Source organism: Staurois parvus, unplaced genomic scaffold, assembly GCF_062004578.1.
Source record: "Staurois parvus isolate SC_StPar_1 unplaced genomic scaffold, SC_StPar_1.0 ptg000147l, whole genome shotgun sequence".
Taxonomy (NCBI): Eukaryota; Metazoa; Chordata; class Amphibia; order Anura; family Ranidae; genus Staurois; species Staurois parvus.
In genome coordinates this window covers 9,216,264-9,360,442 of record NW_028317943.1, presented here as the reverse complement: position 1 = coordinate 9,360,442, position 144,179 = coordinate 9,216,264, and the positions used below count along the sequence as shown (strand labels likewise).

The window sequence follows — 144,179 nt, the reverse complement described above, 5'->3', positions numbered from 1 at the left end:
GAATCAAAAATTGCATTACCCTATGCTTCACCTCAAGCAAACAATGGTTGGGGGTTTTCCATCCCTTAGCTTGAATGTGGTGGTAATGTACAGCAATAGTTTAAACTGTGCATCTCGAAAACAATGTGGGGGTACATTGAAAGGATTTTGGTAATTCTTGCAGGGACTAGATATAGATACCATCTAGAAAGCACAACTGACAGTAATTTTATCATTCCCTACTATATTCAAAATGGAAAACAAAAATACTTGACTTTAGATATATGATGACCACAGTTTATCAATAACATCAGCAAACATCGACAGAAGAGGAACATCATTGTGGATTTTTATTTTTCTTACTTTTTTTAAAATAAAGGACTGTATGGTGTGCATCTTTATTCACTAAGTATACTTTTTTGGGAATGAGAGACCGAGAATAATATGTACCCCTTACGTATTTTTATAGAAGTCACCTATCTGGGCACCCTTTTATTTTAGAGGGGGCTTCCAGATTCCAATAAAGTTCCCCCAGACCCCCTAATCTTTAATCCACCAGGTCAGGGATATGGGGAAGAAGTCTTTGTCCCTGTCCCCATCAACATTGGGACAAAGTGTTTTTTTCAGGGGGGGGGGGGCTTGCATGGTACCCTCCACATATTGAGAGCCTGTGCCCTCGTTTGGTTCAGTGAGGGGGAAGTGAGTGTTCAGTTCCCCTTCCTTTCATGGCTATCCATACCAAAAAAAGCATTTGGTTCCCTAAAAATCCATGCCACACCCTTGTCCTAAAATGCACCCTGGGTGGCTAGAAAGGAGAGGGGCAAGACAAATCCCTGTGAATGAATGACACAACTGTGCAAGAAGAGCCCCACACAGACACCCTAATTTTAAAGTGTGACAGTGGATGAGGGGGGAAGAACACCAACCAGCTGTTAGCAAGGAATGGGGAGTAAGGGGAGTGAGGGGGAGGATGCTGAACATTGTACATGTTACACCCTAAATATGGGTGTACCATGTAACATGTTTAGAAAATGGAATGACAGATACTTACTGTAATTTTCCTTTCCTGACGGGCTCCATGTCAGCACAGCTGGGGTAAGGGCCCCCCCATGCTTCCAGGACCTAACCAGGGGCGGACTGACAACTCATGGGGCCCCCGGGCAATAGGGGATCATGGGGCCCCTGTGTCCTTCCCCAAACTCAAAAAAGCCTATGAAAAAGGTACCAGGGGCATCTCATGGGCCCCCTACTGACCCCGGGCCCTCGGGCAGAGCCCGAGTTTCCAAATGGTCAGTCCGCCCCTGGACCTAACTTATAAATGTGAGCCCACCTGCAGCCTCAGTGTTCTGTAACTAGTCCTACCAAGCTGGGTGAGAATTGTGCTGACATGGAACCCATCAGGAAAGGAAACATACAGTAAGTATCTGTCATTCAATTTTCCGTTTTCCTGACAGCTCCATGTCAGCACAGCTGGGAACTAACTAGCCACACAGGGGAGGGATAATGCTACACACTCCTCAACTCTGGCTAAAAAACAGAAGCCAGGATGCTTCTGCCAAACTCAACTGTCATTGAGAATGTTTCTATACAGTAATGAGCCATGAATGTATGTATTGACCCCCACGTAGCTGCTTTGCAGATAGTGTCTGGGCACACTCAGCCTGCTGCTGCTCATAAAGTTGAGACCCTTTGGGTAGACAGTGAAGTGATGCCCCCAGGCACAGCCAACCCTTTCAACTTGTAGGCTAAGGAGATAAGCTTCGCCAACCAGGAGGCAATAATCTTGTTGGAAGCCATAAAATAATTACACGCTACACCTGGAATGGCAAACAAGTGCTCCGACTTCCTGATGAAAGATGTCACCTTGATGTTACATTTTAAAGCTTGACCCACATCTGATGAGCTAACTTCTTGGGTACTCCCCAAGAGGGATGTAGGAAGGACAACTTTCCATGTCATATGGACTGTGAAGGCCACTTTGGCACGATCTTGAGCATCAGCATGTGTACCACCCTATCCGAGATGAATGTAAAAAAGGGTTCTTTAAACCCCAGGGCTACAAATAAGGACACACTTCTGGCTGATGTAATTGTCACCAGGAAATCAGGTTTCAGTGAGAGGTACCACAAGTGGCCATTTTGATTGAAGGCATCTGATGCAAACAAGTCCTACACCAATGGGAGATCCCACTTCACAAATAATCCCTTAGGTAGGTTTCAACCAAGTTGCAGCTTGAAGGACAGTATAACTGAGTGTTGGATGCCCATTGTATGCTGGTGAAGGCAGAGATAGCTGAAATGTAGTCCCATAGCATACTTACGCATAAAGATAAATCAAGCCCCGCCTACAGAAACTTCAAAATGTGATAGACTTGTGAAGAGTCCAGTGTAAAACCTTGATCAGCAGCAATCCTGTGAATTTATGTCATATTCTACTATAGGTGCTGTTAGTGCTGTTCTTCTTTGCTTTCATAAGAGTATTCACAACCTTTACAGAGCCGCCAAAATCTATTAGCCTCTGTCTCTCAAGACCCAAGCCATGAGCTCGAGCCTGTTAGGTGTTGGATGATTATGACTTTGGAGAATCGGATGAATGTGACTTTGGAGAATCCGATCTTTCCGGCAGAGGGAGTGGATCCCTGGCACTCATTAGGAGGGGGCAGAGGGTATCAAAGCCCCTTCAACCAATCTGGGATCACCATCAGAACTATCACCTTCCCCTGCCGCAGCCTCAGCAGGAAGCTGGGAATCAGAGGGAGAGGCATAAAGATATAAGCGGTTCTGGAGATCCACTCTGTGATCAGAACCTCCACCCCAATTACTTGTGGATGCTGGACCCTGGAATAGAAAGCAACGTGGTGTTGACTGAGGATGTGAACAGGTCTACCACTGGAAGAGATTACCAAGCCTGTTAGTTCTCGAAAGACTTGGCAGTCTGGGCCATTCATTGTCATCCAGTGCCCCCTTGTTTTGCTGTCTAACGTCACCAAGTCCACCCTGGATGAAGTCACTGAAGGCTAGGAGAGCCTGAAATTCAGTTCTTAATTCCTACTTTGCTGGTGTCTTACTGCACCACCAGCAGCCACTAGGTCGTCAGATGGGAATGACATCACAGAAGATTCTGCTTTTCCAACTACAAGTTTTGGCCTGCTTCCATACATGGCATAATCCATATCATCTGACGTAGGCCCTCTGACTGCTATAGTTATGCTCGTCCGCATCTTCCTTTTCATAGAGTCTGAGGTTGCTGTCTTGCCTGGCACAAGACTTCTAATCGCCAGAACATATAACCCTTTCACAGGGTGAGTGAAAACAAGTCCCTTTGAGTGCACTGGCCACTTAATGAATGTGACAATGTGTTGGGTGTCATCATCCTCATTTGTGGTTGCTTGAACAAAGCAAGGTTCACATTGTTGTGTTCAGCTGTGTCTTCTTTTTTGAAAAGTCTGAAGAGGGTTGTTTTGTTTAGGAAAGCTCTGAGATTGCCAGACTAGATAATCCTTTCACAGGTAAAGCAGCTAATAAAAACCCCAATAATTTAATGAAGTAGAAAATAGCTTGCTTAACAACAAACCCTAAAGGGTTAATCATTGCTAGAGGGATGCCAATACTTCAGCTTCCAACCATAGCCCTGAAGTCACCAGGTGGTTAATGAACCAAACTTTGCCCTGCCAGAGAACAGGACATGATGAAACTGTTTTGTTAAGAAAAGCAACAAAAAGATAGGAATCTGCATCAGAATTACAATAATATTCTGCAATGTACACAAACCATTCAAGAGAATTGTTGACATTATAAAGACCTTCTCTCTTTTTTCTGAGAAATCAGAGAGCACAAACAAATATTAAAGGGATGTCCTATACTCCTACAGGCAATGCTGGCTACAGTAGTCATCCACAGACAACTCCTCTACCTTCTCTAGGAATGCTGGTCTTTAGAGGGTGTTGGTATAATGGTACAATAGTAAAGCAAATATGAGAAGCCACCAACAGATTAATACCATGTACTTTGAATACTTTGTACACCTTTTATGCAGAGTACTATCTGTAGCAGGGGCGGACTGACCATTTGGAAACTCAGGCACTGCCCAAGGGCCCAGGGTCAGTAGGGGGCCCCATGAGACGCCCCTGGTACCATTTTCATAGGCTTTTTTGAGTTTGGGCAAGGACACAGGGGCCCCATAATCCCCTATTGCCCGGGGGCCCCATGAGTTGTCAGTCCGCCCTGATCTGTAGAGGAGCTCAGGGTATGCACAGCGGCTGCAGGAAGCATTTTTCCATTTAGCTCATCAACCTCCGCCATCTGACTGTAAACACTGGCATTGTGCAGGTGTACGTGCCTAGAGGAGACTCTGATTACACTGCTGCCCACTTCATATGGACCCAGCGGACCCCAGAGAAGGCTGTTAGCCATGATAAAAGCTGCCCCAAGGACCAGCAGTGGGGCTCCCTGGATTATGGGTCATTTAGCCAGTACACCAGGGACCAAGTCCAGCTGAAACCCACACGCATGGACGGACAGTCAGCCCTTTAGACCGGTCAGGCAGACGAAGACACCTAGGTCCTGCACATGGGAGGAAAAAAGAGGAACGCTGAGGCTGCAGGTGGGCTCAAATTTATGAGTTAGGTCCTGGCAGCATGGTGGGCGTGTTGCCCTTACCCAGCTGTGCTGACATGGAGCGGTCAGGAAAACGAATTTATGTTTGAAAAATTGTCCTACAATGTAGATCTAATGTCAGTCACATCATCCAGCGATCTAAATTCAATCACAATGAATGACACCCTGACAACCTGTTCACACAAACACAATGACCCATGTCACTGATCTGCTCCCACTCATACTGTCAGCACAAATAACATTTCCCCAAATTTTTTTATCAATTAGCAAAAAAAAATTACTTGTTTACAGAAGGATAGACCATAATGAGAAGATTTCCAAAATTTAAAAAAAAATTGCCCTACCTTGTTTCTGCCTTATATTTGTTTCTCTTGTCCAAAAATGTTCTGCGCTTTTATATCATGCTGGTGTATTTGTTTTTACTTGTAAAAATGAAAAACAACATACTTACGCAGTTAAGCAGATGTTAGACAGCAAGAGGCTAACAATGTGTGGTATGAGATCAGATGAAGCCTTGAAAGTTGCAACATTTGTTTGCATCTGCCTTTTAATGAACAGTGTTATTTAAAGGAAATAGCATATGTCTGCATAGTTTCCTTTGGTGTTCCATTTGAACTAAAAAATAAAAAAAATCCTAATGTTTTTATTTTATTGTCAGCGAAAAATGTCATATTCAAGTGTTCATATTCACCTTCATCAAGTGAAGGTTAAGTTCATTTTTCTGTGTTTTTCTGTATCTCCTCAGTAGTTTTAAAAACGCTCTGCAGCTTGGAAAATTGGTGCTTGGTTTAAATGCTATACCTGTAGGATAACAGTGGCTTCTCCACAGTCTGGATTGAAAAACTCTCATTGTAAGAGATCAGTCCTGTCCAGTCTAGGATTCCACACTGTACCTTGGGTGCAACCTCACAGGAATGAGTGCTCTCCTTCCAAGCCCTAAGCATGCGCAGTATTAGAGATCTCCCCCTGCAGTAGCACTAAGTTCAGTCACTGTGGCTTCAGGAAGAGAGAAAACCAGTTAGCTTTAAAGGTTTTATAACATTGCTCTCCATCATATAGGAAGAGGGTTCATAAACATGTTGAAGTTCTGTTCTGCCACTTCCACCTGAAGGAAGGAAGCAGTTGATCTGAGTTGCTGTGATTTCAGTTCTAAATTAAGTAAAAAAACTCCTGTGTGCCCACTTATTGCATTTTCCAGACTCCAGCTCCTAAGTTGTTTCTAGGTGTAGCATTTAAGTTTTTTTGCAAAATATATTTCCAGTATATTTGACATATAAAAGTCTGTACTCAGCAGAGTAATCGATCATTTTACTTGAATTATTTTAAACTTGCTATTAAATACTTTTTATAATTATTAGTAGTAGTAGTAGTAGTATTGTCAATATTATTATTCATATAAAAAAACAAATGTGTGATCCTTTGTTAGTTACTTTAACGATCCAGCTCGAATTTTATTCTTTTCACCAGTTTTATTTTACACATTTATCTAAGGCTGGATTCACACTTGAGCATTTTGTAGCTTGAAGCTCGAAGCTCCAAAAACACTCAAACTTAAAAAAAATCAATCGTTCTCTATGGTGCCTGTTCACACCTGACCGCGCATCAGGCACCATAGAGAACAATTGATTTTTTAAGTTTGAGCTTTTTTGGAGCTTTGAGCTTTAAGCTACAAAACGCTCAAGTGTCAATGCAGCCTTAGATAAATGTGTAAAATAAAACTGGTGAAAAGAATAAAATTCGAGCTGGATCATTAAAGTAACTAACAAAGGATCACACATTTGTTTTTTTTATATGAATAATAATATTGACAATACTACTACTACTACTAATAATAATTATAAAAAGTATTTAATAGCGAGTTTAAAATAATTCAAGTAAAATGATGGAATGCAGCCTCACAGTAGTGAATTCTTCATTTAGATAGCGAGATCCCTGGTACAGAAAATTCTGCATGAGGTGTAGATAATTGTGCATAAAGGCTAAATAGTTGCTGTCCCTAGGAAGACTGCACAACAGAGTGTAAAAATGGACTGGAGGAGAGTAACAAAACTTATGCCAGAAGGCACATTTCTTGTTCAGGCACAAGAATTTGTTGAGTCTTGAATTTATAGCTTCTGTTGCATAGGGAAAATTTCAGTACCACTCAGTAAGCTAAAATAATTGTAAGTAAAGTGACCATAAATTAGTATCAACTCAAGCAAAACAAAAGGACTTTGCACCCAACTTCTTAGAGATAACCATTTCATAGGTCATAATGCCACCCTTCCCACACGTGAACAATGGTGTCATTATCATACAACTAAGCCCCCCATTTTTTATTTATTTTTTTACTGAATATTATAATTATATAAATATATTAACTGAGGTACAAAGGCATAAAACAGTATAGAGTGTCTTGTGAAAAAAGTCAAAATGGCATTGATGGAGTAAGTATGAATTTCAAGGATATTAAAGAAAAAATTGAAAACCTGAATGACTTGAGTCTTTTGTGCCATTAAGCAAGACAACGAAATAGTTAGGTTAATGCGAACAGTAATGGAGCATATCAGAAAACAGTGCAGGAGCTAACTAAGTCACTAACTAACTAAGCAGCTGTGAGCTGCAACAACATATATGCCCATCTCAGGTAAAATATGTATTCTTTTTTGAGAAGTGCCTAGAACCTAGAAAAATATTCTCAACTATGATTCTTTGCAGCATCTCCACTGGTAGTAGAAAAGACACCATGCAAACATTTCTGTTTCCTCTCTCCTCTGTTCACTTGACCAGTTTTGTGTCAGTACCCACCCCTCCTTTTCCCCGTGATGTCATGCTGAAATCCTTCACAACCCTGTGAGGACTCCTGTGAACCCAGACCCTTTTTATTGAGGACCGGCATGTGTCATGACCAGAGTTTTTAGCATGTCATTTAGGTTTTTAGGTAGATTGCTTGTACAAAAAAATATAGACTAGGTTTAAGGGAGCAGATTTAGAGGGAGGCTTTTTTCTTTCATTTTCTTTCTTTTTGCTACAAGAAATATGCAAAATATATAATTCAGCATCAAGTGTTCTGGAAAGCAACATTTGGTGATGGAAAAACTTTAACGATAGGGACTTAATGTTTGGAAAGTGAATGGTTTAGATTTTAGTGTGTAGAACAAATGTTATTTCAAAATTGTTTCTATTGTATACTTGCTCAGTGAAGCTAGAAATCACCATCATTTGGCCAAAAGGCAAATTGAAAATGTAATTGTATGTTTGTAGGATTTGTTGGATGTTTTTATGATATTTTAGCTACCCCCCCCCCCCTTCCCTAGGTTTAAATAATTTTTATTGTACAAGTATAACCGTGAGAAATAGAGAATCAAATAAGAAGGCAAGGGTTTGAAGAGGGATTTTAGAACATTTTTGACCAAAGACCTTTAGTATTACCTAAGAAGACTTTTTCCCATCAGTAGAGATATAAAGTCATATTTGGATGATTAAGTAAGGTGAAATATTTTTATAGAGGAAACGAAATGGACCTCACTTTCCTGCCACATAATAGCTAAAGAATTACTATTCCATTGTAAAGTATTTACTATTCTTATTACCTATAGTAACAAGATTTAGGACTGTTTTTTGGAGTGAAAAAAATGAATAGGTAAAGTTTCTGACTTAGGCTTGGTTAACCTTGAACCCTAAAATCTTTTGACAAACAGAAAATAAAATGCGGTGAAAAACTGTAAGTTTAGATTTTATAACCATAGTATTAGCAAACAATGCTAATTTGTAATAGCGTGGCAAACTCTAATTTTAGTTCATTTCTGGTGTCTTTCAAGCCAACGTTCATAGAAGCCCAGTACACAAAGCAAATGATAGGCATCCCCATTTCAATCCATTCTCTAAAAGTAAGGAGTAAAGCCAATGTTACAAATATTTAAGTGAGTGTTTTAAGTAAATTCCTTGAGCTATTTAGAGATAGTCAATGAATACATATATTTTAAAGAGTTTTTCTACCATCTCTCTGTCTTTTGGGACAGGCATCTGAGAAGGTGTTCCCAAGTAGCCAACGGATATATCAGGCCTAAAATATCTTGATTGTAAGTCTTCTGCCTGCCTAGCAGGCTTACATTATTTGGTTTTATCATAACTGCAGTAGTGTGACCCAGGGGCGGACTGACCATTTGGAAACTTGGGCACTGCCCGAGGGCCCAGGGTCAGTAGGAGCCCCATGAGATGCCCCTGGTACCTTTTTCATAGGCTTTTTTGAGTTTGGGCAAGGACACAGGGGCCCCATGATTCCCTATTGCCTGGGGGCCCCATGAGTTGTCAGTCCGCCCCTGGTGTGACCCAAACAAAAAATGTTTTGAACTTATCGCAGCACCGGAGCAAGAATTCCAACTTCTTTACTATTATTAGTATTAATATTATTATCATATCTAAGTTTAGATTACATAATTAATTTGATTCCATTATTGGTGTACCTGCATATAAGAAACCACATAAAATCTGTAAAATATGTGAAACCATAGTTAAAATGAAAAGATATAAAAGAAACCAGCCGGTGATAAAAATTGCCAACAAGGACATCTAAATGTAGCACTCTCTTTTCATCCAAATTAGAGTCACAAACAAGCTTATAGGCAAGGTAGAAAAGTATTACATGGTGCCCAAGACTGCTATTGCTCAAAATATTGATACCTTAGGTGATTTTATCATGTTTTTGTTTCTGCATTACTTTAACACAGGAAGTTTTGTAAAGAATGCAGTACAAGTGTTGTTTTAGGCTATTAGCACACACTGTGTACACTGAATTCTTTTCTCTAATTACTTGAAAAAACACTGACATGTTGGGAAGATAAATGAGATCTTGCAAGCTTTCAATACTGATTTAAAGGTCTTCATGAAAAACAACTCATTAACAGGTGAGTAAACATGAAGAACAAATTCCCTTATATAAAGGCAATAAACATTCACATATTTACAACTAAAAGTTAATACTTTGGCAATCCTTTTAACATTATAATCATCAAACTAAATTGGTCTCATCAAAGAGAAGTAAAGATTCAAAAACCTTCCCCTTTTCTTAGCCACTTGACTACCGGGCACTTATAACCCCTTCCTTACCAGGCCAATTTTCATCTTTCAGCGCTGTTGCACTTTGCATGACAATTGCACTGTTACGCAACATTACACCCATATGAAATTTGCGCAATAAACAAAAAAAGAGCAAAAAATTTGAAAAAAGTTTTTTCTTTGTTTCAATAATAAAATTTTGCAAACAGGTAATTTTTCTCCTTCACTGATGTGCGTTGATGAGGCTGCGCTGATAGGTAGCACTGATCACTGATGGGCACTGATAGGCGGCACTGATAGGCAGCACTGATGGACACTGATAGGCGGCACGGATTGGCAGCACTGATAAGCAGCACGGATAGGCCGCACTGATAGGTGGCACTGATAGGCAGCACTGATGAGCTGGTACTGATAGTCGGCACTGATAGGCGGCACTGACTGGAGGTACTGCTGGGCATTGACTGGCGGTACTGCTGGGCATTGACTGGCGCAACTGCTGGGCACTGACTGGTGGCACTGTTGGGCACTGACTGGAGACACTGACTGGCAGCACTGCTGAGCCGCACTGCTGGGCACAGGTGGGTGGCACTGCTGGGCACAGGTGAGCAGCACTCCTGGGCACTTGTGGGCGGAACTGGTGGGTGGCACTGCTGGGCATCTGATGATCAGTGCCGATCCCTGCTCTGACAACTGCCGGTTCTTGGCAGTACTTTCCTCACGCTCTGACAGCATGAGGAAAGTGCAGCCAACAAGAACCGGCAATTGCATTTCACGGACATCAGCGGGTCATTGGACACCGCTGATCATGTGGTAAAAGGACGCTGTGATTGGCCTTTCACCACATCACATGATCATCTGTGTCCGTAGAACACAGCAATCACAGAGATCGCTGGGTGCGCGTCCCCGAGGGCGTGCAGGAGAGCGCATTTTGGGAGGATGTCATATGACGGTCTCCCAGAACTGGCTGGCCACAGTGCAGCCGTCATTCGTCTACCTGCGGTCGGGAACTAGTTAAATAAAATTAAATAATTAATTATCTGCTATTATTCACTTGACCTCCAGAAGATTTGCCCCCTGTAATGCTGTACATAAATGAAATTTCTGTAATTTTTCCCACAAACAGAGCTTTCTTTTGGTGGTATTTGATCATCACTTTTTTTTTTTTTGCACTCTATAACCAAAAAAGACCAACAATTTTGAAAACACATTTTTTTTTACTTTCTGCTATAAAACATATCAAATAAAAAAAAATTTAAAATTCAATCTTCTTCATAAATTTGGGCCAATATGTACTCTGTTACATATGTTTGGTATAAAAAAAAATATTTGTTTTTTTATACTAGTAATGGTAGCAATCATCGACTTATAGCGGGACTGCGATATTGCGGTGGACAATCTGACACTAACTGACATTACCTGGCACTTTATGGGAACCAGTGACACTATTACAATGTTAAAAATATACAATACTACTGTACTAATGACACTGGCTGGGAAGGGGTTAAACATCTAGGGTGATCAAAGGGTTAACTGTGTGCCTAACCAGTGTTTTTGAGTGTACAGTGTGCTGCTTTCACTAAGTAAAGTGCTGCATTATTGCAGGGAAACAAAATCCAGCACTTCACTGCTGACAGGGTGAAGCTCTGCATTGTTTCATATGCAGAGCTCCATCTAGTGTGTCTCCTTGCCAATCAGTGTGCCGGTGGTCATCTATTGGCCGACACCTGCTGATCAGCTTCTGCTGTGACAAATACTCGGAAGTGAAGAATCACGAAGCTCCAAAATTTCCTGACATTGCTAAAAGAAGCCAACTGGATCCATGGGGACCCAGAGTTTGCACATCTGTCTTTCAAGCAGCCAGCTCATAAATGCCCACAAATGTAAAAACAAACGTGTATATAGGAACAATATAACCTGCTTCACAGGTTTCCTCAAGTGCAGACATTGTTTGATTGAGGTTGTTTGTTAATATAACTGTTTGCATGCTTTTCAAAGTCACTTTAGTAATAAAGTCCCACCATCATAAGATAACAAATCATATTTGTGAAAAATACCTGGTAGCAGATTTTAATAGATTTCTATGATTGTGCATGTTTTAACTAGGAGGAAAGAGAGGAAATTTAAAAAAATACATTTTACAGTTTAATTTTTCAAAATCAATGTTTGCTTTATTAAATTATTATATATTTATATTTAAACAAAAACATACTTTTAGCTAATGTTGGTGATAGTTAAATCTGAAAATCAAAGCTTTTTTGTTTAACTTGGAAGACTTATTTCCCTTTAAAATGACACATCAATGCATATATACAGTATATGCAGAGACTCTGTTTCCATATAATATTATATCTATAATTGTGTCCAAATAGTATAAAATCAGGTTCAAATTGAGCTGGGGTTGCACAGACAGAAATAAAAATGATAGCAACTTGTTTACAGATTTGTGATAAAATCAATTTATAAGTGTTTTACCTTCCCAAAATGTCACACAATTACATTAAGAAAATCAAAAGTGTTCATTGGAACTATAAGGTTAATGAGATTATTGTTAAATACTTTACTTTTTTAATTTAATTGTATTTAGTTTTTAATTTTGTTACAATCTGCTCTTACCTCATCCATCTCCATATATTCCCTTGCAGCAACAGAGTTATTGATCAATAGTACTTTACAGAAGAACAGTTACATTGTTTTATTTCACTTTTCTCAGTAATAGTGGGGGAGGAGGGGATTTATTCCTGATTTCTGTGGATCAATATATTTGCATGTTAGGCCCCATGTATACAGGACACTTCTGAATATTGGAAACTGACTGCTGGAAAACGTAGGTTAAAAAAATGTTTGTTTAGCCTCGTTAGCATAATGCGTTTATGCGCGTTTGTGTTTAGAAGTATTTGTTAAAGATAAGCACAGGAGAACCTCCCAAATATCCAGAATGCACTGAAAAGTGGTAAATTATTAACTATTTCAGACTGTTTCAGGGAAATACAGAGAGTAGAAACAGAGACAGCAGTATGTGTTGAGATTAGCTTAGGTGTGAGTTGCTCATTAACATTTATTTTGTTTGCAAGTGTGGGAAAGGTGTCTGTTGGAGTGAGTCATTCAGGCCACTTGGCAGGGGGTCTGCATGAGGAATTTGAGGTGTGAATGGTCATTAACATATCTTTTGTTTCCAAGGGTTGGAGAGGTCTAATGTGTGAATTGGTCATTACAATGTGTGACAAGCTTGGAAGGAACATCCTGTATTCAGTGTTTTGTCCATTTGTGTACCTTGAAAATGGTTTGCATGCATTTTTCATGATGAAAAAAGGCTCTGGACAGCATCGGGAACTGGAAGAGTTAAAACAATTTTTCAAACGCAAATGCTTATAAACGCGATTTGCCTAGTTTATAGGCATTTTGCATTTGAAACACTGATAAAATCGACTTCTGAACGCAAGTTTTCTGCGTTCAAAAAAACAACTGTAAACTCAAATGCCTGTAAACGACTGTAGACGAAGATGTGTACATGGACACATAGGAAAACATTAGGGTGAGTTCAGGGGCTACTGAACAGCTCCTAAACGCGCGTTTATCAGCTGCAGTGCACATGAGCCCTTACTCTTTAGCAACTAAACCTGCGAAGATAACTTGATGCATGAAAATCATGCAGATTTTTTAAAATTCCATTATCTGTGTTATTGCTTCTTCAAGCAGAAAGGCATTTTATAGTGTGTGCACAGTTGGTGTAAAGAACTCCTTCCTAAGTTGATAGGAAAATATTCTTTCTCCCATCTTCAGCAGCTATCCTCTTCCTCTACATTAACCCAATATGTAATATAATTAATTTCTTTGGGTTCATTGCTATACAGGCATCAAGTGTTCATGACTCCTTTTGTATACATTCTAGAATTGCATTTCCTTTTGCAGCCATTGGGTCCTGGTAAGCTTACTGTAAAATAATATTTTATTTCTAGACCTGTTTTGCCCAAATGTTTTCTATTTAAAACAGAAAACAGAGGGTAGCTGTAAACGAAACATACTTGAGCTAAAGTTAATAGTGGTGTTTCACAAAAAATGCTGCTGAACTCAACCTAACTTTAACTGCTGCTGATTCTTCAATTCTATTAAATTATTCTCTAGTATATCATTTTGTACGTTATCCCTTAGAATACCTTCAAATAATATGCTGTATATTGGCAACAAAATTCAGACTTCACTGTTTATCTGGCTTTGGCTTGTAACCTTCCAAAATAATTGTAAAACATCAGCTGTAAATGTCTGATTTTGTTCAGGCATCACTGCACCTTTGCTGAATGGGGAGTATTTGCAATCACCCCCATTAAATTAATTTTCACCAGCAATGTTTTTGTGAAGTTAAATGAAAACATACTGTATCTTTAGAATTTCAGCTTTTGCTTAATCATCTATAATTATTCACAAGTTATCCTTTGGAGGTCTTATACTGTATTATCAAACAATTTTCTCTTAAATACTTTAACATTTCCAGAGGATTTATTTTTGAAATATTAACATTTGTGTTTTAAGCTTCATTCTTTTCTAACCTATGTTTTTACATATTTTTGTTACTTTCATTATATTTCCTTAAAGCAAGTTACTTAAACTTTACAGGTTGAAAAAATTAAGATGTGGAATAATTCTATGTATTTTGTCCCCTTGGTCTCCCTTGTGCTTGCTTTTAAGCCCTCCTCTATTTTCTTCATCTCAGTTTCATCCACTTCTTGGAAGAAAATATGTTGTGAATATGTTGTGGATTTTCCTCATGATGTGCATTCTCATTGGTACATACCATGTAAAATAGGTACAATAATGTCATTATTTTTTTTTACTTGCAATTAATAATAATAATTATATATATATATATATATATATATATATATGCAAATATAGGTGGAAAAATTATAAATTAGAGTGGTATATGTGCTCCTTGGCCCTCCAGCTGTTGCCAAACTACAAGTTCCATGAGGCATGGCAAGATTGACGGTTACAAGCATGACTCCCAAAGCCAGAATCATGATGGGACTTGTAGTTTCGCAAAAGCTGGAGGGCCGCCAATTTTACACCCCTGCTGTAGAGATTTCCCAGACATATATGGGCTTTTTGTTATGTTTTGCCATACTTTGCCAAGTTTTGATTGGGAGACTTTCTTCACATGTACCTTGTATGTAACTTATAACACACATTTCTTTGTATGTAGTTTAATGTACACACCTTACTGTTGTCACTCTCTTGTTTGAATGTTTTGCTCATATCGTTTAATGTTTTTATTTTGACAGTTGGTATGGTCACATTATGTTAGCTAGCATATTATATGTTACTTGCATTTACTATGTTGCAAACGAATGATGGACAGCTCCTGACAGGTATTCACCATGTACACCGTGGGACATTTTGTGGGTGCTACAGGTATGTTATATTTTTCCATTTTTCTGCATTTGCAATGTTTCATACATTAGCTACTTTTAAATAGCTCCATGTCTTCTAGGATGCAGCATGTTTTGTTTTTTGGTGCACTGTAGTGATATGTTCCTTATGTGATCTTTCTTTGACTTCAATCCAGTATGTGTCTTTTTGCCTTGTGATGTCATCAGTAGGGTTGTTTCTGGCTTATTAGTTTGCTAACTTTTGTTTTTGTGGCTTAAAGGATAACTTCACTTTTCTACAAAAAATAATAAATGCACATTTTCTTGCCGGTTAAAAAATGTGCATTTATTATTTTTTTGTTCAAGACGCCTGTAAAGAATTGCACCAGCGATCAGCAGATCACTGGTGCCATGCAGGCTCCTGCAGATCTGTCAGTATTTCTTCTTGCACACATGGGATGTACGGTCAAGCAGATATAATGACAGGAAGACTCAGTGAACTACCTCAGAGCTCCACAGCACTGTTTTAGTTCATTGAGTGCTACAAGCCGGCAGCTGCTAAGGCTGTCGGGACTTGTAGTTTCTCATTCACAGAACACAGCTAGCAAGGGTGAAGAAGATCCCCTGCTAGCTGTGAAAGTGGGGGAGCACGGGGAGCAGGGGCTGGTCTGATCATTACATGTTATACCCTGAATGTGAGTATAACATGTAACATGTTATAAAAGGTGAACTTATCATTTAAAAAAGATGGATTGAACTACGTCAAAATGTTGACAATGAAAATGTTGTTGCTCTGACATATCTTCATTGTAAGACCTGTGAATGCCTTTACTTTTTTGGATTTGCATAAATATCTCATTGTGGGTGAGCACCCAGGCACTTGCCCCACAAATCGAATATGCTGGCTACCTTTCGAGCTATGTAATATATACTGTATGTATGAATACCCAGATAGCTGAAATAGTGTTATGGAGTAAAATTTAATTGCCCAGACTTTAGTTAAATATACTGCATTGTACAAATGTAGTCTTCCTTCATCTATAAGGGCTCATTTAATAAAACAAAACTCTGAAAAATATGACTGAAAGTCAAAGTACAAAGTATCAGGTCCCTTTACAGAAAAGTAGAACACAACAAATAAAAACTGATTGGCCCAATTCACAATTTTTTACAGGTATTTATATAGTGCTCACAATTTACATATTGTACATTTAGGCCCGTTTCACACTAGTGTGAGCCATGCAGCCCGCATTTGCACAGGCATAGCAGCCCATTCATTTGAATGAGCTGCTGTGTCCATGTTTCACGCACGGAAAAGGTGCATTCACCATTTCCAAAAAAACATCCGCGATCTCACTGCAGTGTGGGAGTGCCATTTAGATTGAATGGAACCACCCGCATCTCCCAAGAGAAATGCGTGTGAACAGGTGCAATTCCTGCAGTTGCGGGGTTAGTGTGAACCAGGGGTTACATCAGTCCCTGCTCTCAAGGAGTTTGCAATCTAAGGTCCCTAACTCACATTCATGCATACACATACTAGGACCAATTTTGACTTGTGCTAATTAATCTATATGTATTTCTTTGGAGAATGAAAGGAAACCTGTCACGGAGCTGGTCCTTCCTCCCCCATCCTCTTGGTTTGCTGCCTGCCACCCCCCACTCCTCAGCAGCCCTCACTCTTCTGTCCCGTCCATGCTGGGACTTCTAGTCCTCTGTGTCCCTGACACAGGCAGCCCTCAGCAGCCCCTCACCCCCTGTCCCTGGCAGTCTGGCCCCCTGCTGAGGGAATCCACAAACAGGCCCCCCTCCTCCCTTCCTTCTCATGCACATCTTCCCAGGCTCCATGCCAGAGGCTGTGTTCCCTGGGCGGGTCTGGAGACCTGGGAGACAGGACCTGTTGCCATGGTAACCTGACAGGAAGTATCAGGTTACCACTGCAGCAGCAAGGTGCCCAGCTCCCTACTTAAGAGAAAGCAAAGAAAACCCCCCTTGTGTTCTCCTAGCTGCGTGTGTGAGAGAGCTGAGCACCAGCTTCTCTCATAAAACCATCCCCTGTCCCCCTCCTCATCTTCCTGGCTGAACGGACTGCCCGTCTGCTGCTGGATTCCCTCCTGTGTGGGGTGAACTCTCTGCTGCCTGGAATCTCTTCCCTGGCTGGACTTACCTCTTGTTCCCTGTGAGCCTGCCGGCTGGACATCTTCCCTGGCTGGACTTACCTCTTGTTTCCTGTGAGCCTGCGGGCTGGACATCTTCCTTGGATGGACTTACCTCTTGTTCCCTGTGAGCCTGCGGGCTGGACATCTTCCCTGGCCGGATTTAACTCTTTGTTACCCGTGAGCCGGTCGGGCTTAACCCTTCCCTGCCTGGAGCTGCCTGTGTGGGCTGTAACCCTCTGTGTCCAGCTCCCCGCATCCAGTAAGTGGACTAACCCCGTGCTGACCAAAAGACTGAACCCTGTGGATTACCATACCCCTGTTGTTCCATATTGCCTTCCAGAGAACGTTACTGTGTTGCTGTGTCTGGTGTGGATCTGCGGACTAAAGGAACTGTTGTCTGTGCCCCAAAATCCTCTCCAATAAACACCCGTTGGGTTTCGTGCAATCTGTCTCTGTGTGCTCTCTGGTTCTCTTGACAAAACCCATACAAGCACAGGGAGAATTATTATTATTATACAGGATTTATATAGCGCCAACAGTTTGCTCAGCGCTTTACATTATAGTGGGAGACAATAGAGTAACGATACAGTTCAATACAAGAGGGATTTGAGGGCCCTGCTCCTTGGAGCTTACAATCTAGGAGGGAAGGGTTAATGGTACAATAGGTAATAACTGTGGGGGATGGAGTGGTTGGAGGAGTAGAGGATTCCAGTATTAGCAGAGGGCAGGATAGGCTTCCCTGAAGAGATAGGTTTTCAGTGATCGCCGAAAAGTAAGTAGAGTAGGCAATAGTCTGATAGATTGGGGTAGGAAGTTCCAGAGGATGGGGGAAGCCCTGGAGAAGTCCTGGAGACGAGCATGGGAGGAGGAGATAAGGGAGCTAGAGAGTAGGAGGTCTAGCGAGGAGCGGAGAGTACGGTTTGGGTGATATTTAGAGACAAGATTGGTTATGGAATTTGGGGCAGTGTTGAGGACGGCTTTATATGTCAGTGTTAGTGTTTTGAATATTATCCGTTGGGCAACTGGGAGCCAGTGGAGGGATTGGCAGAGAGGGGTGGCGGATACAGAACTGTTAGTAGAGAACATGCAAACCATTGCAGGTAGTGTTGTGGTTGTGATTTGAACTGATGACCTTGGCGCTGCCAGGCAGAAGTACTAACCACTAAGGTAGCCCATAGGTGAGTCATGTTTTTTTGTTCAACCAGGGGGTTGTACAAAAAAAAAACTGTCTGACATCCCTCATCCACACATTATTATTATTATTATTACTCAGGATTTATATAGCGCCAACAGTTTTGTCAGCGCTTTACAATATAACGGGAGACGATACAGCAACAATACAGTTCAATACAAGTTAGGAGGACCCTGCTCCTTGAAGCTTACAATCCATTACATTTGTTATGGATGGGTAAATCCTCCCTGCTAAGCTAGTTGGGAGACTTCCCCACTACTGGAATACACTGCTCAGCGTTGCAGGCTATAGCCTGTAGCGTTAATCAAGCAGGGAAAATCTAACAGGGCAGGTGCACAGAAGTCGATCATTAGCACAGACATTGCCTGAGTTCAAAAATTATTCTTATTTCTTTAATCATAAAATAAATGAAAAATATGAAATGATATACAGTAAAAGTATTACAATCACAAGTCAAATTTGGATATGTATAATTTATTACGGTGTACAGTATGTTCAATGTACATGTTCTAAGGTAGTGGAGTAGTTCTGGAACTTGTTTTTTTTTAATGTACATGTGTATAATTAACAGAAGGACTATGACACTTTGAAGTTGTTTTCTTATGTCATAACAAGGACCTTAAGGGCAAAACTAAATCAGTTTTCCATTGGAATATGTCAAAGGTAAAATTATGTAAGGCGTGTTATGTTCTTCCTCTAAGAACAAAACAGGTCAAACTGAATTATTTTGTGAAAGCTAACTTGTAAACATCTACACAAGGGAGGTTTTTTTGAGGCTTCTAATAACCTATTGGAGGCAAACGTTAACTTTCACTAATATAGCACACTGATGATATACAGTAATACCTCGGTTTAAGAATTTAATTCGTTCTGCAGGACTTTTCTTATAGTGAAAAATTCTTAAACCGAAACGCTGTTTCCCATAGGAATGCATGGAAAACCAATTAATCTGTCCTGGAGATCAGAAAAAAGTAAACACTAATAAATACCGCATGAGTTATTTTATCAAGTCATGCGGCATTTTAGTAGTGACAACCATGTGTTAATATTTCAGCTGTCAGCGGGGTTCCCCACTGACAGCTGAATGTAAAAGAATTGCCGGCAATTTAAAAAATAATTTAAAAAACTGTGTGGGGTTCATCCATGCCAAGACCTTCATGTCTGGTATAGATTTTGAGGGGAACTCCCAAGCCAAAATTTTAAAAAAATGGCGTGGGGGTCCCCCCAAAATCCATACCAGACCCTTTTCAGAGCATGCAGCCCGGCAGGTCAGGAAAGGGGGGGGGAACAATGTTTCTTTTTAGTTTCTTAAAAGAAACAACATTTCCGTTAACTTTGGGGAAAGTGACAGCTAATTCTGTGAGCTATAGTGAAGAAAAAAAGAGCCAGCAATTGCATTTAAAAATCAGTACTGACATACACTTCATATTGCAAAATTCATACAAAATTTGTAAACCGAGGAATTATTTTCAGTGGATTTTCATTTGTAAACCGAAAATTACTTTAACCGAGGCGTCCTTAAACCGAGGTATTACTGTATGTCAAATCATTTTTTATCAGCACCAGAGTTTCACAGTTGATTGCTTGGCAACTGTTAAGTCTGCATGCACTCACTGATAGGTAAGAGGCATCCATACTTGCAGTTCCTTAAAAACAATAAAGAAAGGAGGCATTTTTCCAGCAGAAACGTATTTGGAGAGTTAAAATTGTGCAACTTGGTAAATCTGAGATTACTGAAAGTGTACAAAAGATAAGTAAATTATGTATAGTGATTAAATGCTGTAAGTATAGTACTTGTTCTTCATTTATTACTAGAAATGTACTCAAAGGTGGATTTACATCTTTACTCTTCTGTATGTCTCTGTATACTATACATATTTAGAGAAAAACACAATAGCTACTTTCAGTCATGTGAAAGTAAGTAGACCCTATGCCAATTGTTCACTTTTTCAAAATATTTAAACAAACGAATATTAGATCCTTATTCAACCAGTGCCTGGTGATATCATTGAATATAACCATAAGAAACCGTTGCTCTTTTCATTATTTATTCAACAAAAATATCAAGAGATGTAATGGTGTACTGTGGAAAAAAGTAAGTATACCCTCGACCCCAGAAGTTGGAATTACCCCCTTTAGCAGAGATGCCCAAGCAGTTTTTAACATTGAATCGGTAACATTTTTTTACCATTCCTCCATGCAAAATTCCTTTAGTTGTGAGATACTTCTAGGTTTCCTTGCAAAAGCTTGTCATTTCAAACTCCCCACAGCATTTTAATAATATTCAAATCAGGGCTTTGTCTAGGCCAATCTATAACCCTCCATTTCTTATTTCCGATTCTTTCCTTGGTGGATTTGCAAGTGCATTTTAGATCATAATCATGCTACAAAATCAAATTACAGTTCAACTTCGACTTTGGAACAGAAGGTGTCACATTCTCTCTCATCAAACACACACTGATATTATGCAGAATTCATAGTTGGCTCGATGATTGCAAGCCACCTACGCATTGAACTAGCAAACCAAACCAAAATCATAATATGTCCACCACCATGCTACACAGTTGGTATGAAGTTCTTTTCTGAAATGTTGTCTTCAGTTTGCGGCAAGCATGTCTATTGGCAATGTGGCCAAACAACAAGCTATATTTTATCTTGATTCATCAGTCTGCTAGAAAGCTTGGTCTCTGCCTGTATGTTTAATGGCAAACTGTAGTCTTGCTCTAATGTTCTTTTTAGGACAGCTACAGCTTTTTTCTAAAAAAACTCCCCTGCAGGCTAAATTGTTGCAATCTCTTTCAGATTGTAGATGCATATACTGTTTTAAGAGTGTATTTTCAAATACAGTTTGGGGTTTTTTGGAGATTTCTTTTAGCATGAAAAGGTCAGCTCTTGGGCTGAATTTGCTGTGACTGACCAATCCTGAAAAAATAAGCAATTGTTTGAAATCTAAAACACTAGTAGATTATTTTCCTAACAGAGGAATGATTGATTTCAAATAATTTGGGAACCATTTTAAATCCCTTGTTAGACTTTCTGGTATGCACAATATTTTTTGTCGGGGCCTTAGAGAGCTCTTTGTATCTTAGCATGTTGACATCTCAAATGTCAAAAGCAAATGGAACACTGAGTTTTATAATGGTTGCAAAGGGTAAATGTTTTTTACCTTAATGCATTCTCTTTATTAAGGTAAAAAACCTTTCATGTTCAGCTCCCCTCCCCCAGTCCTCCAAATACTTACCTGAACCCACTCTCAAGCTGTGTTGTGCCTAAGAGCAGCAATGCTGCTCTCTCTCCTCACAGGGACCTAGGCAGCAGGAGCCATTGGTTCCTGCTGCTGTCAATCAAATCATGGAGGAGGGAGCAGGGGACGGGGCCTAGCCTCACTGTGTGGGTCACACAGCCACCGTCAGGATTGAGCCTGCACACATGCCACCATAAGAAGCAATTTCCTATGCTGGCACACAGAGAAGAGTTTTAGTGGTGGACCCTAGAAGAGAAGTATTGGGGTATCTCTTCGCAATACTGTTACACAAAGCAGGAAAGTATAGCATGTTTGTTATTTAGAAAAAAAAAAACCCAAGTACCTATACTATTAGACAGTTTCCACTTGTCATAGACGAGTCAAAAACTGAACGTTCTGTCTATCAAAAAACAAAAAATGGTGCATCCAATTGTGCCATCATCTGTTTTATTTTTCTTGAAAAAAATCCAGTATGTTGGATCAGGCACTTTAGATTGTGCCACAAAATCGTGTGTTGAAGCTGACACACTAATGATGTGGAAAAGCCAACAATCTGATGATGGACAAGAATTTTCGTATATATTTTTGACTAGTTTATGGCCTGCTTAAGGAGTTTCTAATCATTCGCACCTAATATGGAATATAAACAAAATGCCTACTGCGCATAAATGTGCTAGCCTGGTACAGGTATATAGGATAACTAAACGTCACTGTGGAATTACTTCTAGTCTTGCTGCCCTCTAGGACTGGAGATTTCTTGAAGCCACTACAAAAAACAAACAAAAGATGGAGCGCAATCCTAGTGCATTATCCCACAGTATTTATTCAAAATCAACATACTGTAAATTAAACTCACAAACCCTAAATAATTAAAATTGCTCATCCTTGACTCGCCACACGGCAGAATACAGGGGGACTTCAGCGGAGTCCTTAACGGCTGACATGTTTCGAAGGCAACCCCGTCTTCATCAGAGCCCTGATTCCAATTTAATTTTGAAGTGGTGGTAAATGTAGAGGTTTATTTACTTTTCCATGTGACATATCTGTATTTTCATTAATTTAGATTTTTAAAATTAATACACCATATCAATTGTATGTGCCACTTGTTCAAATACATCACCTTTATCTGTAGACACTTTTTGAATGAAGAGCTAGTTCTCCTATTAAAATATGTTGACAAAATCTACAGTTTTCATGAGGTGCATTCACTCTTCCACTCGGCCCTACTTTCCTTGCAAATGTGTTTAAGAGCGAAAGTATGACATTTAATAAACTCTAAATCAACAAGCATTTCCTGAGTACAGTATTTCTTATTTACTTAATTGATTTTGGAGCCAGTAAGTGGCTTTGTTCTCCAGCAGTGCTGTGATTTCCCAGGCAAAGGACTGGGCACCTGTGGTGACTGTTAGCACACACAGACTGGCAAATGGGCTTGTTGCTACCTAGTATATGCATACAACTAGACATTCAACTTTATAACAGACGTTAGACTGATACTTTACATCATTTAATTATTTTTTAATTATTATTATTTTATTATTATTTTTATTATACAGGATCGGTACAGCATCAAGAGTTTGCACAGCACTTTACAGAATAATTGGAGGCATTAAAATTACAATAAAATTAAATACAAGAGGGATCAGAGGGCCCTGTTTATGAGAGCTTACAATCTAAATGTGAGGGTCAAGTTATACAAAAGGTAATAACTGTGAAGGATGAGCTGATAGAGAAAGTAAAAGTTGGGTTTATTAGGTGGAGGTCGGGTACGCCTCCTTGAAGAAGTGGGTTTTTATGAATATTCTAAAAGAGGACAGAGTAGAGTAGCTAGGGAATGGGATAGGGAGTTCCTGAGGATGGAAGAGGCTCTGAAAAAATCCTGAAGGTAAACAATGGAGCCAGTGCCAAGGAAGCTAAAGAGCAGGGGCTAGAGAGCAAGGCAGTTTTAGTGATATTTTGGGATGACAATATGGCAAAGTAGCTAGGGGCAGAGTTTTGGATGACTTTTCATGTTGTTACATTTTTTTGTTGGGCACGAGAAAGACAATGGAGAGATAGGCACAGGGAGTGGCAAACATTGAACAGTTGATAAGTTGGATGAGCCTTGAAGCAGCATTTATGATAGACTGAAGGGTTAGCCTATGTAAAGGTAAGCCAACAAGAGGCAAGTTGCAATAGTCAAACAGATTCATAGTCTTCATTATAGAACTGGTAAAAAAAAACATGTTTTGATGTTAATAGCATTCATTCCTATCTGTAAGAAGTTTTTGTTGTTTGTTTTTATTTTCATAGGTCACTAATAATGACATCTTCACATCTTGACATCTTTAATGGAAATGTTGACAATTTGCTTATTAATAGTTACTAATAGAAAATCACAAATCATTCTTGATTGAAAGTAACAGCTAAAGGATTCTTTGGTAATAAATCTTCCATTGAAGTGGTTCACTGTCATTATACAGTGTTGATATGACAGCCTAGTAAGTCTGTAGCTCATTTCCTGTTGGGAAAAGGCAGTTGATTAGCCCAATCCATTGTTCTAGATATGTGGTAGTGAGGTTTCCCTTTCATGGCACTTGCAAATGTCTGTGAAATGCTCTCTAAAATCTAAATATGTATAAATATTTCATAAATTATTATTATTAGATTAGTTGGTAAAACATTATGATGATTTGTGTGCAAAGCCTGAAGGGTGTCTTATTAAAGAGTGATTAACCACTTCCCGTCTGGCCCATGTACATAAACGGCCAGACGGGAGCAGTGCCGAAGTAGGAGGCCGTTTATAAATGCCCCCCACATTCACTGCCTGTGCGCGCTACCTGGGATCCACCAAACACCGCTCGCTGTACAGGACCTCTGTGTGAGGTCCCGGTTCATGTGATCCCTGATTGGCCAATCAGTGATCACATGAATAGTAGTAAGTAAGATGTCACTTCTTGACATCATTGCTTACTAGTGAAATCTGTGAATGATCACAGAGGTCATATGGTCCAAGGCTATTCACAACAGCCTTGTACCATGTGACAGGCTGTGACCAATCACAGCTCTCACATTATTTCTTAATGGCTGCAAGAATGCAGCCAGAGAGAAGGAGTAATGACTGCTTTTACAGCCTTTATGGGTGTAAAAGTATCAGTGCAAAAAAAATCTTCATCACCCCCCACAAGTGGTACAGTGTCACTATGGTGACACTGTACTGCTAGGGTGAAGGTATGTTAAAAAAAATTAAAAACATAAATAATATAAAAAATAAAATAAAAATGTAAAAAAAAATTTAGAAAAATTATAATTTTTGGTTATAAACTAATTTGGGTTATTTTTTTATCACTAAAAAGATAGCTGAATACATTTTGGCCAAGATTTATGAAGAAAGATTATTTATTTGCAAAATTGTATAAGAAAAACACTTTTTTTTTTCAAATTGTATGGACTTTTTCATTCATATAGCAACAAAGTAAAAATCCCAGTGCTGAATAAATACCACCAAAATAAAGTTTTATCTGTCTCAAAAAAATGCCAAAAAATACAAATGTGTACCGCGCAATTGTCATTCAAAGTGTGATACACTGAAAGCTGAAAATTGGCTGGACAGGAAGGGGTGAAAGTGTCCGGACTTGAAGTAGTTAAAGTGAAGTGAACCTGTGTCAACCCTATGTACAGGAAAATGTAAAAAAATCAGTGGAGCATCTACTGCACATGATTTGATGTCTGAATTTTGTTTTAGTTTTGGAAAGCAGAGGGAAGGATTAAAATCTTTGTCAGGTTTTATTGTTATCCCTTTGGGAGATCCATTCCTACACCATTTGACCTGGTAACCATTGTCCTTGAGACAGAAACAAAGAGGAATTCAACATATACAGTTGCAGAGCAGAAACAGGTGATTGTCTGGGAGAAAAGGAGCTTATACAGAGCTACAGTCAAAAGGCCAGCACCTCGGTGGACTTTTCCTTGCAAAATATTTATTGGCTACTCTTCAACATCTACTGCGTCTATAAATGCCAACGCATTTCAGCCACAACAGCCTTCCTCGTTGCATGAGGTGATGTCTGGGAGAAAGGGAGATTAGGAAGAAGGGTCAGCCGCACACCGGAGGATAGATGAATATAGTGTGTATTTATTGATCCATAGGACACACAAAACACCAGGACATGAATACAGGACCTGTTAACATGTTTCACATGATCTCATGCTTAATCATGGTTATTCACCTATCCTCCGGTGTGCGGCTGACCCTTCTTCCTATTGCATTGTGTGTGGTGGTGAGCCAGAGCCTGCACCTGTCATGGATTGATCTGAATTGTTTGCCTGAGCGGTATACCTCTGTTCTTTGGAGAAAGGGATATTACACAGAGCTGATGAATCTCTCACAGCCCCATATGATAGTGCTGGCTAATCATAACAATTTTCCATAAGAGGAAAGATAATGAGTTACAGGCTCCTGTCCTCCATACCTGGAAGTACTGGGTATTTTCTTCATTCCCAGAATGGAGCGTCGTGGTAGTGAAGCAAAGTTAATGTGCTGCTGCTAAGAGAGGCATTAAAGAAACCTGTGGATTTCTGCAAAACATTTTTTTTAAAAATCTGGAATGCAGAGATGAAGAGCTGAGTTTTTATTGGATTGTATAGAGAAGTGTTTATTGTTATTTTTGACATGCACTATGGTTCATTGCAACCTGTTCTGCTGTCAGTACTATGTCCAGTAAATATGGCATGGATGGTACACACCAATCTACGTCTTTCCTGAAAGCCCTAAAAGCATGCTTTCCTCTCGTTGCTTTTAGCTTGTTTCTGAGAGTGACATCTGTACACACTATCCCTAAGGCAAGCTGTGGAGGAACCAGGTTAAAACATGTCTGCTATCAAACAAATTCATCTTTGAACTTATGGAAATTTTATGGACCTGACTGAGACTTCAAAATTAACAAAACTGTGCTGATTATTATTATTTTTTCTGTATTTTACTTCTTCACAGTAAGATATGAGCAGCACCACAGAAATGGAAATTCTGTATAGTTGCCAGCAGATGACACTGCATTACCATCCCCTGTGGTGATACACATGCAGCAAATGCCAGCATTGTATTTACTTCCATTGGTGCGATTTACTTGACTTTTCCTAATGTTGCAAATAAGTACTATCATTTTAAAAAATGCTATGTGTGCGAAGGAGCATATCAACCGCTGATAGTATTTCTGGTTTAACCATCTAGAAATAAAATAGCAAAATAAAATGAGTGGCATACAGAAAATAGACACGTCCTTGTGTTTTCTACCCTAATTTTAGATTAACACTACATTTTTCCCAAAAATTGTCCTAAAAAAAGGAATAGAGCATATTTACAAACAATTAGCACAAACATGCTGTACTTGCCCATAGCAACATATTGGATTCAATTTTAAAAACATACTTTATCTGGTTGGTTATTTTAACAACATATGGATACAACCATCCGCATAGTTTGCAGTCCAATATTAATGGTGTTTTGTATTAAAAGAAAATCAGTCCAAAAAAATAGACATCCAAGAGTCCATGCAAATTAACGTGTTTCTCATTTTTTGGCTCTGATTAAATGTACAGCTTACTTTCTTTTAATTTACAGCAGTAAGATTGGGTTAAAAAAAATGAACCAACGTTCCAGTTTAAATATATACTGTTATATAAACATAGCCAATTTGAATTGACTGTAATGTCTGGGCACAGAACAGTATTGGGATCTACTGTCTTCATGCAGCTTTCTATCTACAGTCAAACACCATAACAAAAAGAACAAATATTTTTGATGTTCTGCCAGTTATTCTCTAATGGCAGTAGCCAGCAGCCAGCATGAATTCATTGTTTAGGTTTTTTCATTGTCTCAGTCTGCTCTGACACCGCGGGATGGGATGATGCTTTACACATGGATGATTCACTTTAAGATCTGGAGCTGCATGCCTTCTGGTTAAAGTTTGGGGTCTGGGAGGAGACTTGTGGGTTATAGGGTTTGCTCCCTAATATTTATTATTATTTTTGTTTTTCCTGTATTTCAGCATTCATACTGTATATGTGCTATTGAGGCCTAAGAAGGATAGGCTAATATTTTAAAATTTGCTTATACTGTATGCAATAAATACAGAAGACTTTACACTATAGTTGTTAAGGCTTTGTTTTTATTAATCACAGTACTGAAACCTTGTTCTATTAACTTTGTTGATGCTTTAGTAATAATTAGGGTTGAGATTTGTATTTTTTTGCTACTATGAGTTTTTGGCACACCCTGCAGGTTTGGGATGTGTAGTCCCAGCAAATTTATGGCTGAATACGCTTGTTGGATTTTTTTTTTAACCATAGTGCACCGCATGGCATTTGAACCATTGCCAGCAGGCTTAGAAAGTGAGCTTTTGTATAAATCAATCTGATATCTATTGTCTTCATGCAGTTTTCTGCTATACAGTCAAACACTCTAAATCATTTTTATGATGTTCTGCCAGTAAAATTAGTCATTTTCTGATCAAAATTTAGAAGGTTCATCTGACATATATCTGGGTCCCATTCAGGCCTAAAGCTTGGTATACACGTACCAAAAGTTTATCAGGGTCCGGTCAACTTTCAGTACATTTGTACCGCAGAAGTTGGTCTAACAACTGGCTTCTATTAAACAGCCTTCCAGGAAAAGCAGCTTTCGATCAGTGCTTGCAGCCAATGGCTGCAAGTGCTGATCAGTGTATTCTGGCGAGGAGGGGATATACCCCTATCAGAATACGGGTGAGAACCCCGTATCACACATTGAGTTGATGCTGGGCTCTGTTGGGTTTTTTTTCGTTCAACCCGCTGGTTGAAAAAAAAACTGAACGTGTATACCCCGCTTAAGTACGATAAGCTAATCATTTATATTATACTAGCCTTTTCATGCAGTAAATACAGAGTAGGGTTTTTTTTCTTATCACAGCACAGAAACTTAGTTCTAATAATCTTGGTCATGTTTTAGTTATAATTAGGCATGAGGTTTGGATTCGCTGCTGCCATTGGTTTGTGACACGTATCTTGTGTTTTCAGGATATCTGGTTCTGGAGTTTTTGTGGCCAGATTCACCTGGGAGAATTTTTTTTAACCATAAAACCCCTTTCACATGACCCGGTAGCTGTGGCTGATGGATTCCTGTGGCAAGAATCGGTGGACTATTGCTGCTGGAATGAGTGGGTCATGCGATCAGCCTTTTTTAAACTACCGGTAATGGCGGGCTGACAGCAGCCACTGCTGTTCACATGTAGCTGCACACAGAGCAGATAGCTGAGGTTAGGAAGGTTAGGGACAGATGTCTGAGCCTGGATTTAGCTGGCTGCTTCCAGGCTCGTACCCCTGTTCCTAACCGCAACCTAATCTCTTTGTTGTACGGAATTCATTTTTAAAAAGTGTTTGGTATTGTTACATCTGTTCTATGGCAGTGCCCAATGTTCCATACCTTTTTTTGACAGTAGTGTGCTCATTAACCCTTAAATTGTCCAGAACGTACTAACAGCATTCACCTTCAATAAACCTCAATTAGATTTGCCACCAGGTTCGGGTTTGGCAAATCCTTAGCAAATCCAAACCGGACAGATTTGCTCATCCATACTTATAATGTATTCAAAGCAAACCCAGCAAATATTTGATTACTGACTGATAATATAGCATGCTGCCTCATAAATTAATATATTATGAGGTGCCTCATGTCATGATGTGATAGACTTTCAGAGTAATACAGCAAATTGAATATACCCTCATAGTACAGTTACACTTATGGAATGTTTTCCAATCTGCTTTCTTTCTGTCGACATGTAGTATATCAGCTATAATATATTAAAAACAGTTATGGACTTTAAATAGTTAGTTGTTTAACTCTTCTTGTATTTCTTTTTCCAGCACTGTTATATTGTTGCTGAACATGTAGACCAGTCCTAGATCTAAGAAAGCAGTTGGATGTAGAGGCACAATCCAACCAACCTCAAGCATTTGTCTAAATTATCCATTCCATAAACATGAATGCTTCACCTGGCTGAATGCTTCACTTGGCTGAACACTCATGCTAATGTTATGTAGAGGGAAGGGAAGCCAAGACACTGCCATGGCCAGCTTATCAAGGAAGAACAGTTCTCTACTCCCCGCAATAGTAGTTTGCCCCACAAACATGGGATTGTCACATTATCTGATTGATAATGCTCGATTAGATGTGAGTCATCATGTCCGTGGAAGCAAATTCCTTTGTCTCTCTCGCTTATTTTAAACAAGCCCCTCTAATTTTCCTATAACATATAGAAATGAGTCCCTCTTATGATTATTGATACTATGGGGTTGATTTGGAAAGAACATTGTAAATGTAATGTGGTAAAGCTACAATTTGTAAAAAAAAATACCCAATCAGGCGAAAGGAAAATTAAAAAAAAAATGTTTTTGCTTGCACATGATTGGATAATGGAAATCCGTAGAACTTTACCACACTCACTAAGCTCTGGGGAAATGAGTGCAACTTTTTCTTTTCATAGTTATTAGATCAGCAGCATCTGACAAATTTGACAGATTTGCCTGATAAATCAGTGGTTCTCCAGATTCTATTATTCCCAGCGGTTTATCAAGAACAGGTCTTTTTGGGGTTGGATCATTAGATAAAAGAAAGCTCAGTTTCCTCATCGTTTACCATTTGCTTCTCATTACTACTTATAAATTAGCTAAAATTTAAAATTAACAAAAAATGTTAATGTTAGGAGAACTATACACATGTGAGTTAAATAATCTTGTTGTTTTGTTATGCTCTTCACCTATGTTTAAACAGGGAAAATATCCTTCACTAGGCCATTGAATATATTCCTGCTTTAGTCATGGCTATGACTTATAGTTTCAGCTATGTTCCAGCTTGTTCAGCATGTGCTCTCTGCATGATCATCTGTATAAACATACAGATGAGCATGTAGAGGGTCATCTTTGTGAAAATACATAAGAAAACGTATTTACAAAGCCTGATGTTAAAGTGCAAATTGCAGAAATCTGTAACAACCAATCAGATTTCAATATTTCTAAATTAGTTGACAGAAAGATGAATTTTAATATGGTTTAGCACATAGTGCTCCTTTGCTTGTTCTGAAAGCTTGGTAATGTATATTGTTGTAAACATGTTTATTGTTGTATTATTATTATTATTATACAGGATTTATATAGCGCCAACAGTTTGCTCAGCGCTTTACAATATAAGGGAGACAATACAACTATAATACATTTCAGTACAGAAGGAATATGAGGGCCCTGCTCGTGGAGCTTACCATCTAAAGGGGTATGATGTTCATATTCTATACACAAAAGTATATGAACAATTATTTGTAAGGGTATAGTAACTGATCATTTTAATTTTGGAGGTACCAGCACATCAAACATGTTATTTATAATTATGGAAAAGATCTGACAGACCAGAGATACTTAAGGCCCTCTCAACTGAGGCTTCCATTCTGGCAAACTATGTAAGCATCAGTAGAAGGGTGATCCCCACCATGCTGACACCAGCATGAAGAGACACTTTGAGAACATCATGTAAAAAGGGGATTCTCTGCTCTGTGTACCAGTAGCTAAAGCTGACAGCCTCCCAGTTCTTATCCATGGTTGTCTAGGAGGCGTTGACTGTTTTGAGGGGATGTTGCTTTGCAACATGCCTACTTTGCTTATTCACTTTTTGATGAAGAAGTCACAAAAAACATGCTCCCTCCTTCTGTTACCACTTTTATTTTCTAAAATAGAATTTGAAAGCATCACATTCCCAAATGACCAGCTGACAGACTCACATTCCGAACGACCCGTTCACTAGTTTACATGCCACAGATTTGCAACCATTTTATCCTCAGCTGAGGCTTATTGGTAGCATGGAAATCAGTGCTCAGTGCCAGCAATCTCTCCAGGCCAGGGCACTACAATTGCCAAAGTGCCAGCATCAGACACCTGTGTCCTGTCATGGGGAACCTTCTCAAAGCAACATCCAATACTGAAAGACACATGTTGCTGTTGGGATTTTTTTAAGAATGGGTATGAATAGGTCCATTGTTACAGTCATTTTCTAATAACATATGTCCTACCCCAATATATGCTGCCATTTTATTTAAAAACAATACCATGTGTATCTTCATTCCAAAGAATGATTGCAAATTAGTTGTGGCAGTGTCAGATTATTACAATGGGTAACTTGTCATGGTTATAACTGCTTTGTGCTCATAAAGCTCTGGAGATACTCACAAAGAATAGGCCAGTCTTTTACAAATCAGAGCACAAAATATCTACAGCGCCGTCATTACAGAAAGTCAAGTCAAGCATTTAAATGTAATTTATGGTGGAATTCACTTCCCTTATCTTGAGCTGTGTCCACAACTGGCCATGCATGAGAAAAGTGGATTTTGTTGAGATAATCTTCTCATTTGTGATGTATGGTACCAGCTCATTTCTGTAGTTTTATCAAAGAACAATTGGTATCCATGTCAGATGCACCAACTTATCAAATGAATTAGACCACAATACCAGTGTTTAATCTATGGATGCACTGATACCTGTTTTTTATCGGCGAGTACCGATACTTGTGCTCAAGTACTGGTTGATACTAATTACCGATACCTTTGCGGTGTGATTTGAGCCCATACAAAATAAATGGGCTCAGATCATACTGCAAAGATTTGCTTGTGATTTGAACAGGAATGCTATTCCTGTCCAAATCACATGCGGTTTCCCACACTGCAAGAGAGGAGAGGGAGGGGGAGAGAGGCGCCAACCTGCCAACAGTGTGGCAATGTCTGTTCAATACGCAGATTTAAAAACAGTAACTAATTAAAGCCAAACTCCAGCTTACATGTTTTGTTTTTTTTTTTGTTTTTTTTAATTTAAATATTTATTAGTTTTTCAATTTAAATACATATCAACTTCTCATTATATATATAAAAAAAAATGCAATATAATATCCAACATTCTAATTTATTTTCTCTCTCCAAAGTTATTTCTCGGTCCCTCCCACCACCTCCCCCCACCCTATCCCCATCCCCCTTCCCTACCTTTTCTCTGCATCTTCTTATAATAGCAAGTAGATTAAAGTTCTCTTTATTCTTTCCTGTACTTCATGTATAATCTGGCTTTTTCCCAATTCTCCCATTTCCCATAGTAGACCTCCATTTTATCTTTTTGAATATGGAAGAGTTTTTCCATCTTTCTGATCTGCTCCACTCTTTCTATCCAGTCCTCCTCTCTCGGCACCTCCACTTTCCGCCAGAACTTGGGTATCAGGCCTTTTGCAGCATTTAGATAGTACCATATCCCTGATTTTTTATATTTATTCACTGTTATATCCATATTGTGCAAGATACATACTTCTGGGTCCAGCCCTATATCTATTTCAGTTATCTTTCCTATCCAATGGGTAATTGTCTTCCAAAATACCTGGATTTTTGGGAATCCCCACCATATGGTATACCGTACCTATTTCTCCACATCCCCTCCAACACAGCGGTGAATTCTCTCCACACATCCTATTTTCTACATTTGGTGTAATGTGCCATCTTGTCAAACACTTATAGTTCATTTCTACTTCTCTCATAGAAACGTTTTTCGTGAGTTAATCTATATATTCTACTCTGTTTTTCCTCATCTATCACAACTCCCATATCAGTTTCCCATTTTACTATGTATGTTGGCTTTGTGTTTGTGTCCAGTTCAGTGAGTATCCTATAAACTTTAGCAATCCCGTGTTTCCCTTCACCTTGTGTCCCCAATACCTTTTCAAACAAGTTCCAATTATTTCTTGTCCTTAAAGGTTTTGAGAGACATTCCTACAAAACATCTCAATTGAAAATACCGCCACTCATCTAATTTAGTGAAAATCTCACCCTTTTTTTTTTTCTAATTCCTTAAATGAGCCTAATTTACCCTCCACCAAAATATCTCTTAATTGAACCTCATCTTTTTTAAACCACCTACCCCCTATTTCTTCTCTGCCTGGGGGAAAAAACTCTGTGTTACTCAGTGGCATCAATGTTTCCAGCTTACATGTTATAATCAGTTACAGCAAACATTTTTTTTCCTTTTGGGATAAAGGTTTCACATGTAAAAATAAAAGATGATCATTGTAAGCACCCGTCAGTGTTAAGCATTAGGTAACCGCGCTATAGCCGAATGATGGCTACAGCGTGGTTATCCAGTTCTGGGCGGGCATCATATGACATCCTCCCAGAACGCACCCTCCCATGCACCCCCAGGGGTGCACACCCATCGATCTCCGTTATCGCTGTGTCCTACAGACACAGCTGATCACATGATGAGGTAAAAGGCCAATCACAGCGGCCTTTTACCACATGATCAGCTGTGTCCAATTACACAGCAGATCATGGAATAAATACAGTTGCCGATTATCAGCAGCACTTTCCTCACACTGTCACAGCATGAAGAAAGTACTGCCGATACCCAGCAGCTGCCACAGAGCCACAGAGTGCCACCCACCAGTGCCCAGCAGTGCCTCCCACCAATGGCCCCAGCAGTGCCACGCATCAGTGCTGTCCAGCAGTAGCACCCAGCAGTGCCGCCCAGCAGTGCCGCCAGTCAGTACCATTAGTCAGTGCTGCCAGTCAGGGCTGTCAGTCAGTGCCGTCAGTAAGCACGGCCCGTCTGTGTCACCCATCAGTGCCACATATCAGTGCCACCTATCAGTGCCCATCAGTGCCACCTATCAGTGCCCATCATTGGTGCATATCAGTGCTGCATCATCAGTGCCTCATCAATGCCCACTAGTGCCGCCTCATCAATGACACCTCATCAGTGCCCATCAGTGCTGCCTTTCCATGCCACCTCATCAATGCGCATCAGTGAAGGAGAAAAATTACCTGTTTGCAAAATTTTATAATACTAACAAAGAAAAACTTTTTTTTCACATTTTTTGCAGTTTTGATAAAAATCTCATATGGGTACAGTGTTGCATGACCGTGCAATTGTCATTTAAATTGCGACAGCGCTGAAAGCTGAAAATTGGCCTGGACAAGAAGGGGGTATAAGTGCCCCCTGCAGCGTCCCCGGCCTTCTCCTCCGGCCGATGCCGGCATCCGGCTTCTGTGTCCTGTCCCTGTGACGTCGGGACGTACGGGCGCCGCCGCCGCCGGCGGCGGGAAATTTAAAAATTTAAAAAAATGTCATTTTTTTTTTTTTTTACATTTTACATAGTAAAACATTGCTGTCTCAACCAATTTAACATACATATTGTCCCTAGTGCTTTGTCCTGCGCCCTGCCTGCATTTTGTCTGTTCTTTCTGCCTGGAAACTGAGAAATGTCCATGGCGTCCAAAAAGTGTCCCTTTAGGTCAAAAGCGGTTTAGATCAGCTAGAGAACAGCGATAGTAAATCAGAACCACTTGCAGAATTGAGTGATAATGATTCGTGGGGGAAATTCGTCATCAGACACTGAAAACGATTTTGCGACTGAGCTCAGCAATGTGCGAGCTTGGCGCTCTATTTCACATTTCAGTGTTTTTGGTTTGATTATATTATTGAATTAAATTTTTTATTATTTTTATATTATTTTTATGATTATTTATTAAATTATAATTTATGATTTTGTGTTTCAAATTTTATCATACCCGGGATGTTTACTAGACTCTTGTTCGGACAGATTTCAGTGAGTTTTTCCTAAAAATTACAGCCTACAATAAAAAAAATACATATTTCCATGCAAAAAAATGGTACCGCTTTCAGCACCAAAAATCTGAAATAATCATACCGCCAGGGAGGTTAATCAAGTGGTTAAATTGTTTGTCTCAGCAATCTAACTGATAAATTTGCAGGGCAGCTTGCTCTTTTGAAAAAACAACAGACTTGCTGTCTGGATCACCAGATGAAGAATGGAAAAAAGAAAACCTAAAAAAGAAAATGAATGCGTCCATCACATCTAGGAATTGGTAAAGTGCATATATATATATAATAAATGTTTTCTTTTGGGTTTAATACTGCTTTAAGACAAAGGCCTAAGATGTAGCTATAGGTGGCGCAGAAAGGGTAAATGCAATGATTCTATAAAATTCAGGCGTTTAGCTGTGATTGTCCCTCACCTTTACAGTATATATCAGCTGTGTGTTCACTTTATAGTGTGTATAGAGTAAAGAGGGAATTTCTTTTGCATCATATTATTCATTATTATTCCATCAAGTTATCTGTGGTTGGAACCATTAGTTGGCCTATAAAAATGGGCGAAAGGTATAAAGATGGCATTTATTCAATTAGAATTGTAATATTTATTACCTGACCTGGATAGGGAAACTTAAGGTATTTGTAGATATAAGTGAGGCTTGTTTAAATGTTGCGCTGGATTGCTGCTATCTTCTGCTCCCATTGTCATTCCTACTAGTCATCTAATCTAGAAATACTTAATGCAATCAACTAGGGTTTTTTTTTTTGTATTTCCTGTAAATGTTTGAACTTCAGTCAGAACATAAAGCTTTAGTTTTAATTTAGTTTTTAGTCAAGACATGATACACCATAATTCAAGCAGAGAGAAAGCATAACCAGCCAGGTTCAGATGCTAACAAACAGGAGGATGCAAGAAAAATGAGTTACACAATATATTTGAAATGCGTATAACTAGTGATAACCACAGGAGGTTTATATGTTTGTTTAGGTTTTTTTTTCATCTCCACATAGTGATCATGTGAATTTTTTTTTCTGTGATTACAGATGTTTCTGAAATGTCTAGGATTACAAAGACTTGGGCGGGATGATGAGTTCTTTTAAAAGCAGGCTCTGCCTTGTGTGAAATGTAATGCTTAGAGGCAGACCCTTTTCTCATCAGTAGAAGTTAAGATCAGTGCTGACACAGGCTTCTCTCTGCTGCTCATCTGTGGACTTTACACGGCAAGGTGAGTAGATCTCTTCATTACTTGGCTGCACTGCCTTCTTTAGCAAACAGTGATTATAACGCTTGACCTCTTAATAGCTGCAGCCCATTAAATATTATATTGATGACATGTACTGTATTTTCACTTTCCGATATAATATATGATGTTGATGATATGTACTGTATTTTCATTTCCTGATATAATATATATAAGTATATATAATACATATTATGCTAAAGTTATAGTCATTGTATCTGTATTTGAGATAAATCCGTCACAATTTTGTGTATTGCCTGATTACTCTTCACATACAGTAAATTGTAGCCCAGCAGACAGACTGTTGCCCTAATGGTTTCATGTATCTGACCCTGAAATAGTGCTTCTAGTCTTAGTGTTTATACTACACAGCGATGTACTTGGTGAACTTAGATTTAGCAGCACCAGAATGATGTAAGAAATGACCAGAATAGCAGAGTGGGGAAGGAAAGTGACACTGGATTTGCGCCCCGTGTAAAAATTCATATATATTTCACTAGAACGTTAACATACTGATGTCTCCTTCAACGGTAAAGAGATTTTTGTGATTAGATATTCTGTTTGTACCTCTCTCTAGACAGGAAAACCTGCACAAGTAATAGTATGCTGCATAGCAAATGCTTCTGCTTTTAGAGCACCAGAAAGTTAAGTCTAGCAATCCATGTTTCATAGTATTCTATGATTTATAACATTTTAAGACATGTCAAGCGTCTCTACTAAGCAGGTACAGCTAAGCATACATTGTAAATCAAATATAAAACACTAAAAACTACAGGATCTGTTTACTGAAAAGAGTTATTAAGTATGCATGGCAGATAAATTTCAAATATTAACTTAGAAAACTGAAAATATTACTAGTTATACTATACTATTACAGTATACCTGTTATGCCTTCAAAAGTTTTAAAGTGGCTAAAGGAACAAAGTGGTGACACAACCCACCTTTGAATGTGTATGGATCAGCTGCTTGTTGTTTCTAGGGGTGAGGAGAAAGCTTATACTCACCTGACCCCCCGACCCTACAGAAAACCGTGCTCCCTCATGGTCCAGTGGTGGACTGTTCCTGTCTATGGAGCGTGCTAACATCAGGAACAGTCCATTTACAAGACCAATGGACCACAGAGAGACCGATCTTGGAGTATCGGTGAGTCAGGTGAGTATATCTTCGGTGTTCTCTCCCCTACAACAAAACAAGCAATTAACCCCATGCAGTGCTGAAACAGTCCCACTGCTTAGGTAAAAAAAAAAAAATCCCGGAATTCTGATTTAAACCGAAGGAGAATGTCAATGGTTGTACCCCTCTTAGCTCCCGTTTTTGCAGGGCTTTTTTGTTGTTTGTTTTTTATTGGTGCAGAAGCCAGGGGGTGGTGGGCCAGCCCTTTAAACTAGACCAAATGACTGAAATTTGTATATCAGCGTGCACCTGGATTTGGCGTTCCTGGGACACTGGAGAACAGAATTGCTGTAGTCACTTAAAAGCTGAAGCTTAGGCATGTCAGTTTTTACATAGCTTGGAACAATGTAAGTTTGCATGATCTCCGTGGAAGCTAGAAACAATGAAGCAGGTACCACTACTACAGCAATTGTCGCTAGCTTCTGGGTCCTGCACAGAGTGTTTGCTCTGCTGCATTGTGAACACAGTAGGTCAGCATATTTGCCATTCAGAGAACCCTTTGCAATTTCTCAATAAATGCTAAATGTTCTCTGATTGGACAAGGTAGAGACCATTATCGCTTCCCTGTCTCTTCATCCTGTTCATTCAGAATGCTTTGCATTCATTGAGAAAATGCAAAAGGTACCCTAAATCAAGCCTGGGCTGATCGAGCCACCTCCTGTGTTCACAATCCAACAGGGCAGCCGCTTAGCATGGGACTCATGCCGCTTAGCATGGGAAGCAAATGGAGATCACTTGCCTCAAAATAATTATACATATTTTAAAAACTAGCATACATCTATGTGTTCAGATCTACCTCTAGCCATCCTCTGCACAGCATCACTCTGACTGGAAGAGGAGGGACAGTTAATCAGGCTCTGCTGTATAGAAAGCAAAGTTAATAACTTAATAATGTGTTGGTACTCCTTCATTTTCCAGTCGGTAGAAGGTGGCACCACTCTATTCTTTGACTTCAACAAAAAAAAGGGGTCTGACCTTCCTGGATGTGAAGCGTGGCAGAAGTTTCCTGTGTCATATAAAACATTTTCAACGTATATATTTCCACTATGTTTTTAGCTGTTTGTCTTGTATTCGGCCTTAGATATCTGGCAGGTATTATTAACCACTTGCCCTCCGGAAGATTTAACCCCCTTCCTGACCAGGCCATTTTTTGCGATACAGTGCTGCTTTACTTTGACTGATAATTGCGCATTCAACCAATGTTGTACATAAATGAAATACATGTAATTTTTTTCTCATTAATATTTTTTGTGCTATAAACTGACAAAAATAAAACATTCCTTCATATATTTAGGCCAAAATATATTCTTCTACATGCCTTTGCTAAAACATCCCAATAAGTGTATATTAATTGGTTTATGCGAAAGGTATAGCATCTGCAAATGGCAGTAGATACACTGGAATTTTTTTCATTTTTCATACTAGTAATGGGGGCGATCAGCAACTTATAGCAGGACTGCGGCGGGCATTCTGACACTGGATGGGAACTGAATAACTGCCACTGACATCTCCAGTGACACTAATACAGTGATGAGTGCTAATAAAAAGCACTGACACTGTACTAATGACGCTGGGCAGGAAGGGGTTAACATCTGGGGTGATCAAAGGGTTAACTGTGTGTTAGGGAGTGTTTTATTTGTACTATGTGCTGCTTTACTAGGGAGACCTGTTGCTTTCTGTCTCTCTGCACAGCAGTGAGATAGAAAGCAGTACATCCATGTTGACAGGAGAGATCTCTGCCCTCTCAGCTTCGCCGACAATCACTGAGTCCTGTCTGGGAATCACCGGCCGGGACCCAGTGATTGACATCCCCAGGAGCCAATAGCAGTGCAGTTAGGGCGGCTCAGGCGTGCCCCTAACCTGAAAACCAAAATCACGTATATTTACGTGATTTTGCACAGCGAAGTACAACTGCTGTGGGGCGGCAGGCAAGTGGCTAAACAAAGAAAATATGAAAGAAATTGGATAATGACTGAAATCAATAGATATCAATTAGCAGTCACTTTTTATTATAAACTGCTGAAATCTTATCTGATAGAAAACCAGAGTGTCTGCACATAATTACACAATGTTATAAAACATATATAACACATAATGCGCTGTATTCAGCATACTATATTAAAAAAGAACTGTTTTTGATCAGTTTTGAAAATTTGAATCTCTGCCAAAAAGCATTCCAGACATAGCTGGCAAAATTTATGACATGCATATAATTAATCATTACAGTGTTCAGCTCAGCAATTAGGTATGCAGCAGTTTATGCAGCATGCTTTATTATAACATGCTGTACCAGGGGCGGACTGACCATTTGGAATGCCCGAGGGCCCGGGGTCAGTAGGGGGTCCCATGGGATGCCCCTGGTACCTTTTTCATAGACTTTTTTGAGTTTGGGCAAGGACACAGGGGCCTCATGATCCCATATTGCCCGGGGACCCCATGAGTTGTCAGTCCGCCCCTGTGCTGTACAGTATATAAGAAATGTTTGTATTAAACTCCTGTACTATGAACATGTCAGAAATGGGACACACTTGCTACACACAGATTAAATAAGTGTCCACATCATTGTTTATAATCTCTAAGTGTCCACATAATTTGGACCTCTGTGGAAGCCCTTAATATCCTCAACACAGAAGAAGTATATGTAGCACTACCCCTAAAGGAGCTGCTGGTTAAGATGGGTCCTCTGTTCTCTGACACAACCTTCCAAAGGCCTGAGCCTCTCGGACACACCAGGTTAATAATGAGGACAAGAATATCCCTTAATACCCAGTACTAAGGACTATATTGTGTCCAAATATTCAGAAGGGTTGACAACCAAGCAATTGCAAACAGAATGGCAGTTGTGGTGACACAATCCAGTAGTTAACAAAAAAAGGGGGTAGTCATAAATTACATAACACTTTCAGATCAGCATAACCAGTAGCAGTGCCACCCAGAATACCAAACAAGCAGTGAACAGAACTTGATTTAACAATACGGCAACTATACTGCCCTTATGTTCAAATAGTGGCTGTGCTAAGCCTAAACTGGATTGGTACAGTAAGCATTAAACAACATAAACAGTGTAAAAGAATAAAGGGAAGGGAGCTGGTAAGATTAGTGAAAGGGGTAGTCTGTAAGGTGAGTCTTCTGCTTGCTAATGTTGGGGCCCTTTGAATGACTGTTGGTGCACTAGAGATAGCCCTTCTACCTTGCAAGCAGTAAGAGGTGCAGTTCTATCTAATGCAAGGCAGATCCAATGTTAGTCAGTGGTGTGCAGAATTGGCAATGGCACGGTATGAGCTTAAAGTGGTAGTAAAGTCCACTTTTCAACTTTTACCTACAGGTAAGCTTATAATAAAGCTTACCTGTAGGTAAAATGAATATCTCCTAAACATGCACCGTTTAAGAGATATTCCAGCAAGCAGCAGCCGGTGACGTCACTGGTGCATATGCTTTGAATAAATGGCATTCCTGTGCCATCAGAGCTCTGTGCCATGCGCAGGGATCCTGGGCCCAGCCAATCAAATGGCCTGGAGCCCACAAACCTGGAAGAAGACCGGGTGAAGATGGAATCCCTGTCATCAGTGACAGCACCCCACTGGAGGGATCGGTTCTAAAGGTAAGTCTGACATAATGTGCTAGTATGCAGTGCACAGTAGCAAAGTACAAGATTGCTGTGGTTGGATGCCAGTTAAATGTTATAAGTGTCCTGCTGTTAGTGGTTTGTCTATTACTAATAGTATTGGTGGGCTGGCAGCCCTCTCACCAACTCTCCATTTGTGGTGTCTTGTTATAGAAGGGACCCCTTCTTAGTTTGGTCCCAGTGTGACTGAGACTTGGATTACAGAAACAGATAATCCGGCGAATACTTTATTAGTGTTTCCAATCCCAGCGATCTTCAGTCTATTACCAGGCTATCTTGAGTGGCTCCATCTTTTACTTGTTTGTTCCGACCAGTCTTGATGCACAGACTCCCATGGTGCCAAGAGAGCGGCCTTTCCTGAGAAAAAAAAATATAATGCCCGTAAGGCTCCTCCTGTGACACACAGGCTGTCTGACCTGCAGTTTAGAAAGACAGTTGTTTTTTACATAGCCTCCCAGGATTCCAACCATGTATCATTGAGGTCTATAGTATTGTTGTGACTTGCCTCTCCCCCTGCTGGCTGGAGGAGTACTGTGCAGCAGCTTTAACAATTCAGGAGAAGGGAGAAGAAAAAAATGCAATCTGAGCAGTCTTTGTCTCATAACATTGTAGTCCAGTACCTGGCTACACATATATTATCCATAAAGTATCTGGTTGGATCATCCTGCTTATTAAATGCCTCATTGATATAATGCCAACAGAAAAACTTTATGCCATTGCAAGGCTCTTTTTGATGCAGCCTTGCGATTTGCAAAGCAGAACGGAAAGATGGACAGTTTTACTGATAGTAGATATTTTATATAGGCTTGCTCATTAATATATTCATTCAATTTTGACCTTAGGGATAGAAAAAAAAGGAACAAGATAGAAAAAAATTCAACACATTTCTAAAAATGTTTGTGGTTTTCACTCAGGAAACTCCCTTCATGCCAAAATTTTAAAAGCAAACAAATGTTGTGGTACTTTCAAATTACATATATCAAATCTCTGATGACATTATCGAATGTACTTCCGACATTTTTCAGACGCAGGTTAATTAAAAAATGTATCAGTGTATTAACATGCAAGCCACAAATTATCTTAATTAGCAATTCTATCCTCAATACCTTGTTAAGGTGCTCATCAACATCAGGTGACACTGTAACAGTTGTCTAATAAAACAAATTGGACAGCAAGGTTATGTCTATTTGGCACCTGCTGATAGCACAAGATGGGGTTCATCATGGGGAATAGTAATCAGACCATTTAGATAACCTTGTCAGATTGCTATTATTGTATTCCTCATACAATAGCCTGCACAGTAAGAGTTAGCATTGTAGTTCTCCAAATTATTTCTCTAGGGCCATTGATAGAGGGATACAGGCAGTCCTTTTTTACTGGGCCCAGACCCCATGAGGTTAGATGGGGGCCAAGGTGCACAAGATGTGGTTAACCTCCATCCAGCATCATTAATTGTAATTTTAGCTCCAGGCAATTCTCCTGGATTGGCAAACTGTTGAGCAGAGAGAGAAATTCACTAACTGCTCATTGGACAAGGAGGGGTCTGGGGATCCCCAATTTATCATTCTCCAGTGTGTGTCTGTCTGTATTTGAGTATGTGTTTGTTCTCCTTGACAGTCGGGGCCCAGCTGACATGAGACGTCCTGTGTTTGTATTACCACCCCTTCCTTCATTTATGCATCCCTGGGTCCTGCTAGCTCTTATTTGGGGAGCAGGAATGTTGATCTGTATGGAAGAAAGTTCACACCCCCAGAGCATGTGCAGCATGGGGATCATTTGTGCTGGGCATGTGCCCTGCTTCTCTTGTTTGGTGTGCCATGTGCATTACATACTTCTGACCCCTGCACTCTATACATTCCACATATGACACCGGAACTCTGTGCATTCAGTATGTCTCTATGTTACATACAATATTGCTACATTGTAGCACCTAATTTTTCTCCTCTGGCTGTCCAAGAATGAGGTGGGGGAGTCAGAGTATTTGGGGGGTAACTGTCAGGTAAGCTGTAGGGGGCCCCATGATTTCTAATAAAGTATCTGGTTGGATCACTAATGTCACTAAGCCTAAACAGCACTTGTTTCCAAAGGCCTTTATTCATGTTCAGGAGAGAAATGGTCAGAAAAGAGTGTGAGAATGATTTGGTCATGACTGCATGATCCCTCTCTAGTTTCATTGACCAGTTTATTGGTGTCCCTTCTAGGTATCTTGAAAATGCTAAATGCAAAGAGGGGAATGGAGGACTTGGAGGACCTGTCTGAAAGTGACAGCACTAGCTTACTGTGCTGTATCTATGCTAGAGATTTGTATCTAAACTAGATTATCACCCTAGGACAGAAAATGAGTTAGGATTTCCTCCCCCCTCCTACTAATTAATATGGGAAATAAATATTCTCTACTTCACAGAGCTAGCTGAGGCAAGGCTTGACTTAATGCCGCAGAGTGCATAGGACAGCACTGGATTTTTGGCAGGATCAACAAGTTTTTTGCACGTATCAAATAGATATAACAAAATGATTTAAATGATACAAAGGGTGCAACTATAAGAAATATATTCACTCCCTACAGGAAGATAATTGCTTAGTATTACATATGCTTTAAGTAAAGGTAAACTTTAATTATTGAAGCTGTACAAAAAGTACAAACAGAACATTTAAAGCATACATTCATACTTATTGATTCTGACAGGCAAGAGAACCCACACCTTTCAGAAAGGCTTAATCATGAACTATTTATTCTACAGAGAAAATAATTGAAGCTTGGGAAACATTGCCTATTAGCAGGTGTCCATCTTTAGATTAACTTGATTGAGGTCAACAAGTATGCACGACAGGACATGTTTAGTAGCATATTGTGACAGCATCTTCCTTGCTTTTAAAGCTTACTTCTGAGTTCACTACATTTTAATAAATTGTACTTTGATTTATTAAAAAGGAGAATTTAGAAACCTTCATGTTACTAAGTTAAGGGACTACTTTTTATTTCAGAAGGGTGTCTCCCACGTGTCTTTGATTTTACTGTGACTTGGTGGCTAGGGTTGCCACTTCATCCCTTTAAAACAGAACACATATTAATTACACAGGTTCTGTAGCTTTTTAAGGTGGTAATTAAACTCACTTAGTGCCTTATCTAAATTAAATTAGCCTCAGAACCTGTGTAATAAATATGTGTTTGGTTTTAAAGGGATGGGGTGCAAACCTACTTGGTGCTGTAAGTTCTCATTTTATAAACCAGTATTCTAGAACATACCTCCACTATGCCATAAATAAGGTGAGAGTGTGGATGTTATTCATGAATATACGTTTATCAACCAGTATTCTAGCGCATACCTCCACTATGCCATAAATAAGGTGAGAGTGTGGATGTTATTTATTAATATACGTTTATCAACCAGTATTCTAGAACATACCTCCACTATGCTATAAATAAGGTGAGAGTGTGGATATTATTCATGAATCTACATTTATCAACCAGTATTCTAGAACATACCTCCACTATGCCATAAATAAGGTGAGAGTGTGGATATTATTCATGAATATATGTTTATCAACCAGTATTCTAGCACATACCTCCACTATGCCATAAATAAGGTGAGAGTGTGGATGTTATTCATGAATATACGTTTATCAACCAGTATTCTAGAACATACCTCCACTATGCCATAAATAAGGTGAGAGTGTGGATGTTATTCATGAATATACGTTTATCAACCAGTATTCTAGAACATACCTCCACTATGCCATAAATAAGGTGAGAGTGTGGATGTTATTCATGAATATACGTTTATCAACCAGTATTCTAGAACATACCTCCACTATGCCATAAATAAGGTGAGAGTGTGGATGTTATTCATTAATATACGTTAATCAACCAATATTCTAGCGCATACCTCCACTATGCCATAAATAAGGTGAGAGTGTGGATGTTATTCATGAATATACGTTTATCAACCAGTATTCTAGAACATACCTCCACTATGCCATAAATAAGGTGAGAGTGTGGATGTTATTCATTAATATACGTTAATCAACCAATATTCTAGCGCATACCTCCACTATGCCATAAATAAGGTGAGAGTGTGGATATTATTCATGAATATACGTTTATCAACCAGTATTCTAGCGCATACCTCCACTATGCCACAAATAAGGTGAGAGTGTGGATATTATTTATAAGCAGGGGCAGACTGACCATTTGGAAACTCGGGCACTGCCCGAGGGCCTGGGGTCAGTAGGGGGCCCCATGAGATGCCCCTGGTACCTTTTTCATAGGCTTTTTTGAGTTTGGGCAAGGACACAGGGGCCCCATGATCCCCTGTTGCCCAGGGGCCCCATGAGTTGTCAGTCCGCCCCTGTTCATAAGTACACATTTAAGCAAAATCTTTGTCTGGGATATGTGATATAAAATAGTTGAAATGCCTCCCATAGATAGCCTAGGCAGAAATCTGACATTTTGATCACATAAGCACTTTAGTCATTCACCCTAAGGACATAATCATATGTTTTTTCTTATGTGAGTTACACTTGTCTTTGCTCTATTACCTTGAAATAAATGATGCTAAAAGAATACATATGCTTTTGTTTAGATGTCCTATTTCCATACATAGCTAATTTTGTTGTGTTTATATACTAAAATGCTATACTGGTGCACTGCACAGTGACTACTCTAGAGATAAAATGAGATGTAGAGAGCGGTAGCTTTGTTTAAAGACAAGTAAATGTTGTGCTGTGCAGAAATCCCACCACTGACAGCTCAGCTTGCATAGGAAAGGGCTTTGTTTCACAGCAGGACTTCTTCAACTTGTCTTCTGCCCTAGAGCTGTTCAACCCAGAGTGATCTGGAATGTTCTCTGCAAAAGACAAAAGGGGAGAAGGTGAAGTGCACAACCCAGAATTTTTGACTTATTTAATTCTGAAGATGAGAGTGAGCGAAAAAACATTTTACGCCCTCTGGCACTAAAGGAAGACAAATAAGTAAATTGTTTTTTTAAAGCACTGACAAGCACATTTCACATTTGCAGTTAACAGAATTTTAAATACTTACTCTGCAAATCACATTCCTGTTTCTATACACTTAGAAACAGCCAACAGCATTTTTTCATATATTTTATCAAGCAAACAGCAAAAAGAGAGGTTATCACTTTTCATAGCAGTGTGGGAGTATTGGGCACAACTTGCAACAGAACACTGTTTGCAGAAAGTTTTGACCATTTCCCTTGATGGTCATCTAAAATTGCCATTGGGCCCCGGTAAGCCATAAGGTTGTCTGACAGGGGTGCATGTATGCTATCACATAGGAATATACTTGTGATAGTACTACATTTTATTTTGAAATTACAAATACTGGTGGAAAAATGTATAAAAACCACAAAAAACTAATGGGACTTTACTGGTACAGAAAATGGACAACCTCATATTACTGTATAAAACATGTTTATTGAAACATATCTTCCAAACATTTACCATAAAATCAGTATTTGGCTAGTCAGCCCAATAAATAACATCATTATGTATCAGAGGTTGACACGTTTTGCTTATTAGCTATCTCAGGACCCCGAAAGAATTGGAGGCAAAGAAGTCCAATGCCCTAGCTGGAAGATACATAGATACATATATGCACATGTACACATTAGTCATACAATTATGATTATTACAAAAATCTTACAAAAAATAAACTATCTCCATGGACTCACATGGCAACATGACCGGTAATATAGGGCAGCAGCATCCACACAGCGGTCAAATTGGTCATGCATAAACATCCGTACACACGGCCACCTGCCCTTGTGCCCAGTGAAATTAGGCCCTGTAGATAGACCAAACGATCATGTTCCATCCTAAGACAGAAAAGGGGGGGGGGGGAGAAGAGGGGGAAACACAAAAAGTCACAAATATGGCTCACAATAAGTAACTCACTGACAAAAGAGGTAGACAGCGGATCTATCCACGTGCCGATGTCATTCATATGTGATGCATCTTGGGCATATTTTCCACAAAGTAATCTAAATATAACAATCAAAAATCAGTGGGAATATCCATATTCCCCACCGTCATACTAATACTATCCAGTATCCAATTAACCTCCCTGGCGGTATTCCCCAGTGTAGCTCAGGGTAAAGTTTCAGCACCACAAGCGGAATCCCCGAGCTACACTCGGGAATACCCTGCAGCGCTGCTCCGGGATCTCTTCTTCACTTACCTTGTCCTGCTCTCCCGCGATGTCCCTCCTGCAGTGTCCCCTGCATCGTCCTCCGGCGGATGCCGGCATCTGTCTTCTGGGTTCCATTCCCTGTGACGTCGGGATGTACGGGGGACGGAACTGGCGGAAAATTTGAAAATGGTAAAAGTGACATTCACTAAATTCACTAAAATCACATAGTATAACATTACTGTATCAAACCATTTCACATACATTTTGTCCCGAGTGCTTTGTCCTGTGCCCTGCCTGCATTTTTACTGTTCTTTCTGCCTGGAAACTGAGAAATGTCCATGGTGTTCAAAAAGCGTCCCTTTAGGTCAAAAGTGGTTTTAGACCAGCTAGAGAACAGCGATAGTAAATTAGAATCACTTGCAGAATTGAGTGATAATGATTCGTGGGGAAATTCGTCATCAGACACTGAAACCGATTCTGCGACTTTGCTCAGGGATGTGCGAACTTGGCGCTATATATATTTCAAATTTCAGTGTTTTTGGTTTGATTATATTATTTAATTCAATTTATTATTATTATTATATTATTTTTTATGATTATTTATTAAATTATAATTTATTTCGTGTTTCCAAGTTTAACATACCTGGGGTGTTTACTACAGTAGACTCTTGTTCGGACAGATTTCAGTGAGTTATTCCTAAAAATTACAGGCCTACAATAAAAAAAATGCATATTTCCATGCAAAAAAATGTACCGCTTTGAGCACAGAAATATGTACATAATCAGACCGCTAGGGAGGCTACCAGACTCATACCTGGTTATCCCATCACAAAGGTAGAAGTAGGAAAGGTCCACCATCAGAGACACTAACTGTCCAATAACTCTTCTGTGTCAGTCACTAAGATTATCCACATATGGTTCCTGTAATCGCATAAATATGTGGCCATACTCAATAATGTCCCCAGCTACAACTCCTCCATGCAACAATCCAACTCAAATTAGCATCTGTCATACCTATATACACCGTGTAATGGAAATCACCCTCTGCGTGTCTTTCCCTACTGGCGCCAAAAATGTCATCTGTTGGGGCGTTTAAATGATGTCATCAATCAAGGCCAGAGTAATCCATCCAGCGGGAGTGAACCGCCCATCTCGCGGTAAGCGTGCATCGGTTGGTGGTAGTGGAAGCCGAGTGGTGGGCGTTTTTGGCAATTGCGTGTCGCTATTTTGTTGCGCTTAGCGTTGCTCTTTAGGTGCATATAGTTGAGGCTGTGGGGTTTATTGATACTGCACAATTAGTGTCCGATGGTGGACCTTTCCTACTTCTACCTTTGTGATGGGATAACCAGGTATGAGTCTGTTAATTGGATACTGGATAGTATTAGTATGACGGTGGGGAATATGGATATTCCCACTGATTTTTTATTGTTATTTTTAGATTACTTTATGGAAAATATACACAAGATGCATCACATATGAATGACATCGGCACGTGGATAGATCTGCTGTCTGCCTCTTTTGTCAGTGAGATACTTATTGTGAACCATATTTGGGACTATTTGTGTTTCCCCTTCTTCTCACTCCCCCCCTTTTCTGTTGTGTATATGTGCATATATGTATCTTCCAGCTAGGGCATTGGACTTCTTTGCCTCCAATTCTTTTGGGGTCCTGAGGAAGCTAATAAGCAAAACGCGTCAACCTCTGGAGGGCTTAGATGTCATAATACATAATGCTGTGATTTATTGGGCTGACTAGCCAAATACTGTCTTTTATGGTAAATGTTTGGAAGATATGTTTAAAAAAAAACATGTTTTATACAGTAATATGAGGTTGTCCGTTTTCTGTATCGTAAAGTCCCATTAGTTTTTAGTGGTTTTTCATACAATATATTAGGGGTGAGGTACATTTGCAGTCTGGTTTATATAATGGTGGAAAAGTATAGTTAATTAAAATATTTAAAAAGTGTGTTGCTTCAATCCTAGATTTCTCACCCCTGAACTTCAGCAATCCCATGGCAATGGCTGAGTAAACTGCAGATCAGGGACTCTGCGTTTCCACTCTGCATGGCCTGAAGGGAAAAAAGTCATCAGGGAACTAGTAGTTCATAAAAAGTATCTGTTAGTGCCTCTTTACAATCACAACAGGGGCTTATCAGACCCTCTGTGATAGAAATATAATATAGTACAAAAAGGATTTTAAAATACTTAAGTATATTATGAATAAAAATAAAATCATGCTCCATCTATATGCACATATATACATACAGCTAGGGCCCAAAAAAGTACATAAGCACCTTTATGCAGCACATATTAGATAACCCCATACAAGTCAAACATAGAAGAATGATGTTAGTGTTCTCAATGAGGTTTATGCTTCAAATTAGAAGCTGTAAACTTTTTAATGTATTGCTTAGTTATGGTTTTGAGTACTCTTTTTTGTGTGGTTTGGCAAAAATACCCAATTTTAAGGTAAGCGACGTTTGTCATTTATTAACTTCATACAGTCATATATTTAATATATAGCTGTTCATTTGTGTGTTTTTTCTTAACTGAAAATACAGGGTTCAGAAACCTTGCGCAAATATCATGCAACAAATAAAGTCAGGACTACCATCCTTTTATTCTATAGAAAAATTGGTCATGTAGCGAAAGGATAACTGGTCTGTACCATTACTCCAGCAGGACACCTAACATACATGCTGTCTTCTTCTGGCAATGAATAGGAACTTTTGGGCATATTGAATTTCATTTGATTAATTTAATTATAACTGTGACCCTTCAGTTGCTTTCATTTCTGTTGAATGCTACAGGAAAAAAACTCCAAAACCTTATTTAGCTTTGAACTGGGGAGTGGAAGCTTTAGAATCTGTGTCAGGCTAATTATACTATCTATGTGCCAGTTTGGAGGCCTTCCTGTCCTGGTGACACTCTGTCACACACCAACTGCCTGTGAGGACACAGGCAGCAATTAAAACCTCATATTTCATATAATAGGTGTAACCCACGCTAGAAAAATAAATCAACATAAATCAAAAATATATAAATAAATGTGACTGCAGAACTCACTGATATCCACACACCAAATATCAAAGTATACTTATCTCAAAAATAATAGTTTTGCGTTGTCATATAAACGTATATGCATACAAGAAACAATGCTCAAATGGTTAAACACATACATTACACTCCAACAGAAATTAAAGCATATAAAGTCCACCATGAGTGAAAGAATTCTCTTCATACCTCACATTTGCACCAGCCACGTAATGGTCAGATGGACCAGATGGTCAGATGGAACAGATAATCAGACCCCACATCATGAGAGGTCTGATAGCACTCTTAGATGACAAATCCTGACTGGATGGATGGTTCCAGCCCCAAACAATCACTGGATCTCCTCATATAAAATGCCTCAGCACCATAAAAACATACCAGGGGAAAAGCATGGAAATCTCATAGTAAATTACAGTTAAACCACAGTTTATTAGTAAACTTAATGGATACTCACAAACAATAAAAGATTAGAGCATATCACATACACTTGCCGGCTCTCTGGACAGGCATGATGACATCACCGGTACGCTCCGCCCTACACACGTTTCGTCCATCGGGACATCTTCCGAGGACAGCAGAGTTTTTCCCCTGGTATGTCTTCATGGTGCTGAACATTTTATGTGAGATGATCCAGTGATTATTGGGACATGCCACTGGGAAAAGAGAGAGAGAGATAAGGCATAATCAGCTGTAAGAGAGCTGGAACCATCCATCAAGCCAGGATTTGTCATCAAAGTGTTCCGTCAGACCTCTTATGATGTGGGGTCTGATTATCTGGTAAGCTGCTGCATGACCGTAGGGTGGCTGATGCACATTTGAGGTTTGAAACAATTCTTTCACTCATGGAGGACTTTATAACTTTAATTTCTGTTGAATTGTAATATATATATATATGTTTAGCCAGTTGAGCATTGTTTCTTATCTGCATATATGTTTATATTACAGCACAACACTATTTTTTGAGATAAACAATTTAAACCTGACAGGGGATGTAACTTTTCTCCATTCCACTTTTTTTTTTTTTGTTTTGCCTTCAGTGTTTCTACTTGAGACATTTATCCACACATCTTTGTGCAGTGCTATGGGAAACGGAAGTGAATTCTCCATAATGGGCACACAGACAGCAATAGCATTCTGTCACAGGTCCCAACCTTTACCAATTAATTACTACCACTAATTACTGTGCTCCAAGATGGCAGTGCCTATTATATTTAATACTTAATAGTTCCCAACAAAGTTCCAAAATATAGAACAGTGAGAAATGTGCCAATTATGCAACATGTCGCATGTAACACTGTCGCTCTCTTAGGGGACCATTTACATATAGAAATCATAGCACTGCAGTCGAAGGACTTAAAGTGTTACTAAACCCACAACAGTAAAATCAGTCTGTATATGCAGTAAAACATGCTTGTTATACTCACTGTGGAACCTAAGGGGCTAATCCTCTGCATTGTGTAAAAAGGCCAATTGATCCTGTTTTCTCCTGTTTTCTCTGCCCCTCCTTTTGTTCAAATGTCGATGTCTCATCTCCTTATAGGACCAACTGAACCCATAGCAGTTTGCATATGTGCCTCCCACTTGTTAAGGGACCAAAAGTAATGGGACAGAATGATAATCATAAATCAAACTTTCACTTTTTAATACTTGGTTGCAAATCCTTTGTAGTCAATTACAGCCTGAAGTCTGGAACGAATAGACATCACCAGACGCTGGGTTTCATCCCTGGTGATGCTCTGCCAGGCCTCTACTGCAACTGTCTTCAGTTCCTGCTTGTTCTTGGGGCATTTTCCCTTCAGTTTTGTCTTCAGCAAGTGAAATGCATGCTCAATCGGATTCAGGTCAGGTGATTGACTTGGCCATTGCATAACATTCCACTTCTTTCCCTTAAAAAACTCTTTGGTTGCTTTTGCAGTATGCTTTGGGTCATCGTCCATCTGCACTGTGAAGCGGCGTCCAATGAGTTCTGAAGCATTTGACTGATTATGAGCAGATAATATTGCCCGAAACACTTTAGAATTCATCCTGCTTCTTTTTTCAGCAGTCACATCATCAATAAATATACAGCCATACATGCCCACGCCATGACACTACCACCACCATGCTTCGTTGACGAGGTGGTATGCTTAGGATCATGAGCAGTTCCTTTCCTTCTCCATACTCTTCTCTTCCCATCACTCTGGTACAAGTTGATCTTGGTCTCATCTGTCCATACGATGCTGTTCCAGAACTGTGAAGGCTTTTTTAGATGTCGTTTGGCAAACTCTAATCTGGCCTTCCCGTTTTTGAGGCTTACCAATGATTTACATCTTGTGGTGAACCCTCTGTATTCACTCTGGTGAAGTCTTCTCTTGATTGTTGACTTTGACACACATACACCTACCTCCTGGAGAGTGTTCTTGATCTGGCCAACTGTTGTGAAGGGTGTTTTCTTCACCAGGGAAAGAATTCTTCGGTCACCCACCACAGTGTTTTTCCGTGGTCTTCCGGGTCTTTTGGTGTTGCAGGTTTCACCGGTGCGTTCCTTCTTTTTAAGAATGTTCCAAACAGTTGTTTTGGCCACGCCTAATGTTTTTGCTATCTCTCTGATGGGTTTGTTTTGTTTTTTCAGCCTAATGATGGCTTGCTTCACTGATAGTGACAGCTCTTTGGATCTCATCTTGAGAGTTGACAGCAACAGATTCCAAATGCAAAAAGCACACTTGAAATGAACTCTGGACCTTGTATCGGCTCATTGTAATTGGGATAATGAGGGAATAACACACACCTGGCCATGGAACAGCTGAGAAGTCAATTGTCCCATTACTTTTGGTCCCTTAACAAGTGGGAGGCACATATGCAAACTGTTGTAATTCCTACACCGTTCACCTGATTTGGATGTAAATACCCTCAAATTAAAGCTGACAGTCTGCAGTTAAAGCACATCTTGTTTGTTTCATTTCAAATCCATTGCGGTGGTGTATAGAGCCAAAAATGTTAGAATTGTGTCGATGTCCCAATATTTATGGACCTGACTGTATATGTAAAGCACTGCGTAAATTGATGGTGCTATATAAGCACCTGTAATAAATCATAAAAAATAAATAATTCTTATGAACTAAGAACATTGAAGCTGGAGAAAAAAATAGCCTAGTAACATTTTATTTGGTGGCATTTACAGAATACATGCACATGCAATTTCAGGGATTAATAGCTGTGCATTTTTTAAAAATACTCCCCAATGAATTAGTGAATTTTTATTTTAGTTATCCAGTCATGTGAAAACTAAGTTCCTGTTTACTTATTTCATCTGCATATGATTGGATAATTGAAGTGACATTTTACTAAATTTATTGAATGAAGACTTTTAACTTCCTTAGTAAATCAGCCTTAGTAAGGTAAATATAATGGTAATGTGATCATTTCAGGAGCCCCAAATTGTTATAGGGTTCCCTGATGAAGTCCCATGTACTGTACAGTGCCACATAAGGAGCAGTTTGTGTCCCCCTAGTAGCAATTCTAAAATTATGTAAAAAAAGTGAAAATAAAAATATTTAAATGCAATAATATAATTAAAAAAGTGTAAACAAAACACGATAGATACCTGCGGGTCTGCGCACATGTACAATATGTATTAACCCCCCCCCCCCCTTAGAGCCCCTGTTAGGTTTAATTTTGTTGTTTTTGTCATCACCCTCTTTGTTTGTTTGAGTAGCCATTGTCATCAGAACAGACTGCAGTTTAAAGTGTATTAACCAACAAAAATTGTAGGCATCAGAGGAGCTTGCATTTTTTTGCTGTTAATTGGCTCTGGAAGACAAATGGTTAGTGTGTACAGATGATGTTCTTGAGCACCCAGTCCTGTCTAATGGGAGCCATGGGCTACTGCTCAGTTTGCCCCCACCTTCCATTCCAAAAAACGCTTTTTAACAACACTAGTGATGTGAGCACATTAAAGGGGACTTATTCCCAACTGCGATGATATTCAAAAGACTTTTAGCCAGTTTAATTCAAGGATGGATGATGGAGTTGCTTTAATTAGGAACACATTAAAATTTAATAGGAAATGCATCTATAGTTAACATAAGCCAGTGGAAGGGACATTTTTCAGGAAAATGTTTTTTTTTTATTGCCAAAAATATGTATCTAATCTTGGAACTCAGTAGGATGATTTACAATGGCCAACAACCTGAGAAGCATTAGCGTTATTAATATCAAAATTGGTATTTTACACATTTTCTTAAAATGCAGATAATTGCTACCATGGGAATTTAGAAAAAAAATATTTAGATATTTATATTAATATATTGATACATATGCCAATAAAAAGCAAATAATGGAAAAGGAACTGATTTAAAGCGATTCTAAACACACACTATTTAATTTACATTATCTATTTTATTTCTGTATTTGGATGATGACTCTGTAATTATTTTAATAAAAAAAAGAACATTGAAGTATTATTTTTCTAATCGATATACAGCTGTTACATGACCCAGCTCTTTTCTAGCCTTTCTGCAGGGAAACATAAGCAAGAGATGCTTCTATTCCTCTGTTGACAGTCACATGTTCAAAATAAAAAAAAAAACAGCCTTTGGGATACAGAGCAAAAATAAGTGAATAATATCAATAAATTGTTTTAAATACAAATATATATTTGAAATCAAATCATTATTATTTTTTGCCAGTTACATGGTGTGGGCGGATTTCTGCCAGTCACAGGTTGTGTCACACCCCTCCAGGCTGTGTTTTAGAATAACAGGGATGTGAAGCCTCCGTCAATCAAAATGTAATATTGCACCCCATTGTGTTTAGCTGGTTAGTGGGCATAGAGGAGGAGGGTGGGAGGGGAGTGTAACTTACCACTGTGTATGTACCCACATGTGTGACTCTATAGTCACATGGGCTGCTAAGATGTGATAGAGAAGAAATCCCCAGCATAGAAACTCACTTCAAACTGAGCATGTGCAGTAGCTACCAGCACTGTTCTGCAAAATCCCTTGCTGCTTTGGGGACATGGACAGAAGGAGGAGATAGAGAACAGCAGGACCGTTTTTTTTTTTGCAGAATACAAAAAATGAATCCCATAGTGACTGAGTGAATGTGAACAGCATGTAATATAGCATTTATTGATAGTTGTTTTATGATGTGGGTTTAGTGACACTAACGAATAAGCTGGGGATGGAAGCTGTAAAATATCAAAGATAAAGCGCTGAGCAAACTGTTGGCGCTATATAAATCCTGTATAATAATAATATAGATGGAATTTGAGATATACAGTATTTTGAAAGAGATAGATAGATATATAGATAGATAGATAGATAGATAGATAGATAGATAGATAGATAGATAGATAGATAGATAAATGTGCCTTTTAACGGATGAGTTCATTTCACTGAAAAAAATATGAATTTGCCAACTAAGTTTTTAGTGTTGTCAGCTTTCAGTAATTTTCTGGTTAGTGCACTACTTAGCAGTTGCTGAATTATGCTTCTACTGCAAAAAAAGGTTGGATGAAAACACCATATGTCTCTCTGCACTAGTTACAAAGGAAATTAAAGGGGTGCAGTGAACATGCTTTATAATAATATTGGGATCTATTTTCCTACTAAAAGTAAATCAAAGTTAACAAAGTTCTTATGTTATTAGCAATAAAGATGAAAGGATAATATTTTCTAGGACTGGGATACTTACTTAGTTTTATCTTTATGATTTTTTTCTCATGTAACTTCAGTTAATTAGCCTGATTACGAGTCAAAGCTTTAAGAATTGTGGTAAGAGGGTTGTAAAGAATTGTTTTAAAATAGAGAACTCCATGCTGATTTAAATTAAATATTTTACTATAAGAAGTTTTGCATTTCCATGCAGATCCTATAGGTAACAAACTGAGTTAAGGGCCACGAAGCTAAGGGACACAGAGTTAACCTCCAAGGCTTCATGCATTCTGAACTCTTTGTGCCTTTTAGATGTGTTTAGCCATGTTTACACCTGTTTAGGCACTTTGGATGTTTTTTCTGCTCAAACACTCCTCTCCTGAATGTGATTTTGGTGCGTTCAGATTTCTGTCCTCAAGGCTTCATGCACACGGGACTTTTATACTTATGCTCCAGGGAAGAAAACCGGTGTTAAAAATGTGCTATAAGCCTCATTTTGCCAACATGTTTATGCACATTTATGTGCTTCAAGCTCTTGGGTGATCATTTCATTGGCTAGAATATTAATTTATTCTGGCCATTGGAATGAATGCCCAAGCACTTGATGCGCCTAGCGCTAAAGTGTGTTTAGTAGTGTTTACACATGTTTAGTCACATCAAGCTTTTGATACTGAAATGCTCATCTCCTGAATGCACAGGCCCTGGGGGGTTTTCTGCCTCTATAAACACCTGTAAATCCCTATGAGTCCATGGACACATAGGCTAACATTGAGGTGCATTTAGAGGCATAAAACAAAAATGCCCCAAAAGGACAAAATAAGAGAAATGTATTATTAGGGTTTATATACACATTAAAATACATTTAAAAATGCATTTTCTTAAAACTGTAGATTTTAGATTTACCCCTAATGTTTTTTGTTGTTTTTTAAATTTGTATATTTTTCTTATCATGATCAGGAGAAATTCAAAACAGGCGCAGGTGCATCAACATGTTCAAATAACAGGCTGGAAGAGGTGATTTCAAGTAAATATGTACTATGGCACAGTGCAGTTACACACCTTCATAAAGTTAAACATCAAAGTTCAACAAGAAATCAGCACATATATTGCGCACTAATTTTCATTTAGAAAATGTTTTCTCAAACTACCTTGTGAGTTCATGGACAGTTTTTGATTGACAATTGTATTTTCTCAGAATTTTTTAATATACTTTTTTCCCATTCATATTTTTAGCTAATGCATCAGAGATTCCTGCAATGCATATACAGAGAATGGGTATTAAATAGGTGGTAGCATTTTGAAGCAATACAAATATATAGCATCTTTTACATATATTTTCCATATGCTAGGAAATGTACTGTTTACTGTTGGATTATAAAGTTCCCTGAAATGTACCGACTATCTCAGAAAACGTTCTTTATGATTCCTCTTCTTAAAAAATAAAATGGTTTATATGGCAGAAATTGTAATAACTATTTTAATGTATCAATCCGAGAACGGACAGTTATCTAATAGGCACCCCCTCCCCCTTTCCGGTAAGACCTTCCCCTTTACAATATCTTACCTGCCTTGCTTGATGATGCGGCTCTTCCTCTTTTAGGCAACTGTTAATTTTCAACCATAGAAACACCCTGAGCATAAGTGTTCTAAAGTATTGTTTGATAACTGCTGGAAAAGAAAAGGTGGGGCCATGGCACCAAGAAAAGTATGTAAAACATGGTGGGAAGGGAGCAGATAAGTGCTTCAGGATAGAAGGCAACCCGAATGAAAATACCAGTATTAACCTTTTCTACACAATCCCTTAAAATGGAGTTGTATACTGAGGGCATTATGTGGATATGGTATGTTGCCTGCCTTGCACAGGGCTTCTATAAAAGGGCTTTCTGGACCCCATACTCATTCTTTACAATGCAAAAATAGTGAAAGCATACCTCCACTGTTTTAAATCTTAGGGCAGGGTTTTACTTTTAAACATATGCTTTTATTTAAAGGGGGGGGGGGGGGGAAACAGCTTGGACAAAATGCTAGTGCAGTAAATCTAGCAATTATAATTGTAAATTCTCAGATAATTTAATAAGGGTTGATGGTTGATGGCTGCTGATTTATGTAATTGTAGATATAATTATGTGATGATTCAGATCTATTTATCATTGCAGCTATTTTCCTCCATACATATTAGCAGCCACAGTCTTGACCTGTCAAGGTTTATAGATTACATAACAATTTATACATTACATAACAATCTTTAAAAGTGAAACGTTGGAATGTACATGATAGGTTGAAAAAAGACATGTTCATTGACCAAGACACCCTTCATCCCCAAAATCCTAACCCTGCTGAGGAAGGCAAAAGATCCTTATAAAGTTTACTCCAGTTTGCTCTACGGCCCCTTTCACCCGGGTCATCCCCATTCCAATCAGCAGAAAATCCATGAACAGATCTGCTACTGAATTGGAGCAGAAACAATACAGAATCACTTTTTTTACATGTGTTCTTTCAGGGTTTTTGCTGCATTTTAAAGCCAGAGCTTTTCTGGATCAAATCTTCAATCACACTTGTGATAGTGAAGATTTGAAAAATTGAAAAGGATGAAAACCTTTTTTCATTTTTTTGTTAGACCTGGAAAAACTTTGAGGTAACCAGATGTAAACGGGCACATGAATGTTTACAAGTGCCTATGCATAGATTTACATGAAACGTCTTATCAGGTCTACCTATTAAAACTGACAGATAGAGCTGATAGTAACATCCATGTGAAACAGGCCTTATGGTGTCCATTTTATGACATACCTCCATTTTTATTATGCTCCTCCTTAACCCTTCATTCAGGAATATGGGAACTATGGTCACACCTTGCCACCATAGTGACACTACTCTTCTGGGGGGTGATTAGGGATTTTTTATTTTTTCACACCTTGATTTGCTTTTACAGTGATGATCACTGCAACAGTAATGTTTTGCACTATCATGAACTGGTTACATTCATAACGGCTGTGATTACTAGTGATCTGTGATTAGCTACATTGGCCTCATTCAGAACAGCTTTGTTGACAATGTCCCCCAGCCAACCTCAGTGGCCGGGTACCAAGAGCCACAATCCTCTGTGCCCCTCAGGGGGCACAACAGTGCACATGTACATACAGGTACATCACTTAGCCTGTAGATGTCTCCCGCCCACTGTGTATATATACTCTGGGTGGTCAGCAACTGGTTAAACAGAACAACTTTCACTCAGTTGTTCATATTGAACCTTTTTGTATGTTTTTACAAGGTGATCGTATCCCCCCCACTTTATTGCCTCCTATTAACAGTGATTAAATTCTGTTCTGGATCTACAGGTATCTATAAAAACATCCCTAGAAATAAAAATGTTAGGTACTGTGCATCTACAGATTAGTTTAGCAAACTGTCTTCATTTGTCTAAAGCCAAAAGTCCCTTGTTAAACATAAGTGAAATATAAATATACTTAAACAAATAGTAATTACAATTCCTTTAAGATGTTTTAATTATCACTGTATACACAGCCATATTTTCACATAAAACTCAAGAAAGATTTATGATAGTTATACATAGGGGTTGATTTACTAAAACTGGCGAGTGCAAAATCTGATGCAGCTGTGCATGATAGCCAATCTAACTTCAGCTTGTTCAATTAAGCTTTGATAAAAAAAAACCTAGAAGCTGATTGGTTTCTATGCAGAGCTGCACCAGATTTTATCTTTAATAAAAGACCACATAAATGAGTTCTTTCTGGAAAAAAATATTTTATGCAACAGACAGCATGGATTCATGAAAGACAGAAGTTGTCAAACAAATCTGACTTCTTTTTATGAGGAGGTGAGCAAAACCTTGGACAGAGGGGTGACTGTGGATGTGGTTTGACACAGTTCCCCACACAAGACTAACGTGTAAGGTAAAGTTTACGTGCTTGGAAAAATCTGTATGTAAATGGATGGATGAATCAATGGTGGAGAAGGATCTGGGAGTTCTGGTAGATCACAAGCTTAATAATGGCATGCAATGCCAAGCTGCGGTTTCTAAAGCAAGCAAAATTCTCTCTTGTATTAATAGAGGTATAGACTCCAGAGAGAGAGAGATATAATTTTATCCCTGTACAAATCATTAGCAACACCTCATCTGGAATATGCAGTTCAGTTTTGGGCACCAATTCACAAAAAGAACATTGGGGAACTTGAGAAAGTACAGAGAAGGGCAACCAAACTGATAAGAGGCATGGAGGAGCTCAGCTATGAGGAAAGATTAGAGGAACTGAATTTATTGTCTCTTGAGAAGAGGAGATTAGGGGAAATATGATCAACATGTATAAATACATCAGTGGTTCATATAGTGAACTCAGTGTAGAGTTATTCACCCTGAGGTCATCACAGAAGACAAGGAGGCACTCTTTATGTCTGAAGGAAAAGAAATTTAATCACCAAACATGGAAAGGTTTCTTCACAGTAAGAGCTGTGAAAATGTGGAATAGACTCCCTCAAGAGTTGGTTCTGGCCAGCTCAGTGGATTGCTTTAAAAAAGGCCTGAATTCTTTCTTGGATACACAAAATATAACTGGATACTATCATTTATAGGTAAAGTTGTTCCAGGGAATATCTGATTGCCTCTCAGGGGATCAGGAAGGAATTGTTTCCCCTGCAGGAGCAAATTGCATCATGCTTTGCTGTTTTTTTTTGCCTTTGTCTGGATCAACTGTGGGTGTAGGATTATAACTTTTTATTTTTTTTTTTTAAATGGTTGAACTGGATGGACTTTTGTCTTTTTTCAGCCAGACTAACTATGTAACTATATGTAAGATTTTGCACTCCCCTTGTAAATCAACCTTATAGTCTGGAATGAAATACTAAGTTCAATAAAGAAGTAAAAACTTGAAACTATGATGGCAAACTTATTACGTTTATTTAAAATGAAATAAAAATTTACAAAAACATTTTATGAGATTTGAAAATGCTAACAGTTTAGATGATAAACTTTAGAGGCAAAGAACAAGATTGGTTTAGCGATCCCTTGCCATCTTTGCAAATCAAAATTTAATCTTTGTATCACCAGCTATTTCCACCTTCTAAAGTTTTATATACGGAGAAGTAACATCAGTTCATGAGTGTATCACTAGAACTACTTATATTGGTTGATTAAATTTATACACAATTGTGAGAAAATATGTGAGAATCATTAGACATTTTCTGGATTTCTGCATGCTTGGTTTCTAAAATGTAATCTCATTTTTTATCTAGATCAGAATAATAAATAAATCTGAATTTACACACATCACAACAATTTTATACTGTGATATTTTGGTTTAAACACCAAGGGGTCTGTTTATAAAGTTGTTCTTCCAAGATTCACACAACTTTCACTCAGGATTTGCACTTTTTCCCTTGAATCCAATTAGCAAAAATGTGTTTGTTGGGTGAAATTTGTGTGAACATTTTGTGAAACAAATATGATAAATAGTTCCCCAAGTTTGTTAAGTGAAGCTCATGGGTGGACTGACAACTCATTGGGCCCCCGGGCAATAGAGTACCAGGGGCCTCTCATGGGGCCCCCTACTGATGCCGGGCCCTCGGGCAGTGCCCGAGTGCTCGAATGGTCAGTCTGCCCCTGGTGAAGATGTACTGTATGTAAACCTCTAGGATATATCACCTCGAAAATGGGTAACTGGTGTTGGGAACTCTAGTGAATGAGTCAGTGCTTGCAATATATATTGGATCTGCCCTGCTAAAAAAAAGGCAGTACATTACAAATGGATTTTTAAAGGCTCAGTCCCTAACTAGTTCACAGTCAGTTTACAAATTAAATAAATTAAACATTGTTGATACTCTATCAAGTGAATGCCATACAGTCCTCAAACATGTGAATAAGACTCTGGTGGCATCTATAAATCATCAAGAGTTATATGCATTTCACAACATGTTTGCTCATAGGTCTGTTCTTGAAAAATACTGGTCTCCGAAAAGCATTGGAGCCAGTCTCAAACTTTCTGAATAACACCTAAATGTAGATAATGAGGTGGATTTACTAAAGGCAAAAAGACTACTCACTTTGCAAGTGCACTTGCACTAATTTTTTTCAGAACGTAGTGAATGTGGTAAAGATTCACTTTGTAAAGCATACCCAAACAGGTACAAGGAAAAATTTTTAAAAAACAGTATTTTGCTTGCACCCGACTGGATGATGGAAATCGGTGGAGCTTCACTCCATTCACTAAGCTTTTGCGGAAAATGAGTGGAACTGCACTTACAAAGTGCACAGTCTATTTGCCTCCAGTAATTGAACCCTGTTTTCTTTTATATGCATCCTATGACAGGAAACTGTTTGGACTACAATTAGATTGTAGGACAAAAGAAAATCTTTGCTTTTTCATACCAGGCAAAAAACCATTTTGCTTTACTGCTCCCCTCCCTAGTAGCACATCCTGATATTTCCTTTACCTCCTACAGCTCTGTTTAGCCACCAAAATTGAAGAAAATATCAGGTAGAGATGGGTATGCAGCTGAGGCTCTTTTCTTCTCATGTGATAGTGCTGGTTCTTTTGGATTGGCCTGGTGCTGCCACATGAGGATTAGGACAAAGTCATCTACCCTGTGCAAGTTAGAACTTTTGTGGGTTCTTCCTTTCCCTGCTCCTAATGAATGAATAAATCAATGTACAAGCTAAGAATCGATGCGTACCTTTTTGTAAGGTTGTGTCAAAATAACAGCTCCAGGGCACAGAGTATGGGGCTTATGCATACCATTTCCATTGGCATGTGCTGGACAGTGTTCCCCAAAGCAATTCCAGTGCAAAGACAAATCTTTGCATTGCAGTGGTGTGTCCTGAAAAAAGTACTGCACACAGTATTTATTTTAAACGCAGCGAGCTGCGTTCAGTGCAGCTGCTGGTGTGAATCATCCCTAAACCTAATTGTTGCTCTTGGTGTTGGTGCAATCCTTGTGCTGCTTCATGTCGCATGCACATGTACAGTTGGATGACAATTAAAGCCCAAGTTTATGATCAATCTGAGTTTATTGAGGTTTGAGCGAGGTACAAGCTGTCTACATAGACATTAACAATAATGAAATACAAAACAGAAAATATAGAATTAGGGTTAGAGAGAGAAGAATAAAAAGGGGGAACACAATAATATCCACAGTAAACAAAGAGAGAAAGGGGGAAAGAAAAAAGGGGGGGGGAGAAGAATAAAGCCCATGTTTAAATAGTGCATTGTGCACCAATTACATTACTTCTCAGTCTTCATTGCTAACACCTCCTCCTAAACCATCTTACAATGTAATATATTGAAGTCACAGTTTCTTCTATGAGCCAAGCTAATTTCCTGCCCTGGAGACTACAGTTTTTCTCCACTTGTTATCTTTTTGACACTGGTTTCCTGTGAGTTCTGCTGCCTCTGGAACCTATGAGAGAGAACCCAGCCACTGAAAGCATTGCCTCTACAGGTAAGGGGTGTCCACATCATGCAGAAAGTGATGTGGACACCCAAAGAAGGACCCTAGGAAGTAAGCAAAAGATGAGAGCATGACCTTAAGTAACCATGGCTTCAAGAATGTAAAATGGGCTTTTGGATATTTTTTATGCCAGCGGAAAGTTAGAGGAGGTGGGATGGAAGGTTGCCAATATCCTGGCGTTAGAGATTAAACTGGATAGCCTCTTTAATTTCTTTGTAAATATTGCATTTAAATTATGCCTGTGTTATATGTAATTGAATGTACCTTACCTGGAACATTACAAGTATGTACTTCTATAACAACTCTAAATCAAAAACTAAACACAACACTGCGATTTAATTATAGCTGACAAGGATTTAATGTCTGCCAATTGTACTGATAGTACATCTCAGTGAACTGGAAATTCAGAGTACTAATGTACTGGGACAACAAATAGCATTTTGGCATAATCATTGTGTTTTTTTCTTAATTTCAGGAAAATTAAATGTGAACAAGCAGTTTATTTCTTGTGGGGTATTCTGCAACAATAATGATCAGGATAATTGCTGATTTATCAGTTTTCAAATATCATCAATTATTCCATGAAGTTCTATTTGATCTGTGGAGAATTTCATGATTAAGGAATTCTAGCTATCATAATTCATGAATTGCATTAATATTTGCAATTATTTGTACATAGCTGCAAAATAAAAACAGCTTTGAACAATGTTGTGATTTTAATACTATGAACATGTTTAATGAGAAAAGCAGTCAGATAACAAATAATATAAGGCTGCTTTTTATTTATTTATTTTAATCAGTAGGCCTGCGTAGGAATGATTACTAAGTAAGCAGAATATCAGCAGCTTGGTTTCATATGGTCAGCTCAGGTATTCAATTAGTGAGTATTTACATGATTTTAGGGAGCATAGGTTATACTGTGCCATTGGAGAATGCAAAAGATGGAAAGCAGTATATATAGGCGAGGTATATCATTTAAATATTGAGATTGAGATGTTTGAGTTGTACTTTGAACCTTCCTGTAAATATAGTATACCAAAGAGAAGATAAGTCATAAGTTGTTATTTTTTAGAAGCTTCTTTTTACGACTAAAATAGATTAGAAATGCATTAAGTTCAGACAGCTTGTCAACTAAAACTTAGAATGCAGTTTCTATGTCTGGCTAGGCTTCTGGATATGTATTTGCTTGGAGTAATGTGCTGGTCTGGACGATAACTCACTCTCTAAAAATAAGTAATGAAATCTAAACTACTCTTGAAAAATTAGAGGATACCTTATTGGACTCAAATAATAGATATGGGACTATACTTTAAAAATGGGAAAGGATTCATCAAAGTAGGCTATTGCCCATTGGCAATAAGGAGGCTTTTCCCTGCATCATTGCTCGCCACACATTTTTTTCTTGATAAACAAAAATTCAGTACAGTCATCTCAGGTTAGGATAATTTTAGCAAGTTATGACATTGCTCTCTTGTTGTTTGTTACCTTTGGTGAACTTCAATTAAATGCAAATCAGATTGTTCTCAGCGCCCTTTAGTCAACTCAGCTGGAGACCTGAGTAAGAAATTGTATGAATTACAGGTCTTTATAATAAAATGTTAAGGGGTTGATTTATTATAGATGAAACAAACCTGCTTTCACTTCAAACATTTAGTAATATTTAGTAGACTTCAGGAACTGGAATCTATCTTCCACATGTTTGGATGTTTGATGGAAACATAAGTTCACAACACCAAGAGTGAAAATTTGTCCCAACAATATATCACCTCATGCTTAAAAAAGTATCATGCTCTTTCCTAGCTTGATGAAATTATGAAAATCAAAATATTGCTTAGGCAATAAAATTCTTCTACAGCGCTATGAAAACTCAATAGTGTCAGCCCCAGCTATCAATCTAGAGTCCCTATTTCACATACATATTAGGACAAACTTAGCAATCAATTAAACTACCATCACATCTTAGGAGTATGGGAGGATACCCACGCAAGCACAGGAAGAGCATGAAAACCCTATGAAGATAGTGTCCTTGCCAGGTTTCCAGCCAAGGACCCCAGTGCTGCAAGGCAGAAGTTCTAACCACTAGTCTTAGAAAGTGACCTATTAAAGAAAATTTAACAGAGAGGGATGCAGGCCCAGTTCCTGTTAAACCTGGGTGAATTTTCGATACATGTACAGTACCTGCATTATTTCCTCATAAATTGTTATTTTATCGCTACCTCATAGGGCTCCTTTTGCTTCTTTCCTCCAAAGACACCTTTTTAAAAAAAAATTCACCAGACTAAAACATGTTATTTTAAGGGTGACATCAGAAGGTCCAACAAAATAACAGTGACTGGGTTTTTTATAGAACTGGTAGTGGTAAAATGCCACTACATACTGACCAGTGTGTTGTGCATCTTTGTGAAGATCGAAGAGGTGTAAGATAATCTTGGGAGTGTGCCAAGTTCAGAGATAATACCAGCCTACTTTGTATTATAAACATTTGCATTTTGCTGGATATTACTATAGATATAATACAAAAATAATCACTAGGCATTGAACATGTATCGTTTACTAGTTCAGATTACAATAAATACAAAAATGCTCTGTAATTGAGTCTCCCAAAATGGTTTGGTAAACCAAAATGTTGCTCTCAGACTAGTCTGCAAACTAGTGCTTAGTGTGGCTGAACCAATTTACCTTTACTAGGCAATAGGGTTTAAAAATGGCAGCTTCCATCTTGCTGTGCACACTCCAAGATCTGAGAGATTCTTAGAGACTTTCATCTGCCACTAACTAGAGCAGGTGACTTCTGATATATGAATTAGCCAGTTAACATGATATTAAAGGCTTTTTAAAAAAAATAACAAACACATTATACTTACCTGCTCTCTTCTGTGGTTTTGCACAGAGCAGACTGGATCCTGCTCTTCTCGGGTCCCCCACCAGTGCTCCTGGTCCCTCCCTCCTGTCAGGTACCCCCACAGCAAGCAGCTTGCTATGGGGGCACCCACTGCTCTGTGTGTCCATTCATATACCCAATCTTCTCTTTGGCTCACTGGCTGTGAATGACAGCAGCCAATGAAGAGAGGGAGTCCCGGAATAGCCGAGACTCCAGTGCACATCGCTGGCTCGAGAGGGGGCTTGGGGAGGGCTGGGGGAGCTGCTGCACAGAGAATGTTTTTTTACCTTCATGCATAGAATGTAGAAGAAGGTAAAAAACCTTGAGCCTTTACAACCACTTTAAAATTATTTATTTTACTAATATGTATGATAATGATAGACTAACTTTTACTCTTACAGGAAAAGAAGCTTTTATGATGTTTGGATGGATTATTTCTGAAAATACATTATAATGCCCTGCAAACACAATAGGACATTTCTACAATGTTTATGGAATTTCCTTTATGATAGTGTTGTCACAAGAAGGACCCTTTCACAAAGGGTGGGCTCTGTTTAGAACAGTAGGGTATATGTCCACTGATCCCATGGTGATCAGAGCAGAGCGGGCGGATGACAGGTCCGGGTTCACTCTGTTTATGTAGAGCGGGCATGGACTGAGCCCACTTTGCTCTATGGGCAGATAGGATTGGAGGTGGGTGAGTATAAATGAACACAAGTCTGTTTAAACCTGCCAGTCCATAGGGCTGAATGGAGAGTTTGATCAGGTTCACCTGAAAAATTGACAGGTGGACCTGTTCCGACCCTTTGTGTGAAAGGGGCCTAACAGGTGTCCCCATTGGAGAATTTTTCCAAAACTAATAAAAAGATATAATAGTGTATGTATAAACAAAACTTATTTTACAGACCACTGACACTGAGACTGATGAGTAAGGGTAAGGGTAAATCTTCAAATTTCCTTCACTTTGTAGATATTTCCTCTTAATGGGGTACAGACAGCAAAAAATAAACTGACAAGGTAAAACCCTGACAAGGTAAAACCTTTTATTCAAAACAAAACAAATTCCTATAATTAAACTTTAATATACTGTAAAAAATGATATACACTGTAAAAAATGATATACACTAAAATAAGACTAATAAGAAAAATATAGCTGCAAACCTCACCTGAATCTGTGGTGGAAGGGGGACTTGACAATGAATTCTGAAAATTTTTAAGGCTATTTGGCAAGTTCTGTTAAAAAAGGCACATAGAACTGGGTAATGCCATGAGGGAAATTTAACAGTTTAACAGAGCAACTAAAAAAAGAAAATACAGTTTTTACAAAATATCATACATCAGGGAGAGGGTCTTTAATGCAACTTCAAGGGCAATGTGGGAAAAAAACACAACAGACCTAAAAGCTATAGAAATGTTTGCTGTTAAAACAAAAAAAACTACAAATTGGACAGTTTAATTGTATAATGCGTGGACTTTGTTTTGGCAATATTGTTTTCAAATTTAATAAAAAGCTCCTGGCCCCGAGACAGCAGCAAGTCCCCCTTCTCCTCCTCCTGTTTTGTTTCCAGTGTCTATCAGGCCACAGAGTGCGTACTGCAAGAGGAACACGAAGCATTGTATAGAGCAGCTCACCATTTTGGTAGTCTTTTCAAGAGGTGCCAAAATACTGCACATGTCCTGAATGATAAGTAAAAAGGACCCCAGCTCCCCAAAGCCTATCCTTGTACTATAATCACACAGGTGAACATTGATGGCAGGCTGCTGTTGGTGCAGCCTTTGACCTGATGAAGCCAGGGTACTTCATGATGAACCAATGCACCACCAGGTTGAGAACATGTGCCAGGCAAGGTTAGTGCCATTGTCACAAAGGACTTTACCTGGCTGAAGTCGGCATGGGGTCAGCTACCTCATGGCCTAGGCCACAGGATTTGCCAGCAACGTTGGCCCTGAGTGGATACTGCACATGCTATATCTAGCACAGTCACAATATGATAGAAAATACAGATGTGCCCTGCCTCTAGATGTTGCTGCTTGACCACCCTTTTATTCTGCAAAGCCTGCTTGCCCTCTGCTACCTCTGTATGCAGAACCTCTGTCTCTCACCTTAGGCTGCCTGACATTATTAAAGGGAGCCACCTAAATTTAATGACAGCTAAGGCAATAGGGGGAATAAATATGTGTTGCTTTACTGTACATTTGATGTAGTGCAAACATAGGAAGCTTTGCCTTTTCAGCAAGTAGTGTATACTGTGCATCCTGAAATAAAGAACAAACAGAAAAAAATAACCCTCCCCAAAGAAAATAAACCCTGAAACACTTAACCCCAACCAATTTTTTTAACCTAGCAGAAAATACAAATGTGAAATAGTCCAATAAATAAAGACTGCAGGTGTGTGTGGGAATCAGTTGAATAGTGATTACAGTTGCTGCTGAGACACAAGATGCATAAACGTTGAATTTCTGAACTGTGAACATAAAGGATGTACCTAGGGGAATATGTATCCCACCACACTGAAAACCACAATAACTTACTGCAATACAACACAAAATAGCATTATATTGCAAACTAAGGCTAGCCATACATACCTAAATTTGTCTCTTTCAGGCACCTGTGCAGAACAAGAGAATTAATTTGAATTTCCTATCCACTCTGTACAGTGTGGATGGAGAAATCTACACTGCCAGCTATTGTATTCAGACAGACAAAGCACCTGTACCAAGTACCAAGATAGTGGATGAATTTGCAGTCACTGTTCAGCTAATAATTCCCCACCCTGATCCTTCTATCAGCTTTTCTTGAGCTGGGTGGTGCTAGCCAGGCCACAACTCAAATTTCAGCTGATTCATAAGGAATCAGCCAAAATTTTAGCCTTGTATAGCCAACTTAGATCTCCCTACACAGACAGTCAGCTCTCCCCAAACTATTTTAACACACACTGACAAATAGCTGCTGGAAACCCACCAATTTAATAAGGAGGCTGGCACAATAAAGCCTCATTAATGGCCCCTCTAAGCCAGATACACTAAGTTCAAAGACTGCAATGCATGATGATTACAAAGCATTTAGCTTGGCAAAATTCACAATACATTTGCAGGAATCACAAACCTCAAGCACACGAGGTTCAGCTAGAACCCATGGTAGTGGCAAACCCAAACCTCATCCCTAGTTAATGAGTGCATAATGATGTAAAGCAGAAAATTATTGGTTATCTTGCTTCCATTTTTTAGGAGGATGTGCAAAGACAAATTCATTGAGTACACAATGTCTGGCGTAATCTGGTTTTATCTACAGTACCTGACGCAACTTGGATAGGTCTGGTCTTGTAAGTCTGATCTGATTGGTCTGTTGGACACACTCCCTCTAGTCTTTAAATACTACACTGCTGTATAACACTTGACAATTGTTCTACTGCCTTGGTTAGCCAAAAAAAAATTAATATTCAGAAGTCCATAAAGTGTGCAAGCCCGGATTTGAAGGTATTTTTACTTTTTTTTCTATTTAAAGTCAGTCAATATTGATGTATTTTTTTTTCAGTTTTATATTTTTATAGCTATGTATAGTTAATTTATTTGCATCCATAGTCTAGTTAGGTATTTAAATTCTATAGTAGATAGCCATTAGATATTTCCTGTCAGCTTACATTAATATGGCTTTAATAATTTTTGTGTTTACTTTTTCTAAATTACAAATTACTTTTGTTATACATTTATTCTTCCTTTACTCATTCACATGTAGAATGAGCAATAACTTACTCTGTAATTCTTTTGCTTACTTTTGCCATATAAAAGGAATTTCTATTTGATTATGCACAAATATAATTGAAACTAGTTTGGTATTGTCTTTAGTTTTCATTTATTTTCCAGGTGGTTACTATTGTCACTGGTGGTCTTTATTTATTTATTTGCTGATTTCGATATATACTTATTTTTACAAATATAAAAAATATATACTTTTTAATTGGGTTTTTATTATTCATTGTTCAAATATTTGGATATGTGTGATTTCTTGGAAAAGCATAGCAGACCTTTTAATAAGTTAAAAAAAAAACTACATTGTTTCCACTATTATTATTATTATTATTATAATACAGGATTTTAATAGCGCCAACAGTTTGTTCAGCATTTTACAATATAACGGGAGACAATACAGCAACAATGCAATTTCTATTTTAAAAGCTGTTGTAAAGATATTTTTATTAAAGAATCACCAACACATAATAATAGAAATATAAGGCAATGTTGAAACAACCAATGCATAACAATGATATTTGTTGGTTCCCGATTCTTCACACAGTAAATATTTTGTTTTCTGTATCATGTGTATTCAAGATACATTTAATATGCTTTCCAAAGTTTACTTGACATTGTTTTACATTAATTTTAGTTAATACTTAATACATACATAATACATACAAAAAAATGATCCTTCCATTTCACAGTATATACGCCAAGAAGCCTGTGAGCCGTAGATCTTTTATTTGTTCCTCTGTGACAATATTAATTCTCTTGCTTTATTTACTCACTTTTCTATATTTTACAAGAGCAGGCCCGGTTCAGTGACCAATATACATTTTGTAAATGCTTTATGAACCTTTATCTTATAGTATAGATAATAATCATTCTAACAGAATTACTATCCTACTGCTCTTATCTACCAGACAATTATCTACCCAACAAAGTAATCACGTTCTTCCGCTTGTCTCATTTCCCATCCTCTCATAGTGTAAGTCATGGGCTCTTGCTTTATTCAAAACTAATATAGGTTGGAGATTGGATTGTTATATCACACACTAGGGGAGATTTACTAAAACTGATGCACTCAGAATCTGGTGCAGCTGTGCATGGTAGCCAACCAGCTTTTAATTTCGGCTTGTTAAATTAAATGTAACAATAAAACCTGGAAGTTGATTGGTTTCTATGCAGAACAGACCAGATTTTGCATGCTCCAGTTTTAGTAAATCTTCCCCATTGTCTTCTTATACCTCTTTGTATTGAGTGTGTGGGCTTGATTTTCTAAAGGCAAATAGACTATGCAATTTGCAATTGCAGTTGAACTCATTTTCCCCAGAACTTGGTGAATGCGGTGAAACCTCACTGTGTAAAGAATATCCAATCAGGTTTAAGGAAAACAAAAAACAGTAATTGTTGCTTGAATATGATTGGATGGTGGAAATCAGTAAAACTTTAGCACATTCACTAAGCTTTGGGGGGAATAAGTGCCACCGCATTTGCAAAGTGCTCAGTCTATTTGCCTTTAGTAAAGCAAACCCTTTGCAGCTCCATCCCTACCAACAAGGGTAAAATGAAGGTGTCGCTCTCCCATATAGACTTTCCAATAAACTCTTTATAATACATAATCCACTGGGTAGTTGTGCAGAAAAGAGAATGAAAATCTCGACACTAGTATCCTTAAGAGATATAAAAAGCCATTATGCTATTTAACTTGCCAGCAACCATACAAAACTGTAGCAATAGAATAACAGAGGCTATCATTTTTTTACCTCTGCTTTGAGAATGCTAGTTCTCTATGTGTCATTTTGATACTTTGGTTTCAATGCTGATTAAATTGCTGACCCAGAACAGGTAAAGAGAAAAGGAATTATAATGATTTTCTGTAGTTCCAGAATGCATGTTTTTGGTCTGTAACTTGAAGTTATTGAGGTCAGATTGAGATTTTAAAAAGAGCATGCAAGCACTTGTAGTTGATTGTGATAGACAGTCCACATTCTATTAGATGATCAGTAAAATGACAATTTTATAGTCTTGCTACTTTCTGCTTCTTGCTCTTTAAATTCCTTACTCTCTTAAGTAAACAATCAGATATAGGTTGACAGAACAATGACGATAATTAAGATGGCGCCTTCATCCGGAGTCTCACCCTAGGTGACTCATTAGGAGAAAAGTATCTTTTAATGTAAATAACCCCCATAAAAGGGAATGAGTCTTTTTGGGGACAATGATTGGAAGATATCAACACGGATGGAAGAACACGCAGAAATCCAGTGGACTTTTTACCCAATGTATATACTTTGCCTGCATCATAAGCCCTATAAATAATACTGTTAGTTCCTCAATAAAACAGAATTTTAGGAAGTTGGCAAACTGCAACAGTGTCAGTGTCTTACTTCCACGTGCACGTAATTCTATATTAATTTGGCTCACTGGTAGATCACGGTAAATGGTCTGTAGGTGACCTAGTCCAAAACATACTAAATGCACCTAACACATTTTTCCTGCCAAAACGCTCCTCTCTTGAATGCGCAAGTAATGGGGCTTGTTTTCTGCCTCTAAAAGCTCTTGCCTCTAAGCTCCTGTAAACATCTATGTGTGCATGGACACATAGGTTAACATGGAGGGGACTTTAGAGGCAGAACAAAATGTTTTACAGACCTTTTTGAGCTCAAGTGTGCATAAGGCTTAATTCTGGCCCAGGGGCGGACTGACAACTCATGGGGCCCCCGGGCAATAGGGGATCATGGGGCCCCTGTGTCCTTGCCCAAACTCAAAAAAGCCTATGAAAAAACGTACCAGGGGCATCTCATGGGGCCCCCTACTGACCCCGGGCCCTCAGGCAGTGCCCGAGTTTCCAAATGGTCAGTCCGCCCCTGTTCTGGCCACTGAAATAAAATAATGCTCAATTGCTAAACGTGCCTAACTCTTGGACTTACAAGTTTTTAGCCATGTTTTGTCATTTTTCCTGTCAAAATGTTTCTTTCTTGAAAGCACAACTGATGTTTTGTTTCTGCCTCTAAATGTCCCTGTCTTAGGCTAACATAGAGAAAAGTTTACAGGCAGAAAAAAAACCATCAAATGCTTGTTTTATACAGCCGTTTTTCCAGCTCAAATGTGCCTTATCCGCTTCCCCACCACCCTATAGCAGAAACACTGCTACAGGGCAGCACAAAAATCACGTATATATATATATATATATATATATATATATATATATAACCTTGCATTTCCATGAAGTGGAGGTGCACTGCCTTACCCATGCCCCCATTGGCGGCTACAGATGTGGATCACTGGGTCCTGGCTGGAGATTCTCCACCTGTACCCGGCAATCACCAAGAACAGTGACAAGATAGAGACTTGTGTGTAAACTACACAGGTCTCTCTCCTGCCACCAGTAACATGCTGCTGTGTATTTCTCTGCGAAACAGAGAAATACACAGCAGCATATTTCCCTAGTAAACCACACACAGCACATACAGTAAAACAGCACACAGTTAACCTTTTGATCGCCCCAGATGTTAACCCCTTCCTGCCCAGTATCATTAGTACAGTGTCAGTGCTTTTATTAGCACTAATCACTGTATTAGTGTCAGTGGGATGTCAATGGCAGTTAGTCAGTTCCCACCCAGTGTCAGAATGTCAGCCGCAGTCCCGCAGTCCTGCTATAAGTGGCTGATCACCGCCATTACTAGTATAAAAATAAATAAATAGAAATTCCAGAATATATATATATCTATATATATATATAGATATATATATATATATATATATCGCCATTTGTAGACACTATAACTTTCAAACAATTAATTTACATGTATTGGATTTTTTTGTTTAGCAAAGACATGTAGCAGAATGCATACAGAATTTTTTTATTGGACATGTTTAGTAGCAAAAAGTCAAAAATATTGTTTTTTTTTTCAAAATTGTCGATTTTGTTATTTTGTTTATAGCGCAAAAAATTAAAAATGCAAAGGTGATCAAATACCACCAAAAGAAAGCTCTATTTGTGGGGGAAAAAAGACATTTCATTTATCTACAGCGTTGCATGACTGAAAAATTGTCAGTTAAAGTAACGCAGCGCCGTATCACAAATAATGGCCTGGTCAGGAAGGGGGGTAAATCTTCTGGAGGGCAAGTGGTCTGTATCACCACAGTAGAGGTTTTCCATCATTTCCTGTGTCAGCACAAATTGTAAGGGGAAAAAAGTCACTAAACTAAATTGTCAACTATAAATAAAAGATTTTTGATAGTGTTTGGTTTTAGGCATTTCACATTCTAGCACAAAGAATAATACATTTTTCCCCTTTTATTGATGCAAATGGCAAGTAGACCTTTACTGCTTTCCCCCTCTGTGCTGTGCCAGTTCTGACTTATTTTCAGAATTACATTACTGACAATTTCCAATTGTATCACAATGTCCTGAAACACTTTTCGGTACAGGGTGTGTTTTATTTTGGTGGAGTTACAAACAGTAGGCCTGATTTCACTGGATTTAAAAATTATTTACATGTAATTAGTAAGTAAGCTTGAGTAATCTATAAATTAAGTTTTTATTTTCACAATTTTTTCTGACAATGGTAATTTAAAATATATGTATAATTTATGTTCAAGTTTACTTATGCATCTCTTTAATTAATGTTTTTTTTAATTTTTATTTAAACAATGCATGGCTATTTCCAGCAGTCATCTAGAGTTTGCCAGAAGTTGCAATCCAACTAGGTATATGAGCCAGTTACCATATTTATATCTTAAAGTGGAAAAAAAGTATTTTTGTATTGTGAATGGTCCAGAGTTATAGTCAAGCCTTTGCCAAACATGTCCAGAGGGTGGCTGTGGATGCTAAAAATTTTATTTTTATTATTTTGGAAACTGACTGTGAACTGTACCCACAATTCAGACTAACAGTTCTGGCTTGTCTATAGTAAAGGATAGCGTTGCTCATTTTCCCATTTCCTCTTCCTCAGTCATTTATAAAAAGCCTAGTAAATACAAGGCTTGCTATGAATGGGTGGGAGGAGAGCAGGCATTTGTAAACCATGGAATCTCCTCTCACTAATTCACAGAAGGATTTGTATTCAGTGAAATGAATACTTGGCTTTTTGTGAATGGCTGAAAAAAGAGGAAGGGGGAGAGCAAGCAAAGTACATAAGCTAAAACTGAAACTCAGTTTTCAACTGACATTTTTTGGTGTATATATTTAATAGGTAGACACAGTCACCATTACATTTTTCATCTTCGGAGAACTATTTGCTTTTAGTGACCATAGCTATTTATTGAACTGTTTTTTTTTCACATGACTCAGATTTGTTTCATAATTTAGCATAGCCTTTCTCAACCATTGTGCCTTGAGGTTTCTTCAGGGGTGCCTTGGCAAAATGTCTAAAAATTGCCCAGAATTTCTATGCAAGCCAGCGGGTGGAACAAGCCTGCCTTTTAGTTACACAAAGTCACAGGTTTTCATTGTGCACCTTCTAGTCACCGACATCCTGACAACCATTGATATCATCAATTGATAAGGAGGATGTCAGCTGACTGCACAGCACCCTAGTTTGACCCTCCCCTGCCCCTCTCCGTCAGTGCTGGGATCACATTAGCTAAGTGATGGGAGAAAAACTTAGGAAGAGAAACACTGGAATACTAGTCAGTAACAGTGTGCAAAAGTGTATTTACTTTGGAACAATAAATCATTTCTAATTTTGAGTGTCCTATATGGGTGGATGTTGCTGCGTTACATAAAGCTATTGGAATATTTTTCACATTTTAGAATGAGGTGCCCTTTTAAAATAATGGACAGTCTTGAGTCACTCCATTTTAGAATGGGGTGCCTCAAGACTGTCCATAATTTTAAAGAGTGCCTCAGGACTGTCCATAACTTTAAAGGGTGCCTCAGGACTGTCCATAACTTTAAAGGGTGCCTTGACTGAAAAAAGATTGAGAAACACTGATTTAGCTTAACAAAAATAACACTTTTAGCAACCCTTTCCACCCTCTGAACATCTTTGACAATGGATTGTACTTTCTGGATTTCTGCTGTAAAGCAGACCTGGTCCAGACCCCCCCTCTCCTTGTACAAATCACCTGCTGATAGTATATTTTTTTTAAACATTTTATACTTATCTTACCCCCATCTCTTGCATCACTGGTCATAGCATTACTACCCTTCCTGAACATTCCTTGGTAGGGTAGAATCTTGTGAGAGGACATTCCATTCCAATATATGAGTGGAAGCAAGTCAAGTGTCTAAATTTCTTCTTACAGGTATGTTGGACACACCAACAGAAGACAATTTTTTTAAAGGTGGAGAAGGCCTGGACATTATAAGCAGACCTTTCTTTTTAGGTCCACTTCAATTTCCTAAACATACTTGCCATCTAAATTCATATATGGGCGGCACAGTGGCTTAGTACTCAGGTCGCTGGTTCGAATCCCAACCATGGCACCACTTGCCCGGAGTTTGCATGTTCTCCCTGTGCCTGAGTGGGTTTCCTCCGGGTACTCCGGTTTCTTCCCACACACCAAAGACATGCAGGTAGGTTAATTGGATTCTGTCTAAATTGTCCATAGTATGTGTATGAATGTGAGTTAGGGACCTTAGATTGTACGCCCCTTGAGGGTTAGGGACTGATGTGAATTTACAATATATATGTAAAGCGCTGTGTAAACTGCTCTATATAAGTACCTGAAATAAATAATATATAAATATATGGATGAAAACTTTAGTGTAACATTTGAACACATGTGAAAAAATGTCACACAGATTAAATTAATTAATAAAGTCCATATCTAGCCAAGTTTATTTTTTTTTATAGAGTAGGAAAGGATTAGAAACCCTGTTGCCACTAGGTTACACTTGTTTTGTCTTGGTCACTTTTGTCACTGAAACAACATGTGATAGGAAATCCCAAATTTTATGATTTTCACCAGAACAAAAGATGAGATCTTCCATTGGGAAGAGTTGTTCTGGTGACAACTGTCTAATCTTAGGTTCACAAAAATGTAGGTAAGGAATGCGTCCATAAACACGTGTGTTCCCGACTTGCAGGCAAAACACACTGCTCTGTAGCTGGCACGCAGGAAAAGAATTAATGGCACCCCCATGGATCAGAAAATGTGTTGCATGCATGGTTCTGTGCGGCCGTGTTTTTAAAAAAAAGGGTCGGGGACTTCTTTCCCTGTGTTTCTCGCAGTTGCAGCAGATCATTCAAATGAATAGGCTGCTGTGCTGCACAAACATGTGCCCACAACCCATACAAGTGTGTACCTACTCTAACAGGGAATTCATGAAACTTAGAAATATCCTGTTACAACCCATTGCATGTCTGGGAAAGGAAGTAAAAGGAGATCTTAATGGGACATACAGTAGATAGGAACAATTAAACTGACCAAGTTTTTTTAATCCTCTACTACATCCAAAAAACTTTTTAAAAAATGTGTTCACATATACAGTTTAAGAACATTTTTCTTGATTCTGTCTCAGACTGAAATGAAAATTAAATGTCAGCGATGTACATCACAAAAAAAAGCTATCGCTAAGCAATTAAAATAACAAAGTTTGATAATGTGAGATTAATTAATAATCAGTTCAGACTGGAAAAATATGTAATTTTGTATGTTTTGTTTGCAGAACAAAGTGTTCTGAAGACTACTGCATTGTACTTAGAACTCTTAACAGGAACAATAGTGTTTACTTTGAGTAAAGGTGTGCATCAATCCATTAATTGCCTAAAATGGACCGCGTGGAGCTGCAAAGAGTCAACACAGATCTTGATGATGATAGCAACAGTGGGGACAGCATTGAAGATGGATACTGCAAAGAAATCGATTCTGAAAAAGCTACAATAAACAGGTAAGATGTTAAGCTATTATTGCCTATAATTGTTAAAGCACCTTAACTGGGATTTGATAAAATGTGCAATGTGCTGATGTTGGCTTGAAGTGGATATATCAACAACTTTGCAGGTCTGCACATTTCTGACTTTATTTTTTAAAAAACACAATGCAAAAAGTGTATATTGTAGCAGTGTGGTAATTCACAAAGAAAGAGGTAACAGAGCCAGGGAATGATGTGAAACAACATGTTTACACAATCAAGAACATAATGGCTACTTTTCAAACAAACACATTTATAGGCCAGCCTCTTAGTGCAGGAGGTAGATGCTAACCCAGGATGCTATTTGAACAAAAATTATTATGGCCTTCTGAGGTTAAAAGAAGATAAAAGCATTGTCAACGAGAGTACTGTAACCTCTTTTATGGGTAATACATACCCGTAAAGACTAGACTTCCATATTACCTAGAATATGTGTACTTAAAAATATATTTATTCTAGATCCATGGAGAATCTGGTTCTGACCAGGGGATTACTCCTACTGCTGGGAATAGTGAAACTGATGAACTGATGCAGAAGCATTGCTATAGACTTCCAGACATTACAATAGGCAGCAAAGGAGCTACCTATGGCAATGTCTGGGTAGCAAAAGAGCTAACAATGGCAATGTCTAGGTACGAAAAAATAAGGTAAATATGAAAGCAGAAGTTCAAGCTACCACAGGACAAATCAATAGCAAAGACATAGAGGAATGGGAACATACTCAGAACACAGCCAATCAAAGAAAGGGTCTTCACTTATCCATGAAATTGGATGAAGTGAATACTGCTTCACTGAGCCAATGGAAAAATGCACTCCTTTGGTAAACCAACCTCAGTGTGTTCACTAGTACTTAGTTGCTTACCACTCAACAAACCCCATCTTGTTTCTAATACGTTAGGACACCACAATCAATAGTGAAAACTAATGAGAGGAGCAGAAAGTGGACAAGCTAACAAGAAACAGGGGAAATTGATGGTCCTTTTTAAAGTGGTTAACCATCAATGAGAAATCAGGTAAACCAGTTTCAGCCCAGTCAGCATTTTTGTAAATGCCCCTTTATGTACCAGATCAGCCGATTCTTACCTACTGTTTTGTTATAAATGCTGTGTATCCATATGGAATGGATGTGACCTAATGTCCAATTCTATGGTGAACATCTACCAATGGAAAATTGGCATGGAACTGGAATAAATGAAGGTGAATATGTTGGTCATGTTAAACATTCAGATACTATGTTTAATTTTCTAACCTGCAGAAAAAATGGCTTTAGGAATATGATTGGATTCTATGGATAAGTTTCAGTACTTATTTTCTCCACAGATTGTCTAAAATTGTGAAATTTTAAAAGCAAAAAAGATTAAATCTTTTTTTTATTCTTGAAGAATTATCACCTTTGACCGGGTACTCAAGCCTAATTTAAAATAAATTCTCTAATTCTCTAAGTATTAGCAGAGCAGCTGTGGTCAGAATGGGTTCCCCTGCAATCTGAGCCTGCTATGTTTAGCATGTTTTGCTTTGAAATAGTGAAACACTCTGATCTATGCTGCAGCTTACAACAGTGACAACGAAGATTTATGATTAGCCTTGTAGTGGAGTGCTTGCTTATTCACCACCTCAGATGCAGGGGCAGGCCACTTTAATTCCATTTTCCTTGACTCTTTAAAATCCTGTGCATGCCCAGGGAAGATAAGTTCCTTAGCTTCCCTCTCTTAGCAAGCAAAGTTGGAAAAGTGATCTGTAGTCAGGTTAGTGTTAGAACCACCATATGGGCAGCTGGACCAGATCCTAATGACACACAGCTTCTCCAAAAGACTCAGCAATTATGGGGTGCACCTCTCCAACCATTATTAGAGCACTCCAGTTCCAGTGGGGTGGCCCCTTGTCCTTGGGTCTTGGATACCTCCAGCAATTCACTTAAATTACCAGAGCTACCCTGGAGTTCACTGTGAGGGATGAGGTCTTTGTGGAATGTCACAAATAGCTGTGTTTTACTGAAGTAGTGATTCTCAGCTGGACTTTCTGCTGTCTATTAAGACTATGCTATGTAGCCACATGTTATCCTGATTAAGCCACAGAGACATTGCTGTGAAGAGTAATGTCTGTGCAACTTTTATAATTTTTTTGTATTATTCTGTAGTGTATGCACGCTCTTTTGCATTATTGCTTCTAACTTTGCACCTTTTTAGTAACCAGAGGTTACAGTTACTACTTTTCTGAATATTTGGCCAATTATCTATTCTGTTAAACTTTGTTCTCAAAGCTAGTGTTATTTTAATAATGACTAAAATTCCTTGGCATGTTTATAATATAAAACAAATTCTGCATTTAATCATGTATAGTGAAAATAGCTAGTTCAGATGAAAAAGTACTGCTATTAATGTTTTATTATAATTCACACAATTTAAATACTGTTGTATACCGATATTTTTAATGCAGTCAGTATGTTGATGAAGGCGATGCAGAAAGTCAGAAGTTTCTAACAAATGGTATAGGCGGAAAGAAAAAACTGGATGAATATGCAGATGAGCATGTGAGTATCAGTGTTATGCTAAATCATGTTAAAAAAAAATATGTTAGTAATTTTATAAACTGTATATTGTATTTTATATCCAGTGCAATTTATTCTTACAGTTTGAATTAGGCTTACTTGTAAAATTAAAATGACTTTGATTATAAAAAAATTAGTTAGAGCATTCCCAGATAAAAATCTGATACACAATCCAGTTACTTAAATGTATTTTTCAACTATGATTATTGTATCTGAAATACCAGTCTTGCATTTCCCTTGTGAAATACTGTCCTTAACCCATTGACCTCACCATCTATGTTGCTTTGACATAGCAAGCCTCAGCAAATGTAGGGCAGTGTCAATAAGTTTATATTGTGTGTAATTATTAACTCATAAATGCAATGAAGCTTTGGGTACATTATAGCTAATACTTACCAGAAGATTGAGAAATCCGTGACCTAACTAGCATTTTCTCTCTGAAAGTCTATTTCCCAAACCTGAAAGAACTATCTCTCTTTTTATTTTTACCAAAAAGCATCCTGGGACCACTTCATTTGGCATGTCAGTATTCAACCTGAGCAACGCTATCATGGGCAGTGGAATTCTTGGTCTCTCCTATGCAATGGCTAATACAGGCATTATACTGTTTGTGTAAGTAAACGTGTATTAACCAAAAACCGAATCATCATTAATATAAACTTTCTACATTACTCATGTCTGTTTTAGATCAAGTGTTCATATAACTCATTCTGTGATTCATACCACAGTAAAAAAAAATAACGTTGAGATTCCCTTCATAGAACTTATCTATTGTAGCATTGATTATGAATGATGATGATAAAAATAATAGTAATAATAAATAGAATAACTATAATAAAACAAGATAATGATCTAAGGTCTTAACATTGGATTAGTTGTATGTTAAAAGGGCATTAAATGAACTTTGCATGGATAACTTGACGGCTTGTTATGTTGCCCTAGTATGTGGGTTTTTATGCCTATATTCTGTTCAGGGAAATGGAGGTCCAAATGCATGGTGACATTTTAATTTATTTTTTAACACCAAACTCAACAACATAATAGATTTTTCAGTAACATAGGAATATAATTAGTAAGAATATTTGACACAGATGTCTATCATGTATAGCTAGTAAAATACTTTCATTTGGACACCGTAATAATTAAACTGTCTAACAAACTGATGTTTGTGAAATATGACGGTAAAGTACGTTGTACAAATAAAACCGCTAATTAAACCAGAAATAAAACATTGTGCACCTAAACCAAGAGACCATTTATCTGAGGAACACCTCACAAAGTAATCCATATTCACCTAACATGTATTTATAAATCCCTGAAAAATATAAAGAAGTCATGAATGGGTGTAAAAGCACCTTTATTTCATGCCTCCTTGGTGCTTTTAATAGACTTTTAAACAGGGATGTTAAAAGACAATTATGAGGTTGATTTACTAAAGGCAAATAGAATGTGCACTTTGCAAATGCAGTTGCTCCAGAGCTTAGTAAATGAGGTAAAGCTTCACTTTGCAACGAATACCCAATCACATGCAAGGTAAAAAATAACATTTTGCCTATGCCTGATTGGATTTACTATGCTCTGGAGCAACTGTGCATGCAGAGTGCACAGTCTACTTGCATTTAGTAAATCAACCCCAATGTTTGTTTTTAGCCTTATTGCAGCATTTTTGGGTGCGGGAAATTTCTGTGTCAACAAAATACACAGATACCTGAAAAAAGAGTTATCACACAGAACCATTACTCTTTAATTTAAAAGAAAAGTAGAAACAAAGCTTGACTACTTCTTCTGTGGGTTACAGGTGTGCGCTTGGTTCTTCACTCTTGTGACCCATATTCAGCTGACAGCAGGCTAAAATCTGTTGTCGGCTGAGGTCACTGAGCCGGTCCAGGCTATGGAAAGATCCAATGTCGAGATCCACCCAGATTCCTGACTGGCAGCTGGCTCAGCCTCTCAGTTCTCCCTCACCCTTTCCAGCCTTGCGCTTCAGCAGAGCAGAGAGCTGGTGACTGACTGCTCACTAAAGACTGAGAACTGAGTAATCAGCGGTCCTAAATCCCTCAGTTCTCAGTCTTAGAGGTGGTAGAAGACAGATATAGCTTTGGGTCAATGCTGCATCCATTTGGGTGAGTATGTGTGTGTGTGTATTTTTTTTTTAATACCCAAACTTCTCTTTTAAGGCTAACCCCTGACCACTACCAGAACAGAACCCCTAAAATACTTAACCTAAGCCTAACCCTTAAACTTAACTTTTACACTTAAACCTAATGTTTAACTCCTAAATGTAACTTAAATAATGATAAAAATAATAATAAAATAAACCTGAATCCATGTAAAAGGTATATATGGATCAAACATTTATAGTGCTGAAGAATCAAAATCTTTTCAGGTTTTTAGTGCAGTCTGTGTTCCTGCTGGAGAGATGTACCCTCTCTATTTTTTCCTAGTGACCATTGTGAGCAGGTTGGAAAGGGATGGAAAATTTCACGTTACCAAGACAAGATGTGAAGGGAAATCTTTCAACGAGAACACTTGTTATGGTGACAACTGTCTAACTGAGGAATTTGTTCACTTTGAAGAGGTTACCTTAGCTTTTTTGGCCAGATAATATTTCAATATAGTGAAACTGTGCTTGCTCTTATAAATCAGTGAATCTGACATTCACCAAACAACAGAGGGCACATAAGAAGACATGTGCATACACTGAGGTGTTGCGGTGGTTGAGGAAGGTTAAGTATCTGGTGATACTGTAGGCAATAGTTGAGGCAGAAGGGTCTCATACAAAAACTTTTCACCCCTTTTGCTTTGTTTCACCCCAGCCATTTCTGCACATATTTTTTTTTTATTTAAAGTTAAATGCAAAACATCATTATTTATCCTTTTTTGGATACAATGGGACAGGCTTAGAAACACAGTCAATTTTATATTGCTTTGTCACTTTTGGAGGATGTTCTACACACCCTGTCCTGGTAACAGTTGACACCAATAAATTAAGTGTTTGGAAAGCACTTTAATGTGGATAGATATAGCAATTACACTCTTTTGTTAGAATGGAGTGAATTAGAATGTATGTTGGGATTTTATTACTGCCTGCATCAACATTGGCAAGATTTCCTTAAAGTGAAAGCCCTGCCTGTTCCTAACTAAGTTTAAATCTGCTCCCACCCCCCTTCTAATCCCTATTCTATCTACACTGTGAAAGGAAGATGTGTATACTTACCTATTCTGGGAGCGATCCGCTCCAGTCACATGATTAGCTGTCAGCGGCAGCTTCAGCGTAGAGGAGGGACAGCCAACAAAGGATGCCCCATAGTAAGTCTATGGGTGATATCAGTGCCCAGGTTCTGCAGCTGTTGTTGGCGATCTCTCCTATTCACTGAAGCCTACTGCTAAGATCATGTGATCGAACCGATTAACACTCAGAATAGGTAAGTTTACACATCTTCCTTTCACAGGGCAGATAGAAAGAGATTTGGAAGGGGGGTGGGAGCATGTTTAAGCACATGCCAACCATGCTATAGCCGAATGACGGCAACAGCGCGGTTGTCCAATTTTGGGAGGGAGTCCTATGACGTCCTCCCAGAACGTGCCCTTCCATGCACCCCCGAGGGCCTATGGACACAGCTGATCATGTGATCTGGTGAAAGGCCAAGCACAGCGGCCTTTTACCATGTGATCAGCCATGTCCAATTACACAGCAGATCACAGTAAATGCAGTTGTCAGTTATCGGCTGCACTTTTCTCACGCTGTCAAGGCGTGAGGAAAGCACTGGCGATAACCGGCAATTGTCAGAGGATGGATTGGCACCAATCATCAGGGCACTGATGATCAGTGCCCTTATGATCAGTGTCCAGCAGTGTCACCCACCAGTGCTGCCCACAAGTGCCCAGCAGTGCTGCCCACAAGTGCCCAGCAGTGCCACCCACCTGTGCCCATTAGTGCCCATCAGCGCCACCCACGTGTGCCCAGCAGTGCCTAGTAGTGCCACCCACCTGTGCCCAGCAGTGCCACCCACCTGTGCCCATTAGTGCCCATCAGTGCCACCCACCTGTGCCCAGCAGTGCCTAGTAGTGCCATCCACCTGTGTCCAGCAGTGCCACCCACCAGTGCTCAGCAGTGCTCCCGATCAGTGCCACCCATCAGTGCTGCCCAGCATTGCCATCCAACAGTGCCCAGTAGTGCCGCCAGTCAGTGTCATCAGTCAGTGCTGTCAGTCAGTGCCACCCATCAGTGCCCATCAGTGCCACCTATCAGTGCCTATCAGTGCAGCCTATCAGTGTCCATCATTGTTGCATATCAGTGCAGTAGCATCAGTGCCGCCTCATGAGTGCCAGCTCATCAGTGCTACCTATCAGTGCTGCCTATCAGTGCCCATCAATGCTGCCTACCTGTGCCACCTCATCAGTGCCACCTATCAGTGCCAATCAGTGCCGCCTATCAATGCCCATCAGTGCTGCCTATCAGTTCCCATCAGTGCTGCCTATCAGTGAAGCCTCTTCAACGTACATCAGTGAAGGAGAAAAATTACCTGTTTGCAAAATGTTATAATAGAAACAAAGAAAAACTTTTTTTTTCAAAAATGTTGCTCTTTTTTTGTTTATAGCGCAAAAAATAAGACACCCAGCAGCGATTAAACACCACCAAAAAAAGTTCTATTTGTGTGAAAAAAAATTATAAAAATGTAATATGGGTACAGTGTTGCATGACCGTGCAATTGTCATTCAAAGTGCAACGGTGCTGAAAGCTGAGAAATGGGGTATAAGTGCCCGGTAGGCAAGTGGTTAAGCTTAGTTAAGAATAGGATGCACTTCCTTTTTATTTCCTGACCCATTCATAGAGCCCAGATATGAATGAAATAAACAGTGTTATCTTGAAGCAGACTTGTCAACCTTCCCAATAAAGAAGCTGAAGATAGACATATATAGGTCATAAGGCCAAGACTGAGTTGTGCAATGTCATCAACCCCTGTCCCCTCAGTTAATTTCTGTAATTCCAAGTTATCAGTCACACCACCGTCGGCTATTTAGAGAAGAGCCCCCACCAATGTAGCTTGTTGTTTTCAATATCAGTATTACTTTTATTAAATATATATATAATTTAGCAAATCAATACAGAGACTTGAACACATTTTAATATCAGTCATGCTGTATGTTCCAAACTCTTTAAGACGATTCCTTAAGTAGTATAATAATAACTATTTTCTTATGCAGCTGCACATGACAAAGAAATAAAGAGAAAAAACAATATACCTAATTTGTAGTTTACAACTACGTCTTCTGCAGACAATTGAAAACACTCAGTTTATGATATGCATTTAAATTCTAAGATCTAACATGTCCTATGTAATGTGGGCTACATTCTGTTGGAAACATAAGTCAGTGCTGCTCATTAATCACCGTCCCGTGTGAAGCTCACATTCCATAATGATCATGTGTAGAGAACATGCTCTCTACTTTGAAATGACAGTCATGTTTAAACAAATATGAACTGAATGAACGTACTATGTGTATGCATATCTATAATACACACACCCAGACAAACGCACACAATGTTCTGTATAAAGAACAGGTTCACAGGTTAACCTAATCCCAGACGCATTTTTTTTTAGTTTTGTAGAGAATGGGGAAGAGTTAAAATTTGTTGGGTTTTTATGTTTGCCTGTGACACTAATAGGACACTGACACTGGAAATGGAAGCACAAGCAGTAATAAAAATATTGTTTGGAGTCATAATCTTTCCCTGCTATACTAAAATTTTGTTTTGCTTTTGTCTGTGTGTGTTAGATAGATATCCAATCACTTAATTGGTTCTGAATGTGAAAACATTTAGACAATTTTGAAAAAATTGTTTTAATTGAAGTTGGGCTAAAAGTAACAGCATCATGCGCTATAACAATTTTACTATACCACCTTTTCCTAGTGATTTATGTGTTTAAACAGGCTAGGGGAGAAGTACTGTTTGTTTAACCACTTCATGTCCGGACACTTTCACCCCCTTCCTGTCCAGGCCAATTTTCAGCTTTCAGTGCTATTACACTTTGAATGACAATTGCGCAGTCATGCAACACTGTACCCATATGAATTTTTTAGATTTTTTTTGAGACAGATAAAGCTTTATTTTGGTGGTATTTATTCACCACTGGGATTATTATTTTTTTTCTATGTAAATAAGTCCAAACATTTTGAAAAAAAGTGTTTTTCCTATAAAATTTTGCAAATAAATAGTATTTCATCATAAATCTTGGCCAAAATGTATTCCATTATATTTTTAGTAAAACAAAAATAACAGAAATTAGCTTATAACCAAACATTATAATTTTTTTACATTTTGTTTACATTTTCTTTATTTTTTTAATATTTTTTATTTTTTTAATTTTTTTTTACATACTGTCACCCTAGCAGTACAGTGTCACCATGGTGACACTGTACTACTTGTGGGGGGTGATGAAGATTTATATTTTTTTTTTACACTGATTGCTTTTACACCTATAAAGGCTATAAAAGCAATCATTTCTCCTTCTCTCTAACTGCATTCTTGCAGCCATTGAGAACTACTGAGTGAGCTGTGATTGGTCACAGCTTGTCACATGGTACAAGGCTGTTGTGAATAGCCTTGTACTATGTGACCTCTGTGATCATTCACAGATTTCACACGTAGTAAGCAATGATGTCAGAAGTGACATCTTGCTTACTACTCTGCATGTGATCACTGACTAGCCAATCAGTGATCAAATGATCGGGACCTCGTACAGAGGTCCTGTCCGACGATCGGTGTTCCACTGTGTCCGGAGGACACAGCAGGCACCGGATCGCAGTGCTGCGTGCTCCCAGGGAGCGCGCACAAGCAGGGTGTGGGGAGGTCGTTTATAAATGGCCACCCGACCCTGCACTGCCACCGTCCGGGAGGTGGTTAAAAAGCTGTAACTTTTTCAAATTTCATATTATTCTCATTTACTGTATATTTTGTGAAGATGACATTAAAGTTTGAGTATATTAAAGCAGAATTTGCCCATAAATGTTTGGTAACAATTAACGTTCAGAAGAACATACATTCCACAATAATAATTATGCTACCAAAATTAGTGTGTGCTGTAAATTGACTCCAGCATTGCTACTGTTTCTTCTTGCTGGAGGCCACTGTTGTATTGAAGCCCAGAACAGTCATGTCCTCATTGGAATCTTTCCCCCTCTCCTTGGTCTTAAAATTATATGTCACTTTCTGCAATTAAAATATGTAGATTTACAGCCTTGATTGTACGTCTTGGCTCAGGTATAGAGGAAGGCTGACAGAAGCTTTACAGTACAGCCGTTCACAGGCTACCAATATGGAAAAAAGGAGATAATATCAGGGAGATAAGATAACACACTATCCTTGTAAGTTTAACTCTTTTGTGTCTCCCTGGCAGCAGAGAGGCCAAGGCTACAGGGGCACTGGTGCGTGGCTTGGCTCCACCCCCACTCTCTCCTCATTGGCTCACAGACTTTGATTGGCTCCCGCTGCTGTTTCAGCCAATAAGGAGAGAGAGACCCGGGACAGCCGCAGCTCTCGTGCACCCGAGACAGCTGAGGCTCTTGCTGGATTGAGAGGGAGCTCAAGTGAATGTTAGGGGGAGGCTGAGGGGGGAGCAGCACACAGAAGGTTTTTTACCTTCATGCATAAAATGCATGAGGGTAAAACAACCTTCAGCTTTCATAACCACTTTAAAGCTGTCAACTGATTGGCCTCTAATGGCTCTGATTTTAAGCATAGTGTTGGGAATAGAGAGCAACTGTGCATGTACACAGCAGGACGAAACAGTGCATTACTGGATCTTAAACAGCCCAGGCACTTATTTTCAATGTTTTACATAGCTATGTCTGCAAAAGGGGCCAGCCTAAAGTGAGCTATTAGATTTAATTTTGTGACTAAAGTTCCATTTTAAGGTACCTAGTGATTTACAATTTTAATTTAAATGAGTTATCATTTCAAATAAATTAAGTCAATGTTCTTATCACATTAGGGTGCTTCTTCTTGGAGTTGCCATTTTATCATTGTATTCTGTACATCTCCTGTTAAAGACAGCAAAGGAAGGAGGTAAGAGTTAAACAGCTAAAAGCACAGCTAAAATGTGTATACAGTATGTGAACCAATTATCCAAAAGATTTGCAGATGTATTTAGATAAACTTCACATAATCGCATACTGCAGAGCCAGGAACATGATGCCACTATTTCCTCATTCAAGGATTCACCTACACTTACACCTACAAGGAACACTTTGTAAGAGTGAATCAGCAGTGTTATGATGAAGTTCCTTAAACAATAAGCATGCTGGAGGAGGAGAGGGGACGAGGGAACCTGAAAAGCTAAACCAGCAAATAGTTTGTTACCTTCCTGGATATTAAATAAATATATTCAGAAGCTCCACCAACTAATGCAAGCTTAAAGCCCAAGTAATGCAATTCAAAGTATTGAGAAATGTTATTGCACCCTGTAAGATTTTGTTTCATGGTTCAGACCTGCTTAGCTGTACAGATACACAAGTGTGCAAAAATGCAATGTTTTTTATATGTCCCTTGACAGTTGGGGGCATAGAGGCACCATAAGAGTGTTTTTTTCTATAGGAAATATAGCTCACTCTGTGAAAAGCAAATGCATGTTGCCTTAGCCTCAGCAACAGATATCTTAATATTAGTTATTTGCACTAATAAACTAAAGTTAATTATTTTTATTACCAGGTTCATTAATTTATGAAAAATTAGGAGAAAAAGCTTTTGGATGGCCTGGAAAATATGCAGCTTTTATATCTATAACCATGCAAAACATTGGAGGTAAGTTGATATGGTAAAAGTTTCTTGTAGCCAGGAGCGGACTGACCATTTGGAAACTCGGGCATTGCCCGAGGGCCCGGGGTCAGTAAGGGGCCCCATGAGATTCCCCTGGTACCTTTTTCATAGGCTTTTTTGAGTTTGGGAAGGACACAGGGGCCCCATGATCCCCTATTGCCCGGGGACCCCATGAGTTGTCAGTCCGTCCCTACTTGTAGCATATCTTTCTAGCAAATCCCTGAGAAAAAAAGCCTGGCCCCTTCTAGCATACTGTATTGACGGACCGTTGCTCTTTGTGGGGAAGCAGTGATCCAGCATGCACTGAGTCGGAAGTATAACTCACAAAGTTCATGCTCTTTGCTAATTGGAATGCATGTATCTTTCCCTCAGCCACATTCAATTTCAAAATGTTTCTGCAGCTGTGTACAGAGATATACATAGATTTTTTATATATACTGTATATATATATATATATATATATAAAAATATATATGATTTGGGTTGATACTGTGTCCTGACTATGTGAGTTTGTTGGCTTTATAACTCTCTCTTTACAGAAATTGTCTTTGATCCTGAGTTTTCTTATGAATGCATTGGCTTCTTTGATCTGGAGATATCACACTGCAATTCTAGATGGGTCACATCAATATTTACAAAACCTACAGATTATAATAGGTTACGCTACTATGACTATGCACACCCAAAACTATTACTGAATGCTTGTAATTATTACATATGTTTGAAATACAGTATATTCTGATACCACTGATTGCAAAAACAAAACAAGGGATATGCTTGAAAAACTCAGCAGAGTGGTTACCCAGAATGGATTTTTAAAGCAAGCCCTACGGAGAGCACATGAGATAAATGTATTTGGACCCAGAAAGAAACCCACAATAGAATATATTGGATTTGTGCAAACATTCGATCAACTGTCTGGAATCACACAGAAAACCACACCTCCAGGGGCGGACTGACAACTCATGGGACACCCGGGCAATAGGGATCATGGGGCCCCTGTGTCCTTGCGCAAACTCAAAAACGCCTATGAAAAAGGTACCAGGGGCATCTCATGGGGCCCTCTACTGACCCCGTGCCCTCGGGCAGTGCCCAAGTTTTCCAATGGTCCGTCTGCCCCTGCACACCTCATAATCTTAACATTTTGCAGGCTGATGGGATGCTTCATGCAGGAATGAAACAGGCCCCTTTACATCTTTAGAAGACTGGCAGGATCATCAGATCAGTCCTGGTCTAGGCAGACCCAATACAAAAGTAATCTCAACATAACCACCCATAACGTGGACAATTAGAGAAGTAATTGCAAATGCACTTGCAGCATCTGTCATTCTCTCATTTTGGGTGATATATTTTTCACCCTCAAAATGGTAACATTTACAAAAATGTGGGTTTTTCACTTGTAAAGCTGACTTTTGAATATATTTTATAAAATGCCTTTCTCCCTAGTTTAAAAGGACCACATAGAAAATGGTTCCACACATATTGCTCAGATATACAGGATGCCCACCTGTAACTGTAGTTAAAGCGGAGTTCCAGTCATTTTTGTGTTTATTAAAAGTCAGCAGCTACAAAAACTGTACCTGCTGACTTTTAATAATCACACACTTACCTGTCCCAGGGTCCAGCGATGTGCTCACCTGCGCCATCCCTTCTCTCCTTCTCCTCTCCCCGGTACCAGCATCCCAACTGTAGGCACCAGGCTGTGACAGATTACAGCTTCACGCTGTGCATCCTGATTGGTCTGGCAGTCTTCCAGGACCTGTGAAGTGTCCCAGAAGACTGCGGGAGGAAGGAGGTGCACCGAACTGAGCCAGAAGTGGGAGCGGGTACCTGTCAAAACCAGATATCCCCCCCCCCAAAAAAAAAGTGCCAAATATGGCAGTGGAGGGGGGTAGGAGGTAAACAAGCAGAGCTTCCACTTTTGCGCGGAACTCCATTTTAAACAAAATAGAGACATGCCAATATGCCAGAGGTTATACGCTTTGCCAAGAAATCTCATCAAGCCCATGAGCTGAGAGGTCACATGATATAGAATGTTTCAAAATCAAATAGGTAATTATTATTATTATACAGTATTTATATAGCACTAAAAGGTTTGCTCAGCGCTGTACATTATAGTGGGGGACAGAACATGAGACAATACAGTAACAAAACAAAACACGAGGGGTTCAAGGGCCCTGCTCTTTCGAGCTTACAATCTAGGAGGGTAATGTAACCAGGCAAGGTCTTTATCATAAAGAGAAGCCTTTCAGATCCATACATTGAACACCATAGTCCCTGCAGATTAAACATTGGCATTCTTATTCTTTTTAGATGAAAGATAACTGGATTTACTAGGAACCTTATAACCAAATCTGCCAGGACACTTTCTGCCCCTAGCTTCGAAGGTTGTTACGTCTGGTGTTGATAAGCTTTCATAAGCAATTGCAATTTTGGAAGATTTAAGCATTGTATGTGACTGTTACATAAGTTGTTTAATTGCCTTCTTGCTAATTAGAGGTAGTACTCTGTCTATAGGGTTACGATTGTAGCTGATTGGCTGTTTGCATTATTTAGGGATGATGGGTTTTGCTACAATTGTTGCCTGATGAAGGATCTGATGTTGAACTCCAAAACTTTGTTGTATTCATGTGACCAATAAATAAACCTAAGAAGAAAAGGAAGAGCTTGAATGTAATTTGGAGTGCGCCATTTTTATCTTTCTGTGCAACATGCTGGCAGGACACAGGCTTTTCTATTCAGTCTCTAGTTGATTTTTGAAGAAAACATACTAAGACTTTGCACACCTTTTGTTTTACAGTTAGAACTAAAAATGCCTTCTTTTGTGAATATTGGATGACAAACTGTGGGATAGGATATACATAACTAGATTATTTTTTTTCTTTTCTTCACTGTCTGTATTAAAGTAAACATAGCTGACTATTCCTTATGTGGTAAACTTTGTTTCTTTAACAGTATGACCTCATGGGAAATGTATGAATATCCAGCATTCTTTGACATCTCAGTAAAGAAAGCTTAGCATGAATATATTTGATTAATTATTTCAGAAAGACAATTCTTAGAGATCTGCACTCTGTCTTGAAAATTAAACTTGTTTTTATTCAGAAATGTCCTTAACTCCTTTAATTCTCAGAGACTAATTTAATTGTTAGCAGTTCTCGGATTTCTTTCTTATTATTTTTTGTCTAGAAAGAGAATTCTGTAAACATAAAAAATTTACTGTATTAACGCACACTGCAGCTTTTTACACATGATCGCTTCCATCACAAATACCAAAAATAAGAGCCCTAATTTTGGTTCAAGAAAGACAAAAAAAACCTTTATGCCATTGTGGCAAATTATAAATTCAAAACCATTAGCTCATAGCACAAATACAGTCTAACTTATTTATTCAACTTGTATACAGCTGTTTCAATATTGTTAACTATCATTAGTTCAAGATATTGAAAGCAAACCTTCTGTGTAATAGGGCTAGATAGTATTGGATAAAGGACTTGCTTATAAGTATGACATTATATTAACTAACTATAATAGTGTCCCAAGAGAAGCCACCATGCTTTGTGTGATGTAAATGCCCAGGTGCTCACCCACAAAGAAATCCATACACATCTAAAACAGGTATAGAGGCACTCACTCATAGTGTCCCAAGAGAAGCCACCATGCTTTGTGTGATGTAAATGCCCAGGTGCTCACCCACAAAGAAATCCATACACATCTAAAACAGGTATAGAGGCACTCACGGGTCTTGTAGTGGATGTAAATCAAAACAACCCCAATATTTTGTGGTACCATCTAGGCAACTGTAACAGCCGGGTTTGCCAGAAGTGAAATAGGTGGATGTTTTAGTAATAGGTGGTAGCACCGTATGCATTAAGAGATCTTTCAAATGTTTCTTCCGATAACTCATGATAGGGGGAAGTGTGTTAGTTAATGTTAGGCATTGATCACTGAAAACAATTGACCAGTAGCAATAGCTCAGATCCTTCACTGTATGGCACTCTCTTGCGATTTTGAGAAAGATGGACTGAGCTTCATGGAAACATCAACAATAAAAACGCAGTTGTTTTGATTTGCCTCTGCTGCCATACCTGTGAGTGCTGCTATACCTGTTTATATATATATATACACACACACACTATTTTGCAAAAGGTATTAGGACACCTGCCTTTAAACACACGTGAGCTTTAATGGCATCCTAGCCTTAGTCCGTAGGGTTCAATATTGAGTTGGCCCACCCTTTGCAGCTATAAAAGCTTCAACTCTTCTGGGAAGGCTGTCCACAAGGTTTAGGAGTGTGTCTATGGGAATGTTTGACCATTCTTCCAGAAGCGCATTTGTGAGGTCAGGCACTGATGTCGGACGAGAAGGCCTGGCTTGCAATTTCCCCTCTAATTCATCCCAAAGGTGTTCTATCAGGTTGAGGTCAGGACTCTGTGCAGGCCAGTCAAGTTCCTCCACCCCAAACTCGCACATATATGTCTTTATGGACAGTCATGTTGGAACAGGAAGGGGCCATCCCCAAACTGTTCCCAAAAAGTTGGGAGCATGAAATTGTCCAAAATGTCTTGGTATGCTGATGCCTTAAGAGTTTCCTTCACTGGAACTAAGGGGCCAAGCCCCTGAAAAACAACCCCACACCATAATCCCCCCTCCACCAAACTTTACACTTGACACAATGCAGTTAGGCAAGTACCGTTTTCTTGGAACCGCCAAACCCAGACACGTCCATCAGAATTCCAGACAGAGAAACATGATTTGTCAATCCAGAGAACACGTCTCCACTGCTCTAGAGTTCAGTGGCGGCATGCTTTATGGCACTGCAACCGACGTTTGGCATAGCACTTGCTAATGTAAGGCTTGGATGCAGCTGCTCAGCCATGGAAACCCATTCCATGAAGCTCTCTATACACTGTTGTTGTGCTAATCTGAAGCCCACATGGGAGTTTGAAGGTCTTTAGCTATTGACTCTGCAGACAGCTGACGACTTCACTGTGCTGACCCCGCTGTCTTTTGACATGTTTTACCACTTTGTGGCTGAGTTGCTGTTGTTCCCAGTTGCTTCCACTTTGTTATAATACTACTAACAGTTTAGTAGCAAGGAAATTTCATGGATGGACTTATTCTACAGGTGGCAACCTATCATGGTATTGATTTTATACATCTGTGGCCATGGAGGTGATTGGAACACCTGAATCCAATGATTTGGAGGGTTGCCCTAATACTTTTGGAATTATAGTGTATATATATATATATATATATATATATATATATACTTTGACCAATCATGCGCAGAACGTAAGAAAATAATTTGTATATTCTGCAGTAAAACATCATACATAATGATTATTCTGTAACAGGATAACAAACCTTATTTGTTAAAGTATAAAATAAAGACAGTTATACTAGAAGGCCATCTAATTACCCTTTTGTTGTTATTTAATGCTTTTTTCAGCTATGTCAAGCTACTTGTTTATTGTGAAATATGAACTTCCTGAAGTAATGAGAACTTTCATGAAACTGGAAGAGAATTCAGGGTATGTGTACACATTTATTTGACTATTTACACTATTTCTATATCCACTTACAGTAGTTCTAATTTTAGCGCATCTCTATATTTAGGGAATGGTATCTGAATGGGAACTATCTGGTGATCTTTGTATCCATTGGGGTCATTCTTCCACTGGCTATGTTGAAGAATTTAGGCAAGTACATATTCTTTTTCTTAGGATAATGCAAGATTTAGGATATACTGTATCACACTATGATCCTATATGATCAAAAGCATCTGCTGACCATTAAGAGTAATTTGCAGATTTGTCCAGATTTACATTAAATATAACGAATGTATTCATTTGTATAAATTGAACAGGTTATCTTGGATACACAAGTGGATTTTCTCTGTCTTGTATGGTGTTTTTCGTCAGTGTGGTAAGGAACCATTTTTTTTACTATGTACATTAAATTGAAAATTGTTTAAAGCTGAACTCTAGGAACATTTATAAATGACAAATGATTGCAATTCTGATTTTAAAAAAGTATTTTTTAAATACTATTGTAAGTACTTGGTGTGGACTCGGCAACAGCCTCTTCAAACCCACAATATGGAAGCACTTAGACTTGGAGAAGGTTAGCATTCGGAGCCAATCAGGTGTATTGCATGTGCTGACAAGGAACATGCTGATAGGAGGTGAGAGCAGAGAGATTACCTCAGCAGTCTTCTGTTGCTCTTTAACTGTGCACAGCAGCAGTCTGGGGTGATGAGGAAACACCACTGTATTCCTTTACTGTAGGTGGTATCGTGCACTTGGCTATTTTGTGTATTAGCAAGTAAAACAATTCCTTTATATGTATTTCATGTGTGATTTAGTTGTTCATCAGGAGATTAGCTTCAACACAGCACTTTTATTATTGTAAACTATAAAGTCCACATTTTAATTAAACTGCATGGCACCTTTTGTTAACACAAATCTGATCACTATTGTTTGAGCTAAGACATTTCAGCTATTTATAACACTGGTAGTAAAAAATGCTAAAAATTGTTTCTATTCCAGGTGATTTACAAGAAAACTCAGATACCATGCCCCTTACCTTTGCTGGACTCCCATTATGGAAATTTGACAAGCAATAATACTTATCATTTGCACCCCCTTATGATACAAAATTACACCATTGATTCCGGTGTAAACTTTATGATGGATTACAATCAAGGAGAGACAGCAGGGATTGGTGAACACAAAGACAATACCCATGGAAATGGGGTAGAATTTGAAGCTCACACAGATGAAAAATGCAAGCCCAAATATTTTGTGTTCAACTCCCAGGTAAGGCTGTATGTTGGCTAAGTTGTATTAACCCTTGCTATATGTATTATGGTCATGTGTTCATGAAGTCGATAGGCAGTGCTATACAGGGCTCGGTGAATATTATTTACAAATTTCAACCAGTTCTGTGTACAGTACCAGTGCCAGTTTTTCAGCAGTACAATGCCACATAATTTTCAATACTGGCTTTAATATAATTTATAGTGTATTGTACTTTTTTGAGCATAGTAAATAATTCTTTCTCCTCCTTATGTCTTTTAGACAGCCTATGCTATTCCAATCTTGGCCTTTGCTTTTGTGTGCCATCCAGAGGTGTTACCAATTTACAGTGAGCTCAAAAGGTACATAAACATCTATGTTTTAGATGGATCCTTTTATTAATATCCTTAAATGCAGCCTCAGATGCAGCCCACTGTTTACAACCTGTCACTGCTCCTTTTTTTCTACCATAATGAACATTTGCCAGCACTGGTGATAGAATATAAGTGGCCATAACCAGAGTGTGTCTGGATGCAGCCTATTGTACTTTACACACAGCACGTGTTTTATGGCATAAAGAAAACATACATGGCAGATACTGTCAGGGGTTAAAATTTAGAGTCCAGACCTACTAGCCGGTCACAAAACTTACTCTCCACCAGTTGCCCCACCCAACCTTGCCCAGGCCCGCCCCCAACCCCCGATTCGCCCCAAACCCCACCCTGGCCCGCCCCCAACCATGCCCCCTTAAAGCTTATGAAATTACATTTTTCTTTAGAATAAATAGTCCAAAATATAAAACTGTACACAGTAATTTATATCCCAGCTCCCCTGTACTCCATTATAGTGATATCACATGTATACAGTAATGTATATCCCAGCTCCCCTGTACTCCATTGTAGTGATATGACATGTATACAGTAATCATTACTGTAAACATGTCATCACTACAATGGAGTACAGGGGAGCTGGGATATACATTACTGTATACATGTCATATCACTATAATGGAGTACAGGGAAGCTGGGATATATATTGCTGTATACATGTCATATCACTATAATGGTTTACATGGGAGCTGGGATATACATTACTGAGTAATGTATATCCCAGATCCCCTGTACTCCATTGTAGTGATATGACATGTTGTAAACAGCACTTACTGTCCCCCCAAGTCCCCCACGGCGGTGGAGAGGGTGTCTCCTCTCAGTGGAGGAAAGCAGACCTCTCCTGTACCTGTCCCCTCGGTGGCGGTGCCGCAGAAGCCAGAAAAAAGAAGTTGTAACCCGGAACTCGGCTTCACAATGAGGCTTGGAGCGCAGGTGGAGTCGCTCCATGCTTCATCTGTGCTCACCACTCGCAGCCGCTCGCCGCTCGCCACAGAGGAATTTCTCCTCGCATTTGGCGAGCGGGCGAACTGTTTTTTCAAGCCCTGCTGTACATCCATAAACTGTGTCCAGTATCCTGATAAAAACATTGGCATACACCTGCATGTGAGGTCTGAGGTTTTAATGCGGACAAAGAGGGAAGGGCTGTTTTACAAATAATTATGGTAAAGTTCACCTGTCCTTTTAAAGGTGACAAGCAAAAAGGTCCTGTTTCCTATATTTTTCTTTCTGACTGATTCTTATGAAAATAGTTCTGTGAGATTACTTTGGTCAAGTTCGTTTGCTGTCATTGTTAATTGGCTAATAATTGAAAGTTTAACAGTGCAGCAAGGATACCCTCTAACTATGACATAGCGCTCTGATTGGTGCATGGTGTTAAGAACTGACATGGGACTTTTGAAAGTTTTTTTTTATTTATGCACAGTTTGATCACCAATGAGACCTTTTTACAATGAATGGATATTTATCACAGTTTGCATTTAATATAGGAATTTATTGCTTGAAATTCCCTATTTATATTTATATTGATTTATCATTTGAGCACTAAGAGTATAGATTATTGGTCACATGCATTTATATATTTTTACAATGTATGTATTAATAGTACTTATTTAAAGTTCGGACACTAGGAGGAAAGAGCACTGCACTTATTTAATTTATGTATTTAGTATGTGTGCTTGTGAAACACATGTTGGTGCTGGTGAGCTCTTAAATAATATTACTATTATTATCTTTCTGCTATGCAAGGATATATAGGTATTTCATATTTATTTTCTTAGTGAACTTACCTCCTCAAAGTAAACATACTTCTTGTGAAGTGAACAGCCTTTGCTCATTTAGTAAAATAATCCCATTATTTTGTAAATGAACCCTTCACTACTTTCTCAAGGCATAAAAATTATCAGTTCATACTTAATATGTTTTTTATCAAAGTTTGACATGCTTTCAATTTGTTTTTCTAGTCGAACCCGAAGAAAAATGCAGAGCGTTTCCAATCTGTCAATAACAGCAATGCTCGTAATGTATCTCTTTGCTGCACTTTTTGGTTATCTTACATTTTATGGTGAGTACAATGATTTTCTAATATATGGTCAAATGCTGAGAACATATAATATTTGATAAATAAACTCCAAAGATTGTTCATATGTCATTTTTATAACAACAGCTGTACTAACACAGCCATCAGTTCCTCCCCTCATGCCAGGGTACTAGGTGTAATCCTAGACTCCCATCTGTCCTTTCAGCCCCAAATAAAATCACTGTCCAAATCATGTAGACTTCACCTCCGCAACATCTCCAAGATACGCCCATTCTTAACCTTGGAAACTACTACGCAACTTATTCACTCCCTTGTTATCTCTCGCCTTGACTAATATAACTCCCTCCTCATTGGCCTACATCATCGCAAGCTATCCCCTCTTCAGTCTATCATGAATGCTGCTGCCAGACTCATCCACCTTACTAACCATTCCATATCTGCCACCCCTCTCTTCCAATCCCTCCACTGGCTTGCCATTGTCCAACGGATAAAATTCAAAATATTAACAATAACATATAATGCCATTTATAACTCTGCCCCAAATTACATCACCAATCCTGTCTCCAAATATCACCCAAACCGTACTCTCCTCCGCTCCTCACATGACCTCCTGCTCTCTAGCTCCCTTGTCTCCTCCTCCCATGCTTGTCTCCAGGACTTCACCAGAGCTTCCCCCATCCTCTGGAACTCACTACCCCAATTTATAAGACTATCGCCTACTCTGCTCACTTTTAGGTGATCTCTGAAAATGTATCTCTTCAGGGAAGCCTACCCTGCTCTCAGCTAATAATGGAATCTTCTACTCCTCCTACCAGTCCATCCCCCACAGTTATTACCTTTCGTACCACCAGCCCCTCCCTCTTAAATTGTAAGCTCCAAAGAGCAGGGCTCTCCTAACCCTCTTGTATTGAACTGTATTGTTGCTGTATTGTCTCCCGTTATGTTGTAAAGCGCTGAGCAGACTGTTGGTGCTATATAAATCCTGTATAATAATAATACTTTAACATTAAATTGTATAGATAAAATATTTACAATACAATTAACACAACTGTTAGCTATACCTTTAACACAAAAATCTGGCAATGTGTCAACATTGAGTAGTAGCACTGTAAGCACTGCTTGGCTGGTGTGGGGTCAACACAGTGTTTGCACCTTCCAGCTGCAAACATTAGGTGAGGAAAATTGTCTACTTGACTTGATAATGGGTGGACAGGGGTTGGCTTGTAGTTAAGAATGAGCAGCCCCTCTGGATTCTGCTCTGAGATAGTGCACATTGGTGTGTACAAAGAGCCAGAAAATAGTAAACACTGTAGTAGCTGGACAGTGCCAGGCAGTGTTTTTAGAAAAGCATGATACAGGATTATACTTATACTATATTATTTTACAGTATGTCCCTAATTTTTTTTTCAGCCATGATCTTAATTGCTTTGTACAGTTATCCTTTGAAAAATACTAAAATACTAAAATAATAGAATGATTTATGCAGCCATGGAAAAGAAAGATTATGGGGTTGATTTACTAAAACTGGAAAGTGCTAAATCTGGTGCAGCTGTGCATGTAACTTGGTTGAAAAGATTGACTGTAATCCAGCATAAAGCAGGTTCAAATAGTACAATAAGAGAGGAAAATCAAAGCAGAAATGATAACAATTGAGAGGTCATAAGCAGAGTGCTGTAAATCAATGTTTTTTAAAGAAAATAATTTAAGCTATGAAAAAAGTTTTAGATGCTAGTTATATAAAAGGCATATTAATGTGGATTACCTAATGTTATGGGGAGTAAGACAAATCTCAGGTGTTTGAGTTTGACAGGGTGATCTTCCCCCACATCAAAAGTTCTGGGATGGGTGATGAACTGGCCTATAGGATTGGAATTGAGAAAACAAAATAACAAACATGTTATACTTGCCTGATACAGAGCTAGCCCGATCCTCTTCTTTTTGGGTGGGTTCCCCACCAGCGGTCCTGGCACCTCCCCCCAGTTGAGTGCCCCCAATAGCAAGCCTCTTACTATAGAGGCACTTGAGCAGGCTCACTCCCAAGCCATGCTCCTGTAAACACACATTGTCTATTCACACACAGGGTGCTGCTCAGCCCCACCTCCTGCTCTCTCCTCATTGGCTCATGGCTGTGATGGCCACTGGCTCCTGCTGCTGTGTGAACCAGTGAGGAGAGAGAGACTGTGGAAAGCCTCTGCTCTCATGCACATCACTGGAGCGAAATGGGGGTTCAGGTAACTACTAGGGGGGCTGAAGGGGAGCTGCACCCAGAAGGTTTTTTACTTTAATGCATAGAATGCATTAAGGTAAAAAAAAACTTCTGCCTGTAGAACTACTTTAAGTCTGCTCATTGTGTATCTTTGAAACAAAAACTAGCAAATGGGAGGAGTCATACCAGCCAACAAGAGATCAAGCCCTGTCCACTCATTTTTCTTTGATTGCTCTCTTGCTCTGTTGAAAGCTTATAGGCATATTTATCAAAATGAGATTGAATGCAGGCACTCTTTCACTGCCATTTACCCTTCCTTTTCACCACAATTATTTACTTTGTTAACAGCAAGTGTAGCTGGAAAATTCTGGTATAGGCAAAAGTGATTTTTATCTATCTATCACGTTATCCTGCATGCTGTGAGATTCTCAAGGAGCATAGTTGCCCATTATTGACCTTGTTTATCAAAGCAGCTGAAGAAGATGTTTCTGTGCCAATATATGGAAACTAATCATTCTTACGTTGTCTCTGTAAAAGAATGATCATAGATTTAATCATTTCAAGCTAAAATGCATTCAACAAGAAAATGAATTGATCTAGTTTATCTTGACTGGATTTTCAACCTTGATTGATCATCCCTATTTAATTAAACCAGAGTTCCATGGAATCCTAGGGTTCCTCCAGTGGTTGCTGTGGGTTCATTGAGCAATTAGCTATTTCTGCCTCTCAGATAATTTCCCACTGACACCATTTATCTTTTTAGTAATCTGTAAAGTGAGTAATTCTTCCCAATGACCACAAGTGTAAGGGACATTTTCCCCACTGACCATCACACTACTGTATCATGAGTTGTAGATATGATAATTTTTAGCAGGGGTTTCTGGAGACTGAAAAGTTATTTCAAGTGTTCCTCTGTGTTGAAAAGGTTAAGAAAGGTGAAATTAAACATTTGTTTATTGGTCAACCCACTCATTTAGCACACTTGGTTTTGAAAAAATAAAATTTTTCATCCAAATATTTATAACATTAGACAACTGTATTACTATCTGTATATATAGCCCTGAAAAAAATGGAGAATGAAAATTCCAATCTGACTAATTGTGCTAGATTAATGTTGTCTACAGGGGCGGACTGACCATTTGGAAACTTGGGCACTGCCCAAGGGCCCGGGGTCAGTAGGGGGCCCCATGAGATGCCCCTGGTACCTTTTTCATAGGCTTTTTTGAGTTTGGGCAAGGACACAGGGGCCCCATGATCCCCTATTGCCCGGGGGCCCCATGAGTTCTCAGGCCGGCCCTGGTTGTCTACCATTAGTAAATATTTCAGATATGTAGTTGTCAGTCACATGTTTCATCGAGCAGAATCAAGTTTCATCCTAGAGCATTTAGGATCATTACATCAGGCACAGTTCAATCTGTGTTCAGGTCAAAGTTCTTTAGCATAACATCCAGAATGCTAATATTTGCAATACCTCATTTCTCATTCTTACATGAAGTATCATCAGAAATGTAGGTATTTGTTGACCTCAGCAGAATATTGTGCTGGAGGTCATCCAAACACCATACTACCCATATGACCTCAGCAGTGGTAAACCTCTCCAAAGTCGTCACATGGAAAAGCATACTATGTAAGCCCCCAAATGGGTTTTGTTTGACACTTTTCTAGTTTGGCTTTTTCTGCCATGGGTCATTATTCTTGGCATCATCTTCCAGAGAAAAATTAAAGTGCACATTTAAAAAATAATAGTTTTTTTTTAAAGAAACATGATGCCTTTCTGATGAGTTTTTCTGGAAATGTCCATACCTCACATTTAAAATAACACATTGCAAGTATGTTTTGTGCTTGTGAAACATCTTACCCAGAGCAACATCATCTACAATATTCTGTACAGACCTCTCTCCGATTTCACCTGTCAGCAGTTTACTGTGATCTGATCAATGAAAGATAAACTCTTTCCATTTGCCTGGAACTTGCACAGATTGAGTTATTTTAACATTACTTGAATGTAACCATTGCACTTCCAAAGACATATTCCAGAGTGGTATGTGAATATTGACTTCAGTCCTATAAGCGAACCATGATTTAACCTTTTGATGTGGATATCTGCAAAAATTGGAATGTTTTTAACAAACATTTTCCTTAATAGTTACTATTGACCTTTGGCACCTCCATGCCATCCCTTCTTTTCCCATAGCAAGGAAGGGTTGTGTCATCTGACTTAATCTCAATGTAAAGCATTAAATGAAAAGAGACTTGCTTCCTACTCTTAACAGTTGTATTCACAATGCACCTGCTTTCATCCAAAACCATACACATGTTCCTCTTCATTTCTTATCACAGCCATAGGCAGCACATTCATAAAGTGTTATAGACTTCCCGATTTGCTTCCTTTTGGTCTGTAAAAAATATCCATTTGTCCTACTAAAAATCTTGTAAGTGTATAACTTCCTGTACTCTGCGTCTGTGCTGCACTCTTACAAGTTACATTTGCCCTAGATCTCCCTGCACACTACAAATTACTTCCCCCTAGGTCAGGGGTGGGCAACCTTCGGCTCTCTAGCTGTTGTGGAACTACATTTCCCATGAGGCATGATGGAACATGTAACTTGAACTTGAACTTGTAAACACACACACATACATATATATATATATATATATATATATATATATATATATAAATTAATTTATAAATATAGAAATAATATAAATTAATTATTGACCTAATTTCCCCCAAAACAATATGTAATAATTAATTTGAATAATAATTTTATATATAAATATATATATATATACAGTTTATATACTGTATTACTGTATGAATACGCTGTTGTCCAACAATAACTAACACTGCAGTATATATTATTATTATTATACAGTATTTATAAAGTGCCAATAGTTCGCTCAGCGCTGTACATTACAAACAAATATATCTTTGTTTATGTGATTCAGACATTTAGTCTCCTACACATACTATCAGACATACTGTATATATTATGAATATTGACACAAAGGTGCATTTACTTGTAAATACAAATTGCTGATTTTATTACAGAGGAAGTCACAGTAACAACAGTGATTTCTGTACCTGTGACAGTCATTCGAAAAGGGTTTGTTGGTGGTGTTGTCACTGCTGTGACTTCTTCTGTTCTTTTATGTGTGTATTACATATATAAACTGCAAATGTCTTCCAGCAAGAAATATTTTGTGTACATTGTGTGTGCAATTTGTTCTGTTCCACAATTTGATATACTCAGAGCCGCATAATATGCTGACAATGCAAAACTTGCAAACAGCACCAATTATACATTTTATTTTCCCTTCCTTGCAGGAGAAGTTCAAGACGAATTACTTCACACCTACACAAAAGTATATAAATTTGATACCCTTCTGCTCTGTGTCCGCGTAGCAGTCTTGGTGGCAGTAACCTTGACAGTGCCAATTGTTTTGTTCCCGGTAAGTAGCTCAAAATATTTTTTAAAATACAGATATTTTATAAAAATATGTAATATGCGTTGTATGTGTATATATATATATATATGCAAATCATTTTTGTAATTTATTTACTTTAGGTTGCATTTGGGTTAGAAATACAAGTTGATAGAAAGCATATGACGAACTTACTGTGGTGCCCTCTACTGTTACATTGGTAGTTTTCCTACTGCACTTTAAAGTTCCTGAATAAACCTAGATGATGTTCTTAGCTGTAGTTTTCACTCTGTGAAGATTTAAGGCAGCTGCTGGCTGGTTAAGGCAGTATTACCTTTCATGTGCTATAAATATAATCTGGTTGTCACAAAATGTTCAAAATGTTTTGATAGAAACGCGGAGCTGCAGTGCCATATCCTCAGAGCAAGACATTGATTTCTTGTTAAATGTAACAGATATTTAGATGTAAAAATATAGATAGGTACTGTATTAACTTTAAATTTGAATTTCACGTGATTGGATGAGCGAAGTGAACATAGCTTCATTCCACATTCTTCAATACTGTAGTATATCAACAGATATATCACCAGATAGATTAAAAGGCAGATAAAATTTGAAGACCTACTGTATGACAAAATTAAGTTGCTAGCTCTGAAGTGACATGTTATCCCCTCTTTCATAAATATTCCTATGTCCTCCAAACAGACATGTTTTACCTGTCAGTCTGGCTCTGCATTGTTAGTTACTGCTAATCAGTGATTGTAAAAAATGTAAAAAGGCCTCTAGACATTTTTACAAAAATATATCTTTTAGATATATACATTCCTGAATGACAGGCTATTCGGATAGTCTACTGGTTTTATCGGCATCAGGACAAAAAGTACATAATTATGCAACTAATAAATCATGCATATAGTAAAAGAAATGTAAGTATTTTTGGAGCTGATTTTATCATGCAAAATCATGCCTATGTATGCTGCCTGGGGCTTGTGTTAAGATACTCCATTAACAAAACACAGGGGAGAGTGGTAAAAATGATATAGAATTACATTAGAATATTTAGGAAATGAAAAAAGGCTTCAACATCTTGCAATGTATTCTTTACTTTTAGCCATACATATCACTTTAAATAGACATGTTTATATTGCCATTCACATGGAATGTCCAATTTTAAACTGCATTTTTTTACAGGTAAATGTAGTGTGGACTTTGATTACATATCCCATTGGCCTCTTCATATTTTTCTGTAGTAAAAGCTTTGTTTGATATTTATTATTTCATGTGATGTAAGAAATGTGATCAGATAACAAAACAAGGAAAGAAAAAATGTGGGTCCCAGCCTATGTGACTTTCAGTGCATGGACATATTGGGGGAGATTTACTAAAACTGGTGCACACAGAATCTGGTGCAGCTGTGGATGGTAGCCAATCAGCTTCTAACTTTATTTACAAAACCTAGAAATGAATTGGTTACCATTCACAGCTGCACCAGATTCAGTGTGCACCGGTTTTAGGAAATCTCCCCTATTAGATGCAATGCTCTGAGTTTAGCCTAAAGTGGAACTACACTGCATCACAAACCAAAAACACTATTTAACCTATGTTTAGTATTAACAGCATGCTTCCCCCATCTGTCTACAGTATGTCTCAATGCTTTATTTTGCTAAGAAATCACTTTGAAAAATACCCCTTAGTATTTCTGGCCATGGTCATCTTGAGTACAGGCAGATGAATCCTGTAGCATTTACTTCCTATTTATTTATTTATTACAGGTACTTATATAGCACCGTCAATTTACGCAGCTCTTTACGTATATGTATTGTACATTCACATCAGTCCCTAACCCTCAAGGGGCTTACGATCTAAGGTCCCTAACTTACATACATACACATACTAGGGACAATTTAGACAGGATCCAATTCACCTACTGGCATGTCTTTGGAGTGTAGGAGGAAACCGGAATACCCAGAGGAAACCCATGCAGGCACAGGGAGAACATGCAAACTTGAGGCAGGTGGTGTTGTGGTTGGGATTTGAAGCAATGGCCCTAGTACTGCCAGGTGGAAGTGCTAACCATTTAGCCACTGACTGCCCTAGAATCCATCCGCCCTTAGCTCCAGCATTGAGACAGGAGGGTGTGCTTATCTGACAAAATCCCTCCTCTCCAATTGAAGTATCCTGGGATGTATGGCATGATTTGCATAGGCCTTAAAACCAGAAAGTAACTGAAGGAATGTAAAAAAAGTTTAAAACCTAAAGTAAACGTGATATACTTTCCTATCAATTTACTAATGCTAGCAGCATAACGAATAACAATAGTCAATGTTGATTGAGAGTGAAGTTCTGTTTTCATTTGTGAGTGCAGACAAAATATCTGGACAGGAGAATTCTTTGTAACAAAATCTATTCACATAAACAGTGCTGATCAGTGCCTATATTGCTTAACCACTTGACCTCCAGAAGATTTACCCCCTTCATGACCAGGCTATTTTTTGCTATACAGTACTGTGTAACTGAAAATTGCTCAGTCATGCAACGCTGTACATAAATGAAATGTATGTAATTTTTTTCCCACAAATAGATCTATTGGTGGTATTTGTTTAAAGCAAAAAAAAAACCACAACCCTGTGGTGATCAAATTACAATTTTGGAGAAAAAAAACCCTGTATTTTTTACTTTCTGCTATAAAACATATCCAATTAAAAAAATTTTAAAAATCTAATTTCTTCATAAATTTAGGCCAATATGTATTCTGCTAAATATTTTTGGTAAAAAAAATCCCAATAAGTGTATATTGATTAATTCATAATGTGTTGCGCTCCCAGTGAGAGTATCAAAGATATTAATTCTATTTACCCTTTTATAAACAAATATATACTCAGGTAATGTGCAAAAAATGCAAAAATAAAAATATATATAGTGATAAAAAATTATTATATATATTATCCACTAATGAAAAAATGGAAAATGTGAAAATAATACCCTCGAAAACAATATGTGATAAAAATGTGTGCTAAAACAGGAATATAAATAAATCAATGTGCAACATGATTATTCAAAAGAAAAAATATTAAATAATTAATATATATATATATACTGCTAATTGATTTGTGATAATAATGTCCTTTAGTTTCTGTGACTTAGTGCTTGATTAAATCTTGATTTGGTGACTTATTGTGAATCCGTGACTTTCTTTAAATCCTTAATCAGTGAAGATGTATGCTCACCTCCTTATTAGCCTGCAATTAGGCTATTCACACTTGTGGTTCACCTCCTATGGAACCTGTTTAGATGGAATTCCTCCTTTACAGATTGTGAAAACGTGGATATCCGTTATCCTTAATTAGCCCTTGTGCGTTTTTCCATATGTGGGAACAAATTGCCAGACATAGTGTTTTATCCTTATAAAAAGGTTTCCGCTTTATTGCTTTCCAATAGGTACACTCACATAGATAGTGTGCGGTATAGGATGAATTTGCTCAGCTCAAGTAATCCGCCAACCGTCCAGCCATGCACCCGCCGTCTGTCAAACACTCCGGCTCTCTCCGAGTCTCTCTGACTCGGAGAGAGCCGGAGTGTTTGACAGACGGCGGGTGCATGGCTGGACGGTTGGCGGATTACTTGAGCTGAGCAAATTCATCCTATACCGCACACTATCTATGTGAGTGTACCTATTGGAAAGCAATAAAGCGGAAACCTTTTTATAAGGATAAAACACTATGTCTGGCAATTTGTTCCCACATATGGAAAAACGCACAAGGGCTAATTAAGGATAACGGATATCCACGTTTTCACAATCTGTAAAGGAGGAATTCCATCTAAACAGGTTCCATAGGAGGTGAACCACAAGTGTGAATAGCCTAATTGCAGGCTAATAAGGAGGTGAGCATACATCTTCACTGATTAAGGATTTAAAGAAAGTCACGGATTCACAATAAGTCACCAAATCAAGATTTAATCAAGCACTAAGTCACAGAAACTAAAGGACATTATTATCACAAATCAATTAGCAGTATATATATATATATTAATTATTTAATATTTTTTCTTTTGAATAATCATGTTGCACATTGATTTATTTATATTCCTGTTTTAGCACACATTTTTATCACATATTGTTTTCGAGGGTATTATTTTCACATTTTCCATTTTTTCATTAGTGGATAATATATATAATAATTTTTTATCACTATATATATTTTTATTTTTGCATTTTTTGCACATTACCTGAGTATATATTTGTTTATAAAAGGGTAAATAGAATTAATATCTTTGATACTCTCACTGGGAGCGCAACACATTATGAATTAATAACTTTATGGACACAGTGGTAGTAGTGTGTTGAGTGTTTGCGATCCTATTAACATTTGGGACAGTGAGTGTCCTTTTTTTTTTTTTTTTTTTTGCTTTGAGGGGTTAATATTGGGTTAATAGTGGGTGGATATATTGGCTCGCAAGTCACACAAATATCTGCTAAGTGTATATTGATTGATTTGCACAAAAGTTATAACGGCTACATACTATAGTATATATACTGTAATTTCTGTATACTACTAATGGCATCGATTAGCAACTTACAGCAGGACTGCGGACAATCTGACACTAACTGACATTTTGTAGCAACCAGTAATACTAATAAAGTGATCAGTACTAAAAATATACACTGTCACTGTACTAATGACACTGGCTGGGAAGGGGTTAAACATCTAGGGTGGTCAGAGAGTTAAGGCGATTCTAAAGGTTAATTTTTTTTGTAAAGTTACAAACATGTCTACACTTACCTACTGTGCAGAGTGGTTTTGCACAGAACAGCCTAGATCCTCCTCTTCTTGGGTCCTGCACAGACTCTCCTGGCTCCTCCTGTCCGTCTGGTGCCCCCTCAGGAAGCAGCTTGCTATGGGGGCACCTGCTGCTCCATGTGTCCATTCACAGATGGAGCCGTGGCTTTGCCCCGCCCCCTCTCTCTCCTCATTGGCAGACTGGCTGTGATTGACAGCAGTGGGAGCCCATGTGTAAGGGACCACCAGGCGGTACCACTAGCACTCCACTGGCCAGGCGTCCCCAGCGCACGGTATCTAAGCCCCAGGGTACGTGTTCACCAGAGCCCCTGATGGTGGGGATGGACTTGAAGTACCCCGAGACCAGGTCGTGGCTACTGAGCACGCCCGTCAGTGGTAGCGGTATTCGCCAGGGGCTCCCGCAGGGAAGAGCCTGATGTGAGGAGGTCGGGTGATCCCGTCGGGATGGATGGATGGATGGCTGAGCAAGTGCGGGGTCAAACGGGCCGGGTCGGTAACAGTGGGGACGGAGCAGTACAAGGCAGCGGGCAGAGAGTAGTCGGGTCACACGCCAGGTCAGCAACGGAAGGTCAGATCCAAACAGGGGCATTCAGGAGAGAGGTCAGGCAAAGCAAGGGTCTGGGCAGGAGAAGGCAACAAGGTCAGGTATAATCCGGGTCAATAACTTACTAGAACAGGTTCGCAGATACAGGATACAAGGAAAGACCAGAAGGCACTGAATGACAGCTCAGGGCCGTTTAAATATCCCGCCCTGCGCTGCCATTGGTGCCACGCGCGCGCCCGCGGTCCCCACTGCGCATGCGCGAACTCCCTCGCCGCGGACGGCCAGGTCTCAGTGCCCGCATTCTGACACGGAGCGGTGCACTGCGCCTGCGCCGAGCCCGTCGCAGCGGGGATTCCTGACATTGCCCCCCCCCTACGGGCAACCTCTGGGTGCCCACCCGATCTCTCCACCACGGGTGATCACGAAGGAACCTCCGGACAAGTCGGGGTGCATGGACATTATGGGCTGGTTCCCATGAATTATCCTCAGGGCCATAGCCCTTCCATTTAATAAAAAATTGGGTCTGACCCCCCCTCCTTCGGCACTTCAGGATTGACTCCACCTCAAATTCTTCTTCACCTTCGACCGTTATGGCCTCCGGAGGTCGAGATTCTCGTTCTGGGAAGGCATCGGGGATTACTGGTTTCAGCAAGGACACATGGAAGACCGGGTGTATCTTGAGTGTGTCAGGGAGGACAAGTTCGTATGCCACCTCATTGACCGCCCGCTTTACGCAAAAGGGGCCTATGAACTTTGGTCCTAATTTCTTTGATGGACATAGCATTTTCAAGTTCATTGTTGCCAACCACACTTTATCCCCGGGCTGCAGCACCAGGTCCCCTCTTCGTCTTTTGTTAAACGCCTTCTTGTAGTCCTCCTGGGCCCGAGCAATAGCCTCCTGTAGTATCTTATTGTTGGAGGAGAAGAAAGCTAGCGTGTCCTGTGTCGCCGGAACTGGGCATTCAGGGACCAAGTCAGGGAGAAAGACAGGGTGAAATCCGTAGTTTGAAAAAAACGGTGATTGCCCTGTTGCGGAATGGTTGGCGTTGTTGTACGCGAACTCCGCCAGGGGTAGGAGTGGTAGCCAATTATCCTGTAGGAAGGATGTGTAGCAACGCAGGTACTGTTCTAGGGTCTGGTTGGTCCTCTCGGTCTGTCCATTGGTCTGGGGGTGGAACGCAGAGGAGAGGGATAATTTGATATCCAAGGCCTTACACAGTGCCCTCCAAAATTTAGACGTGAATTGGACCCCTCGATCCGAGACGATGTCCTCCGGAATTCCATGTAGTCTTATAACTTCCTGGATAAAAATTTGCGCAGTCTCGGCTGCTGACGGAGTCTTCTTTAACGGTAAAAAGTGAGCCATTTTCGATAACCGATCAATGACTACGAGGATCGCGGTGTGGTCTTGAGACGGGGGGAGCTCGACTATAAAGTCCATTGCGATCCTTTGCCAAGGTCGCTCGGGGATCGGCAAGGGCCGCAGCAGCCCCCAGGCCTTGTTCCTCGATGGCTTGTTCTTCTGACAGATGGTGCAAGATTTTACGTAGAGCCTGCAATCCTTGGCCATGTTTGGCCACCAAAAGGAACGTTGGAGAAGTTCCAGGGTCTTCGCTGGGCCAAAGTGTCCCGCCATTGGATGGTCATGACACTGCCCCAAGACAAGGGTTCGGACCTCTTCGGGTACCATGATCAATCCTTCCTTCCAGAGGAGTCCCCCCTTGTTTTGGAGGGGTACCCCAGCTGGGGTCACTGTGGTCGTGGATGCATCCATTAGTTTGGACCGAAGGTCAGTTTGGAGAGCCAAGAAATTCCCTGAGGACAGAATAGTATCAGGTACCGGTTCTTCTTTGGAGTCTTCGAACATGCGCGATAGCGCATCGGGTTTTGTATTTTTGGACCCTGGCCTGTAAGTGATATGGAATATGAATCTGGAGAAAAACAGTGCCCATCTTGCCTGCCGCGGACGTAACCGTTTGGCAGTCCTCAGGTACTCGAGGTTTTTATGATCAGTGAAGATCAAGATGGGGTGTGAGGCCCCTTCCAGCAAGTACCTCCATTCTTCCAGTGCCGTTTTGATGGCTAACAACTCCCGATCACCAATATCGTAGTTCTTCTCGGCTGGGGTGAGCTTCCTCGAGAAGAACGCTATGGGGTGGAGTAATTCTTTGGTGCCTTTTCTCTGGGACAGGATGGAACCCACCGCATTCTCAGATGCGTCTACCTCCAGTACGTAGGGCAGGGAAGCGTCTGGATGGCCCAAAATGGGTGCCGTGGTAAATAGTTTTTTCAAGGCCTCAAAGGCTTCCTGAGCCTCCGGCGTCCATCTGAAGCGGGTTCCAAGTTTGGTTAGCTGAGTTATGGGGGAGACCAGACCCGAGAAGTTCCTAATGAATTTCCGATAGAAATTCGCAAAGCCTATAAAGCGCTGGATGCCCTTTTTGTCTGTGGGCACAGGCCAATCCAAAATTGCAGAGACCTTCTGAGGGTCCATTGCGATTCCCGTGGTGGAGATAATCAACCCCAGAAACGCGATGCTGGACTGCTCGAAACTGCACTTATCTGCTTTGGCGTATAACCCATGCTGGCGCAATCGACCCAAAACCTTTGTCACGTGTATTCTGTGATCCTCCAGAGAGGATGAGAAGATCAGTATATCGTCTAGGTAAACTATTACAAAAACGTCAAGGTAATCCCGGAAAATGTCGTTTACAAAATGTTGGAATGTGGCTGGGGCATTGCACAGTCCAAATGGCATTACCAGATATTCGAAATGCCCAAACCGGGTACGAAATGCTGTCTTCCACTCATCCCCTTCCCTTATGCGAACCAAGTTGTAGGCCCCCCTGAGATCTAGTTTAGTAAATATTGTCGCAGCCTTCAGGCTCTGAAATAATTCGGGTACCAATGGCAGAGGGTAACGATTTTTAATCGTGACTCTGTTCAGTTCACGATAGTCAATGCAGGGTCGCAGAGATTTGTCTTTTTTCTCTACAAAGAAGATCCCCGCTCCAGCTGGTGAAGTAGAGGCACGGATGAACCCCTTCTGGAGACTGTCCTCTATGTATTCCTTCAGGGCCCCCAATTCTAGCTCAGACAGGGGAAAAATCCGTCCAAAAGGGATCTCGGAGCCGGGCAACAGATCAATTGGACAGTCATACGGGCGGTGGGGGGGCAAGGTGTCTGCCCCCCGTTTACTGAATACATCTAAGAATTCGTGGTATGCTGCGGGAATAACCTGTTTCAGGTCGGAGTCTCCCTCGGAGCACAGGAGGACCTGGGGGGCTGCAGAGCCCGCAGTGTGACAGTGTTCCTGACAATACAGGGACGGGAACAAGATAGACCCGGTTTCCCAGTCAATTTGGGGGTTATGGGCCCGCAACCAAGGGAGTCCCAAAATGACTGGAAAAAGAGGTGACGCAATGGCATCTAGGCGGAGGAATTCCTGATGCTGGTTAGCAATGGTAGTGGCGATAGGGGGAGTTTCCTGGTTAACTACTCCTGACTTTATCTGGGAGCCATCTGCCAGAAATATGTTAAAGCCCCGTTTTCTGGGCTGGAGGGGAATCCCCTGCTGATGAGCAAAATCTAAATCCAGGAAACAACTGCATGCCCCTGAATCAACTATGGCCGTCACCTCCACGGTCCTTTCTGGAAGCTGAAAGGAGAGGGGCACCACTAAGTATTGGGACGGACTGACCTTGCCAATAGCCAGAGAAGAAAAAGAGGTGCACTTACTCATTTTCTGAGGGCAGGATCGTACCATATGATCGGCTTCACCGCAGTAGAAGCAGAGGTTCAGAGAGCGTCTCCGCTGGCGTTCTTCTGGCGATAATTTAGGCCGAGCCAGGCCTAGTTGCATTGGTTCCTGCGCATCTCCTGGAAGTGGGTTCTGGATCTTTGTTCTGGTTTGTTGGCTGGGGCCTGGAATTGGACCCCATGCATTTCCGTGACCCTGACCGGACCTCTCCAACCTGCGTTCCCGCAGTCTACGGTCTATTTGAATCGTCAGGGCTATTAGGTCTTCTAGTGACTCGGGAACCCCCACTCGGGCCAGCTCATCCTTCAAGGGCTCTGACAGACCCATACGGAACTGGTGTCGCAACGCGAACTCGTTCCAGCGTGTGTCCCCCATCCAACACCTAAATTCAGAGGCGTATTCTTCTGCCGCCCGGCGGCCCTGTCGAAGCGTGGATAACATTGCTTCAGCAGAGGCTGCCCGCTGTGGATCATCATAAAGGATGGCCATAGCTTCAAAAAAACCGCTGACCGTTCCCAGGTGAGGGTCATGGTTTGCCCTTAACCGATGGGCCCAATCTTCTGGTTCACCCTGCAATAGTGAAATTAAAAATCCCACTTTCACTGATTCCGTTAGGAAGGTGCGGGGTTGCAATTCAAAAAACAGGAGGCAGGAATCCCGAAAAGACCTGAAGCGTGTTCGGTCCCCGTGAAAACGCTCAGGCAGTGGTACTCGGGGTTCAACCCTCGGTAGAGGAGCAGAGGCCCCTGAAGCTGGCCCCAGAGCTTCTTCTACCGGGGGAGCGGAAACAGGGGCCTGTGGAGCAGGGCCAGATGCAGAGCGGGTCTGGAAACGGTTTTCCAGGTGCGTGCATTTGTCCTGCAAGGTTGCCACAGCCTGTGTCAGGGCTGATAGGTGCCTGCAAATATCTCCCAGCGGGGCTGACCCTCCTCCAGGCTCAGTCATGGCCTTCTGGTACTGTAAGGGACCACCAGGCGGTACCACTAGCACTCCACTGGCCAGGCGTCCCCAGCGCACGGTATCTAAGCCCCAGGGTACGTGTTCACCAGAGCCCCTGATGGTGGGGATGGACTTGAAGTACCCCGAGACCAGGTCGTGGCTACTGAGCACGCCCGTCAGTGGTAGCGGTATTCGCCAGGGGCTCCCGCAGGGAAGAGCCTGATGTGAGGAGGTCGGGTGATCCCGTCGGGATGGATGGATGGATGGCTGAGCAAGTGCGGGGTCAAACGGGCCGGGTCGGTAACAGTGGGGACGGAGCAGTACAAGGCAGCGGGCAGAGAGTAGTCGGGTCACACGCCAGGTCAGCAACGGAAGGTCAGATCCAAACAGGGGCATTCAGGAGAGAGGTCAGGCAAAGCAAGGGTCTGGGCAGGAGAAGGCAACAAGGTCAGGTATAATCCGGGTCAATAACTTACTAGAACAGGTTCGCAGATACAGGATACAAGGAAAGACCAGAAGGCACTGAATGACAGCTCAGGGCCGTTTAAATATCCCGCCCTGCGCTGCCATTGGTGCCACGCGCGCGCCCGCGGTCCCCACTGCGCATGCGCGAACTCCCTCGCCACGGACGGCCAGGTCTCAGTGCCCGCATTCTGACACGGAGCGGTGCACTGCGCCTGCGCCGAGCCCGTCGCAGCGGGGATTCCTGACACCATGGCTCCCGCTTGCTGTCTGAGCCAATGAGGAGGCAGAGACCCGAGATAGTCAAGGCTGTCATTCACATCACTGGATCACGATGAGGCTCAGGTAAGTGTTGAAGGGGCTGGGGGAGCTGCGGCACACAGAAGGTTTTTTAGCTTCATGCATAGAATTTCATGAAAGTAAAAAAACCTTCAGCTTTTTCAACCACTTTAATTGTGTGCCTTGCCAGCGTTTATATGTGTACAATGTGGTGTTTTATTTTATTCCCTGCTGTGCAACAAACAAAATCCAGCACTTTGCTACTGACAGGACACAGCTCTGCCTTGTTTACATAGTCAGAACTGTGTTCTGCCTCTTTCTTTGCTGATCAGAAGGTCCTAAGCGGGCCCTTGGTCATCCATTGGCCAGCACCCCTGACTGGCTTCTGCTGTGACTAATTACAGCAGAGTGATGCGTTGGGGGCACCGGGTGCCCTCCCAGGAAGTGCAGAATCACGATATGTACTGTACGTGATTCTGCACACAGTGCCCACCCTGTAGCAGTAAAACTGCTATATGGCAGTCGACAACTGGTTTATTGGTTTGCGTGAAAGTTATAACGTCTACAAACTATGGTAATTAGTATATACTGGAATTTGAATGTATTTTTTTTTTTATACTAGTAATGTTGTTGATCAGTAACTTAGTGGGACTGTGACAGTGCGGTGGGCAATCTGACACTATGTGGGAACTGACTAACTGACACTGACTTCACCCATGACACTAATGCAGTGATCAGTGCTAATACTATACACTGTCACTGTACTAATAACACTGGCTGGGAAGGGGTTAACATCTAGGGTCAATCAAAGGGTTAACTGTGTTTGAAGTGTAAATTGTGTTCAAAGGGTTAACAAGTGTAAAGTGTATAGTGTGTGCTGCTATAAGTAAGTGATGTGACTGTTTTTACTCCCTGTTTTGCACTGATCAAAAAAACACACCCATATTCTTGCTCTCTGATAAATCATTAGCCTGGATCTGCTGATCAGCATGTGCTGAAGTGAATGACAACACAGCTGGGGCAGCGGGCGCGTGCGCGTGCAGGCGCTCCCTACCTAGAAATGCTGGATCACACTGTACACGTGACCCTGCGCAGCGGGACTGCACTGTAGCATTAAAGCTACAGGAGGTGGTCCAGAAGTGGTTAAAGTAACCTGTGCTTCACCTATGCAGAGTAAAGCAACAGGTTTACCTAACTTAACAGGTTCACTTAACTTTCTCCCTCTTCAGCAGCAGAGAACTTTCACTTCATTCCCCTATACTCCATTCAGAAGCTGAAAGCGAAGAGGAAGCTTGTCATTTAAAGCTTACATAGAACTGAGAGCTCTCTTCCTGCACCTAAGTCACAGTTCTGAGCCATCGCCAAGCACCAGCATTTTGCAGATATGGAAGAAAGGGAACAGAGCAACATGCTCACCATATCCATGAGTACAGTGCACTTCTCTTTGCTCTAGATCAGGGGTCTCCAAATTTCCTAAACAAAGGGCCAGTTTAATATCTCTCAGAGTTTAGGGGGGCCAGGTGGTGGCCCATCCTTGGTGTCACTGGAAGGAATTGTGCCCCATTGTTGGTGTCATTAGGAGTAATTGCACTCCATCATTGGTGTCATTGGGAGGAATAGTGCCCCATTGTTGGTGTCATTGGGAGGATCTGTACCCTATTGTTGGTGTCAGTGGGAGGAATTGTGCCCCATCATTGGTGTCATTGAGAGGAATTGTGCCCCATTGTTGGTGTCAGTGGGAGGAATAGTGCTCCATCCTTGCTGTCAGTGGGAGGAATTGTGCCCCATCCTTGGTGTTGTTGAGAGGAATTGTGCCCTATCCTTGATGTCTTTGGGAGGACTGGTGCTCCATCATTGGTGTCATTGGGAGGAATTATGCCCCATCATTGGTGTAATTGGGAGGAATTGTACCCCATTGTTGGTGTCAGTGGGAGGAATAATGCTCCATCCTTGGTGTCATTGGGAGGAATTGTGCCCCATCCTTTATGTCATTGGGAGGAATTGTGCCCCAACCTTGGTGTCATTGGGAGGACTGGTGCCCCATCATTGGTGTCATTGGGAGGAATTATGCCTCATCATTGGTGTCATTGGGAGGAATTGTGCCCCATCATTGGTGTCATTGTGAGAAATTATTCCCCATTGTTGGTGTAAGTGGATGAAATAGAGCCCCAAGGGCCAGATAAAAGCAAGCAAAGGGCTGCATCTGGCCCCTAGGCCGCAGTTTGGAGACCACTGCTCTAGATGGCTGAATGGAGGACTAATAAAGTGAAGAAAGGGTGAGCATGTGCTTATGGGACCTGGGGAAGCTAAGTGACCAGGTTATTTTGTCCTACAAGTGCAAAGCACAGGCAAACTCTAATATTTTAATAAAACAATGAAAAAACAATTCTATTACATTATATTATATTATTTTCTATTTGACACTAAAGTGTAGCCAAGATTCAGTGAAGGAGTGTGAAAGGAAAATAACCTGTATGGCACTATGACCTTTCTTATGAATCCTTGGTTTGAATGATTGCTTTTTTTTAAGTCGTTTACTTGAAACCTGAATATTCAATAAATGGTTGGAGCTTCTCTATATAGTAACAAGACGTTCTTGTCTCTGACAACTCCTTTTATGACTGCCACCCTAGTACGCTTTGCTTGGTGAACTGGTGTTCAAGCAGTAAATGAAGAACCTTTGTATTGTAGAGTTGTATTCTAATACTATATTTAAGCAGAAGATAGGACTGCAAGTGGAAAAATGTGACCACAGCTCTGTGTCCTGAGAAAACCTTAGATTCTGGAAACCTCCTGTAAATGAATAGTTTGAGTTTAGATCCTACAAATTCTCACTACAGCTTTCTATTTATACTGCAGTGTTCAGAAGCTATGCTGTGATATATGGAAGCTGATGTACTGTAAATGTAGTGTGGCTTCAAAAGAAAAGCACTAGACACTAAAGCAGAAACAGGAAACAGGTGGCCGCACTCATCCATGTTAATAACTCAATTTATAGGTACGGGAACTAGCTGGGACATTGGAGTCCTCATTTGAGATAGTGATTTATGACCATGTTATTAGTAGCTAAATATTACCCTAAACGCATATATTCTAACACAACACACATTTGCAGTCACATTATTTTGAATACATTAGTACTGAATTTAATAATATCTAGTTCATAAGTATCTAATACAAATCTAAACCTGTGTGATTTCATTCATTTTAAATACATTGGCATTGATTTACTAACTGGAGAGAAGGTTCTTTGTTCAAAAGAAAAATCCAGTCATGCAAGGGAAAGATAGAAAACAGGATTTGTGCTTGCAAATTATTGGACGATTGAAGTGAACACATGTTCACTATTTTATTATAGTATATCTAAACCCTCCAATAAAACAAAAATATAACATATTACAGCTTACCAGTCCTTAGATGTGGTGGCTGTATTAGTTTTACATTTTTCAGTTTAAGTACATTTCTTCAAGTACAAAAAAATACCCGTTGATCCTACCAGAAATCTAGTGTCCTTGTTACTTTCTGTGCACTGAAATGAAATGACAAAAATATTATTGGCCTTCCTAGTTCTCTTCTGTACACTACAAACCCTAGATACGGGGTTCAGATGCTTGTTCTTTGCTTTCGGACTGGATGATCATTTCAGCCCATTTACCTGCCCAAAGCAGGAACTTTTAAATTTTTGGCAGCAGGGGCGGACTGACCATTTGGAAACTCGGGCACTGCCCGAGGGCCCGGGGTCAGTAGGGGGCCCCATGAGATGCCCCTGGGGCCCCCAGGCATTAGGTGTTCATGAGGCCCCTGTGTCCTTGCCCAAACTCAAAAAAGCCTATGAAAAAGGTACCAGGGGCATCTCATGGGGCCCCCTACTGACCCAAATGGTCAGTCTGCCCCTGGTCTCCCTTTATATTGTAAAGCGCTGAGCAAACTGTTGGCTCCATATAAATCCTGTATAATAATAATAATAATTAAGGTGAAAAACCTTCTGTGCTGCACAATCCCCACCAGACCCCCCTCTTTTTTTCTTACCTGAGCCTGATCCAATCCAGCGATGTACAAGAGAGCAGTAGCTCTCGCCGCTGTCTCCCTCCTCCATGGGCAGAGTGATAGCAGCAGGAGCCATTGGCTCCCACTGTTGTCAATCAAATGCTATGCTGAGGGAGCAGGGCCGGAGCTGAGTTGCCCACTCTTCATCAATGGACAGGGCAGGTCGGGAGCGAGCCCACACGGGTGCCCCAATGCAAATCATCTTTCCATGGGGGCACCCGGCGAAGAGGATTATTTATTTATTATGTGTCAGAAAGAGAACCAGAAGAATCAGTTGTGACTATCCTTGCTATGAGCAACAAAAAACCTTTATGTACTAAACTGCTGAAAACTTTTCTGTAATCGGCTGCAAAGTTTTGCTATTTGAATTAAAGTAGAGCTATAGGAAAAACTTTTTTTTTTCATTTCGGATAGAGCAAGGAAGGTTATAATCTCTGTCAGATTTTTTTTTTGTCCCATTTCCAAGATTTCCCTTCACTTCCTGTCTCATAGCCAAACAGGTAGTGAGAGGAAATCTCTGCAAATTGAGGGAATTCCTTGGGGACCCCCAGGTCACCAGAACCAGTGTCCCCATTGGAAGATTTCCCCTCTATTGCTTTTATCAGGACTCTCTTTTACTTTTGCTTTCAATGCTAATGGTAAATAGGACAAAGAGAGGGGGTGAATCTCCTTAATGGGGGCACAGACAGCAATACAAACAAACAAACAGGCATTCTAATCCCTCTCCACTCTATCCAAATCTAAAAAAAAAAAAAGTTCTGCCTTTAGTTATACTTTAAGGTTGAGATGTGTGTAGTCATCAACTGTAAGCCGCTTATTAGTAGTAAATGAATTACAAAATCTCAGTATAGGATTCAGGCTTTCAATATATGCTCATAAAATAGGTCGCATTGTTGGTTTACATATCATATTCTTATTTTCTACTGAAAACTGTCAGCAGTTTTTATTGTAATCATGTTTTTTTTTAAATATTATTACCAATATGTAAAAAAAAGATTTTTTTTTTTTTATCATTTGCATTGATAAAGAGCATGCTGCTTCAGTGAAAACTAATTACATGGTAGCAGGCCCTTTCCTCGCCAAAAGCATTTTTGTCAGAGCAATTTAATCTGCTTCAAACCACAGTTGAACTTTCACCTACTTTCCTTCAGCTAGTGAAGTAGAAGGCTTGCATCTAGAGTTACTGGAAATGTAGTTTACATATAAGATGTATATTTGGGTGTCTATCATATATACTAAAAATATTGTATATTATTCATTTTATATTTTGATCTTGCTTTACAATTTTGAGTACCAGCTATGCGAATTTAGATTTATTATAATCTTAAAGAGCCTAGAGATAAATATTATTATTATTATTAGTAGTAGTATAATAAAGGATTTATATAGCGCCAACAGTTTGCGCAGCACTTTACAAAATGAAGGTAGACATAACAGTTACAATACAATTTGGTACAAGAGGAAACAGAGGGCCCTGCTCATTAGAACTTCAAATCTAAGATAGCCAATAATGCTAATAAAAACTATGTTGAAAAAAAAAATGTAATAAGCTCCAGGAATAATGTTGCTACAGCCTAGCTGACCGTTCTTTTTTAACCAGAAAACTGACTGGTCTGAGCACTGTAAAAAAAAAATAGCTACAAAAAAGAAAAATCTCTCGCATTTCAGAGATGGCCTAAACATGCTAAAAAATTTTCAAATTTAAAGTAAACCTATCATATATCAGGCTGCCTTTTGAAAAATGACCCACTAGATTTGATACTGTGAGTCACTGAGCCAGAGAAAGTATACAGAAAGAAAAGAAAGAAAATCGGAGAAGTCAGAATTCTATATCTGCATTCTTTTTCCAGGTCAGTGATTCAAAGTTTGGAGGCAAGAGGGTGAATGCAAAAGAAAGACAACTAGTGTTTTTAGTCTTCACGCACACTGGACGTTGTGATAATGCTGGTAACATTAGCTGTATAAAGTCAGTTTAAAAAATGTAAAAACGTGAGTTTATCAGCTTTTTTTTTTAGTGTTTAGTGGCGTTTTGCCTTGTTTAGTGGAATTTTGGCACATTTTTTCCACATTTTTGTTTTTTAGTGTCTTTTTTTCCCAAAAAAATCTTTTTTGGTCAAACAAACGTCCACAAATGCCAGTTTGTGGCGTTTTACCTTCTTTTGCCACGTTTTTGAGCGTTTTTCAGCATTAGAGCGTTTTTTTAGCTAAAATATTCCTTTAGAAACCCACTAGTCCTGTTTTTTTTTTCCAGTCAAAAAACTTCCGAGCCAAAAAGCGTTGATTACAGTCTATGTGTGCATGGACACATAGGATAACATGCTGGGGGGGATTTACTAGCTGTAGAAAAAAACATAAAAAGACAAAAACAGCTGCTGTAAAAACGTCCAGTGTGCATGAAGACTTAAAATGAGAGCTCAGCAATGGCAGTCTCCTTGTTTCTCTTATGGCAGATTTCATTTAAAACGCATTGCATACGCGCAGCTTTTGAATCCATCCAGAAGCACCTTCCTACGATGCTGAGGATGAGCTGCTTGAGAATTAGCCAAAGGGTATAGGTTTTTAAATCCTGTTTTTTTATTTTATAGTATGCAGGCTTATCAAGGAAACATATTTAACATATACAGTCAGGTATACCCTAACAATATATAGCTGTTGGTACATTTAAAATTTTAAAGGAAATTTTAGTCAAGTTGTAACACATGCAGCCAGCCCATACATTAGTCAGTTTTTTTTTTTTGTTCAATGAGCGATTCCCCCATTCACACATACAAGGTGGGTGGGGGAATCCTCCCTGCTCAGCTGTTGTATTCTGCCATCAGAATACACTGATCAGCATTGCAGGCTACAGCTGGCGGCACTGATCAAATGGCAAAAATCTGACAGGGCAGTTGTACAGAAGATAATCAGTAGAAAATAAAACAATAAAGCATTCATGTGCAATATTTTATCTTTACCTGACAAAAAAACAGATTTTTTTTCCCCTTTTTAATTATTTATAGGTCTCCACTATAATATTAAAGTGGAGTTCCAGTCGCACTGTGAAAAAATAAAAGTCAGCAGCTACAAAAACTGTAGCTTCTGACTTTTAAAAAACAGCCTCTTACCTGTCCCTCGATCCCGCGATGTCCTCTCCGCAGCCCATTTCATCGACTGTCCAGTGTTCCGGGCGCCAGCATTTTCAGTGTGGGCACCCGGCTGTCGAGCCGCAAGCTGTCACAGCCAGGTGCCCACTGCTTGCGGTTTCACAGCCGAGTGCCCACTGCACATGCGCAAGTAGCACTGCGCTTCCTGCATGGTCCCGTAGTCTTCTGGGACCTGTCACGTGTCTCAAAAAAGACTACAGGGACGGAGGGGGGGAGGACACCTAGGACTAGTGGGTTTCTAGAGGAGTTTTTTAGCTGTAAAAACACTGAAACGCAGCAAAACGTGGTAAAACACGGTAAACCGCCTCAAACTGGCATTTTTGGACATTTGTTTGACAAAAAAATTATTTACTATGGTTAAAAATGCTAAAAACGCAAACGTGGAAAAACGCCGCTAAACGGCAGTGCAAAAATGCTAAAAAAAAAGCTGAAAAACTCTAGTTTTTAACGTGACTTTACACAGCTAATGTTACCAGCTTTATCAAAACATCCAGTGTGCATGAGGACTAAGAATTATAATCTGTGCATTACATATATTATTCCTTTTATGTTTTTCAGATTCGCTCATCACTCACTACACTGTTGTTTCCTGGAAGGCCATTCAGCTTGCTTAGGCATTTCGTGATTGCCCTCATCCTTTTGGTTTTTAATAATACTCTGGTCATATTTGTGCCCACTATTAAGGATATCTTTGGCTTCATTGGTATGTTATTCAGTCTGCATTTTTTTTAACACTAAATGAAATATGTATATAATAGGTGAACTTGAGATTTTGGGGAATTTTCCTCCTGCTTTGTATACAGTAATCATGTCCTGCAGCAAGGCTAACTCCAGATTACCATCATATCTACTAACATATACTGTCTGGTGCCAGATAAAACCCAACAGGCACCAAACTCTGCCCAATTCCAACCAGAATAAAAACAATTTGCTGAGTTGTTCCTTAAAAGGAACCTACCTGTTCATAAGCAAGTGGGGTTGATTTACTAAAAGAGTGGAGATTTTTAACTTGGCAAACTAAATGTTTACTGAGCTTAATCGATAAGGTGAAGCTGTGCCTATAAAGGTGAAGCTCTCCAAGCAAATGGGTATTCCAGTTGAATATAAATAATAAGGGATCCTCCTGCGCTCATGGGAATAATTGACAAAATACAGCTGCTGTCACTTAGCTGATACCAATAAGTGCAAAATAAAATTAAAAATTAGTGAAGCGCTTGTATCACATGAATACAATCATGTATCTCCATATAGTGTAATTATAAATCAAAGTGACCACTATATATAATAAATGTGTGTTGACTCCCTCTAGTGAAAAGAAAAAATAGTGTCAACCAAAATAGCTAAATAACACACATTAGGAAACTAAATATATAGTGCATAAATCAAATATAATGAACAGAATATATATACGTGAAAACAGAATATTGGCCACATACAATGGTGTCTAAATTATACATAAATGATATATGCCATAGGTGAACAAGACAATATCAAAGGTGAAAAAAATATTCCATGCATGTGACTGTGCTTTAAGCTGGAACACACACGTGATCTCCACTTCTAAGTGCAAGTACTCTCCTTCAAATGGCAGCAATGCCTGCTCACCTCCCTTCCTCGACCCACACAGGGCCTCAAAGCAGTTACCACCTCAGTGGTGTATTCCTCTGGCAGACTCCTTATTCCTCCTCCTCTCTTATGCAACTCATAAAAAGACAAGAAAGCCTTCCATAGTGTAGTAAATTTAATAGGCAAAGTTAAAAATTACAAAGTTTTCCACTCACATGCTCCTTTCCATAAAAAAGCGTTTTTCCCAGCCTGTGGGTAGATATGCATGCACCTGGGGGAATCCAATATGGCCACTGTGTCCGGACATACGTCACCAGGAAGTTTGTCTACTTCCTGGTGACGTATGTCCGGACACAGTGGCCATATTGGATTCCCCCAGGTGCATGCATATCTACCCACAGGCTGGGAAAAACGCTTTTTTATGGAAAGGAGCATGTGAGTGGAAAACTTTGTAATTTTTAACTTTGCCTATTAAATTTACTACACTATGGAAGGCTTTCTTGTCTTTTTATGAGTTGCATAAGAGAGGAGGAGGAATAAGGAGTCTGCCAGAGGAATACACCACTGAGGTGGTAACTGCTTTGAGGCCCTGTGTGGGTCGAGGAAGGGAGGTGAGCAGGCATTGCTGCCATTTGAAGGAGAGTACTTGCACTTAGAAGTGGAGATCACGTGTGTGTTCCAGCTTAAAGCACAGTCACATGCATGGAATATTTTTTTCACCTTTGATATTGTCTTGTTCACCTATGGCATATATCATTTATGTATAATTTAGACACCATTGTATGTGGCCAATATTCTGTTTTCACGTATATATATTCTGTTCATTATATTTGATTTATGCACTATATATTTAGTTTCCTAATGTGTGTTATTTAGCTATTTTGGTTGACACTATTTTTTCTTTTCACTAGAGGGAGTCAACACACATTTATTATATATAGTGGTCACTTTGATTTATAATTACACTATATGGAGATACATGATTGTATTCATGTGATACAAGCGCTCCAGTTGAATATAGCTTCACCAAATGCACAAAGCTAAGGAAACATTCTGTACTCATTAGCAAATCAACCCAAATGATGTGACTTTAGAAACAGATGTGTTATCTATTTTGAGAGCAGTTTCAGTTGATTCTTTATATGACTGATGATAGGATGGCCAGCAGCTAAAGCACTTGACTTGTACAAATAGCTGTCATGTGAGGATTTATGTTTACTGAAATGTATTTTAATGTTTCACTTTAAAAAAGGCATATCAAATTGGTACAAAAATGAATAATACAAATTTCTTGTAATTGTAGGTGCATCTGCAGCAACAAATCTGATCTTCATTCTTCCAGCTGCATTCTATCTACGAATAGTGAAAAAGGAATCTTTCCGTTCTCCACAGAAAATTGGGGTAAGAGCATAACAATGTGATAAATGTAAATGTCTCTCAAGTGAATTTCTGCTGGTCCAGCCATTTGTACCTAGCATTCCATAAATGTAATAATAGAGGAAATTTCCTGCACACTATTTAGATAGTTGATTAACCAAAAGAGACTTTTTTTATATGCAAAATGATAAGGTGGGTTGTGAAAGTGAACCAACGACATTTTTCATACATCCTGGGAAAAATGTTAGGACGTGCCCACATCACATAAATTAACCACTTGCCTAACAGACACTTATACCCCCTTCCTGCCCAGGCCAATTTTCAGTTTTCAGCGCTGTTGCACTTTGAAAGACAATTGCGTGGTCATGCAACATTGTACTCATATGAAATTTTTCAAATTTTTTTCACACAAATAGAGTCTTCTTTTGGTGGTATTTAATCGCTACTGGGTGTATAAAAAAAAAGAGCAAAACATTTTTTAAAAAAAGTTTTTATTTGTTTCTATTATAAAATTTTGCCAACAGGTAATTTTTCTCCGTCGCTGGTGGGCATTGATGAGGGACTGATGCTGCTGCACTGATATGCAGCACTGATGGGCACTGATAGGTGACACTGATAAGCATTGATAGGCGGCATTGATGGCCACTGACGGGTGGCACTGTCTGATAGCACTGACTGATGGCACTGCTGGGCACTGATGCGTGCAACTGCTGGGCAGCACTGATGGGTGGCACTTATGGGGGGCACTGATGGGTGACACTGCTGAGCACTTATGGGCACTGGTGGGTGGTACTCCTGGGCACTGCTGTGCACTGGTGGGAGGCACTGCTGGGTGGCACTGCAGGGCACTGATCATCAGTGTCGATCTGCTCAGCAGCCGGTTATCGGCAGTGTTTTCCTCACGAGAGTGCAGCCGATAACTGGCAACTGTATTTTTTGGGTGATCTGCTGTGTCCATAGGACACAGCGATCACGGAGATCTCCAGGTGCGTGCCACTCAGGGCACGCAGGAGGGCGAATTCTGAGAGGACGTCATATGACGCCCTCCCAGAACTGGACAACCGCGCTGTAGCCGTCATTCGGCTATAGCACAGTAAGGAAGTGGTTAAGGAAGGGTAAGGAAAAGGGTTAGAAACAAAATCATTAAATAACATTATATTTATCTTGACATTTCAATTCCTCACCACCCACCAGACCAACTAACTGTCCATAATTAAACTTATTGTAATTAAATTAGCAGTAAAAGAAACTTTGGTCTGTTCCTGATTTTGTGTAAAGTGCATAATACATAATGTAAAAACCAATAAGTGCCAACCTTATTATCTCCTTTCCCACTTTTGCTGCCTATCTGTATCTTATTTACCCTAAAAAAACATAACTGGAAACTATGGAATAAGCTATTTAAATTTAGCTTTAACATGGTTGAAAACGCAAATATAAAACAATTTACTTTTTGCCATAAATGAATACATTTTAATATAAACATACATACAGCTGTGAGAGTACCTCAGAAAAATGTTCCCTTAGCTTGTCTCAGCCCTCCAAAAACTGCTGGTATGTGGGTGTGGCTTAGGACCAGAGAACGGTATGCGGAGATGTGATGTCACACAATCCCTCAGTTATACACACCCTCCAGCCTCGGTTCAAGAAAGTGCACAGCTATCTGACATTTCTATGCCTGCCAGCATGTCTCCTTTGTGCATTCAGGAGAATACACAGGTGCCAGTGACTATGTCAGCTCTGCTTACAGCACAGGATCTGTGCTAATCAGGAGAAAGCTGGTAGGAAGGGGTTAATGTTAAAAATCCTAGGAATCCTGCAGCCTAAAGTGGCAATGTGGACCAGGAAACATTCTCATGTAAAACTCTGTAAACAACAATTCACAAACTAGGTGCTGTGAATAGAGCAGGACAATATTCAGCTGTCAGTAAATTTCCCTAGACAAGTACAGCATTACTGAAGTGATGCCGATCTATGTCATAAATCACTGGTGCTGAGTTCTCGATCTTGTGAAGGCAGAGACCAGCAGGGAGAGGACACCAGCTCCCCCACCCTTTGCAGTGTATTACATGGAGGCTCATGCTGGTCTCGTCTTCAGCACAGCCTGTCACTCACAGGAGAAGGGGAGTGGCAACACCATTTTTCTGCTTGTGTCAGATTTATTCTGTTCAGAAAAGCACAGGGGATTTCTGGAGAAGGGGATTGCTTCAAGATACCAAATTAAGCTCAAATGCTTAGTAAAGGTAAAATCTATTTAACTGTAGGATTAGATTGATTTGTATTTTTTAGGTTTACAACCACTTTAATGTAAAGCCAAACACCAATCAAAATGTTACTTGCTAATAGAGGGTTAAAACTTCTGTGAACTTTTTATTGCTCTCTATGTCCTCAATAGATATTGAAAGTGTGTGAGAGTGCAGGAAGCAGGAGCAAATTCCTGCAATGGAGCCTAGCAGTGAATAATAAAAATAGTTTGCTGGTAAAAAAAACAGTTAGAAACTCTGTCAGGTTTTGTTGTTTCCTTATGGAGGAGATTTGTACTCAATTCCTGTCCAGGTAATGTGTAATGGTTGAAGTGGTAGTAAAGTTAGGGATTACAAAAACTGCGGACAGGGCAGGGTTTTAACCACCTCCCGCCCGCCATATAGTCCAATGATGGGCGCAAGGTGGTTCTCTCATTCTGAGAGTACGTCATATGACGTCCTCCCACTCTCACCGCATATGCGCGGCTCAGGGAGCGCGCAGCGCGGTGATCGGCGGTGCGCTGTGACACAGCGGATCACTGATCACGGAAAGAGCCGAAGATGTCGGCTCGGTCATGTGATCAGCTGTGTCCAATCACAGCTGATCACATGTAAACACGGAAATGCCGGTTATCTGCATTTCTCTCCTCTTGAGCTGTCAGGCTGACAGCTCGAGAGGAGAGGAGAGCCAGTAATCGGCATTCCGCAGAGGGGACATGTACACTGATCATCAGGGCACTGATGATCAATGTGCCCTGATGATCAGTGTAGCCCCAGCAGTGCCACCTGTCAAAGTCCATCATTGCCAGCTGTCATTGCCGATCAGTGTCATGTGCCAGTGCCTATCAGTGCAACATCAATGCCACATATCAGTGCATACCAGTGCACATCAATGCCACATATCAGTGCCCATCTGAGCTGTCTTTCAGTGTCGTCCATCAGTGCCAGTCAGTGCCGCCTATTAATGCCAATCAGTGCCACCTATCAGTGCCAGTCAGTGCCACCTATCAATGTGCATCAGTGCCGCCTAACAGTGCCAGTCAGTGCCGCCTAACAGTGCCAGTCAGTGCCTCCTAACAGTGCCAGTCAGTGCCGCCTAACAGTGCAAGTCAATGCCGCCTATCAGTGCCAGTCAGTGCCGCCCAACAGTGCCCTATATCAGTGCCATGTATCAGTGATGCCTTTCAGTGCCCATCAGTGATACCGGTCAATGCCCATCAGTGCCACCTACCAGTGCCTCCTCATCAGTGCCCATCAGTGCCACCTATCAGTGTCCATCAGTGCAGCCTATCAGTGCCCATCACTGCAGCCTCATTAGCGCACATCAGTGAAGGAGAAAAATCACTTATTTACAAAATTTTATAGCAAAAACTAAGAAAAAACCTTTTTTTTCAAAATTTTCAGTGGTTTTTGGTTTGTTTAAGAAAAAATAAAAAACCCAGAGGTGATTAAATACCACCAAAAGAAAGCTCTATCTGTCACACAAAAATTATAAAAATTTTATATGGGTACAGTGTTGCATGACTGCGCAATTGTCATTCAAATGCGTTAGCGCTGAAAGCTGGAAATTGGCCTGGGCAGGAAGGGGGTATAAGTGCCCAGTAGGCTAGTGGTTAAAAACAGAAGTGACCCTAGAGGTCATAAATGCCCCCTCCACCCCCCACGCATGGCAGTGGGTAGTGTGATCTGAGTAACACATGAGCAGCTCAGATCACATTTACGGCCCACTCTGTGTGCCTCAGTGATGTGACTCATCTGCTCATACATGGGAGTGACATCAACATGGCCTGGCTATTCAAGTGGCCAAGGATAAAAAAAAACCTGGAAAGAAGACCAGGTACAGATGGAAGGTGCTGGGGACCAGGGAGAACTGCGTCATCATAGATCTGGAGGGCTCTTTTTGTAGGTACATCTGTCATAATGTATTAGTATGCAGAGTATACTAGTACATTATGACTTAAAGAAGAACTTTGGGCAAAAATGTTATTTTCCCATGTAGTGGCGCTGTACCTGCACTGCATGGGTTAAGTGCTCGTTTTGTCCAGGGGTGCAAGGAAAAGCTACACTTACCCAATTCTTTGATCCTCTGGAAAACAACATCCAGTGGTGGACTGTTCCTGCCGTCCTCACATCCAGAGCTAGACTAAGGACGTGATGACGTCAGGAACAGTCCATTCACAAGACTTCTAGTGTACAGGAGGGCATGAGCATCGGGGGAGGGGGGCAGTCAGTGGATTAGGTAAGTATATCTGCACTCTGCAATCCCCTAGACTAAAGTGAGCAGTTAACCCATGCAGTGCATGCACAGCCCACTGCATGGGAAAATACAAATTTTTCTTTAAACACTTTCCCGCTGCCCTATAGCAGAAATACTGCTACAGGGCGGCAGGGGTGCACAAAATCATGTACATATATACATGATTTTTCATTTCCAGTTAGGCTGGCAGCCTCACCTGTAGCTCACTGGGACCCAGCTAGCGATTCCCAGCCGGAACCCGGCGATCGCTGTGTATCACCTGTATATAAACAATACAAATCTCTTGCCTGTCATCTCCTGCACACTGCTTTGTACAAAGCAGTGTTCTTACACTTTGATTGCCCCACATGTTAACCCCTTCCTGCCCAGTGTCATTAGTACAGTGTCAGTACTTTTTATTAGCACTGATTACTGTATTGGTGTCACTGGTGATCTCAGTGACAGAGAATCAGTTCTCCCCCTGTGTCAGAATGCCCGCCACAGTCCCGCCATAAGTCGCACATTGCCCCCATTAATAGTATAAAAGAAAAATTCCAGTAGCTATACCGTCATTTGTAGACTCTATAATGTTCACATAAACCAATTAATTTACATGTACTAAATTTCTGACCAAATTTGACTTAAAATTTTTATACTGGACATGTTTAACCTCCCTGGTGGTATTCCCGAGTGTAGCTCGGGGTAAAATGTCTGTACCAAAAGCGGTAACCCCGAGCTACACTCGGGCTTACCATGCAGCGCTGTATAGGGAGTCCCTGCAGCACTTACCTTGTCCTTCGCTCCCGCAATGTGTCCCCTGCAGCGTCCCCGGCCATCTCCTCTGGCTGATGCCGGCATCCGCCTCCTGTGTTCCAGTCCCTGTGACGTCGTGACGTACGGGCGCCGCCGGCGGCGGGAAATTTGAAAATTTAAAAAAAAATGTCATTTTTTTCAAAACGATTTTACATGGTAAAACATTACTGTTTCAACCCATTTCACATACATATTGTCCCTAGTGCTTTGTCCTGTGCCCTGCCTGCATTTTGATTGTTCTTTCTGCCTGGAAACGTAGAAAAGTCCATGGCGTCCAAAAAGTGTCCCTTTAGGTCAAAAGCGGGTTTAGATCAGCTAGAGAACAGCGATAGTAAATCAGAACCACTTGCAGAATTGAGTGATAATGATTCGTGGAGAAATTCGTCATCAAACACTAAAAACGATTCTGCGACTTTGCTCAGTGATGTGCGAACTTGGCGCTATATTTCAAATTTCAGTGTTTTTGGTTTGATTATATTATTGAATTAAATGTATGATTTAGAATCTTGTTCAGACAGATTTCAGTGAGTTATTCCTAAAAATTACAGCCTACAATAAAAAAACTACATATTTCCATGCAAAATAATTGTACCGCTTTCAGCACCAAAAATATGATATAATCATACCGCTAGGGAGGTTAATATCAAAAAGTCAAAAATATTGTTTTTTTTCTAAAAATTGGTGGGCTTTTTTTTAATGGCGCAAAAAATTTAAAAAAACCCAGGCAATCAAATACCACTGAAAGAAATCTCTGTGTAAAAAAAAGGACATAAATTTAATTTGTGTGCAGTGTTACATGACCACGCAATTGTCAGTTAAAATAACACAGCGCCATATTGCAAAAAATGGCCTGGTCAGGAAGGGGGTAAATCCTCAGGAGGGCAAGTGGTTAAACTTGCAGGGATGCCCATTTTTTGCGTTTAGCAAGAAGATTTTACTACTACTTTAATGCATAAGCTATAACAAATGATACATTTTGCTTAAAATGATTGCAGGGTTCCAGCCCTCCAGTGCTTTATCTTTTAAACCAGTTGAAAGGATTTCTCTGAAGGTGTAAACCCTTGCTTATGCGCAACCATCAATAACAGGAGCTATGCAGCCTTTTGTTAAAAGTGTAAGAAAGCTCATATGTTTTGCCTCTTCTGGCCAGCAGAGGGAGTATTGATCCATTCATCACATGTTTGGTGTCAGTGAATTGCACAGTTTATACAGTACACTGAAGACAGTGAAAGTTTGCAAAACAAAGATATTCTGTGATACTTAGAATTTCTACAATTAAATATGATTAGGTTGCCTTCCTAAACACTGGCATAATTCCTTTCAAGCCTATAATACAAAATCTCTTCTATATGCAACTTACTGCACAGTAGTTAAATTTAGATGTTACTATATAAATCATATTTAATAAATATGTTTTCTTTCAAATTGTATTATTTCCGATTTCACAATAACTGAACAAAAGCATTTGCCTTTCTTGTCCTAGCCAGTTATCTATGTTAAAACAAGTTGCACTACACGCCCTAGAAATGTAGAGGCAAAGAACAATTACTCATTCATGTAGAACAATTGTTGAATGTATTAAACAATGTTATAAGTGATTCACAGCTGTAGGGGGTGCTGTTCCACACTGCATAATGTGGTTATTCATCCCAAGCATAAACCATAGTAATCTGACCTAGTTTTTTCCTATTTTCACAAAAGGTGCAACAAATTATAGAAGTCTTCCAACATGTTGAAACAAACATGCTATTAGACTGTTAAAATAGCAAAAGATTCAAGACTTGGAAGTAGAATTCACTTCATAGATGCTATTGCATCTATTACTATAAAAGACAAACGTTTTGGCAACATATGGGCAGCATAAATAAAAGCAAAAAAATGTAACATATCATTAAAACATGCATATACCCAAATGTCAAAAGTACAAGAGTGATTGAAATACTCATTAACTGGAGAAAAACGCTGCAAACTTCCTCCTGTGCTGCTCACATAACCAAAGGCTTACAGTGACGCTGATTAAAAAGAAAATCTATTCAAATATGTTTTCTTAACTCAAAAAAGTACGTACCTGGTATTGCTGCCTCCTCTAAATCTCCAAATTCTTTTTTCTTGTGTCTTTTTTTTGCTGCTGTGATCCAACTTCCAGTTAGAGGAGGACTGTGTTCATTCTCCATGGTCTCCACTGTATGTGGGAACATAGCCACCCTATCTTGCTTGTTCCCCAGGGACAATAGGATGTGTAGTGTGCATAGAGCAATGTACATATCCACAACAACTTTTATCCTCAAGTGAGGAGAAAAGGAGAAATCTGGTTGCTCAGAGAGGACATAACAAGGTGGTAGAAAAGCACAGTAAGATTTCTTGAAAAATAAATCACAGGGCCATTAAAGTGTTACTAAACCCACAACAGTAAAATCAGTCTGTATATGCAGTAAAGCATGCTTGTTATACTCACTGTGGAACCTAAGGGGTTAATCCTCTGCATTGTGCAAAAATGCTTTTTTATCCTGGCTTCTCTGATCCTCCTCTTCTTCCAGTGCCCCCTTCTTATCTCCTGATAAGACATATCGTGTGGAGACACTTTGCACATGCTCAGTTTGGTGTGTATTATTTTTTTTTTCTTGGGAGAGTGCATGAGCTCCGCACAAGGCCAATTAGCACTGCCCAGACAGAGGTCAGGGGTCCTGCATCCTCCTAGAGCAGGTGGTGAGGGGCCAAATCCAATGCCTAAACATTTTTTACCTTAATGCAATGAATGCATTAAAGTGTTACTAAACCCACAACAGTAAAATCAATCTGTTTATGTAGTAAAGCATGTTTATTATACTCACTCACTATATTCATCTAAGGGATTAATCCCCTGCATTGTGTTAAAAGGATGTTTGATCCTGTCTTCTCTGATTCACCCCTTTTTCTACTGTCCCCAATCCATATGCTGATAGAACAGAGCCTTGGAAGCAATCTGCACATGCTCAGATTGGTGTGTATTTCTAGAGAATTTTGTTTTCTTGGGAGAGTGCATGTGATTAACACAGGGCCAGTCAGTGCTGTCTAGACAGAGGGTCAGGGGTCTTGCAGCCTCATAGGAGAGTTAGAGCAGAATTAAAACTCCATCTACAAGCTATAACCAGAGCTCTACTGAACACTGATAGAAGTCACAAGACTGATCTAACTGCTGATGAGAAAAGGTATCTAGAAGTTTATATTTACTAAAATAATTGCATTTCCATGTAGTGTGTACTGTGGGAGACCAAATAGAGTGAATGCCGGGTCCTGGGTTTAGTAACACTTTAAATAGTGGATGTGCATGGATTATTTTTGAAGAATAAATATATTGTTAAGTGTAATTTAAGCATTTGATCCCAAGAACAGAGATCACATGGCTGTGCACTGGAAGGGGTTTGGAAGATTGGTTTACCTAGGAAAAATATTTCATCCCATGTATTACTCTTTTTTAAGCATCCCAACTAGTTTGTTTTAAAAGCTTTATGTTGATATTAAAAAAATTGACTTTCTGTAGAACAGGATGTTCATTGATCAATTTCAATGTTTTTCTTTTGCCCTACAGGCCCTTGTATTCCTTATTGTTGGAGTCATATTTATGATTGGAAGCATGTCACTTATTATATCCGATTGGATCCATAACCCACTTTCCTCCAAGCATCATTAACCTTGCCTGTGGCTTAACACAAGAGTGAATGGCTATAAGACAGTTTTTCTAAATGAGTCCAAAGACTGTTGTTGGTACCAACACACGTGGTACGGAACACTTTTTAAGGGTTGATTATTTATGCATTATACATGCACATGTTTATATTCCTAGAACTACTGAAATTGACTACATGGAAACAAGTGATAAAATCATGGATGAGCTTCTGGAATAAAGATCGGTGGAGGATACTGGATGATGAATTATGCCGGAACATTTTTGCAACCACTGCTCATGCCTGTAGTAGAGACTGATTCTGAAAAATGTGCATCTTGAAAAGTAAACATAATGGACTTTTTTCTTCATACTGAAAGCCCCTAGTAGTCTCCTTATTTCTGGGTGTGAACTACAACATCATACCGAATAGTGAAAGCTTAGCTCCAACTATTTCCTTCAGTTTTGAATAGTGTGACAATGGAATAGGTTCAGTTGAGTTTTTTTATTGTCATGTATGTTCCTATTGGGTAGATTTCCCTTCACCTCCTGTCAAAACAAGAAAACCTCCCCAGTGGGGATACATATTTTAAAAAAAACTAAATGTTTTAGGGACATAGAACTTCTGTTTTATTGCTACCCTATCCTATTGACAATTCACCCCCTCCTCATTTTTTGAAAATCTCATCAATGGAATCACAAACAGAACGCCTTACAGAAATGTAAAGTCTTCCCCACTGTATCCACAACAAAAAAAGTTGTCTAGAGTTTGGCTTTAAAGGCCTTCAAAACCTCTATTTCAAAGCTAGCATCATAGTCATAAGTGATGTAGAGTTTTATTCACAGTTGGATTTCAATTTTGTCATGATATTTCTGGTATTTTGCACATAATATGTATGAATAGTTGAACCATTGTACAGATCTGTGAATATCTACTCCAGTCCTAAGATTCTGGATTTATAAACCTTTAGGTATGAAATAATAGTAAACATGAGGAAAGGTAGGGTGCCTGGATGTACAGCATTTTGGTGTGGATCAAGATCTATGCATGTTAGTACTCAGACTTTTATAGAGAAGAGGAAAGCTACTGTTGCACTTGGTAACCGTTTCTGGCATACATTTTACCTACAGTGTACCTGAAGTTTTGGTTACCTAATATTTAGTGGATCTGGCCTTATCAGAAATAGTGCAAACTAGAAAACAATGGCAACACCTAGTTTATAAGACATAAATTTGTCAGATATGGTCATTGTATAGTTTTATCTACCCAATCAGTTGTTTGATATCTAAAAGCTTAAAGCAGAACTGCAGTGCATTTGAGCACCACAAACCAAAACCTATTTAATTCATTTTTATTAATTCAAATCACCCCATCCATCCACATCTCCATGCTTTATTTCGCTGAGAAACCACTTTGACAAAAAAAAACCCTAGCATTTCTGGCTGTGGTCATCTTAAGTAAGGGCAGACGATTCATGTAGCATTTACTTCCTGGAATCAATCTGCCCTTAGCTCAGGCATGCAGGAGGGAGTGTGTGCTTAGCTAAGAAACCCCTGCTCCCTCCTGGGATGAATGACGTAATTTGCCTAGGCCTGGAAACCAGGAAGTAACTGAAGAAATGTACAAACAAAATGATAACAAGTAAACATGATATACTTTCCTATCTATTTACTAATGTTTGCAGCATAAGGATTTAAATAGTTAATGTTGGTCGAGAGATTTAAGCTCCACTTTAAGCAGCCTGCACACCTACAGAGGCTGGCTGCACATATACAGTTTCTTTTCTTATAAAGATGTACAAACATGACTTTTATAGAGAAAACCCTGGCTCCAGCCTATCTTGGGGAGAAAACAGTAGCAGAAAATTGGGAAAATCGCCCTGACCAATTAATTCTTCTGAGAAGGTTCAGGCAGGGGTTGTCTGCCAGAGTCAGGAAAAGCTTAAGGTAGTACGATTGTTCCCCAATCAAGCCATGGCTGAGCTAGATATAGATATATATATATATATATCTATCTTATATGCATCTTTTGAAGTCTGCTGATAATGTTATTCAATTTCACATTGTCAGCACTGCAGATCTTGGTAATTGTGCCCTTGTGGACATCAGTAATATGTTAACTAAAAATGTGTATTCTCTGTTAGCCAATTCCCTGAATATTAATATGTTGGTCTGTTGAAATGCTGGTTGTCTAAAGTGTATGAATAGGCAGCACTTTTTACTTTTGGATTTAGTAGGGAAAATGTATTTTTGCTGTCTTTGTCATGTTAGGGGAAATTCCTCTTACTTCCTGTTCTGAAGACGCAATAGTTGACAACTGTTAAACTGTAACTGTACTGTAAACTGTAAACTGTTGAATTTCTCACTTTCTGCCTCTGTGACAGTGGTCACCAGAACAAATATAGATGGTGAAACCTAGTGGGAACACAGACAAACAAAACCTTGACAGGGGTTCTGTTCCTTCCATACTATACCCAAAACTAAAAGCAAATACAGTAGCAAAACAGACACACTTTGCTTTTCAAAACTGCATTAGACACTTTACTTGCTTGAAAAACAATAAGCTAATCCATTTTCTGTTATGCCCATAAGGTTCAACAGAGTATAAAATGCACCTTTATTTTCAGAGCAATCACATTTGCAAATACATTCAGTATATGGCCATTATTTTACTTCTGACGTATTTTCCCAAAGCAAACCATTTATCAGTTTTCTGTAGTATATGTCCAAAGATACTCCATTCTATAAATGTGGTTCTGGGTTACTAATAACAGCATGTCTTATTTATAAATGCACCTGAAAAATGAATTGTCTGTATGTCTGTCCCAAACAACCACATACTGTATATCCCTCCTCTGATTTTTGCAGCGCAAGTTTTAAGAAGAGAGAAAGCCTATGTTTGGTGCAGTGCTGGCCTTTCCTAATTCAGGCAAAAGTGAGACCTTGTATATTTGTCTCTGAACAATTCCCATTTACCGTATTATTGTGTCTTCCACAATGACCCTAAGCCGTGTATGGAGAGCACTTAGGATCAGGATAGCTTGTTATTGACTGATAAAGCCTATGTACTAAATATGTTCAGTGCAGGAAACTGGGTTAAAAAAGATATATATTTATGTATATAATATCCTATTTCTATTCAAATCTTAGTGTTATTCTGAAAGAATACTATCTGTGTGTGTTGTATAATTTTTAGTTCTGATACACTGAAATTGTTTTCTAGTATTCCTGGTATGTATGGTACATTGAACCATGCCTTTTAAATGATGTGATTTGCGTGGTGTTCACGTTTCATGAAATTAGAACCACACAGGGCAGTGTATAGTATAAGCCACGGGTGTAAAACTGGCGGCCCTCCAGCTGTTGCCCAACTACAAGTCCCATGAGGCATTGCAAGATTGACAGTTACAAGCATGACTCCCAAAGGCAGAGGCTTGATGGGATTTGTAGTTTTGCAATAGCTGGTGGGCCTCCAGTTAGTTTGACACCCCTGGTATAAGCCATCCCACAGAACCCATGGGAAGTACAACTTGGCAACTGTCATAGAGGATACAGAAAGAGAAACTTAGTCAGCCTGTCATGGTCTACAATGCAAAATAAAAACTTTGGCCCCATAACATCACCATAATACATAAAACTTGCAAGCATGACATCCTCTTAAATTTAATGCATTGTCAACCAGACATCAATGAGGGTCAAAGCTACTTTGCTCAAATATACCCAGTAAACTGCACCAAAACCTAAATATAGTTTTGTTGTTACTCCTAATACCCTTGCTGTTATGCAATTTTACTAAATACTTCTCTAAATGGATGATTCTGTATCACTGAAGGTATTTAAATTGGAAGATTTACCTAACAAATGTACCATTAAGATTAGCAGCAAACTACAGTCAGCTTAACTGTGTCAAGCTGCAGCCATTACAATGCATTACATTTAAAGACCTGGGTCCATCAATGTCCTTTCTATCTACAGGAAGGATGCACAGGGCTCCCACACTATTAGTTGAATATCTGGCATACCTGGATCAGCCCTGATAATAAGCTTTGCCCCTTGCTGTGAAGTTAGATGCTTTTAAAAATATCATCCTTCTTCTATCTAACATTTTATTTCCCTTGTGCTGAACAGGCTGGAAGTCCTTATGCTTGTATGTAGACATTGCCCTAACATATGACTTCATATCATACAAAAATAAATATGTGTATATAGAGATAATATTGTTGTACATGGACTGACCGGGGAGTGTTGGTAGGATGCTCCCACACTTAGCTCTTCTTTCCTTCAAGACTCATATTGCTTATATGGGTTGCTATAGAAAAAGCTCCAAATCTGGGGCAGATCATCAATGGCAGTTCATTATATTGTTGCAATCCCGCTAGAGGGTTGAATTACCCTGTTCTTACTGAATTTCTTGTTTAGCTTGTCAGTAAAATGACCAGATATTATACTGTTTATACTGTAAATCTCTCCAAACACTCTCAAATGAGCTCATATCAACTTTGTAAAGAATATTTTACTATTATACCAAATGGTGTTAATCCCATCTTTAGTGCAAATGTACATTTTAGCAGAAGATACCTCAGACTGATTAACTATACCTTTTTATATATGCCATTACAGCAATATTTATTTACTGTTAATATACAACTCTCTTAGAGCTCATGGAATATAGTGATACTTTTTTTTTTCTTTGGTAGGGTTTGCTATATTTTCTAGTATATGGGTATTTCTCTGTCTTCATAATATGCTAGGATTAAGGGGAAAAACAACTGTATTGTTCTCCCACGTAATTAATAAAACACCAGTTGGTAGTATATATTTGTATTATACTGTATGATATGTTTATGTTTTTTTTTTCAAAAATGCACAAAAAAATTCAGGGAGTATGCTCAAGAATGATTTGAATGGGTTTTTCAAATTGGAATTGTGCTGTTTTACTAAACTTGTTTGTAATATACTAGAGTTTTTCATGAAATGTTTTTATAGTAAGGAAAATAAAATATAAAAAACATTTTAAACCAAATATTGCATTTATTTGTATTGTTCCTGATCAATGCTTTATAGAACATAATAGAATATATGTGACATTCATATTAGTGACAGTTGTGCTTGTGCTCCTTTATAAAAGGGAAGAATTGTCCCAGGAATTCCATATCCTTCACCAATATCTAGTTCTACATACTATTTTCTTCCTTAGTTCAGATTGCTTTTCTACAAGTTTGAAACTGACGCAAACAATAGACACATACTGATATGATTGCTATGTGCAACGCACATCCTTTTTTTGCCACCTAACAAGTGCACAAAGTAAATTAAATATATAGATGCACAAGGAAAAATACACTATAAATACAAGGCATAATGTATGGAGTTCCTAACACACAAACAATATCTCCTCTCTCAGTTTTTAACATTTCTTATTTACAAACTGACATGTTAACAACATAATGTTGGGTAAGTCACATAGAACTACTAGTGAGCATTTGAGCCTTAAGCTGTAAGTACAGTAGATGAATCGAATCTCAGCTGGTTCAGCATAGACTGACCGAGATTCGGTCCACCTATGGGCAGGCTCATTGTACCCAAGTCGATCCATCCATCGACTTTGTTACAACCAGCATGTTGGATTTTTAGCGTGTGATTACTGCCTGTGGCTGTAGCCGCTAGCAGTTATCATAGTGTTCTCCTGGCAGTGCCGGTTCCCTGATAGGAGAACACAGCAGCTCAGAGGGAGGGATTTCTCCCATCAACGCTGACTGTGTTTGTGAGGGAATCAAGCTATTTTCTTTCCTGCAACTCATGGTTGCAGGAAAGAAAATCACATAATCTATGGCCTGCCTGATGCTGTGGTTGTCTGCTTTTTCTCTGTATATTCCTCAGCAAGGAATTTATTTAAATGAGATCTCCACTTTTGGCACCATTAGAGGTATTGGAAGCCTAAACAAAGGCCTACACTTAGGCTAGCCTACATGAATAGATGTCTTTCATTCAGTCTACAGGTTGAACAAGAGAAATGTAGTAGATTCATCCACTCTAAACAGCAGCTATTGTATTCATCTGATTGGATACAGGCACTGCTTGGAAAATATGTTTCCACCCAGCTCCTTTGACAATAGTCGTTTGAAAATTCAATTTTTGCTGAACCAAGAGGTGCCAATAGGGTCATCCACAGCTCCAGTTTCAGCAGGAATCAAAATAAATTAGAGCCACATATGGCAAATTTTACTCTGTCCGCTCAGTATTAACACATCAGTTTTTAAGTGGGATAGCTCTTTAAAGCAATAATAGTCAATTTACTTGATATAGGGGTCCTCAGATGAAACCCCCCTTATCTTCAAAGGGCATACAGTACATTGTTCAGTATGTTTAATGCAGCAAATCGGTAAGGGAGTGGACATACTGCAGTAATTAGTCAGAGACTGCAGACATGCTGCAAGCATGGTTGGAGACTGTGGACATGCTACAGTTGTGGATAGAGAATGGGCAAATTATGATGGTAGAAACCTGAAATATTTTACAAGATAATGATATAGATTACTACCATTACATGTCAGCACACCCAACAGCTCCTTTAAAGGCCACCAATTTTGATATTCTTCATTAAGATCCAATATCAAAGGTGTGGAAAAAAAACACAACACACAAAAAAAAAGAGAAAAAAAGAATGGGCAGCAAACAAAAAGTAAGAACGTGGAAAATAAATAAACAAAATTATTTATCTAGTAGAAACCAGTATAATAAATATTTTCCTTCAATGCCCTTGAGCAAGTACGTAGACAAAGAAAACACTGACTGCTGGCTGCTTGGATGATTGACCAAGCTGAGTAAGAACAGCTTAATCACCGGGGTCTCCAGAGTTTTAAGACATTGTTGGATAACTAAACCCATGCTCTTTCATCCAAAACCAGAGCTGACAGATTTGAATGGGTCACACTTTTATAATATTGTTGTCAGATTCATATATTCCATCATTAATCATGCAGGTTCCTGTCTAAAAAGATTATTGACAGTTATTCAGAAATTATTTTACTCCTTCTATGTACATTGTCCTAAGGTGGAGGCCCAATGAAACAACACCTGTTTATTATTAAAGCCCAACTCCAGGCTCAGTCGCACACCCCTCCCACATAAGTGAGTGGGTTGAATGACGATGGGTGTCATTTAACTGGAAAAAAGTGGCAATAAATCATTGAGCAAGTGGGTCTGCAGGGGAAAGCACTAGAGATTGGGTGCCTTTGAGTTATAAAATATAGGATAAACTACTATGTAGCGCTCACCCCCAAAAAAGGCCAGCTGATTTGGTTCTTTCCCGATTAGTGCAGAGGCAGCCAGGTACACAGCAACAGTCCAATTGTCTAGGGGTCTTTTCTTTTTTCTTTTTCTTTTTCTTTTTTTGGAGTAAGTTGGATAGGGATACTGTGATTCTTCAGAACTATGTACAAACAGGAGAACGCAATTACCATAGCTGTACTTCAAGAACAAATGTCTTCTGTCAAACTCAGAACAAAATCCACTTGTGAGATAGTAGTAGAGGGAAGAGGTATGTACCCCTCAGGAGAGGAACTACTTGACTTCCAGGTTAAGAAACAGTTCCCTCAAGACAATACTGAGGAGGCTGACAGTATGAATCTGTTGTGGCTTAAGTTAGCAGACCGCCTGTTTATCAAATCATTACAGTATAAATAAATGAAAAAAATGACCACATGTACATAGACCTCTAAATATCAATGATAACAAAGTTTTCATTTTATAAAAGAATGTTTAAAATATCTTTCATGTTAAACTAAACATTGAAGTGATTATTAAATGAGATAGGGCTAAGCTTTTGAAGTAGATGCCCAAATCCTTTTATTAAAATAATGTATGAACAATAAAAAAAAGTATGTTTTAGCAGATTAATTTAAACCTAAGTACTGAACAATTTTATTCAAAGAAAATAAGGTTAAGTCATACAAAGAAAAATTCCCCTCTTTATTATACTGTGAAAGTATTTGGCATATTGACCTTGAAGGAAAAAAAAAACAAACTGCAAATGCAATTCCCAAATGGTTCACTTGTTATGAAATGATGCATATACAATCTATAACAATAAAGAAATTACAAAAATAGTCAATCTTAGTCCAATTTCCCTAATAAAGACTAGATATAAGTGGTAATTCCTTATTATTGTAGTTATAATCAAACAACCAATATTGCCAGTAAATCCTAAAATAGTGAAAGAGGAGCAGTCAGGCCAGAAAAGGGATTTGATACTGGAAGTCATGGTGGCAGTACACCTGGTACTTCTGTATATGCAACAAGAAAACATGTGACAGTATTCCTATTGCAATGAAAATGATTGCGTCACATTGTTGTTTAACACGTATCTGTTATGTCATCCATGCACCCATGGGTCTGTACTGGTGGCAAGGGAGGGGATCTGTGCTCGAGAATGGGATGGTACTGGTGCATTACACACTCCTGACCCCTGTACTCTGTGTGTGTTTACACGATAGACACTATGTTGTACATTTCATACTGTACTTCTGTTCTGACCTGGGGTCTGTACTGGAAGATGGTCTTTACCAAAGGGGAAGGTCTGTACTGGAGTGGGGGTCTGTACTGGAAAGGGTATGTACTGGTGAAGGTCCTGTACTGGAGTCAAGGTCTATACTGGTGGGGAGGGATGGGGTCTGTACTGGGTCATGCGGTCTGTACTGAAGGGATGAGGTCTGTACTGGAGGGGGTCTGTATAATGTTGAGGGAGGAGGGTCTGTACTAGTGAAGATGGCCTATACCGGTGGCGGGAGTATGTGCTGTGGGGATAGAGGAGGTCCTTACTGGAGGGAGTGTTTGTGCTGGTGGGGAAGGAAGGGTTCTGTACTGCAAGCGTGTGTGTACTGATGGGGAGGAAGGGGGTCTGTACAAGAGCTAGAGGGTCTCTACTAGTGGGGAGTCCTTACAGAAGTGAAGGGAAGGTGTCTGTACTGCAGGAGGCAGTCTGCACTGGTGGGGAGGGGGTCTGTAATGGAAGGGGGGTCTGTAATGATAGGAAGGCATGGGGTCTCTACTGGGGGGGGACATATAATGGTTGGGAGGGGGTCAGTATTGGAAGGGGGCTTTTACTGGTTAGGAGGGAGGAGGTTTGTACTGCAGAGAGGGAGGCTGTATTCGCCCGAAGAGAGAGGGTTTGTACTGCCTGTGGGGAGAAATCAGAACTATGTGGGAAAATGAGGCTATGGGGGAAGATCTGTACTGGGTGGGGAGGATATGGGAATTTTTGATTGTACTCTGTACACTGGCCTCTGCATTACATAACCCTGACTCTTGCACTCTCTGAGTTATGTACTCTTGACCCATGTACTCTGTTAGTTATGCACTCCTGAACCCTGTACTCTGCACGATAAGCACTCTTGCCTCTCCTAGACTTTTCACTCTGTGTATTAGGCATTCTGGACCCCTGTGCTCTGTGCATTACACACTCCTAGTCTTGAAGTCTGTGTGATACCACTTGTATTCTTGTATTCTGGACAGTACACACTTCTACAACCTAAACTTTGCAGGATATGAAAATTGTCCCTCTTGGTCAAGTTCAAAAGTTGGGAGATATGTAATCATCCCAGTTTAAATTGATTGCATTGTATTTTAGGAGAATACAAACACTTCACTATTTCTGTGTAGTTCAATTTTAAAGTGTTACTAAACCCACAACAGTAAAATCAGTCTGTATATGCAGTAAAGCATGCTTGTTGTACTCACTGTGGAACCTAATGGGTTAATCCTCTGCATTGTGTAAAAAGGATGTGTGATCCTTTCTTCTACTTTCCTCCCCTTTTTCTAGCGACCACCACATATATCCAGACTGAACCGTAGGCATGCACATGCTCAGTTTGGTGGATATTGCTAGAGAGGTTTTTTTTTTCTGGGAGAGTGCATGTGATCAGCACAGGGCTAATCAGCACTATCCAGACAGAGGTCAGGGGATTTCCATCCTCCTAGAGCAGAAAGGAAACTCCACCTACAAGCTTTAGCTAGTGGTGGGCTGGACACAGATAGAAGCCACAAGACTGTTCCAA

At 39.5% G+C, this 144,179-nt stretch overlaps 1 protein-coding gene and 1 long non-coding RNA gene across 3 annotated transcripts; one reads left to right on the top strand and one right to left on the bottom strand.

Annotated features, from left to right (window-relative positions):
* The first annotated feature begins 36,322 nt into the window (after nt 1-36,322).
* On the top strand, nt 36,323-139,147 carry SLC38A4 (solute carrier family 38 member 4). Of its 2 annotated transcripts, none has more exons than XM_089674017.1 (16): nt 36,323-36,454; nt 77,800-78,021; nt 80,482-80,575; nt 81,090-81,205; nt 88,591-88,664; nt 89,307-89,399; nt 94,867-94,948; nt 95,034-95,116; nt 95,284-95,342; nt 95,966-96,235; nt 96,497-96,576; nt 98,565-98,665; nt 104,176-104,300; nt 122,805-122,949; nt 125,116-125,213; nt 134,050-139,147. In XM_089674017.1, the coding sequence occupies exons 2-16, from the start codon at nt 77,903-77,905 to the stop codon at nt 134,149-134,151; spliced, it is 1,641 nt and encodes a 546-aa protein (XP_089530143.1). In that variant the 5' UTR covers nt 36,323-36,454; nt 77,800-77,902; the 3' UTR covers nt 134,152-139,147. The 2 variants fall into 2 exon arrangements, with proteins under 2 accessions (XP_089530143.1, XP_089530144.1); XM_089674018.1 differs by lacking the exon at nt 36,323-36,454 and adding an exon at nt 69,799-69,920.
* LOC149464745 (uncharacterized) lies at nt 39,747-65,109 on the bottom strand. The gene is made up of 3 exons (XR_016312306.1): nt 65,048-65,109; nt 46,008-46,114; nt 39,747-41,624 (listed from the first exon to the last, which is right to left on the bottom strand). It is a non-coding gene; the product is annotated as an uncharacterized LOC149464745 (long non-coding RNA).
* Nucleotides 139,148-144,179: the final 5,032 nt, after the last annotated feature.

Bases quoted from the DNA above. Each gene is read 5' to 3' on its own strand.
- SLC38A4 (XM_089674017.1), top strand. From the start codon at position 77,903: ATGGACCGCGTGGAGCTGCAAAGAGTCAACACAGATCTTGATGATGAT. The intron at 94,949-95,033 runs GTATGTGTACAC...CTCTATATTTAG, and splicing joins AAACTGGAAGAGAATTCAGG to GGAATGGTATCTGAATGGGA. The intron at 122,950-125,115 runs GTATGTTATTCA...TTGTAATTGTAG, and splicing joins GGATATCTTTGGCTTCATTG to GTGCATCTGCAGCAACAAAT.